This window comes from Parasteatoda tepidariorum, chromosome 2 (genome assembly GCF_982258835.1).
Source record: "Parasteatoda tepidariorum strain Cologne lab strain chromosome 2, Ptep-v5.0, whole genome shotgun sequence".
Lineage (NCBI taxonomy): Eukaryota > Metazoa > Arthropoda > Arachnida > Araneae > Theridiidae > Parasteatoda > Parasteatoda tepidariorum.
In genome coordinates, this window is record NC_141756.1 from 56,057,228 (window position 1) to 56,180,147 (window position 122,920).

The window sequence follows — 122,920 nt, forward strand, 5'->3', positions numbered from 1 at the left end:
TTGTAAATTTGGAAAATGGCTCGAGAGATGTGGATGCGGGGCTATGTCCCACGGAAAACCTCCGTCCACCAAGAAATCAAAAATGCAAACGTAAGTCTAGTTTTTGCCAAGGAAAGTTAAGGAATCCATATATTGACCATTAACTGATGAAATTCAATGCCGGGGCGCTTTTTTTCTTAGCCTTACGCATTAGAATGAGTTGGCGGCCTAATGAGTTGGCCGAAAAGAAAGCGTGAGAAATAATAACGAATTTTAATGAATTCCAAACATTAGCAGCCAAATAACGGTTTTCAAATTCCATGCTGATGTAGAGGGAATCTCTAAAAATGGATTTTATTCTGCACTCAATTCAGGGCTGTGGTATAAAAAGATTATTGATTGTATTAATGATTTTTATTTACAGAGAAAAGGATTAAATAAGATAATAATTAAGTTTTCATATGTTAGCAATTATGTTACGCACATTTCAGCATTACCCTGCAGAAGTTGAATTCAAAAATTTAGCAATCGAAACCTCTGCATTTGGTAACTTAAAAAACACATTTGCTACTTAACAAATAATAAACATATTTATATTATATAATGTATATGAAACAAACAAATTAGCTTATGTATAATGGAAGTTAATGTGTTATGCCCATTTTTCAGGTAGAAATTTCACGAAAACGTCTTAAATAATCATTCGACTGAATTCTTCTTAAATCTAACATTTGTGAGGTAGAACTTTTCCTTCAAATATGTATTTAATATTAGTAAATGGCAATAAGTAACAAGAATACATTGGAAATGTTAAATTTAAGAATATGCGTGTTAAAATTTAGGAAAAGTAATGGGTTAAGCACATATATTTCTTTGCAAATATATTTATATCTTATTTTTGTCTTTTTATTTATTCTGAAAAGTAAAACGAAAGCAACCCTTTTTCCACAACAATTAGTTATACGTTTAGGTAATGGTCGTAATTAAAGAAGAATCAAAATGAACGCTCAAGATTCATTTAAGTAATTAACGAACAATTAGATGAATAACAGCTTTCTAATGGGAAGCAAAAAATTTTAATTTGTATTTAATTATAATCTAGTACTTTAAGATTTATGTTAAAAGCGAATAAAAATGGTATTAATTACAGCAAAAAGAAATAATTCCAAGATTTAATACCTTTTTCCTTATTGTTATTTTCTTCTGGAAATGTACTGCAAATTGTGTTTCTACACAAAAATAAAACAAAAACAATTTAAAATAACTACAAATTGATTGCCGGAATTTTTGGCAATCTATTCTTCTGTTTTTCTTCTTCTTTTGTAAATTGATTCATTTGTACTAGTTTTTTTGTTTTTTATTTTTTGAAAAAAGTAAAAGAATCTTAAATTTGTTAAGAGTGTTTTATTTTATTCTAGCTGAATACTCATTTTCTATATACTATTTTTGTATGGTATGAAAAGTTAAGCAACGATAAATCAGTATTGACCAACAAACATTACAAAATCGTGCACAAATCTGTAAGACAAAATTCGATATAAATAATAAAGTTAAAATACTTCCAATACCTTTATTTTTTAATTATTTGTTGCCCTTCTCGTTGGTTTTGCGTTATTAGACTCAAAAAAGTACCGTAAACCGGAGCGAGTCTACCCATTTTTTCAGTTTGTCAACTTTCAAGTGGTCAAACTTTAGTAAATATTAAAGAAAAAAGGCTTTTAATAGGTGTTTCGGAATCGCTATTTATCCCTCTTTAAAGCTGTGAAATCGATTTTAGAAAATATTAACAGTTACGCTGTTACTGTATATTTTTATAGAACTGCTGACAAATCTCTCGTATGGGGCGAGTCTACCCATTCTACTAAAATGAATGTTAACATTGTAAATAATCAAATTTTACTATTAAATTGTTATTTTAGTTTCTATATAGGATATTTATGAAGTAAAACTCATAACTTTATTATATATTCCATTTTTTTATTCATAAAATAACACAAATTGAGTATTTGATCGATTATCACATTTTGATCACAGTTTCGTTTTTATAATCATTAACATTATAAAATAACATTTTTTTCTGATTATTGTTGATAAAAGTAAATTAAAAGTAATATAAATTTACAATTAAATAATTAATAAATAATAATAATTAAAGATTATTAGCAAAATCGAAATTCAAACATTGGGAATCATGAAAAATCCTTTTGCCATTCTTTTGGGAGGTAATAATAATTTATAAATAATAATTTATTTAACTTGCATTAAATAAAAAAAGTTAATTTTGTACTACAAAAATTGAAAAAATAAGTAAAATAAACATATTTTATATTTACATTTATATTTAACCTATAAATTTTCTTATTAATGATAAATTTATCAATGCAGAATTAAAATAATATACTCAAATTCATTTAAAATGACTTAATTTTAATATAAACAAAGTTCTAAATTATATTATTATGCTTTATTAAAACTAAATACGAATGGGTAGACTCGCCCAGCGAATTCTGGCTTTTCGTTTACAACAGCAAAACTTACATTCTTTTTGTTTTTTTTTCATATAAAATTAATGTAATCTTAGTCTTAGATAAGTGTATCACTTAACCGAAGTGAAAATAGTAATAATAATAATATACTTACGGAGCACCAACTAAAAGTTTGCTGATTTTCAATACAAATCTCTCAAAAGACGTTTGAACAGCTCGGTTAAAAAGACACCAAATAAATAAAAACGGAACAAACTACTACAACGACATCTTTCTTAGAGTCTGAACTAAATCCTACGTCGGTAAAAAAATTTATTTGCAATTTAAAATAGTGAAAATTAAATAAAACTAAAATGGGTAGACTCGCCCCTGGATGAGTAGACTCGCCCCGGTTTACGGTACGTATTTAGCAGTTCATTCCCTGAAAACGGTCTTGATAAAGTTTATGATGTTTGAATTGATGAAAATTGTTGAAAATCCAATGTATAAGGGTTTTCAGGAAGAGAAAATATACATGTAACGACATTATAACAATATATAGTGGCAGTATATATAACAGGATATTTTTTAAAAGAACAAGTATAAAAAATGTTATTAATACAAAAATACACATAAACACACTTGTTTTAAAATACGATCTCATTAGTTGCTCAATAGCGCAAACTTTACGTACGCAGGAAATAGATGTGACAATAAAACATCCATGAAATTCTATACTGTCTCGTAGCTATCTAATGTTTTATTCTGTTCGCTAAAATGTCAAATGGCATAATTTTTTTGACTCTATCAATAAGAGGCTATCTGATGAGCAAAGTACTAGCACATACTCTTTCAACAAATACAAGATTCAATTTGTAATGAGTAAAGGGGTGAAAAAGGATTCATTAAAATCTATTCAAACACTGAGGACAGTTTACTCAGTCTGTAAATTTTTCTTGTAACCCAAAAATTCTCAGAATATGCATTAGAAAATTTTAATTGTGTTTATACTCCGGTGTATACTTTTTTGTCAATACCAGTTAACAATTTTGAGAAAAATTAACATTTTACAAGTGTTTTATATGTAATAACATATAAATCAAAGTGTAAACACATGTAAGGAACAAAACTACGAAATATTTATTTTTGATATGGCAAATCAAATAAATACAAAATATTGCTTAATAAAATGATCATACTTTAAACTAAAACTCATAAATTACTTGTCCATACATTTATATGAAAGAAATGAAAAATGGCTTTAAGAAATAAAATTCTATGGAGAAAAATATTTTTCTTGTAATACTACGAAGGTATTATTGATGAAGCAATGCTTTTTGGAAGATCTTTAACAAAACTAAATCATAAAGCATCTCGAGCCTGAAGATTTTGAAGGGAGTAAGAAGAAGAAAATCACCTATCTATTCATCAGAGATTAAGAACACACATAAACGTAGACTTCAAAATCCATTTACTGAAATAAATAACATTTACAACAAATACAACTTAAACCAACAATCAAAAAATAAAGATTTTCTGGAGCTAATGTTTGAAGTTTTTAGATTCATTATTCTTTTAAACATAATCCAAAATCAAGAAAAATGCATTTCCTAAATATTTAAGGGACACGTTTATAAATTATTTTACTTATAATATCAGAATTATGTTCTTAATATTAATGCCATTATAAGACGTGTCCCTTCTGTAACATCATAAAGTCGCATAAGAAATGTCATAAATTCCTTTTTTTTCGAAGTAAATTTATCTTATTAGACAGTAATTTGATAGAAATACTACCCATTGATGCTATAATCATTGCAATAAATCTTGTCTCAGATTATGCAAATGGGAGCTAAAACCAGAGTTTTTAATGCTTGTGCTAATATTCTGAAAGATTTAAATTTTGAATTCGTGACTTTAATGCAATTGGTATGATTAGTTAACCTTTTTGAGTTAAATGCGAGCTTGATTAATTTGGATTAATAGATGCTTCAATAGCTTTAACTTTAAGTGTTTTAACGCAGATTTTTTTCATAGTTCTTTAATCTGCCAACGCCATTTTTAATGGTTGGAAAAGATGGGTATTATTTTTAGTCAACCTATCAGTTTTCATAAAGTACAAAAGTTTTGATTAAGTTATCTTTTAGACTCACATTTTACCCTAATGAGACAGAAAACTAATACTTTGCAATGATCCTTGTCAGATAATTGAAGAAACAAAAAACTTATATAATGGTACAGCTAATTGGTTGATTTAGAAATATACATCACTAAAGATGTCTGGAGAGCTGCATTTTACGAACTATATAATTAAGTGGTAATCCATGATACAAATGAATTTTCACAAATAAAACTTAATAAATTTCATAGTAACAATTTCGATGAATTATCTTTTTTTTTTTTAATTTTCATTCCTGCTACAATGTTTATTTGTTACTTTAAACTTAAATAAACAGTCAAAAAAGCAGCTATGAATCTGTTACATTAAGGCTAAGTATTGAATTAAATGAGCAATAATCTAAAGGTCTAATTAAAGGATGTTGCTGTCAACTGGTGTTAATTTATACAGTTTAAAATATTTCAGCAGTAATCAATTCAAATTACTGAAAAGAACGATGAGAGCTTTTCAAATAATAATTGTTTTCAAGAGCTAGGAAGGAGTCCTTCCATTTCGTAACAGGTTTCTAGTGTAGATCTTAATCGACGTGTAAATTGAAGTGACTGTGTGCATACAATTTAATTGCCATAGCCTGAAGTAGCTTTGTGTTAATAAGTTTTTTTTCATCTTTATTTTTTTGCATGAAATAACCATTTGTATAATATAATTGTAGTATCTAGTATACCTTAATGTATATACATCATGTAATAATTTTGGAGTATGATCTATTAGTATGAAGTATGATCTATTATCATAATTTTGGAGTATGATCGATTGGAATAGGATCCTCTTGATCCATAAGAAAATTGGCATTTCATTTCCCACCTGTTGCTATTTGTTATAGATACGAAATAGAGAGTGTAAGAAACTGACTTTAGCAACAAGGATGTTGTTGACATTTTATTCATGATTTTACCAGTTGTGAAGAAGAAGGAACAATGAAGGAGGAAATAAATTTTTATATATTTATGAAAATCCCGAGAACTTTCAGGTTTGAGTTTTCGTGCATGGGAATTTTCTTGAAAAAAGTTGTCTTTAAAAGTGTTCCATAATCTCTGACTATGTGACTTGAAATTTTCTTCCGTGGGAACCAAAGACAGAGGGAAGTTGTTTAGTTTTGAGTCTTTTTTAATTTATTTTTCTTAGTTAAATCAAGAGTCATAATTATGTTTATTTACCAATGTAGGATACATAATGGCATGTAGTAACAATGATAAATCGCTCATGGGCTGCAATAGCGGCATTACTCTAAAAATCAAGCGTTGAGATAAGTGGGTTTAAAGTTTTTATTGCTAATGTAAATGCATAGGAAATGCTTTAGTTTGCTTAAACGAAGATTGCCTTCATGTTGAATTATGAGTTGTGATAGTATTGCTGCCGGAAAGAATGTGTATTTTTATATTTACACATCCAAAATTAGTCCAAAATGCGTGTTTTTTAAGTTGTGCCACTATTGCAGCCCATGAGCGAAATAGTCAGCAATTACTAACTAACGTAGAAAAAATGAAAAGTAAAAGCAATATTTAAACTAAATAAAATACTAACAGAGTAGAACTACTCGAATAGAAGAGTTTGACCAACAGAGGATTAACTGATTTCAAAATTAAAAATCTCGGAAACAAAATACAATTCAACAAAATCTCGGAACGAAAAAAAAAACTGTTTATTGTTGAAACTGAAAAATTTTCACAGAAATTTTGGAATTTACTTACAAAAATTACTAATAGTTTTCGCATATCCTCGGTATACCCTCGGTTAGTGCAGCGAATGATACATGATTGGATAGATACTACGGTCTGATTCTTTAACATTTCTAAGAATTAAACACTGAATTGTAACTGCCCAGTGTGCAACAAGAAACGCGTCTAAAGCTTAACGTGAATGACTTGAGGAAGATAATTGGTTTTCTCACTTTACCTTCGGGAGACGCCTCTAGATTATATGCATTGTATCCCATCCTTTTTGCCATGATTGTCATCTTGAGAAAGAGATTGCACGATGTGTTCTTAGTAAAATCTTTTCTGATCAAAATTTTGACCATCTGTCGAAACAACTGTCGGAACTACAGGACATTCCTGCCAGGAGTTTGCTGAACTTGGTTTCAGCTTTAAAGCGTTTTTTGTCGTCATGATCTAAATCTCAGACCTCTGGTCGAATGCCTTGCTCCTCGGAGCTTCCAAACCTTTAAGTCAAACTCCAAATTCTAGGACTTCAGAATAAAAACTTTACAGATTTTAACAATGGACGTACAGTTTGTTTTATTCCTCAGTCATCGTTTGTTTCCGAGATCAGAGATCAATTAGTCAGCTCTCAGTTGGAGATCCTGTACATAAATTACTGATTAATGTTTTCAGTATGGAAAAGATTTGAATTATAAATGCACATATGCCACCTCTCAATTTTTCAAATTTTGTTTTTTTTCTAATTTTTTTTAATTTTAATTTAAAGTGGTAATAAAACCAAATTAGTAAACTCGTGTTATTTTAGTAAATCCGATTTAAAATTATTTTGATTACCATTTTAAACTAATAACTTCAACATACATTTTGAGGGCATCCGATGCTGTGATTTTAAGTGCTGATGAAATTGAGAAAAAAAATTTTACTTACAGTTTTCAATGTAACTGTATTTGTACTATCAGTAGGGAAAACGTCCCTCACCAGCAGCCTATGTTAGCTTCAATGTAAATCAGTCTAACTGTGCAAGTGTGAGGAAGGAAAAACTGGAGATAATCTAGTACGACATTTTTCTAGAGGTAATAAATTATTTAGGATAATTTTTTTATAAAAAAAAATGAAAAAACGGTTTTTGATTTTTATCCAGATTAGATTTATTTTTTCACACTTTTTTCCACTTTCTACAAAGAAATCCTTTTTTTTTACAATTATAAAAAATATTTATTAGATGTATTTGTTTTTTGAAAGTTACTATCCATTTTTTAACTGTGCAATATCCAATAGTTTTAATTCCACGGATAAAAAAGGGAGTGATTTCACCAAAATGCCTTGGATAATATAAAGGAATTATACAATTGAATGTAAATGAATAACAAATACAATGTTAATGCAATATTGTTGTTGTTGTTTCTAATGCGACTTGCCATTGCCAGCAAGCCTGCTAGATGACACCAAAGGAATTTAAGGTAGAGGGGGCGTTTTTTGTTCTTTGGAGGCGCCATATATGATAAGGAATACAACTTCAACCACACACACGTCCTGCCCGCTTATAGGGTGAATCAATTAATACATCCATTCGTTCATCCATAGATCGTAGTTTTTACCTGATCCAGAGAACGATAAATCGAAAATTCAGTACCCCCCAAAATATGGTTTGTTATGGGAACATGGAAGGCAAACAAATGCAAACAACATAGACAACATTTTAAACATTTCTTTTTATTTGAATGAAACTAAACTGTTAGAAGTAAACTGTACCAAAACAATCAGTTAACCTGATTGTTTCCAAAAACTTTTAAAAAATTCTTTAAATTTCATGTGTTTAATTTAAAATGTCATCATGCTTTTAACGTAAATTATAAATTTATATACGCATCCTAATCTGTAGTTTTCTCATGATTTATCTATTCTAAATATTCGATATCATACTTGATTATTTCCTTAAATTTTTAAAGAATTGCGATGTGTCTATTATTGAATATATTGGAATTTAAGTTCTTTTTTAACTTCATTTGTAAGAATTATATGCATGTTCTATTTAATTAGTTAATTAATGACAAAAGTATTATTTATAATAATGTTTAGTACATATGATTCAATTGTAAATAATAAATGGAAAACTTTTTTATTCTTTTGATATTTTCTTTAGTCTAATTTAAGTACACACTTTTCCCAAAAATCAAAATATGATGATAGGATGCCTTACCAGTTTGTAGTTATTTTCAAATTTAAGAATTTACGAACAATGAAAATTTTTTATGCTAAAAAACAAAAAGATCTCAAACTTTATGTTTTTTCATTTACCAATTTTTAACATATTTAATAGATCCTACAGTTTCTAACCAAAACAGCTTTATCTCTTCTCAAATCTATATTCTAAATATTTTTTCCTTTAGTAATCCAAGCCTTTCCGTACTTTTACGACAAATAGTTTCAAAACTTCAGCACAAAAATAAAAAATAGTACTTCTTCTCACTGCCACTGAATCTCGATGAAGAAAAAAAAACGAAAATTTTTTGAACAAAAGTACAAGAGTGAGAATTATAAGAACATTTCAGCTAATAAGTAGGAAATTCCTATGAAAATTGGACTAGATTTAAAATTTTGACGCATTTGTTCGCTCTTCAAAGTTCAATTTTTAAGTTTTATTATTATAATTTTCATAGCAGATTTTTTTCTGTCACTTTATCTGCATTCAAAATACTAACAGTTAACCATATTAAAGTTTAGATTTTTCTGCTTTTAATTTTATAAAAGTGCTGAAACGCTTGCAGAGAAATGCACAACTTATAAAGCATTTCAATAATTTTGAAAATTTATGCCAATGAAGTTAGGAAAAGGATTTTGTTTTTCGCTACAAAATTTTGAACTTGATGATAAACTTTGACCCTGAATTTCAAAAAAAAGCTCGATGTGCAAAAATGTTTTCAAGCATAGCGTTTTAAGATTTGTTTTTACTTTAAAATGTATACATTTACGTTTCCATGTAGATAATTATTGAAGCATAAATTTAGGCTTGCAGTCATTTGCGAATGAATAACGTCTGGAAGTTGTTTAAAGACGTAAGTGAAAAGTTTTATTTCTATGTAATCTATTTCACTTTTAAATTTTATTTATTCATGAAAGGTTAATATACTATTTTTAAAGATAATAGAATTGTTTATTTGTGAAAAAATTAATGGATGGAGTTTTAAAATGGATAATGAATAATAAAATAAGTATATTTTAGAAATTCACCCAATCAAAATCATCAAAACTGAAAGAATTCATTTTAGAAATAGGCATGCGTGAAAGATTTAAAAAATGCGCACCAGAAGCCTATTTTTTTCTTTTATAAGTATCTGATTTGTGAAAGTTTTCTATACGAAGCATATTAAATGTCTTATTTTATGGACCATTAAGATGAGACAGTTTCTAAAACAACATTTTGTTGTTCTTATAACACGTTTCGATCACGATAATCATTTATCTTCGGATAACGGAGAACTTTTTTGCTATCTCTATTATTTTTAAAGAACCTTTTCGCTTTGAAGAGAAAAAAGTTAAAAAGATATTTTTTCTGTTGAAATTTCAGAACAACGTGTTTCATATTTTAAATTTATCAACTTATTTTTAAATCACGTCAAAAAAATTTCAATTTAAGTTTAAAATGCTTCATATAATATATTTAAATTAAAAGTTGTTTTTGAAAAGTTATTTCGCCAAATGATAAATATCTCTCTAAGTTTAGAATCCGTTAGCGCCGACTCCGAAGTTTTGAGTGTTTAACTCTAAGTTACAGTTTATTTTGCAGCACACAAACTATAAGACTTAAAAACTTAAATGATTGTGTGCAGAAAAATGTACAGGGAGTATGAAGGAATAGTATTTAACAATCGATAATTAATTCTAGATATATTAAACTTTTAGAAAAATGTCACGTGGGCCGCTCTATAAACCACAAAAATGCAAACATAAATTGAAATCGAGTGTACTGAAAAGGCAATTTCTCTTTCAAACTACGGGTAGTCTTTCTTTTTCGAATCTTATTGCAACTTTAATTACTTTTTTCACAAACTTTTAACTTTATCCATAACCTTGTTTAATGAAAAGGCCATTTTTGTTTGTTAATTTTGTCTTTAATTACTTTTTCGCAAACTTTAATTTTTTTTTAAAACATTTAACTCGTGTACTGACTGGGACATTTTTTTATAAACTTAACGGATAGTTTTTTTTTTCGAAATTTATTGCAAGTTTAATTTCTTTTTTCACAATCTTTTAACTTTTTCCACAAACTTTTAGATGGAGTAGTGAAAGGGCCACTTTTTTGTAAGCTTAACGGGTAATTCTTTCGCCTTCCAATGAGGTTAACCGGGTTCGAATCCCGTTGATGGCTGGTCGATACGAATTCCGCATCCGGCTTGCACCGATCACACTGCTGACTTAAAATATCCTCATTGGTAGACGGGTCATGGCTTAGAGTTCCCTTGTCGTTGGGCTAACCATGGGTGGTTTTCGTGGTTTTCCTCTCCATGTAAGACAAATTAGTTTCAAGGTAATTATTTTATCGGGTTATTAGTTTATAGGGTTAGTTTCATTAAAAAGTCCTCCACGAACTCAAATTTCTCCTAATACTTGATCCAGGATTTCCCTTGTTTTCTGGATTGGGTTCAAAATTACGAGCCTACAGAATTGAACATTGGTAGTCGTAAACCCGAAATAGGGTCGGCTGTTCAACGACAGTTATAAAATATAAAATAAAATTACATTTTCACAAACTTCAAACTTATTTTACAAGCTTTCAATTCGTGTACTGATTGGGCCACTTTTGTTTGTAACGGATAATTTTTTTTTCGAAATTGGAATTATTTTGAAAGTTATTGCAACTTTACTTACTTTTTAAGCAAACTTTTTCTTTATTTTACTTTACATTTTGCTTTGCTGCGCAAAAGCTGCACTATATAAAATCTTGAAATTGGGTATAATATGAAAAAAACACAACTACTTCGATTTAGTAGGAACAACATATGACGCAATGCTAAACGAATGGAATTTAGTTGTTGTTTATTTAGTTATTGTTATTAGTAGTTGTTGTTAATTGTTTTAGTTGTTGTTGTTTATTTAGTTGTATTTAGTTTCAATAACTTTTCTTTATAATGCAATAAAATCTGGCGAGCAGCTATTTAAACGATCGAACACTTCGTTTGTTTATTTGTGGCTTGAAGTTAGGCTCGCAGAAAATGCCGTTCATGGGTTAAATTTAGTAGGAACAACACAACCTGTGACGTAGGCTATATTATACCCAATTGCGATTTTGTATGAAAAAATGTGCAAATAAATCAACCTAATTATTTTGCTTCTAACTCGTTAAGCGAAAGGAAGTAAAAAGCGTTGAAAGAAAATTGTCTGCACCAAAACTGCAAATCCATTTAGAGTTATCTCAATGAAAGGTTTAGTGACAGCACGCTTTGATACTCTTTAGAATATAATTTTCTTTTTTCTTTTGCACTATTAAGTAATATTTGCCTCTGTAACATTGTGCCATCTAATAAGAACGATAGTTTTTACAGAAAATCGAGGTGAGATACTGATAAAATTTTTGAAGCATTTAAATTGCTCATGTTACTTTTCCTGCTGCCATTCAAATTTCAGCCATTATGTTAACATTGAAATTAACAAAACGATATGTACGTGTGCAGTTAGAAACAGAGACACACAAAAATATAGAGTTTTTTATTTTCTTTTTTTCTTTCAAGGAAAAAAACTTCTTAAAATCTAAGCAAATTTACAAAATTCTGTTTTCGTAAATTTTACGTAGTAAGTCTAAACGGATTTTTAAGAGTGAAAATATAGTAAGAATGTAATTTTGCATAAAGCATAAAAATGAAAAAAAAAGTCACTAAAGCAAGAGATTGCTTACAATGAGTTAATAAAACAAAACAAAAAGTGAAATAAAAATTTTAAAACTTAAGAAAATCAAAGAAAAATCCTTAGTTTTGAATTTTAGTGGTTAAAACAAGCTGGTTTTCAGACGTTCATGAGATATTTGCTTCTTATCAGACTTAAAATTTAAATCAATATAATGAGTTTTCATTCATCATGATAAATTTAGAGAAATTTTATATTAACTTGGTTATTAGGAATGCAAGATTTATCTTGTTATTTGAAGCTCCTTTGACAATGAAATTTAAAAGCCACATCTTAAAAGTCTTAAATTTAAAGCAGAGCTGTTATTTTTAACTAAGTATAGCACTTCGTCGTAAAGAATTATCTGGACTTAGAAAGGATAAATATCCTGAATTACAATGGTGAAATAAATTAAGAAAATTTGCATATTTTATCGAATTTCATGAAAAGAACTGAACTGAATGTAAAACCACTGCTTCTAGAAAAAAAATGCAAATCTTGCACATCAAATACGTAGGCGTACACGCGAGTGTAGGTGTAGCCAGTAGAGAAACAGCCTTTATGAGTGGGCGTAAGTGAAGAAGCATTTCGTTCGCTAGCACACCCCGGAGAATTTCTTGGTGTTATTTTGCAGCAATAGGTTAAATTCAAATTGTAACAGTAAAAATGAGTAACCACCAATGATTAGATGATGGAATGAGGGGGCGAATTGTGGGGAGGCTTGAAGCAGGCCAGTCTAAGGTCAAGAGTTGTAGAGAGTTCAATTTAACTCCCAGCGTCGTGTGTAACTTATGGGAACATTTCCAGGATACCGGATCCATTGAGAGAAAGCCTGGGTAAGGTCGTTAAAGAGCCGCGACGACCATAGAAGATCGCTATTTGTCCATTATAGCGAGGCGTAACAGAGGAGCTACAGCTTCTCAGCTCTCTCGTGACTTGAATGCAGCCACAGGAGCCTGTGTAATTAGGATTACTGTTTCCAAACGACTTCGGGAGAGAAGGTTGTTTGCAAGAGGATCTGCTGTTTGCGTTCAGCTCACTTCTATGAACAGGAGAGTCCGTGCAGCAAGGCGCAGTGAGCATGGAGATTGGAAAATGGATCAATGGGAGATCGGTCTTTTCACTGATGAGTCCCAGTTCAGCCTAAACACTGATTCTCGTCGTACTGTCATATGAAGAAAACCAGGGACCTGATACCTACCCTCCAATGTCCGCGAAATTGACCATTATGGCGGAGCAGGTTTAATGGTCAAGACAGGCATCATGTTGGCTGTCCGCACACCTCTCTATATCTTTGAAACAGGCTCTTTGACTGGTGTGAGTTATAGGGATGAGGTCTTGGAACACTATGTTTGCTTTTTCAGGGGAACAATTAGCCCTGATTTCATTTTAATGGACGATAAAGCGAGGCGACATAGAGTTCTTCTGGTGGACGAGTTTCTTGAGAGTGAGGGCATTCGACGGATGGATTAGCCAACCAGAACTCCAGACGTCAGCCCTATACAGCATGTCTGGGACGCTCTGAGGAGGGCAATTGCAACTCGCTACCCCCCTCCGAGAACCATCCAGATAATGAAAACAACATTGCGAAAACAACATTACAACAACGGCTACTTGGACCAATCGCCATAGGAAATTATAAACTGTCTCATTTCAAGTATGAAATCATGCTGCTACGCCTGTATATCTGTAAGAGGGGGCATACCCGGTATTAACCCATTTTTTTATTTATTCTGCAACCGCTGTTTCATACCTTCCGACTCCAACAAGTGTCAAGCATGATCATGCGTGTGTATTACAATTGTTGAATGGTTATTTGTTTTTTATTGTACCAATGTATGTACTGGTCACATTTCATTAAAATCGTTTCTGTAGTTCTCGAGATAATCTACCAAGTCTGCAAACTCTCTTAGTACACCAGTGTATTAAAAAAATATATCAAACTCTTTTTTTTTATAAATAAATCAGCAACTCAGCAAGATTTTTAGACTTACAAGAAAATTATAAAAATTAAAAAAAAAAGATTATAATTATTTTTTTTTGATCACAGACAATGCAAAGAGTCTTTTGTTCCTTGAGAGCAAGAGAATCTATGCAGTCTGCTCTAAATGTCAAGCTCAACAGGTCTCTGCAGAGCACATCCTGGACCGCTTGGATCTTTGTTGGGAAGACTTATACGATTCTCTCCTTTTGATTCTTAATTTTTTGAGGGTTAAGGTTCTAATGGATCTTGTCTGACTTCGACAGACAGTTGGAGGATAAGCCGAGGATAAGCCACAACAACATCAAAACCTTGAGTGCCAGTACTTTTTACCGTAATTTTTTACAGTGGAATAGATTTTACAGTAATTTTTTATTCAGAATTTTTAAAGCGTAGATCTAATCAACTCTTTCATTGCAGTTATGTTATATTGAAGTATAAGAAATAATCAAAAGTTGTTAGAAATACTCATATTAATATATTTTGAATGAATTACATTTAAGTATATAGCGAAATCAATACTGCATTTATTTTAATTCAGATATTAATAAAAACCAGCTTTTCATTTCCTTCATAAAGTGTTTCGTTTCAGTTATAATATGTTAATTTGCATTTATCATTACCATCTACCACTCCGAAAAATTTACGATTGGTGTAATTTTTTTCTTTGTTGAAAAACTAAATTCAACTTCGACTAATTTAAATACAAATATTAACAGTTCTTTTTTCAGATAGTAATTATTTTAATATTTACAACCTTTTCCTCTCATTTAGAGTGCGTTTCGTATTTTTTTAATAGTAAATTAAATTATATTTATCATTAGAATCTACTTACTCAGCAGAAATCACTATTGATGTTCCTTTTTTCTTTGTTGAAACATTAAATTCTACGTATATTGATTTAAATATAAATGGTAGCAGATTTGTTTAAAAAGTAAATATTTTAATATTTGCATCTTTTTATTTCCGTTAAGGTGTTTCATTTCTTTTATAACATGTTAATTTATATTTATCATTAGAATATACTACTCTGCAAAAATTACCATTGGTGTACTTTTTTCATTTGTTTAGAAATCAAATTTCACGTATATTGATAGAAAGATAAAGTTAGAAGTATTTTTAGATAGCAATTAATTAATATCTGCAGAAGATATATGGAGAAATTTTAAGTAGATTTCTTTCATAAGTTCTGGGCTTTCGTTCTTATATAACATACTTCAATTCAAAATACTGAATATCTTGAAATGCAGTAGGTGAGTTCTCGTAAATTTCTGGAGTTTAAAATGGATAAATAAATATAGCTGACGAAGTTATTTAAAGCTGATGCTATAAATCAATAGTTTACTTCCGTTTGAAGGAAAGCCGTTTTTTATGCTTCCATATCCCTAAGAAATAAAAAACCAAAGATGACTAAAATATATATGCATTTCTTCCGAAATATTTTACAAGGCCATTTTTCATGTGATATAAATTTTCAGTTCAGTTTATAAAATAAGCCTATTATCTTTGAAGTATAAGCTTTTGTGTTTCTTTCTATTACTGTGGATTATAAAGTAGATATTCTAATTTATTTTTTTGAAATTTTGTACACATTTAATTAAATTTATATAGATTTCAAGCATATATATAATTAAATTTGTATGAAACATTTTCTTAAATAATTGTTCGTTAAGTGGAATCAGTAGGGCATATATTAATAATGCTGAAACTGACCTTTTTTGATGTACTTTTTCTCAGAAACTACTTATGATATCGATTAGAAACTTTTTGGAGATGTTTGAGATTATATAAGTTAAATGCTGTGATAATGTTTTAGCTTTAACAAGAATATTTTTTTAGTTATGGGAGACTTTCACTCAAAAATGATGAATTTTATTTAAAAAAATAAAAGTTTTCAGTACATAATTGTTTTAAAAAATTCTGAAGATATGTATTGACAGTTATCACAAAGTAAACATGTATAAGTAAATATTCTGTGAAAAAACTGAAGCAGTGTCTTGTTTAGATGCTGAGAAAAATTAGGTCGAAAAAGGTCAGTTTTAGCATTATTGGTATATGTCCTACCAACTCAAGCAAATTTTTAGAGGTATATATACCAGCACTTAATATTGTATTTATAATAGTTCGAAGTATAATAGATATCTTGCTATCATATACAACTTCCCTATATGGTCCCTTCCTAATTTTTCCATTGATAAAATTTTATTTTTGTAATCCTTCTCTTAAGAAATGCCTATGGTAAGAAACTGGTGACTGATTGGTATTTAAAAAATGTTTCATTAAAAAATAATGTAATGATATATGTAAACAAATAAGATTTATGTATATAAGACATATAAAAGAAGAATGCATAATATTAGGCTTAATAAAATATCAATTGCTATATTATTATTAGTTAATTGCTAAAATGCTTTGATTATTTTTTAGGTTCTTCTGTTCTCTTCTTTTAGCTTCCAAATCTTTTGTATTGAGAGATTTTCTCTGTTAACGTGCACAAAACTCCAAAAAAAAAAATACTTCTTTTGAGAAATCCTGTCTTAGTCTTGTTTAAAAGTATTACCTACCTCGTGGCCATTTTCAGAAAAAAAATTTAAAACAATTAATTAGAGAAATATATAATTTCATATTTTCATGAGCGAAAATGTTTACAATTGGTAATTTTTTCATGAAACGAAAAAAGAAACCCAAATTAAACAAGAAATGCTAAATATATTTACCTGCTAACATAATATCTCTATTATTTGATTTTTATAACTATATTAACAGAAAAGGATATTTTTTTTATAAATTATTATAAAATAAAAAAATGGAGAACTTATGAATAAATAAACAAGCACATTTACTTGCATTCACTAGGTTTGATCATCGTGTTTTAAGATATTTATCTAGTTTTTTACTCAATAAAGATTTTAGCAATTTATTATTTTTACTTTAACAATTGCTCAAAAACTATTTTTTATTATAAATAAACCTTTCTACATTAAAGTTTTAGATTAAAATAGTTATCTTAATTGGATGAAATGAAAACTCCATAACATTAACCATTTAATTTTTTATAATGTACTAATTAAAACTAATTTTATTAGAAAAAACTTGTGCCTATTTTAAGTATTTAGTATTAACAAAAATAAAAAAAAACGGTTCGATTTAGTAAGTAAGTAGAGAAAAAAATCTTTTAATTGGCAGTAATTACTTCATCAATCAGATATAGCTATATCAAATATAATATTAGTAATAACATTTGTATTCTTATATATTAATTACTCTTAAAAATATTTTCTACCAAAGTTAATTAAAGGAAAATGTAATATCAGCTTTTCTCGTGCAACTAATTTCTTCTATTTTAATTAACTACAATATTTCTTAAGAATTATAATTAAGATTTTTAATTACATATTAAATTTTACTTCAGCAGTTCATATTAGTTTGAAGTGTTAACAATTACTTTCTTAATTAAGAAGTAGCATTTCTTTTACAAAGTTTTTTTTCTTTAAAATACGAATGTATTTTTCCTCTTTTACTGCTGTATTATATCTGTTTTTACCTTTTCTTCAATTAAAACATTTCCACGGGAATTAAAAACTAACATTTACCATTTGGCTGACACTCATGATTTGTGTTTTTCAATGTATAACTGGTAATGAAGAAAAAATATATCGTGTGTATTTTTTTCATGGTTAAAATAATTTTGCCAAGTTGACGTAATTTTGGTTACTTGTAAGTAAAAACGATATTGTTTAATGTAAACAATATAAAGAATAAGGAAATTATGTCTTTTAGAGAGAAGAGATACTGTATTTTATATTATTTTTTTTTCTAATGGCAGGCACTGAATTTGATTCTTTTGCCTATACTATGCCAGAATTGTTGCTCATTTCGCGTTACCCAGTGGGCCCAAAGTCACGGAGGCGAGCAACATTGCCCACGCCACACTGCCACAAACCCGTTTATAGGGTGGGCCACATTCACACATCATACACACACACACAACAGAGGACAGCACAAAGAGAGAGAGAAACATCCATGTCCAGAGCGGGCTTCAAACCCGCAGCCTATGGCTTCGCAGTCAGGCACGCTAACCGCTCGGCCACCAGGCCGGCGTATTTTATATTATGAATTGTATTTATTGAATAAATTGGTTTACCTCTTAATTTTTAAATTCTGAAAAAAAAGTGCTCTCTAATATTGCATCAATATAACCAAAGCAAAATATAACAATACATTAGTGTGAGGAGCACTAAATATTTTTTTGAAAAAAAAATAGATAAGAACACAGTAAGTAATAAATATCACGTAAAAAACAGAGAATAAAATGTAAAGAGTAAACAGAAGAAAACATATAACCAAATCTATAAAGCGTGCAGCGAAATTCTAATCAACTTACATAAACGGAAAAATTTTCAAGAATAATTTTTAATAAAACTTATTGATTTTCCTAATTTTCTTCGTTTTTCTCATTTATTTTTTTGTCCTATTTGCAATTATTTATTGTGCTATTCCTATTCAACGAAAAACCCTAATTATCGGAACTCTAAATATGTCTAAAAATAAACTTTTTAGAAATTTTACTTACCAAAAGAGAAAATAACTACAAATAGTGTCAATCAGTGTTGGTAAAAATTGAAGAGAAAATTTTTTTTTGCAATAACACAAATATAGCATCACACGCCCGGTATGTTTCCGGTTCTTTTGGGATAAAATTTATTCCTAATCATTTTGCTCGTTTACCATTTTAACTTCGAGTACCATTTTGGTTTTTGAAGTAATATTTAATTTTTAGTTCCACACAAAACAAAATGTTATGAAATTACTTTCCCTTGAAAAACATTGCTTTCAGTTTTGTTTTAAGCCATTAGTTTGGAGTGATAATTTCAAAATAACAAAAACAATAAGAAAGGATGATTACTAACAATTTCTGGTAAATACCTTAAAGTACAAATTTCAGACGAGTCTTTAAGCCTCTAAGTCTCAAAGCCTCAAAGTCTTTAAGCCCTTTGCATTTTAAGAAAAATGCACTTATAGCTCTCATACAAATTTATCATGAAATATTTCTTAAAATTAGGAATAAAAAAAATATTTTAAAAATTAGAAACTGCATTATAAATTTTATAACTTTATGCTCCTGACGACCAACGAAATATTGATTTTTATGAGGTAAAACTAGATTGAACCATTTTAATTTATATTTAAAAAAAACTACTCGGACTTGCCACAATTATCAGGTTTTGTATAAAATATATTATCAAAGTTAATTATAAAGTTATTAAGATATATTAACCATTATTAAAGTGAACTCCTTTTAAAATTAAATATCCAAAATGGACTGAATTGAAATGTGTTTTTATATTTAGCTAAATTTATAAAATAAATAGAAAATGAAATAGTTAAATTTATCTAGTTAAAGAAATTTGCTTTTATATTTATATGTTACTCAATTCAGGGAGTCTCTCTGGTAATCAAGAAAAAGGGTTAATTTGTTACGTTTACAGTGTTATTTAGCGCAAAACTTGAACTTTATATGTTTATACGTTTTCAGAAGAATTTAACTGTTTATAATTTAATGAAATGTTTAGGTAACATATCCTGTCTATTGGAAAAGTATTCAACTTTGATTCTATTTATCCAAAAAGTTAACCATAATTTGAAAGACGTGGTAAATTAATTGTAACGTATTGGAGAATAGTCATCCTAAACTTTTATGTTGCTGCTGGACTTCGATGAGCTTACATGTCGATGAAAAGTGACTCTGGTAGCAAAATGCTGAAAAACTTAGTTGCAGATATTTCTGAATCACAATGACAAATTAATCGCCTATCTTTATCGCCATACTATGAATTAATAGAAAATTATTTTAACTAAATGATAAATAAAAAGCGTAATTTATAGAAGTTGAAATCAACAGAAGATTTTAAGTCTTAACATTTTGAATCGCATTAATCCTTTTACGACTATACGTACGACTATAAGTATAAGTTACGACAACAAGTAAATGAGACGTTTTCTTCAAAAATTTTCCATTTTGTTTTCAGAAATTTAAATTATTTTTATCTCCGTAATTCTAAAGATATCCAAAAATGATAGACAGGCCTGATACCGTAAAGATGTAGCAAATATTTTTATATCGTAGTTTTTTTATTTAGTGTATGAAGTTTATTTTGCCAGATAAAATTTAAAATCAATCTCGACTTTAACACGGGAAGTTGGGCAGAATATATATTTTTCCGGCAGTTTCTGACTTTTGAGGTTGGCAGCAAATCTACCGTCTCGCTGATTTTTGAACAAAAAATCATTGTTTTTAATTAAATACATTATTTTTACAATATATTAGAATATATTTTTTATGTTTATACATTTACTTAAACATTTACTTCATATTTATTTTATTTAAAAAAAAACTCGTTACCAAAATCCTATTTAAGACTCTTAAAATAAAGACTATTTTATTTACTACTAGGAGGCTTCGCCCCCTGCTCGCTGGCGCTCACCAACCCCCGGAACTGCTTTCGCAGTTCATTTCGGATTGCCTCGCAATCCAATGCTCGCTTTGCTCGCTCATTGGATACGTTCTTAACGTCTGGTTTTTGTATACTTTTTTGAATACTGAAGTCCCGAAAACTTTTCCCTGTAGAAAATTCTAAACCTGTACATTTCAATATTAGTTTGAAATTGCAAACAGTTCACATATTTTTCTTAATCACACTATTTTAAATTTCAGTTGTTGAGAAAAGTAACTGTTGTAAGTTTTGTTTTAAAGTCTTTCCCACCAGAGGGCTAAGGCCATGTGTTGTAAAACAATATGAAATAGTTGTCTGCCACTGAACGCCGGATGTAAAGCATCGGCTTTGATGAAGATAATTTTCTATTTTTAATTCTCTGAAGGGCGCCACCTTAATAATATGGAATTTGTAAAATAAATGTATATATTTTTGACTGTTGACGAAGCCCATCATTTTGTGTTTTCATCAGTGTTCAGAAGCAGAACAACTATAAGTTTTTTATTTCATCACAAAAATATAAAATGTATAAAAAACAAAGAAAAGAGTAAGAATATTATTATAGTCATAGAAAAAGTTAAAATTATAATATAGTATTTGTCAGTTAAAATAAAACATTTTGTTTAAGTCATTGCTAACAATTTAAATTTCTCCGAGGCAATTCTAAAGTATAAATTAAGGTAGTATTGTTAAGTTGAAACACAATATTTTAGTTTTGATGTCAACAATACAATTCAATTTTTCACAAAAACGATTGTTTCCATTATTAAGTTCAATGTCAACAATTCAAATTTTTCTGAGGCAACTCTTAACCTCTAAATATTATTTTTTTATGTACACATTTCTGTCAGTATTCAACCACAAAACAACTTAAAGTCCTCAAATTTAGCATGAAGTTGTAAAATGTAATGAAAGAGGGTCATAGCAGTAATGAAAGTAGAAGTAAAGTTAATACTGTAAAATTAAAACAATATTTTTAATCAATGAGCCAAGTTCTTCAAGAAGCAGTTGTAGAGGTAGATTGTTTATTTAAAACTTTTTATAGAATTTCTTTAAGAGCACAATTATTAATTTGGGCTTTTGGCGATACAACACTTTTAGAATTGAAGGATTTGTTACGTCAAGCGCTCAGGTATCATAATTTTGATCTAGTTGCGCTTCTATGTCATTTTGATTTATGTTGCTAAGTTAACTTTCAAAAAATTTTATGGCTGGCAACAGCATTTATATTTTTTAAGTTGTTTATTTTTATTTCTTTTAGAATTCGTTATTTTTTTAGCGAAATGTTTTTTAACCTAACAGAATTCTTTGCCGACTGTTTTCTCTATGAATGAAGAAAATAAAGTAAATATTTAACTGTTGTGAAAAGAATCTTATTTAGTTGTACAAAGTACTTTAGCCAAAATTAGGGAGACACGTAAGAGAATTATATATATTAGATCAGAAACACATCATTAAAAGGCAGAAAACTTTGGTGTTTTCAAAACAAAGCAAACGTTGCCACCGGCGGAAAAGAAATACAGCCAAAATTTGGGAGCCACGTAAGAGAATTATATATATAATAGATGTTAAGCTTTACAGATTCGACAACATAGAATTCATTTATTTAAACAACAATTCATTTATTTAAACAACAATTTTGCATTATAAATTTATGATATACAATAGATAAATAAATATGAATAGAAGCAACACAGAAAAATTTAAATTTACGCTAAAAGGACAGCTAATGAAGTGTAAGTAGATTACAATAAAACAATAAATATTACTCAGTGGCAAATATTGCAGCAAAAGGTAAGAAACCGAAGTAATAATATAAACTTTATGTACAATAAACTCACTATTAATATCTATGAAAATCTGAATTTCTGTTCAGTAATACTCTTCATTGACGAAGTATATTATTTCACAAACCAGTTTTTTTCCTACTAGTTTATAAAATGACTTTGATTACGCTATTAATTGTTGTTAACTTATACTTATTAATATATATTAAAATATTAAAAGTAATATTTAGAAGAAATAGCGTGTTCTCTAAAATCATTCGTATTTATAAAAAAACCTAAATAAGAATAATGAAACAAATAATTGTGTTAAGTAAGTGATGAAAGCACTATGAACCTAATAATTTTCTAAAATCAGTGATGAAAGCACTAAAAGTTTTAAAATGATACAGCGAAAGTTTTAAATGATTATTGGAAGAAAGTATATTCAAAGTAGAGGGCAAAGCGTACAAAACCTATTCATTCAAATTTATTGATCTTTTTAGCGAATAAAGGTTTTAATTCTGAGTGTAGCTGGAAGCAAAGATGCATGAAATTTGTGAATAAAACTTTATTTTAATGATACAGACAGCAAAGAGAGCATATTAGTATTCAACAGATGTTAAATTACCTGATTCAAAAGGATCAATAATGATTCTGACATTTATAATCATTAGTGTATGCCATACTCTTGGATTAACTATTCAGAATACCGCAATCAAATTTTCATTTGCATAAACGTGAACTGAATATTCAGGTGACACTCAATTCACACGAATGCTATTGTAGATTTTTAACACTTTGATATCGTGCATTATATCAGGCTTTTCGCAAATGTTAAGGGAGTCTTTAAGCTTTAACATTGAATATGTGTTTCGTATCTATTCCTTTTGATGTTTTAGTTAAAAGTCAGCAAATGCCAATTCCTAGTCAAGTATTATTTAGTTTCCATTTAACGTCCAAATTATTCCAAGTAATTCTTCAGTTTTTAATCAGTTTCATACTAGAACTACCACTGTTTTTAACACTGTATTTTAAAACTAAAACGACCATTGCGGTCATTTTGACTACAAAAAGAAAATGAGCATAAATGTATGATTTTTAGTTCAAATATCATTGTAAAAATTAAGAAAAGATTATTTTTAATAATTGTAACAATGTTCAGCAGTTTTAATCGTATTATTTTAAAGGATATAAACATGATCTCTCTTCAATATATTATGTATAAAACATAACCTAAAATAACTTTCAGGAAAAATCAGATCAGACTAGAAACAATTGGGAACTGCATGAACAATTAGGTGGGGTAGGAGAGCCACAGCGAGGAGGAGAGAGACTTGCTTTACAAAAAAAAAACTAGTAAAGTTTAAATCTATTCATACCAATTCTAGGATAAATAAAGATAAGTAATAGAGGCGAAATAGTGTAATAAATCGAAATAATACATGTAAATCTCGTTAGTGGTCATTTTGACAGCAAATGGCGCGTTTTAGGTCAATCCTCATTTTATGCGCTAATTTTATATTCCAATAAAATTGAAATTAAATGCTTTTAAAAAAGGTCACTAATAAGGAAAAGTCAAAAATGTCAAGTAAACTGGCACAGTTACTTAAGGACTTAGCACCTCTCAAAGTAGATTTACGTTCAAAATGACCATCATGATTATTTTATTGTTACAATTTAGATCTAAAATCTTTTATTTTTGAAAAAAGCAAGAATCATTTATTAAAAGAAATGTTCATGTTATATCTATCTGTTGATGCAAAGAAAAGTATGAATGCTGGCCATCGGTACAATTCATAAATCGAAAGAATGTCTTAATTCTTTATCTTAATGGTATAATACTTTTATTTGTATAGTGGCCCACAAGTTAGAACAATAGAACCGGGTCGTAGATGCCGAAAAAGAGTCTTAGTCAAGATAAATCTTGCTAATCTGAAGCTAGTTTTTTTTTGGAAGGATTCTCTATAATGATCATATGGATTCTGGTCTTAGTAATATGTGACACTACTTAAATACTGTTCATTATTTATACTATGATAGCAATTTGAAGCAGAAATTGTCAAGGGTCAAACCCCTATCTCACAGAGATCAGTGTCAAAAATCTTATTGAGTTTTCTTTTATTTTTAATTTTGATGTTTTGAGATTTTGCTTTCTCACAGTTGCGATAGTTACATAGTGAATATAATAAAATTATTTCCTTCAGGGGATTTTTTTTTGTAAAATTACAGTACTGTATAGTATTTATCGTACCTCAATTCTAAAAAAAAAGCAGAATTTAGCTTAGTAAAAATGAAATGTGCGATATTTAAAGCAATCATTTGGTAGTTTTTTCGTTCCTGTGGTAACCGGAAATTATGGTTTTCAAAATTATAGTTCTTATTACAACACATTTAATAAAATATACAAAGCAAAAAAAGCAAATTTAACCGAATACGTGATTTTTCTGCCATAATCTAAGTTATTCTGACAAAATGATCAAATTTTATCACATTTACCAGATTTTCCTACATACTATAAAACAATGTTATTGTTTATACCACCGACCGGCCTGTGTACTAAAAAGTAGTAAGGGGCAGGGAACTGTCCTTACATCAGAAAGGTCCTGGGTTGAATTTCCGGGCAAGGTATGGATGTTTCTTTCTCTCTCTGTGTGTTCGATGGCCTTTCTCCTTTGTGTGTGAATATGACCCGCCCTATGAACGGGTTGTGGTTGTGTGAATGGCGTGGCAGAAGGCGAATTCCTGGCCATAGATGGCTCCACTGAAAAACAGGAGCAATTGCACCCCCACTGCCTAAACAGGCATAGGACAAAAAAAAATTTATGCCAAAATCCTTAACAAAACGCTTCGATAAAAAATGCCAAGCTATTCGGTGTTCTCATAGAGCCTGAAACACAGTAAAGTGTTCCATATTATTTTAGTTTCAACCAAACTTTTTTTTTAGTGTACTATCTGTATCTTTTACAATTAGCAGAGGGAAAAAAAAGTTTAGAGACGGATAGGCTTCGTACAATAAATGAAAAATAACTGGCATTTTTAGATTTTTATGAGGGATGATGACTTTAAATTCAATTAGAATACTTTTTCAACTGATATAATAAGAAGAAAGAACACTATATTGCATAAAAAACTAAAGTAATGGAACATAAAAGCCGTGATAAACAGCCAGGGGTTTTAACAAGGTACTATTTGAAGTCTAATTAAGTTTATCTGAAAGTTGTATATCTAAGTCATGAAAAATTACACGTAATAATTAATTATAAGTACCAGAAGCAGCACCGGACGATCCTAATTTTTAGGAGCCATTAATTGAGTCTTCATGAATTTACATCAGTGTTTGGAATTATTTCAAGTCTTCATTTTTTTTTTTTGCATTAATAAATATTTATTTCATTCATAAATAAAATACTTTGGAAACTATTTAATGAATTTAGCGCGTCTGTAATCGTATTATCTGGAATTGATTGCTTATAATACACTTAAAGGAAAGGCTATTTCTAAAGCGAATAACCTAATTTAGAATAACTTAAATGGGTAACTTAAATGTGTAGAATTGGGTATGTCACAATGACCATAATCCAATAATAGACATCGGGATTTGATTTCTGAAGATATGAATTTATTATTAGATTAATTGTATTGTGAGTATTCATTCATTTATTCATTTGTTACGAAATTATTTCAATATCTTGGTGTTAGTTTGAATTATAGTTTTGGAATTAATATTTCAGAGTTGAAAATTTCTTTCAAACATCATTCATATGTCTTCCAATGAATATTGAAAAATTTTGCTGTTGATTATTGAAATTTTAAATTATAAAAAACGGAATATTAAAATACTCATAATTTTACAAGTATTATAATAAAGAGATTTACTTAAATTTTAAATTCAAATAAAATGCCGAATCTATCATAGATTTCAATATTTTATCTTCGGAAGTCTTTTCTCTCAAATGTATTTAAACAAATTTTGATATTTTTTTATGCAATTGTATATAAATAAATCAACTATTCAGTTATAAATTTGTAACTTTATTAGTTTGATAATATCTTACACGAGCTGCGTTGTAATTTAAATTATATTTAATCAATATAATTTTCGTTAAAGGCAAAATAAAAAATAAAATGAGATAAATTTCCAATGATATATTTATATTACTTTCTTTTAATTCTGACCTCGAAAGACTTTGGATATCTAAGTGCAAAATCATGTCAGTGTCAATTTTTTATACGTAAATACTTCTTTGAAACTATTTCCTTTTATTAGTAATTAATAGACAAACTGAAATTATTAAAAACTTTTCAAATTCAAATTCAACTTTCAAGAGCAAGCAGAAAAAGTTTTAGAAAAATTTACCGAAATTGTTTGCACATATTATTAATTATTCTTTGCGTTTTCTCTTTTTTTTGTATGTTTTTTGTCACAATTTGTCGCTGGTTTCAATTTTTTGGACATTTTCTACTGGTAAATTATCCAGTTTTTCAGACAACAAAGATTTAACCATTTAAATTTTTATACGTAGTTTATATACATAGTAGACTAATTAAATTATCCCAATTAATTGCAAACAACCAGTTTTCAATACATTAAACTTATCGGAAAAATCTTATTTCGGATCAGCCTATCATAATTTAGATTTATAGTAATTAGTCCACACTGCTTTGGGATAGTGGAAAATGTATAATTTATTGCTCACTTATCTTGATTTGTTTCAGATAGTTTTCTTTAAACCGATATTAGTAAAAGCTTTTTGTAAAAAGCCTTGTTAAGGGATTTTCGAAAACGCATAGGCACTTTTACCTCTTTGCTCATTTCCGTCTGATTTTAAAAGGATAGAATCTGATTGTAATGAGCCTAAAATTATCAGGCAAATAAAAAAGATACTGAAAACATTTCCAATTAGACAGACACATTGCATTTGTTGGCGACATTTGGAATTAGCTGGTTTGAATTCCAACAATGCTCAGTCGATTCGAATGCTACTCATAGATCGTACTAACTACGGTGCAGGTGTGAAATATCCTCAATGATAGACGAATCATGGTTAATACTCCTCTTGTCGTTCGGCTGACAGTGGAAGTTTCATAGTTTTCCTTTCTGTGTAACGCAAATGAGGGTGAGTTCTGCCAGAAAGCTTTCCGTGAAGACTATTGCGTGATCAAGAAGCTCCATTGCCTTTTGAATTGGATTCGAAATCAAGAGCCTAAGGAGATGAAGATTGATAGTCGTAAATTCAAAATTGGATCAGCTGAAACTACTCGGGTTGAAAAATAAAATAATACCGTATGAGAAATGTATTTTTTATTGCGTGACCTTTTTCGAAATAAGATTTACAGTAAAACACTTTCCGAACTGTAAAAGACAAAATTTCTTCATCGGACTAGCCAGGCAAATCATTTTTAATTATGCGATTCCATTTTCCAATACTTAAGAAACTGTAAAAATAAAAAAAATCTGAATTTAATTTCAGCTTTTTCATTGTAAGCAAAATATGAAAATATATTTTAAAAAGTTTTTGAGATTAAGCATTTTATCGAATCTATTTGCTTCTGCTTTAATAAAGGGGGCAGAAGCTAAAAACTGTAGCTGTTTCAGATAAAGATTTTAGGTTTAGTTTTTTTTTTCTACTCTTAAAGCTAAGTTCATCGATTCTTTCTTTCCACGTTTTCAACTTTCTCCGTGAAATACATTTTTTACGAGAAATAGATTTTTCTTAACCTTTATAGAATAGCTATTGATAGTTTTCCAACGCAGTTTAGTTTTGCTTTCCTTGAAAGTTAACACAGGAGACAAAAGAAATCGATAAAAATCATAAGTTGAAAAATAATTAAAATACGAGGAAGTATTACGATATCATATTTGATGCATTGTAACTTACTAAGGTAAATCTATGCTCACCGGACAAAATATTAGTCACCCTTAGAGAAATCATGAGAAAGATCATTTAATAACGTGTATCACCGCTTTTAGATTTGATGACCGCCTGGATTCGGTTAGGAAGTGAGCCCACAAGGTTTTGCAAGTACGTCGAATCCAGTTTAAGCCCCTTGTTGAGGATTTGATCTCCCAAATTCACCAAATTGTGAGAATGCTGATTTTGGCGTTTCACCAGTTGTTCCAACATGTCGCACAAATTTCCAATGGGGTTCAAGTCAGGTGATTTTGCTGGCCAGCCGAGATGTAATTGAGTGCCTGAGTGTTCATAAAACCAGTCACATATACTTCCAGCCCAATGAACTTTGCTGTTGTCATCTTGAAAAATAGGGGTATCGACAACACACTTTACATGAAGAGGGTGACTGAAAGGCAACTCCTAATTGTCGAGAACTTTCAAATAAACATGTTGGATCAAGTTAGTGGCCCCCTCAGTTAGGAGCCCAATCCATAATAAGAAAAACACCCCCAAGTCATGACAGACCCACCTCCGGCTTGAACCTATGCTTTCACGCAGTCAGGATGAAATGCTTCATCTGGTCTGCGTTGCACTTGCAGACGTGCTTCTTTTGAATAAATACGAAAACGTGATTCTTCAGACCATATTACATTCCGCCAGTCAGCAACTGCCCATGTTCGGTGACTTCTAGCCCACTGAAGCCGCGCAGCTTTATGTGCAAGTGCGAGCAATGACCTCTTACGAGATGTTCGACTCCATATGTTCATTGCATGCAGCTCCATTCACAATTTTTTCTCACTAAAAGACTAGGATGGATCTTCATTTAGTAACTGAAGTAATTCCTGTCCAGTGTGGAAGCGATTTTGATTGAAAAGTCGTGAAACGCGTCTCCTGTCACTTTCATGCAGGATCTTTTTCCGACCACAATTCTGACAGCGTCTTTCGTGACCACGTATAGTACACCACTGCTTGTAGACACGTTGTACAGTCAGCTTTGAAACGCCAACAAATCCAGCAACTTTATTCACCATACGATCACTGGCACGGCCAAACACAATTGCCCCTTTTTACCACTATCACATTTTCACTCTTACCCATATTTACACACAATTTCCGCTTCAAACAAAAATATCTCACTGATAGCTACCTGTCTTTGATCAGGTTGAAGCAGTGTGCATGCAGTTGAGCAAGTCACTTGACCACTGCGTCATCTAACGAAGCCTAAGGATTCATCGGTGTTTGCGCAATAGGGTGACTAATATTTTGTCCGGTGAGCTTATATTACTACACTGTAAAAAAAATTAAAGAAATAATTTGTTATAAAATTTACGCTTCCAAACTGGCAGCTCTGTTGGTTGTGGTATTTCTCCTTAAAAGTTTCAAAGTAAATCTGTAGTCATAACGTTTTTTCACACAACAAGAACAAGTATTCTCCGAAAAAAATTGGGAGGGAAAAATTGAGTCAGACTGGACCAAACCACGCCAAAACATGTTTTTACAACAAAAGTTACAAAGGAAATTCATAGTCACAACGGACTACAGAAGCAAACTTTCTATATGAGAGTTACGTAGTAAATCTATTGTGCAGCTCTTGTGCGACGTAAATAAAACACCTACCTACCTACGAAGTAAATTCGTATTCGCACTAGATCAATACTTCCTAAAAGAGGAAGGGCTTCAGCATGGGTTACCATAATTAAGAAATTTCATCCTTTAGTTGTCCAAACGTAGTGACATCTCCCCCACTGAGAGCTTAGTGAACTAAGCGTAGTGACATGTTTCTTACTTTCCTCTACTGCGCAGTTTATGTTAGTTACTTTCTACGACTAAAGTGACCCGAGCTGACTCCCTCTTTCTTCTACGACAGGAAAGGGATTTTCGTTACAGAAATTTTTACAGTTGCATGTTCTGTCTATGAAAAGAAAAGCAATACATTTAAACTACGTTATCTAGCAACGAAATTTCACTTTAAGGTATCCGACTGGTTTCAACACATACTTAAAAAAAGCTCTACTAAAATTTTAATTTCGTGTTTGGTAAACAGGGGGATTAAAATTATAAAATTAAAGTAATGTTTGAAAGTTTATGGAATATATTTCAAAATAAGAGCAAATTTTAGCTTCAGAACTACTATTTTTTCATGTCACACAAACAGTTTTACTACAAATTGCAATATATAAACACAAAAAATAATTTTTTTCGTAAGTTAATAATATGATTGCTCGTGTTTTGAAATAAAATCTTAATTTAAAGAAAAACAATGAAATCGAACGAAATATATTGTTTAATATGGAATTTTCGAAGAAAAATTTTAAAAATTCTTCTTAATAAAAACAACTAATTCAAACTTAGACCTTAGCTTTAAGTTCAAAAATCACTAACATTATATAAATCTCAATTCCAAATATGAAAGAATGCAAAATACGTTATAATAATAGTAATAGATGCAAATAAGTTTTAATAATTATAATTTCTTACGAATTCCTTTAATAACGAGTTGTAAACCAATAGGTCTTTTTGTCAAACAAGATTTTTTCTTGCGTAAACAAAGGGACCTCATTTTAGCTACTTGAATGTATTATTTATCTATGCCTTTCATCTTAATTTTCTAAAGGCAAATATTTTCTAAAAATGATTTATATTCACGTTTCGATGAATTAATTTTCAATTTAAGAACATCTATAGGATTACTTTTTCAATGAAATCATAAAATGTAAAAAAATAAAAAGAAAATGGTAAAGTGTTTACTCACTTCATCGCAAGACAATGTTAAGGATTTTTATCATTTAATTGCTTCATTTCTTTTAGACATTAAGATTTTTTTTCTCTCTTTATAGAAAAGATGAAGATTTTCAATTTCCACTTAAAAAAAACTTTAATTAGCAAATGATAAGGTTCATTATCTGAGTAATATAAATAGAATATTTCATTACTTTCAAATAATTAATTTGCGCTCGAGTTATCAAAAATTATCGAAGTGCCATTAATAAATATATAATGGTTGAGTATGATTTCTCTGCATATTATTAGTAAACGTAACATTTGGTATACGTATTGACTAAAAGTAATTTTTACCCATTAAAGAGAAGTTTTTCACTAATGATAATCATACTGGTTGTTTCAAATGAGGATGTTTTTAATAAAGAGTTTAATATCTAATACATAATATTGCACAAAAAATACTGTGAAATACAAAAAAAAATATATACTTAGTTTTTGTTGCGAATATTCGAAAGCTGAAATGTATTTAATAAGCTATTCCTAATTTCTCTATCTTTTTCAGAAATTGCAACTTATTTAGAATGCAATTCAGGCTTAAGGTAAATGAAAAAAAAACATATGTTTTTGTATGCCCTGCATAAACAGTGTGTGTGTATATTAGATGCTTATGTAAATTAGAGCGATTTCATGTTTCTATACTGCGTGATGCAGAATATTAATATTTTATTCAAAAACACTTTGTAAATATGCATAATTTATCTAAAATATCTTTTTACTAAATAGGAATACATAAAATAATTTTGCATTGATCTATCAATAAAAAGAAAAAGAAAAACTCGGAAAAAGTATTATACTTGATTGTCCCTGTCATAATTTCTCAAGTCTATAATTTACATTCAGCTGACAATGTACAAGAAGCTATGCGAAAAGGATTTGTAAGATTTTTTATCCTATAATTTAATCATATCAAAAAGAAATTTTTAATGGAATTTATAAAATCCAGCGTTTTAGAAAGGTATGCTTTTCTACTTTGCTCATATATTGTTATGTAATTTGCCGGTTTGTTTTCCGATTTGAAAAACATATTCTCTTCATTAAACTTATGATTAATAAAAAATATTAATGCTCTCCTTTTTTTACATTTCAAAGACACAAGAACTGTCTCCTCAGTTTATGTGGAAAAAAACTTCGTAAATTATTGCTTTAATTCATTTTTAATCTTTTCTATTTCGTATGAAATATTATGCATTAGAAGTTCATTGTTTTTCTGTTTCAGTAATTATGTACTTTATTTAAAACAAATTATTTTGCTTATTTTTAATTTCTTATAATTATTATTCTCAGCACTTCTTCTTGCTTACTGCTTTTTAGATGAAGCAGTGTTGTATATCATATCTCTTTTCTCTGGACAGGATTCTACTCTCAGCAATTAATACGTTTTTAATGCTTATATTTTTCTTTTAGTTAATAATTTAAGTTGTTAAAAATATGCCAGGACATGGTGAGTATAAATATATCTTCGATATCTTCAAAATAATTTTATTAAACATTTTTATTAATTTCTGGTAAAGTATAATTTTTGTAAACAATTTTTCTCCAAATTCTTAAACTGAGAGATTGATAAAGCTGTCCATATTAATGAAAACACACTAAACAAAAATATTTCGTATTGTTTCTAAAATGTCGACGAAGCGAAATGTGAAAAAGTCAATATTCCAGTAAAATTTCTGCGTTTAAATACTTTTAAAGTTTATTTTGAAAAATGTTTCTTTCTTTCATTTTTGTTAACTCAATAACATCGAATTCAATTTGATGATATTTTTCTTAATTTCTTCTTTTAGTTCAAAAAAATTGATTTTGATGAAGTGAGTTCGAGCCGCCACGTGCTAATTTTTTTATCTCACTACTTGTTTCTTTCAATTTTTTGTATGTTTGTTGATTTTTTTTCTTCTTACCTCAAATACTAAAATGAAATTTTTCCTCATAAATATGTCATGTAATATTATTAAGAAAGTCACTGAGACTGATGCTTATAAATGGTTGAATTATTCCATAATTCTTATTTTAATCTGTAATGGTTTTATTTTTTTAACAATTTCTAGCACACATTGCTTTGTTTATATTATTATATATTACTAAATCAGAAATCATCGTTTTCCTACTTGTTTTATCATTATTCACGAAAATAAAACTGTTACACGAAATGTGTCCAGTAGGAACATTTAGGCAAGCATTGCTGATGTATTGATAGGACTCATCACATAAAAATGGTTGAAATCTTCCAAAGTTCTCTTTTTGTCTAACTTTTAAAGGTGTTCCTTTTCCTGAACAATTCCTGAAACTATTTTTTCGATCGATTCAAATCTCATTCAATTCTGTAAATGTCTTAGTGTATCCAATATCTTGTTCTCCATATGTTTAAGTGGCTTAGAAATTGTTTTCAGACACATTTTCTTTCCATTTGTTCAAGAGCTCTAATGGTTGTTGAAGAAACAGAAAGAAAAGAATCGACCATATATACTTAATACTACGGAACAGAGTAAAAACAAATTCTTAAGATGGGGCGAGCTGATTTCTTTTTTTCCTTTTCTGTTTCCTATGTATTATCTTCCTTTCTTAAAACTAGCTATTTACTTAAAAATATATAAAACAATGGAAAATACATAACTTTCTTTCCCTTATTGTAAAAGTATTTCTAACTATTGTTTTCGAGAAATCTGAAAATAGAATGAATTAAAGTATATTTACTTACCTTATTCAAATAATAGCATTGTTATCAAGGTAAAATATATTTTAACTTGATATACTTTTTTTCTGAAGATTTTCAGAATTTATATTTTTGTTTTGGGGAAATGTCAGTTTTTTTACACGTTCTCAGCGTAGTGATCAATTTCTGTATAAATTAGTGATTGTTTAATACTTTATTAAGTTGGTGCCAAAGATTAAAATAGTTAGTCAGTCATAGTTAAATATTGTAAAAATTATGTGTGTACTTATTTTAATGAACGATTTTTCAAATGTCCAGCAAAACTCCTTTTTTTCAACAAGGAAATAATGCATTATTTTCCTTTAAAATTTTTAGATATTTAATAAAACAAAACAAAAATGACTTTTGAATATTTTTTTCTTACTTTTTGAACCTATTAAGCCTTAAAAATTAACATTAACAATATACAGGCTATAATATTTAATAATTTCAATTCTTTGAGTCTTCTAAGTGTTATATTCCATTCTGAAGCCTAGCGATTTATTTATAAAGACATAAAACTCAGAACAATTTAAAGCATTTTCTCCTTATTAATAAATATTTGGTATTGTTGTTTTTACGAAATCAGGAAAGAAAATAAATTAATGTAGATTTAATTTATTTAATTTGGCTGTAACTACTACTTTTTTAGGTTTTGAGTAAAATAAAAATTTCACAACACGATCTTTAAACTCTTGAGTGTTTTAGTTACTTAATTCATTTCTTCATTCATTTTTTTCTTTACTACAAACATTTTCTTATTTTTTTGATTAGCTGTTCACATTTTAAAGCTAATTTTTCTGCAGTTGAAGGGAATTTTTTGATTTTGATGGAATATTTAAGAGAACTTCGATTAAAAATGCAACTACTTTAGTACTTCATGCATTGCTTTAAGTATTAAAGCGATACTTATTTAAATATTGATAATATATCTAAGACATTAAGGAAAAGTACGGTATGTAACGTATTTTTAATGCTTTACGAAAAACTATTAAGATTGCATAATTATGTAAAACCAAAAATGAAAATATTCTAGGTATTTGCGACTTTGAAATATCAAATGAAATGCTAATAATAATGCCCCAAATTAGAAAAAAAAATATCTATAACATCTATGCATTATGCAAAAACATTAACGCTAACCATATCGTAACCGGTCAAAAGACTGGTTATTGTATTTTGTATTGTTTGAATTGTAAAGTGTTGGTATGTTTAGTGTTAAACATTCATAATCTTGCAAAACCAAAATGAAATCATGAAAGGCATTTATGCCTTTGAGATCTCAAATAAAAGTGCAAATGTATGAAATCATAAAAAAGAATCAAAACAAATTTTGAAGCAATAAAAATGCTTAGTTCGAAACGAAATTGAATAACACAAAAGCTTGTGACAACAAGGCAATACGTTTTCTTTACTTATTTTGATTTTATACTTTAGGTACTTTATTTTTGTATGGGATTTTAACGAAGTGTTCTGCCTTTCTTTTTGGTAATGTTTTTCATATTTTTTTTTACTGATTTAAATCTTCGCCTGTTTATTAAAACAATCACTGTAATTCATTAATTTCAGAATAAAATCTTTAAATCTGTTTTGCTACTTCGAAGAATTTAAAACAATATATTTTAATTCAAAATTATATTTCCAATTTTACTACTTCCATTTTACGATGTTGCAACTTTTGTAGTTAATACGTATGACATAAAAAGCACATTGAAAGAAAAAAAATAAAGCTTTGGAAATAGTTTGTATAATTTTTAATATAGAGCAGCATATCTAAAGACACGATGTACTAGTATTTATAACTCTTCTAGCTGGTATGTTTAATGATATTTTAATCACTGAATAAATTGTTAAGTCAAACGATTTAGGGGGTCCAATATCTAAAGCTGGCTACCATGAAATTCTTTAAATTGCTTTATGAAAATATTCCCTCATCGTTTCAATTATGCAGTTTGGAATATGCTCAAAATTGTAATTTTAATTAAAGGTTATTTACTCGTAATTAAATTCTTATCCATGTTTGAATGAACCTGTTTTGCCTGAAGTTAAGGATGTGGAATGCGCATTAAAATGTATAATCATGTAATATTTACAATGTGCAGTAAGTTACAGAGATAAAATTATTAGTAAAATTGCATAGGATATTTAAAATTATAAAAGTTATATAGCAAAAGTTGTATAGCAAATCGTTCATTGCTTTTTTACTAAATTGCTCATTTAATAAAAATAAAATTTAATTATAAACTTTTTTTAAACTTGTTATACAACAGTTTAGTTATATATATATAAATATATATACATAATTTTACTTTGATCGTTTGGGAGAGACGTTTGAAAATCGGAGTTTTCTCATTGTTTTTCATTAATTGTGTGGGTATATATCTTGCAGTTTATGCATGACTTCAAAATGTTTTGTTCAACTCTGATTTATTGAATGTCAATATCATTATCATCACGTATGGTTATTCAGCTAGTATGTATATAATGTAATATAATCTCGCTCAAAATCATATAAAATGTTATTATTTAATACCCATTATTTTATTAATTTAATGTGCATAAATTTCTCTTCCTTAATGAGAAATGTAAGGCAAAAATAAAATATTAAATTAGAATTGGATATTTTAATTTCAAGCAAAAAATTTCCCCTAGAATTTTATCATCATCATTAATCTTGTTGCACCACAGTGGCGCCAACGACTCTTATCCCTTTCTTTAACTTCTTGCCGTTTAAAACGATCATGTTCTAATCCAGCTGCTCCATCTTTCTGTATTTCTGTAGTGATCATTTATTTTTATTTGAATGCCGTAAATGATTGCGTAAACAACCTAAGAAATAGGTAGTATTCGAATAACACAAATTTCAATAAAAAATATTTTGTTTTAAGAATATTATTTATTATTTTTTTTATTTGAGCAAAATTAAAAAAGTTATAAATAATTAAAAAAATAAAGTAAGGTTTTGAACATGCTGTTACGATTTTATATTAAAAGTCGATTTTAATGCAAAATATTTTATTGCCTAATTTTCAGTGAAAGAGGTTTATTTTCTATTAAACTATTAAGTTTTTATGAAGTAGGTTTTTCTTTTAAAGTAAAAATTAGCTATATATATTTAACTCCAGATTTTAAAATTGAAGCTATAATACTTTATATTCTGTAAAGAAAATGTTTGGGTAATACTCACTCAGTAGAGACTAAGATACTGACTACGTTTTTTGTGATTAAAAAATAAGGTTATAAGTATTCTTATTGACTTGGTAAATCTTTGTTTAAAATTTTCCGTTAGTTAAAAAATAAAATTAATGCAAAATAAATAAATATTTAACTTCCAAAATTAATTAATACTATTTCGTATTTTAAAAAGTTAATTAATTTAAAACTTAATAGCATAATATATTATAACTCATTGTGGAAACAGTCTAAATGCAAAATGGAATACTCTTCGTTAGATTATATATTAAAAGAGTTTTTAAATATAAAAGGAAAAAAAAATCTGATAATTGAATTTTTCTGTCTAATCTGTCTTTTTCGCATTAATAATTGCAAATTTTTTAACATCATAATGTAAATAAAATAACAGTTTGATATATTCTTTCATTTTCATCGCTTTGTATTGTCAAGATGTAAGGCTGAAAATGTCCACTATATTTTGGACTTAAATATAAAATGGTTGTAATGGGCACTTAAGAACTATGTGCTTTGAAACTTCTTTTAAACTCTGTTGCTATATATGGCCATACATATCAGACAGTTCATAGAGCTTAATTCATACAATTTAGATAACAAAGCAAAATCATCTATAATTAAGTTCAAAACCCAATACAAAGAGAATAATCTCTATGAGTTCAAACTTGTTCTAACTCTCAATGCAGTTTGCTAATATCTCAGTTACTTTAGCATTTTTTTAACTAGTTTATGACAAGTCAAAAGATTCTTGTTTTTGCTTTTCTTATTTAGAGAAAATATTCTGTGAAACTATAATGTTCGATCTTAAACCTGAAATTTGCCAATGACTCTATACTGAATAATTACATCTATTTTGAATATCATTTCTGATTTTATCTTACTTGCTTTACTATAGCTCACATTATTAAAGTTATAAGTAATTCTTATTTTAGGTGATTATGATGTAAAAGATTTAATGTCTAGTTGAATGTTGGTTCTGCTATATACTAGTAACTTTGCTTGTTATTGCAATCCATTGAAACGTAATGTTTCACTCTAATATTTTGAAAAACGTTTTCGAAAAGAATAGATTCGAAGAAGCAGTATTCTGTTATGCTCTGAGCGTTTGAAATTGTATAAATATATATATATATATATATATATATATATATATATATATATATATATATATATATATATATATATATATATATATATATATATATATATATATATATATATATATATATATATATATAATATGCAAAATAAAAGAACGCGAAAGGGTAATTTTGCATTGATATTGAAGAATAATTTACTTGAACTTCTACTTTCATGTAGATACAAAATGAATTTTGGCTATATTGTGAAGTTATAAATTAATAATAATGTCATCCCCAATCTTTCATGCTGAAGCTGTTATAGTACTTAACAGTAAAATATTCATTCATCAAAGATTTTATTAATTAAAACTAAAGGAATTAAACACTGCTCATCAAGTACAGAGTCCTTCAAAGATGTTTTCTAAATAAATTTAATAAAACATAATGAATTCAAAACTACTTTAAAACCATCAAAATGCTTTTTGGAAATCTTATTGTATTAAATAAGGTTTGTTGAAAGGTTAACATAAATGTTATTCTAATTTTTAAAATAGTACTTAACCTTAATGTTAACTTCATGCGTTTATTTATATCATATGTATATTTAGTCGAAATGCCACATAAAATTTATGATTTGAAAACAAATGCAAATTTATGACCACTTTTAAATGGAATTCAATACAAATCAAATACTAACATTTTGGCTTAGGTTTGAAAGCAAAGGATGTTATTCTGCTATTTCGCAGTTTATTACCAAAAATGCTCGTAAAGTCCATGCTGTATTTTAAACATCAATATACTTTTGGGAATAATAAATTTTACCTAAATATTACTTCAGAGTCTGCACACATTAAAATATAAAATTAAGCCAAACTATTTCATCAATTGTTTGTTTCAAGTTAAGTAGAAGTAATGTTGCTCCATTTATTTCCTACAAATACAAATTTAGTAAAATGTTATAGTTTTATCAAATATATGAAAAGAGCAATGAAAAGAAAAACATTAGAAGAAAAAATAATTTTCTTGTTAGTTGCAATAACAACGATTAGTAAACCAAACGGTAGCACATTGCTGCATTTGATTATACTAATTAAAAATATTATCAAATATAATAAAAATAATAAAAAAAAGTTATAATTCGAACATTAAGACATTTTTTTAATGTATAAGCCATTTACTTAATTTTTAAGTACTTTTATTAATGTAAATTTAAAATTTTGTATTTGTATCAATTATAACTTATAAAAAAACAATTAATTGTGTTATTAGGTGAAAACCTATGTTAGACCTATAGCTCTGAGACCTGGATCCTAACTCAAGCTGGTGAAAATAAAATTGCCATTTTTAAGAGAAAAGTTTTGAGGGCCATCCTTGGGGGGATAAAAATAAATAATTCCTGGAGAAGACGATATAATAATGAACTGTATAAAATCTACAGAGAGCCAGACATTGTGAAATTCATATAAATAAATCGAATGAACTGGGCAGCTCACATTTTCAGAAGGAATGATGACTCAAATTTAAAGAAAATCCTATTACAAAAACCCCTAACGAACAGGAAAAGAGGTAGACCCAGGCTGAGATGGCTGGATTTAGTTGAGACTGATTTCCTTACTCTAAAGGAGAAAAACTGGCGAACAAGTGTCAAAAGTAGAGAGTAGTGGATTCGAATTCAAAGGAAGGCACTGGGCTGTCTAGCCAGATATGGTGATGATTAGATGAAAAAAAATCATATTTCAGTCAGTTTGTATAAATCCAGAAAATGGCAATATTCGATTGTTATATAAATAAAATTTTCATTTACTACTTAAAAATTCAATGGAAGAATTTTTCTTCCAAAATAAGAAGAAAAAAAACATTTATTCTCCTATTATTCTATTTTATAACATTTATTCCATATCATGTATTTAAATGATAAGCATCAATATCATTAGCTTTATTCTGAACACCTTATACTATTTTTTGTATGTAGTAAATTTATACAATTACAAAGGCTCTTTAATTTTTTTATACATCAATGTGTACGCATAGCTAACAACTATTTAAATATTTTCCAGAAATTTTTAATTTTTCTGTATTTAAAGAGTATATGGAATTGTTTTAATAAATTTGATTAAAAAGGATATTGATCACCGTTATATTTAATTTATTTAAGCATATATTTTAAAGGTGCCAATCAGTAGATGTGATTTTAGGTGCTATAAAATTGATCTAAAAGCCATAGGCGCCATCGAAAAATATAAAAGTTTGCAGCTGTGTGCACAAACAAATCATAACAATGATTTTATGAAGTTTTTTTTTTTTTAAATTTATGCTAAATAATGACGTCTAAAGAGATATAGTGATGCCTAAAAAGACATGTAAGTTTAGTCTTTGCTTTCGGTTTTAATCATCTGTTTACAACATTTTACAACATTTCTGCTTATACTCAACATTTTTTCTGCCCCAATAAAAGTTTACAACTGTGGGCAGCTATGTTTTTTCCTTAAGCGTAACAAGGTAAGCAATTTTAAGTAACTATTATTGTTCTTTTTGATTTTTACGGGCATTGAAATGGAACTATCTATTACAGCCATTTCCTTAAAAATGTACCATATACAAAAACAGTTTTACACTAAATATATTTAAGCTATTTGCATATTCTAAATATAAAGTTTCTATACTATTTCTCAAATAAAAACTTATTTGAAAAATAAAACCAAGTAATTATAATAATATCTCATTTTCCTAGTTTTAAAATACATTTTATGGCATATAATATATTCTTTACCGATTCGTCGAATATATAGAAATTTTAACTGTTACATTTATAATAAAAGGAACTCTTTTTTAAATAGAAATATCCGATCTATATCTCCCAAATATATATAACATTTCATTCAGAAAAATATATTATTTAAATTCTTAACTGACATTAAATTAATTAGCTGAAGTTTAAATCCGCCCTTTAATTAAAACGTCTAATAAAGGTTTTTATTGTTAATTTTTTTTAACCTTTGAATATTTATCTATTAAATTTATGTCAAAGTTGATAAGAATATACTTCTGTTATCGAGGGATTTTTTGAACTGAAATTGAAGGTTAGATAATACTTTAAAAGGATCCAACAAAAAATAAATAAAATATATCTTACAATTTTTTGCCATTAACTCCCCCTAAACTAAATCATCCAAAAGCACTTTTACTGTTTATGAGATCAATGAAAAGCCTTTTTTCCTTAATTGATGCTTGGCTCCAAAAAGCGACGGAATCTCTTTCAAGTTATTGATTGTTAAGAATAAAAAAAAACTTGAATTACTCTCTCTTTTTTTAACCGATGCAATAAGACTTATTTTTATTTCAAACTCACATCTCTCAGTTCGCTATAATCCGTTGTAAATTTTTATTATTCGGATGTATTTAAAAAAAACATCGATTTTTTTAAGCAAGTTGGTAAGTAATGTTTCCAATAATTTTAAATTTATTTTGAAAACAAAACAACATGAAAAAAGCGTTTCAAAATTGAGGCTAATTATTGAATAAATTTTGTTTTGCTTGCAAAATATTTTAATGGCATTCTTGAAAACATGCTATGCACTGTAAAAATTACCAGTATTATGGGTGCCGGTATTTTTTACCATAATTTAATAAGCATTTTTAGTATATAGAATAGAAAATAGTCTAAAACAATTCGACAAAGAAAATAAATTTCTCTTACAATTTTTAGCCATTAATTCCCCCTAAATTAAATCATCCAAAAGCGCTTTAACTCTATATGAGATCCAATGAAAAGCCTTTTTCCTGTAATTGGTGTTTGACTCCAAAGAAGTGACAGAATAACTTTTTAGATATTGATTGCTAAGATTAGAAAAATAAATTACTCACTCCTATTTTTACCGTTGCAATAAGGTTTATTTTTTTTTATTTCAAACTAATTTCTCTATTATCCTTTTAATCAGATATAAATTTTTAGTCCAAGGATATATTTGAAATCATCAACTATCCCGAAACAATTCAATAATTAACATTTTCAATAATTTCATTTCATTTTAAAAAGAAAACAATAAAAGAAGTTAGCATTTCAAGACTTTAGCTAATTCTTAAAAGAAGATTCTTTTGCATGAATAATATTATAATGGTATTCCTGCAATAGTGATCACCACTGTAAAGAATTTTGGATCAAATTACGGTAAAAAGTACGAGTTGGTTTTGCCATGAAATTCATTTTATTGTAAAAACTACAATATAATATTTTACAGTAAAAAATGGATTTAACGGTGAAGTTGGCATTACGGATGATGCGCCCAAAGTACCGGTACTTCGCACCAAATTTCGATTCGGAATTTATTACAGTATAGCTAAAGTAGATTGAATTACATTTTAAGTAGCTTAAAAAATATTGAAAGTGGAAAACAGGTTTTAATTTTCGAATGAAGTTTTTATTTTTGTATTTATAACATCTCTACAGTAATAAATAGATTTTCAAGTTAACCGAACTTCAATAGATTTTCAGAAGTTCATAGAAATTTCAGAAAATACCGAGTATAAGAAATAGTTTAATCCTATTACAATCAATTTTATCCTAAAAGGGTGCGTCGAAGTTACGTTTTTAATCTGAATAATTAATTTAAAATCAGAAATGAACTTGATTTTTTTTTCAATGGAATAATCAGGTGATTTTCGTAAATATATATTTATATTATTAAATCGTAGTTTAACGTATGAAACATGTTTAACCTCCCAAGTGGTATTTTCTGAAAGCTTCCGGACTTTCATCTGCTGCTCAAAGTGCCCATATTCCGGAAAGCTTCCGTTATTTGATCTTCTTTCGGAGAGTATGACCTGAAAAAATCAAAGTCACCACTAATAAGTTTATTTTAACAAAACTTTTTAAAAATAGGCAAATAAATCTTTTTAAAGAATTTCTAAATATTTGGTCACAATTTTCAATGAAGTTGCGCTGTGTTATAGCAATTGTTTATTAAAAAAAAGGCGAAAAAAAAACTTGCAAGGTAATTTGCACAAGCATTTTACACTGCCTTCGTGCCTGTGACGCTGTATTTTCCTTTGCTTCTCAGATTTGTTAAGAAATTTGAACTGTATTCCATTTAGGGTACATTACTTTCAGTAATTGCCACAAAAATTTCACACGGGGTGATTAAAAAAATGTAAAGCATCAATAAATCAGTTCTGAGACACTAGTATATAGTTTATTCTTTTCTTTCAACTATCTGCCAATTACGAAAATCAATTAAACGTAATTGTCATCAATATAAAGATTTTTTTTGTATAATATAGTGATTCGTCAGTACAGAGATTTGTCGCATTGAGATTTTTTTCGTTCCTCCGAAACGAATAATTACCATCACTCGATGAAATTTCGATTGCTATTTTGTGCACAGCTTATTTTTTTTAGAATTATTTTGAATTTTAAAACATTCAATTTTAAAAAAATTATGTTTTAAAAGCATAACTATAAACAAAATAAGCACGTGGTTTCAGATAACTATAGAACAAAAACAATTTTCTGACGTATTCCGCCTATGCTACCACGTTCAATTTTGTCATTGAGTGTGACATAAAGACTAAAATAATTAAATATCAAAGAAAGTTCAATTAATTTCCTTTTTGGTATACTTAAGCTGTAACCTAGTATGCATCACTAATCTTACCTTTAAAAAACATTTAAAAACTTAATATGGCCTATAGTTTAATTTAAAACAATGGCTAACGCTTAACCAATGAAAGAATTCCACTTTTTAAACGATTCTACAGAATATACTAATTAAAAATTTTGAACGAATTTCAGGATCGGGCAAAAAATGCTTTTTGCAAACGCTGCCAAAATCTTAGGATGATAACGTGATAAGTTCTTAGAGTTACAGGAGAGACAAATGCACAGGACACACAGACTCATGGATAGAAAAACAAACTCCTCATTTCATTATTATAGATTTAGAGTCCCCTTTTTAATGCAGTATAATTTATTACCATTACGGAAGAAATAAATTCATCCCTTTTTTCCGGACTTACTTTATAAAAAAATCTAAAGATAACTCTTAGTCATCATAAATTTTTAGTTCTTAGTTTCCCCGGATTATACAGTAGTCACTTATATCGTTAGACTATTGATTTATTCTTTATTTAGACTTCAAAGTAAATTTAGATTATCATGAAAACAATATACTTCCTGTAATTAAAATAACTTAGAGATGTTTGGAATTTTAGCTGCCTTATAATGTTTACAATTTGCAGTACATAAGTTTCTTTAAAAATTCAGAATATAATAGTAGATTTCGATTTTATTTGCAAGAAACGGTCAGACTAGTCTTCTTTTTCTAAATGATTGTGTTTTTGTTTAAAACATTAACTTTAAACAGAAGTGAACGTAATTCTCAAGCCCTAAAGCCTAGATGATTGTATTTGAATAGAAAAACTTCGGTTAGATTTTTGAAATATTTATAAAGTCTAAAAAAAGGTACTTTTAGCGCATACGATTTAAAAAAGAGTAGTTTTTGGTGAGTCATATGTACTTAAGTACTTATTTTTCTCTTGTAGTCAATATTAAATAAATATTTATATAAGATTTTTTTAATTTTTTACATTGCTTTTACTCCCGACAGCTTATGATGTCATAGATATAAGTTTTTATTTAATGTTTAGAGTGATCTTAGAAAATGATTTTAAAGGTAATATTAGTAGAAAAACTCTGATAGCAATGTAAACTTCATTCTATGAAGTTTATTTTTATTTTTCCCATGATATATTGAGTCAATATTTCTGAAGTAAATTTTTGACTTTTGAAGAATAGAAGATTTAAATGACACAAATGTATATTTTTTCATTTTTTAATACTAGATTGATATATTATTCTTTGAACTTGTAGTAGTAAATCTTTCTAGACATTCTGCTGACAACTGAAATTTTTTAGAACTTACTTATAGATGCAAAATATTGTATAAAACTATGTAAAAATATTACAAAAATTTAAGAGCCATAACTTTCAAATATCCATTTCTCAAAGAATTATGCGGTTAAAATTCTACTAAAATGAAATTTTGTTGATATGATATTATTCAAAGTTTCTAAAAAAAGATGAAGACGGAAAACTTGGTTTTCTATTTAAAAAAAAACATAAATACTTAATACGTTCCCTAATAAAAAGGAAAAGATGTTTCTTGTTCTTTCCTTCTTATTCCTTAGAATTTAAATTGAGTTTTTTTTTGTTAAAAAATAAGATAAATAGCTGCCAGACGCATTGATCATTCGTGAAGCTTGAAACAGAATAACGAGGATATCACTTTAACAAATGAACAACATAGGTTTTATTTTTTTAATGATTCTGTTTTTAGTCATTATTAATTCTATGCTGTTAAATCAAGAGGGTACAGAGCTACCTGAAAACGCCTGTCCTTAAACTCTTCATTTAATGAAGAACTAGAACAGCAAATTATTAATGAGTTGCATTTTCTTTATTTAAATGAGTAACGAGGAAATAAAAAAATACACTATGCGAATATATTTTTTATCTAAAATAAAGTTGCTGATTTTAAATACAAGTACATAAAAAATTGATTAGCACAATCTACCCATTTTTGATAAATATTTTTCTCCTTTTTAATCAAAAATTGAAAATTATTGCGGTACTTTCTGTTTTTTTTTTCTGAAAAAAGGGCATTATGCAATTTAACTAAGCAATTTCTTAATTGAATTAAAAGAATACACTATGAAACTCTTGCAAAGTGTTTTTCTTCCAGAAAATAAAATTAAAAAAATCAATTTATGATTGTAGTTTTTGTTTTCGTGCATTGTTGAGTAAAAACTATTGGGGTATGTCTAAGATAGATGGCCAAAGATTTGTTTCGATTCGAAATAAACGCATTAAGAACAGAGATACAAGAAATATTTATACAGACTTTAATTTCTCATACACGAATTCAGCACATTTAGAGCAAAAAATATATAATGTAGAGAGAAAAAAGCAATGTAATATAAAGGAGAGATGGCCATCTAATAATAATATTTGAGGGAAGGAACCCTCTCATGCTAAGTTGAGGACAACTGTGACAAAAATCAAACAACATTTATTACCAACTGAAGCATAACAACAAGATAAAAACGGAAAAGTAAAAGTTAAGTGTGAGTGTGTTCTGTGAGTCATAAATACTGAAGAAAGATACAAGGTTGAAGATCTTGCGTACGTCATCCAGCTGATTCCTTTGGTGACTACGCACCATGCCTGGCCCCACATATTAGTAATAAGGAAATAGGCCATATAATAAAAAGAAATAAGGCCATCTAATGATAAGGATAAGTGAAGACATCTCATATAGTTAGCCACAAAAAAACTACGCTAAACTATAAGGAATGAAATTCAAATTAGAAAATAATTAAAAGATACTCTAAACAAAAGCTAATGTACAGATTTAGTCAATTACTTTCGAAAAAACATTTCTAAAATTTTGGCAAAGGTTTTCAAAATTTGTATATATTTCATGAAGCTATCGCGTGCGCGTCTCATCCAATCATCGTTTTTAGTGCGGCATAGAACTCTTCTCTAGAGCTATGACGCTGATATTCATATTCATCATTCGTATAATATGTAAGGTTTTATGGAGTAGGTTCTTTTTGTTCTATCGAATTATATGTTAAATCTGTAAAATCAGAATGTAAAGTGGCTTCAAAAAGGTAAAAAAGTGGTATCAATATGGTAAAAGAAAGCTAAGGATTTCTGTTTATTAATTTTTCGCTTGAAATTACGAAACCACTCTAAACTAAAACCATTAAAAATTAAACAAAGATTTCGTGACTAGATTTATTTGGAGTTATTAAGTGTTGTGGAGAAGATTAATTTACTAAACTTAATGTTATTTTCTTAATTTACTACCTACTTTTTAATTTTTAAGAACAAAATAGTACTTGCTATGCAAATACGTACTAGTGAAAAACGACCATCCATCCTCGAGTTTGTGTGATCATCTCTCCTAAATTTGAGGATTTCAAGGTTTGGGAATTTATAGTGTCAACTCACTCAAATATTCCTCTGCTTTTTACTCGTTGATATAGATGGGGCTATAAAGGCACAGCCAGCTAAAAAACTATATACAGCCAAAGCATTGGAAAACAATGGAATACTTAACTCAGGAGAAATATTTGACTTATATTTTTATTGGCTGCTATTAATATTAATTTTTATATAAAAATAAGTTTAGTCATAATTGAAAAATAAACAAACCTAGCTGTATATTGATATGGGGTAAAGGGAGAAATATTTTAATAGAAATGTTTAAGATAATAAAGATAATTAGATATTAAGATAATTATAAATATTTTAGATAAAAAAAAACTGACAAGTAGCTATTAAAAAGAAAAAAAAACTAAAATTGCTAAGCTGAACAAAAAAAAAATAGAGAAGATATCCTTTTAATTAAAAAAAATTTATTTTCAGGGGGAAAAATTATTCATAAACATTAAACGAGATAATGTCTACCAGAGACGTCTTTAAAAATACAGCTTTATCATAAAAACGGCTATAAAAAACAAACATTGTATACAAAAGCAAAACAGAAAAATAAAATCCGATCTTAATTTTTGAAAGAGAATTTTAAAGCTTTGCATTTCAGTTTTCCGATTATCGTGTTTTCAAGAAAAAGTAAGGATTAAAATTTAATAGAAATTCTCTTAATTGATGCATCATAAAAACGTCTATAAAAAGCTCGATAGAAACCAAAACAAAATCTTTCTTAATTTTTAATCGAAAGGTTTAACGCTAAAAATTTTAATTTAACTTTTTTACATTTCTGAATTTTTAGAAAAAAGTTATCTTAAACAATAACGTTCATTAGAAACCATCCTTAAAAAATGCTGTCATTTTAAATACTCTGATAAAAAGAAAAGTTAGTTCTGAAATATATTTCTAACATTAAAAATCACAGTTTTCTATGTTACTAGTTATCTATTTTAAGTACAATAAAAAATTAAGTCTGTTAGAAACACACGATTAAAATGCTTAGCATCACTTAAAACAGAAAAGCAATAAGAAGTTTAAAAAAAGTTCTCCCTTTTCAGCACATAAATTGTTGAAAAAATGATGAAACAGACTTGCCTGAATATAAGTAAAATATTCGGCTGAACATTGCCCCAATATTCAGCCAAACGAATATTAGAACCAAATAGTGGTAGAATATTCGTTACAACCCTGGTACAAAATACTGCTTGTATGAAAAATAATGAAAAAAAACAAGGGACGTTGTGAATTAGGGTGTGTGGGTAATATTTAATGGGATCAAAATGTTATCAAACTGATTCACTAAATTAAAAGGGAACAAACTCTTTCATAAATCATCAGTCAATAGATCAGCCAATCATATTCGATGTTTGCACTTGATGTCCGATAAAATATGATTTGAAAATCGTGTCAGCGTAGTAATAAACTTAAATCTTAAAGCTATAACCTTAACATGCCCTGCACAACCCCGTGATTAGACAGATCCATGCAATTAGTTACGATTATCCGATTGTTTGTCAGAAGCCAGGTAACTGATTTGTGTATCTACCATATTTTCTTTATTCGATTTATCATCTTTCGTAGAGCCCACAATGCGAATGAACTAAGGTACTATAGTACTTTTAATTTTTTTTCCGTATTCGCTGTTAACACCAATTTGTTTTTTTCTAAACGATATTGAGTTTGATTCAGTACTACCCTTTCTGCTTTGTGCGAATTGAACTTTACCTCCAATCCATTCAATACTGCAGAAACAGAAAAATTATTTTTACCATTCAAATTTCTCAAATATTGAAATTTAGTTAAAAAGAAAGTGGTTATCGTCTGTTGATACTGAAGGTAAAAGTGACGGATGTTATGAAAAAATAACTTGTGAACTTCCTTTTCAGATTTTAACAATAGAAAATCCTTATGAAATGGGGTAAATATAAAGAAAGGAAAGCAATATTTAGAGAGCGAAAAAAACTTGAGTTAACACTGTAAAAAAGGAAAAAAACTTTAAAAGGTGGCGCGTTTTATTACTTAAAAACCTAATAAAAATTGGAATTCTAAGGTTGATACGATTTCTTTTGCAATCTTTTTATTAAAATTTACCTTTTTACCACATCCAGTTACGGATTCTAGCACTACACTTTTACTTCGACATGGTTTTAATAAGTAACTATTTTAGAAGTTGAAGTAACAATGGCATTTAAATTCTCCTTTTCCTATTAAAATATCAAGAAAATTTATGTCTTAAAAATAAAATGTTTAAAGAATTTATAAATTTTCATTAAGCATTGATTTGTAACATCAAAAAATTCCAAATTAAAGTTCAAGTAGAAATTCATTTGTTTTTGGCTACAATGTAAAAATTTCCATATCAAATTAGGATTAAAACTAATGGCATCCTAGGTGCATCATCCGTTAAACCCATTTTTACCGTTACATTTTATACCATAATTTTTAAAGTAATATTTAGTTAACTGCGCCTTTATTATAAATATTAGTGTAAAATTCAAATTATACGAGTTGTTGTGTACCAAAAAATTTTACCAGAATTTGATCCAGAAATTTTTCGAAATTTGCAGCAATTATGCAAATCTATGTTTCTTGTTTACATATTTTTGATACTTTTTATACTTTGCTTTAAAGCATGAATATATTATTGTCATCTAAATGCCGATACCTATCTCTTGCAAAGAACCATGAAACTTTTGATAGACAACAATGAGAACGATTTGTTATGAAGCAAATAAATACTTTTTTCTGACTGAATTTCTAAAATCGAATGAAATCAAATTTTTATCTATAATTTAAGACTTCACTTAATTGTGGTTTGTTTCCTAACTGGTAAATAAATACTTTTGAGCTCAATTTTTTGTAAAGTTTCTATACTAAAATGAACATATATCTATCGACATCCGACTATTGATTTTAATATATAGCCGTAAAAAAAGGAAAAGGTACGTTTTAATTTGATTGATCGGGAAATTTAATTAATTAATTTAATTGATCGGGAAATGATCATTGAAAAGTTGCCATCATGCTTAGCAAAGCAAAGAGAATGTTAAGGTAAATTGCTTGAGGACTGGAATGAAAAAAGAGAATAAATAAAACGGTGCACTAAAATTAAAAAAAGTTAAAAAGCAGAAAGTTTAGTGAGATGACTTATTTTTATGATTCCTTTAAATAATTGTTTTTTTACGCATTCCATATATTAAGTTGAATATAATGTATTAATTTTGTTCACTCGTGTAAAGTAATTAAAGAGTATAAATTCTTATGATTAGATTCGTATATTACACTTGTCTTATAAATTGGTGCAAATCGTTCATTTATAAATATTATGTAGCGCCACACAGAGAATAAAATATATGGTCAAAACAGCCATAATCTCGAAAGATTAACCACGTTTCTAGGTCTATGGAAACCCTAAAAACCTCAGAAATGTTTACCAAATTACTGTGCTTGGTAAAATTAACAATAAACTATTATTTTATAATCTGTAATTTCGTAAATATGGTAAAATTTGGTAGTTTTTACATGAATGTAGTATATGTTCAAAAATCATTTATTTGATTAAATTAACTTTTCAGTTTTGTTTTCTAATTCAATGTGTGGTAATAACAACTATAATTTCGAAAACTGGAATTTCTGCCAAAATATTATCATATGAATCGAAAAAGTACTAAAAGAATGCCTTAAATACCGTAAGTTTTGTTGTTATTAAAAAATAATGTTGTTTTTTACCAGAAATGCCATTACATGCAGTACAGCAATTTTACCAGAATTTTTCCTCCGAGTAATGTAATTCATTCCTTAATTTTCTTTGTACATTCATTTTTTAGACACTTAACAATATAATATTTGATTTTAAACATTTATTTGCAATCCATTTAATTCTTAATAAATACTTTCAATTATAAATAAATTTAATATTCTCTATCTATGATTCTGGATTGCCTTTAACAGAATTCAAACATTTCAGGAGGAATTCTGTGAGCTTTAAAAATAAGACAATCTAATCCAGGTTTAATGGCAAAGATGAAACAAGAAAATGTGGCTATGGAAAACATTTCAAAAATTTGAAATGGAGCTTACGTGAGAGTTTGACGGAGAATTAAGACCAAACCTTGTGCATAATTCATGAATAACTTTGTAAAATGCGGAACACTTTTCTAATGCATTGCAAAGTGAAATGTCTTGTTTGTACCATAAAATGGCTAAAATTATTTTTTTTTCTAAAAAAATAAACGCAGCAATTGTTTATTTATTAAATGTATACTAAATTCTTTGTTTTTAATATTTATCCGAAAGCAGACAAAAATAGTTTTTTTTTCTCTATGATTTATTCTTGGCTTTTTAACTACTTGTGCCTCTTATGAAAGGAGTACATATCTAGGATTTTTGCTCGAAACAAAGATTTTGACTTTGAAATTAATTTAAAATAAGCTTTAGTTTTCAATAAAATATAAAAAAGAAGCAATGATAGCAAGTGCCAGTTTCCTCATTTTGTTATTTATTGGGAAGTAATAAATTCATAATTCGCCATTCTCTCTTTAAAACATGGAATTATCAGCTGAAGTTACCATTTTTTTAAAACTTGTAACGAAAATTCGCAAACACAGTGTCCTTGAGTGCTGCGCTTAAATTTGTTTAAACAGGCACATGCTTTTTTTTTTCACGTACAAATGCTCTATGCAAAACACTTAAGATTTATGTGAATTTTGGCAGTACTTTTTATCATACTTAGCTTAAGAGACTAAAATTTGAAAATTGTTATTGAACTTCATTAATGTAAAAGAAGAAGAAAAAAAACATTTCTATTATGACTTTAAACCCTGCAGTAGCCAGTCCATGCAAAAAGACTGCTTTAAAATACTTTCGTGGAATAGAATAGCATATTGTAACGCTTTTAGTGAGAAAAATTAAGAAAAACTGCTACTTTTTTTTAATTTTTACTTACATTATTTCATCTTCGTGAATCTCTATTATTGTTTAATCACAACTTTAATTATCGGCATTGGTGAAAATGTATTTGAAAAGACTAGCAGAAATTGCTGCTGTTATTGCACATAAATTGAAATAAAGCCAGTTAATTAATGATTTTTATCGTAATTAATAATTAAATTATGAAGTCAAGCCAAATATAAAGATAATAGTGGCAAGATTATTGATTTATTAATTCAATCAGATAAACCTACTGAAGGATATTCACACTACACTTTAGTTTCTCAAACGAAAAAAAAAATTGCGTTAAGAATAACGATGAATTATTTTAAACTAGCTTGAAATCATGTTCAATTATAACTGAAATATAAATGAGGATCCCACTGTACCAACACCTCCTAGAAAAAAGGTCTCAGAACGGAACTATTTAGTAGTCTGTGGTACTGAAAATAAACTGCGCAGTGGTGGAATTACGCAAGATGTCATTACTTTTGGTCTACTAGAGAATTAAATTTCTTGCTTACGGTAACCCGTGCTGGAACTTGTTCACGTTTTTATTAATAGCATGGGGAAAAGTATGTAAAGAAAAAAAATTAGGTCAAAATCAAACATGCAAAGCATTACAAATTAAGTAAAAATGAATGATAAGGAAAAGGGTAAATAATAGGATAAGATGAGCTAGAATATGATGGAACAGTAAATAAAATAACACTAGGAAGGAAAAGTAACGCAAGACTTGAAATTAATGATAAAAGTTAAAAACTTTTTCCTCATATATTAATGATGAATTAGTTAGTGGTTAATTTTTACAAAGAGAGAATCTAGCAACTATTATTAAAAATCAATGAACAAATATCATTGTAGCTTGTTGCATTCCATTCATTTAGAAAGAAATAGAAATAGGAACCATTCCAATACTTTTCTATAGGAAACAATTTATCTAATTTATATTCCGAACGTTCAAGTCAGACCAAATGTTAAGCCCGATTGCTTTGATTTTATTCCGTGAGAAGAGCAGCTGTTTCTACAAGAACAAATTGTTATGCAATTCTATAACAGGCAAAAGGTTTTGTTTCGATGGTTTTTAGCTTAAGGAAATGGTTCCTACCTCAGGATATTTGTACAATATGATGAAATTATATTTTAATTACTGTTGTTAAAAGAATCTTTTGACCACCTATTTTAAGCTTATATTTAAATTTTACTTATTAATTGATTAATATTTGAACTAAACTTAGCAGAATTTTCTAACACTTATTATTTCATTTGTTATTTTTTTTATATTTAGGAAATAAAACATAATTTGTTACGTGTTACATATGTATGATTAATTATAAATTATTTAACCAGACTTATTGCAAAAAAGTCATAGTAGTATATAAGTTTTTATTCCTCAGACAAATCAAGTTCAACGTATGGGATTAGAAACAATTAAAGTTTTTTTTTTTCATTTGAGTTAAAAATGTAATTTGTTTGTTACTATGCATAAAATAAATAAAAAAAATATTTAATCAAGTTTATTAAATAAATGGAACAATAGTGCATAAAAAAACACAAGATTTGTTAACACTTGACGTATTTTTTTTACTTATAAACTAAAAAAGAAAACATTTGTAACATGTTGCTTATACAATGAATGAAGAAATATTTATACAAATTTAATGCATTTTACTCTTTATTAACTTTTTTATGAAAAAAATCAGCACATTACATGTTATTCGGAGCCTTTAATGCTTATACTTTTATTTATCATCATATTTAATTTTAAAAAAATTTCATTTTTAACTTGTAAATGCATTGAATGTATGAGGAAAAATATTTAACCATATATATAAAAGTCACACCAATTCTTTCACTTTTATTTTACTACGAGAAAACAAGTGCAAGAAATACTATTTGGAAATTTCTTTCGTTTACATTAAACAAAACACGCAATTTGTGACTTGTTAACATATGACATGAAACAGGAGGTTTTGCAATACATTTCTTTTTATTTCTGAAATATTGCAATTTGGAAATTTTAACTTTTATTTTTATTTATTCCTATTTTATATATTTTTCATAACAGTTTATTTATTTCAAAAAACTATTATCAGAAGATTGTTATAATGCTTTAATTAAAAAAAAAATATTAAATTACTTTCACATTTAATTTTTGTAGTTGCAAATTAAAATTTTAACTTTAAGAAATTCACTCGATAATTGCTATTTTAGACAATTTAATTAACAAAATTACTGGCTTAATTTATTTAAAAAATTGTGTTTCAATGTAAGGATAGATTAAATATTTCTTATCAGTCGTATTTCTATTTATTTATTTGGCAATTTATGCCGCAAAGCCTTGTGAAATGCAAACACAAAGCCCAATCAGTTATTATGTTGACGAATACCCTTTAAAAATTTATTACTATCTATAAAAAAATCAAAGAAATCTCGCTTTTTTCTTGCTTTCTATTTTTAGCATAAACACTGAACTTCACTTGTTTATTTTAGAACCATATTTTTGCATCAACATTGACTGAAAAAGCCTCTTTGAAGAAACGAAAAGATAAATGGAAATAGCAAGATTTTAAAAATAATAGTTCTAAATTCTTTGTGCATTTTTTATTTCCTTTTGTAAATTGATGAGATTTTATTATAAGCGTATCTTTTTTTTATTTCTAGCTAGTAGTTGCAGTCAAAATAAATGGTTTTTGTAAAAGCAATCTATAAATCCAAATACTTTAACAAATATGTATTTCAAAGTTTATGTAAATTGGAAGTTTCGAAAAATGTAGTTAATGTGAGGTTTGTTCAAAAGTATCTGAAAAATATTTTATTGTCAATTTAAAAAAAAAAAAAAGATTTGGCAGATTTGGCAACAGTTAGTGTGATCCAAAAGGGTGTTGGGCTTAGTAAAAATTTGTAAATATACCCTTTGGTGCTTGCTCAAGCTTTTGATGACTATAGCAGCACTCAAACGACGCCACATCATTAAAAATTAAGTACGTGTATGTGACAATCATTGTATTGTATTTTGGGAAAAAAGTCAAAAATTTTAGCAACGTCTGAGCATTAAATTTTGTTTAAATCTTGGGAATTTTCAAATGATAACAATTTACAAAATCTATTTTCGAATCTCAATACTTCTGAGAAAATATTATGCAGTATAAGGTTTAACTTTTTGTGTTATTTTGTCCCCAAATATAATGCAAAGACTCCTATTGCATTATATTTGCCTCTCTATTTTAGGGGGTTTAGTATACCCTAGTTACACTAAACGTGTAGCTAGGGTATACTAAACCCCCTAAAATAGAGAGGCCCACTCGTCCGCCATTTTTGGAGCAAAAACTTTCAGGCAGGGGGAAGAGTTACAAGGTTTTTCCATTTATAACTAAAAAAGACGCTAACCTCTACTAGGATAATTTCATCGATTTAGATAGCATCGATTTGCATTATTTTTCAGGAACCTTTTTTTTAATATCTGGCCAAATTCATCAAAAAATGTATTATTATTGTTAGTTAAAATAAAAATATTATTCATTACTAGATAGAAACAGTTTATTCACATTTTTGGTTCTTTGATAGTTATAAAATAAAAAAAACCAAATCAATTTTCAATAAAATGCAATAAGATTTTCAAAGATTATATTTGATATGTAGTTAGAATTTAACAATTCAAGTAACCCCGACAAGTTATACGTTTATTTATTTTTAAAGAAACAGACAAAAACAAGAGTTTGGAAATAAATTCTAACAACTTAAGGTGGTTCTATACTAATATAAATAAATAAATTATAAATAAATAAGTATTTACTTCACATAAGAGACTTCAACTTCCAGTCTGTCAGCTATATCTTCTGCAATTTATTACCCATTTCTACTTTTCTTCGTGTTCTGAGGAGAATTGTAACATTAGAACGTCTTTTTTTAAGATGTGTTTGTTTGATTTATCACTGCACAATTACCCACATTAATAATTTTAAGTACAATCTAAATGGACTTCAAACTCTCACGCTAATGTTAACACCACGTAACTAGCTAACTTGTTTGCTCCATAATGGCGGACAGTTCAGTTACTACTATGGAAGAGCCTTAGAGTATACCAACTAAATGTCATTAAAACTTCACTACAAGCTTTTTTTAAGTATATTGTGTCCCTCAATAGTAGAATGGGATATTTTTTAAACTAACTTTGCATATCTATTGCGACGAATTTGATTTTTTGGTTTTTGGTAAACTTTTTTAACTACAAAGACATTAATCAACAACCAAATCAATTGTTTAAGGTAGAAATAATTCAAATATCAAATTCAATATTAAATGATAAAAAAAATTCAAAAAAAATATTAAATATAAAAAATACAAAAAATTAATAAAATTTTTACCAGGATATTTTTTTTGAATCCTTGATTAAGTGATTTTAGATTCAATACATATCAGACTAATTTTTCTCTTACAATTCGTGCAAAAGAATTTACAGCAAAACAAACATTTTCAAAACTTGTTTACTTAACTGTTGAAAACATGCTTGCATAACTGTTTTTGCAAGTTACGAGATATCAATGATTGTTAAATCGTATTTCAGTAGTTTGTATAGTGAATTTTAAGTTGCTTTGTTATTAAGTTGCTTTGTTATGTGTTACTATTTTTATTCTAATTTCAACAGTTGTTAAGTAATGATTAGAAAAATGAATTTCAGAATTTTTCTTAATTTAAAAAATAATATTTGAATATAACATTACTTTCGTGTATGTCAGCGTGTTCACCAAATTACAGGCCATTTTATTATTTATTATTTAGTCTTCGAATTTCAAGGACATGGCATCACGAGTAAAAGAAAAATTTAATGCCCCATGAAGAAATTTTTGTAAATATATTTGTTAAATGTTATTAGTACCATCCCATTATCGAACACTTTTAAATTACGAAAACATTTATATTTGAGTGTTGATTTGGAAAAAAATTCCTACTTAGAAACATAACATAAACTACCCTTTTAAATTAATTGTTCATTAAATTTAAAATCTATACAAGAGCCATATATATTGAATATTAATATTTCCATTTAAAATAATTACTTTAGTTGTACACATTAGTCAACTTTTTCACCAAATGTAACTTTAATTATTAACTACTACTTAAAATAAATATATCTTTGAAGAGAAAATAAAGTATCATTTCAAAGAGAAATATAATGAAATATATTTATAAATAAAAAATTAAAAAAGTAAAAATTAATTGAGGAACATTTTTAATATAATATTTTTATTGTTCATTGAATCTTAAATTATACGAAGACTTTTTCTCCCAAATTACCCTTATTATTATTGACCGCTTCTTTTTCAAAGATAAATGACAAAGGAACAACTTTTAAGCTACTATTTAAGACCAGAAAAAAACTTTTTGTAACAGAAGTGCAAGTTCAAAAGAGCAAGTTTCCAAATTCATTTTGAAAACCCCTTTGTATTATGACATGTGTCAACAAAGTTAAACGTGCATTTTTGAATGCTTTTTCAATTCTTATTGTTCAAGTTTGAATTAGTTATAACAATGGTTGCAAGCCAAAACATATTCATAAAGATAATTTTTTAATCGACTTCTTGCAATTTCCATGCATTTGTTAAAAAAATGTAGTGTTGCATTAGTATTTATTCAAACAATATTAATTTCTTATGTTCTGCGTTTGATTGAAATAGGAGAAAAACAATGGTATTACTATATATCAGGCCACTTTTTCACCTGAGCTAACACTAAATTTCGAAAGTCATTCGTAAAATATTTCACAACCTAAGACAAAGTGTAAGATACGACTTAAAAGAGGGACATGAATATAAATGATTCATTTAAAAAAAAGTTTTTTTTGGTTAAGTTCTTAAGCTTCAGTTACATCGTTACATGTTATATCCATTTTAAATTATATTTTTATAGTCATATTTAGAAAAGCTTCTACTTATAAACACAGTGTATAATATTACTTTAGCGATGGATGCAAGCAAAAGTTATCAATTTTAAATAAAAGAATAAAAATAATAAGGGGGAGAGTTGGACAAAACGGGATTATTGTTTTTATTTACTATGGAAAATCTGTTAAAGAGAACCACACATTATTTTTTCATAGCTACATAACTCACTGAAGCACAGAAAAAATAAATTTAAACTATTTTTAATTATTGTGAAATAGAAAAAAAAATTATTTCCCAAACTGTTACATATCCCGTTTTAACATACCTGGGATGGGCAAAACGGGACAGGGTTACAATGTTTAATTTTTTATGTAAAATGAACTGAAAAACTTAATTAACTAACATAAAACTGTAAAGCAAAATTTCTTAAAATTGTATTCATGGGATTTTATTGCTTCTAACATTTTTATATAGACTGTTGTTTTATAATTAAGTATACAAAAATTATGATGGTACACATGTTCTTAAAGATTTTATGAGTTTTCAAACATGAAGGCTTATTCCGTAATTATCACTGTCGAGATGTGTCTGGTTCCCTTAAGAGGGATTTTTTAGCTATCCTTTCTTCAATTCTCTTGGTTCCTTCTTGCAGTTTAATCATCCTTTCTTTTTCTTCCATTTATAATTCATTTTTATGTGGAAATGATGTCATTACTACAGTTTTCATCGTTATCTTATCAGCCATTTTTCAGGGAGCGGTCCTTTTACTTGAGGTACAGATAGAACACACTTTGGAGAGATAGAGATGGGTAGCTTAGGTCGATAACAAGAGAGTTCTAATCTTTTCCACCCTGAGGATGCTGCAGATTGGTCTATTTCTACGATGTCCCTCGAAGATGTTGAAGGTTGCTCTTGGTCTTTGCTCACATCAGTCTGATGTCCAACACCAGGAAGTTCTTGCCGCAGGTCTGACGTTGGGTGACCAGTGGTGACAGAGGGTGCAAACAAGTAATTGGGAAGACGTCAGGATTGTAAGGACTTTTTCTGCCAGTTTTACTAAACCCTTTAACGGTAGTTTCTGAAACAGCTGCCAGTGACTAGGCTGCGTTGAGCAGTTTCGCAACCTCGTAAATTGTAACGCACCTACCTGGAAGGTTGAACAGTCACTTTCGAACTTCTTGTTCATAAAACGTGCTCAATGGAGACATGAAACTGACATCCAAGAGCTGAAGGCGATGAGTTGCATGTGGGGGGTGGATTAGGATGATTGCATTATTTCCTCTTGCCAAAGTTCCAACTTTTGGTGTGACTGTTATGTCCATCAAGCAGCAATAGCACTGGCTTCTTATGCCTAGGGTTGGAAAATTATATGAATTTTTAAAACCAAGCAATGAAGGTCTCCTCAGTGATCCAGCCGGCCTTATGATACACTGCAAATGATCCTGGAAAAGCATCATTCAGGAGTCTTGAGTTTTCCTTCATAGGAAATACAAGCCTAGGAAGGATGGACACCCCAGCTGCATTGATGAATGTTTCAACAGTAACCAAAACTCCTCGTTAGGCTGAAGACAAGCTACCCACTTGTTCTTTGCCTCGTAGACTCAACACTTTTGAAGGCATGTTTGGCATTGCTAGAACTCCTGTTTCATCAACATTATAAATATCATTTGAAGTAATCTTATGTTTACTTAATGGAGAATTCAAAAGTTCAAAAAACTGCTTAACTGCAGTGAGATTAAGCCTTTTTGCTCGGGCCATACTCGTTGGTTCTGGATTTCGGAGACTAAGTTTTTTTATGTCTGCCAAGAAATGAATACAACCAACCTTTTCCAGTCATTTTTTTTCATGTCCTAAAATTATGCTTTATACTGTTTCTCGCAGTTAACTCTACTGCTAGAATTCGTATGTCCGTCAGAGTTATACCAAATAATCTCTCTTCTAGAGCCAATACATGTTCATGCGTTTTTTCTTGTTCAGCATCGAATACAGTCTCATATTTGTCCTACTTTTTCACTGCTGCCAATTCAGGGGTCAATGTATTTGCACGAGCCTTTTTTTACCTGTCTTTCAATATAGTAGTAATAATATAGTTGAAGTAATAATAATATAGTAGAAGTAATAATAATATAGTAGAAGTAATAATAATATAGTAGAAGTAATAATAATATATTAACTAATAAATAGGTCGATAAAACAGGACATAAAAAAACTTTATCCCGTTTTATCCAACTCATAAGTGTCCCGTTTTGTCAAACTCCGACACTTTTCAAAACAAACATGGCTGCTGCTTAAACGTAAAAGAAATATCAGATATACTACACATGAGAATACTCGTTAATAAATGCTTCATCAAGTGTAATACTCACCGTAATTGTAATCCCATATATGTAGGCAGTACAATGTAAAAAACAACGCACGTAAATATAGAAAATGACAAAGAAAATAGAGTAGAAAAGTTCTGAGACCTACAACTTTCTATTAACTGGTAATCTCGAGATGGGACGCACTGAGAATGATATAATCACGGTCGAATAACAAGTTTCTGTCGTCGTCCGCTGGATAGCTGCAATAGTCTGGTCCCTAGGCGACGCATCCCGTTTTGTCCGACTATCCCGTTTCATCCAATTCTCCCCTAATTTATGTCCATTTTCTCTTATTTTTGAAATAAACTAAATTCACATTTTATTTTCAGTTATTATACCACGTTTTTAGCAAAACTAAACACGTATTTTGCTTATATTTTTTGAAAGAAATTAACTACTCAGAAGCAATAAGTACGTTAAATCTTGATGATTGACTCAAATTGCAAATATTTATCTGAAACAATTTAAATTTCTCCATAAGTTAATTTACAAAAAAGTTTTTCGCATAATTTTTTAATAACAAATTAGGCTACTTTTCACTTAGATTAACATTTCTTCTTGACTGTCATTTTTGGCAACAATATGTCTTTAAGGGAAAATATACAAATGATTGCAAAAAAATGTATGTAATAACGAATTCCCAATGGGCCACTGTTTTCTTAATTTTTCTTGCGTGATGCTTTTGAGCCAAAATTAAATTAGCAAGGTTAAATTAACTACTACTAGCAGAAATAAATATGTTGGGAGGTATTGTAAATCATTACATAATTGACCACTTTAACTCTCAAGTAAAATCTGTTTTCCCTCTCGAAAGTCTGGGTAAATTTAAAGCTTAAAGCTACTTAAATGATTCTAACACTGTTAAAAGTTATTTTAAGAAGTTAAAAATTATGAGATCCTAATTGTTTAATAAAGGTTTAGTGCTAATTTCTGCATCACATATTTATTGGGCAAATTTTTCAAAGTAAGTTCATATAAAGCATGGATTTGCTTAAACACTTTCAAGTTTAATAAATAAAGGTACTACGTAAAGATATACATAAATAGAATCTACTTATAAAAAAATATAGAGGTTTTATGGTGTTAATTTTCGAGTTTATGTTGTCAAATTTCAAGTTCTTGAGTTCTCATTGTGCCTTTTTCAAAATACTTTTGAACAAGGAATACGAGCTAGTTTGAATAGGCAAAAATACTTTTCTAGAGTCTTATTGAATAATTTAGTAGGGTGTGATTAATTTTACTTACCTAAGTACGAAAACAAGCATGGTATTAATTTATTAATGATTCTAAGGAACATTTGATTAAGCCAACTGATTATTAATGATTCTTAGTTACATTGAAGTTAACAAAAGAATGAATTTTCTTATAATTAGGAGCATTTTGCTGTCTTTTTTTTCATGCAGGAAACAGCATATTTTTCTTCGATCTAAGTTGCTATATAACTTGTAATTTCGTTTAATGGTATTTGTGAGGGTCCCTTTTAATTATTACTGAGGAATTCCCGTTTAAAAGATCAGTGCACGCTTTTCTATGAACGTTATTCAAATGAAATATTCATGATATTCTCTCTCCTTACAAGGGGTTATGATTCATATATGCAAACATTGCTTCAAAAGCTGAATTGATTTTTTTTACATCAATTATTTCTTTCGCTAACATAAAAACATATGTTAAGCTTTAACTGTTGTAGATTATTAAAATACTGAAGGTTCTAAAATAATTTAGATTGAATCAGACGTAATACGTATACGTGAGTTTCATAATTTTCATAATTTTTTTTTTTTTTTTTTTATGTTTAAAAAATAATTTCGCATAGTTATTCTATTTAAGGTTTAAGACTTTGAAGCCTGCCTGAGATATTGTAAAAGCTTTTATATATGATTTGATTTAGGAAAATCGTAAAGATAATAATTGTTTATTCCGTCGAATAAAAATGTATGTTAAAATCTTTTTCTTAAATTATAAACAATATGTTTCTCTGAATTGCTAATGTTCTATATTCCTGTCACTGAAATAAATGCTTTTTAATTCTCTAAATTTTCCAGATAAAAAATAGAAGTAAGTCTTTGAAAGTTTTTTTTATCCTGAAATTGATTTCTTTTCTTTAGATTATTCACTTTTTGAAAAAATATTTTGAATGATAACTAAGGTCTTTTACACATATCTAAGGGATAGATGCCAGCACCAGAAATGGACATTTTCAGGAAATATGTGTTTTTAATGTTTTCAATATTTTCTGAAAAACTACTTTAACACTTGTGAGCTTACTTTATTAAAATATATTTGTTTATAAATATAAGGTTATCAGAACAAGATTAAACTATTGAAAGTTTTAAAAAATTATTACTGTAAAATGCGTTTGTACACCAATTATTAAATGCCTTTAAAATAGTTTCATGACAATATAAGTTCTTACGCAAATTATATTTAAAATAAATTGTATATAAAATCCATTTACGGATGTCAAAATCATAATTTCTTGAACTAAAAAATTTTAATATAAATAATTGTTTTAATCAATATGATGAAAAATAAATTGTAATATTAAACAAAATGCATACATTCAAAATAAATTGCTAGAGTATACAGGAATTTCAGAAGCCATTTTTCTTTAAATAGTGCTAAAGAACAAATATATGTTTGTTCTCGAACATTATGCGCGAAAAAATGCAACCAAATTATAAAAACTTTTAATACATAACATCAAAGCCGCAATGTTACAGTAATTTAGGCCCTCGTTACTATTAAGAATTGGCGTTCTTCCCAGGAGGTAGCCTGCCCCCCCCACACACACTTTCGGATCAATGGGTACCAGCCATTGATTTGATTCGATGGGTATGTACTAGGTAGTCGGTACGCAAAGCTGACTACATTACTCACCATCATGCACTTGGTCACAAAGTTATGTGGTCTTTAAAGTTATGTGGTCTTTAAACTTATGTGGTCCATATCTTAAACAGACATTTTGGGAATATTTTATTTTAAAAAAAAGTTAAAATTAAATATGATGTGTAAGTTTAAAAGGATATATTTTATATTAAATCCAATATCTATTTTCTCTTGAATTCAAACCTTGATTTGTTTTTAAACATACAAATTAAGTTCACTGAAAAAGTATGAGAAACTACACCTAACTTAAAAAAAAGTAAACATACTTTGAAAAGTATAAAGAAATATACGTAGATTGAATTATCTAATTCAGAAAGACGTTATACTCGTTACATTAATTCAGTTTTAATGATTAAAATATTGTAAGCAAGTCTGGTACTTTCTTAGAACTGAGGAATAAAATACAGGATTTATAGTATCTCCAAGTGGAATCTCCAATTGGAAGGAACTCTATAAGAAAACTTCGAGCCGGCGAGTTTTCGAGATAACAACTTCAGAACTAAATATGTTCTAAAAAGTAGAAAAATATATTCTAAAAAATATTGCTCTAAGAAGTAGAGACATGGAACGCAAGAATAATTAATAGTAAATATGTGATAATAGTTGACTGTAAGTCATAAAACAACAGTGATAATTTTATTTTCATAAGTAAGACAAAAATAAATACGCATTAAATAGAAAAGAATTTGTTTACAATAAATTTATATTGTGTTTTTTCTGGAAAAATTCAATTTCTATTTCAAAAAAAAATGCTCTAACAAGGACTTGAGAAGAAACTCTTCGTCTTAGGAATTCAAATTAATATTAGGTGGATATATAATGTTAAGAGCAAAATATTTTGATATAACAAGGTTATCGAAGATATCGAAGTTCAAGATACCGAGAGTATACTGTACTTTAGAAGTTATTCATTGTTTTGCGCCTGACTAGAAGTAACTTTTTTGCTGCCTCTGTTTCCTAAATGCTATATTTAAATAATGTGCATCACTTAAATAATGTATTTAAATGCAATATTTTTATATGAAAAATATTTATAATTGATAGCATTTGTAATTGCCTATGTTTAAGAAATTTCAAAAGTTTCAATTTAATACAAGTTGAAAAATTACAAAGAATTCACGATGTCATGATGATTGTTTTTTCATTACAGACAACATTTATGGATGCGAATGCAGTTTAATGTACCGTGAGCAAAATAAAAATAATGGCCACACTGAATAACTTTCGATTTAAGAATTGGATCTTTAGGTTCTAGTGGTCAAATTTAAAAAATCAAATCTTAATGGTAATAATAAATCAAATATTCTAATTAATTATTGCAGACGATATTTTAAGTTAAGATACAAAAACGTGCTTTTTTTTTTCAATAAACATAATTTTTGCTGGCGGAGTTGGATCTTTAACCCCCAAAATATATGAGTAGCAACAATCTGGGATATATGGTCCCCACAGTTTGGTCAGCAAAGCGGTTCAGTGTTTGAATCCTTTAATATTAATTTTACTTTATACGTATTTCACCACATCTGGACAACTTTTTAAGCGTATTGAAACATTTCTGCACGCAATTCTAAAATTTGTTTATCCAAAGATGCAAAAAATAACTATCAGAAAATACTTATTATTTCTTTTATTATTGTATTTAACAATAATCGAAAAAAGGTTTTAATTGTAAGATATACAATTTTTGCGTCGTTTTATAGAGTGAAATATTACAATACTTAATACCAAACGGAGAGCGAATTAGATCGAATAGTTCCCGAAAAATTCAATTTTAAAAAATATTAGCTTTTTTAAATTAAATTTTTCATGAACTATTCGTGCTATTATGCTTATACTTTAATAATTCAATAAATTAATAAAGTTGAATCGTAATAAAAAGTTTTGAAAATTTATATAAGCTGTAGTTTCTTCTAGAGATGTATAATATGAGAATCACTATAGCCAATTTTATTTTGAGAATCTAGTTCTATTTATGTTATAATTAAGAAGCTACTTTTAGAAAAGAAAAAAAGCATGCAGGTTATACGAAGCATTCCTAGTAATAAATATTGTGTTCGTAACCAATAACCTTTTATACAAGAAAGGTTATATACACAATAGAAATAGTTTTCTCGAAACAAATTCTCCCACTTCCCTTTGTAACAGTTTCCTTCCATTTATCAAACACAACTTTTGTCATGATTTCTTTGAGTGAGTGAAACGTGCATTTGTCATATAGTGATTCAAGCAGAGCTTTTCATTTCGTTCCCATAAACTCTTTCAAGAGATATGCGATCTACTCGATTACTATTTTCTAAAATTTACTTATTTCAAAAGTAACCATTATTAGAAGAATTATACTTTAAAGAGACTTAAATATTATTATTTATTAATTATAAAAATCATTTATAAATTATTTACTTTTCTAAAACTTCTAAAGAAAATTAATTTCATTACCCCTTTGCATTTCTAATTTCATAATGCACATGCGTTTGCTACTGTTTTTTTTTTTTTTTTAAAATAAAGAAAATAGTAAAATAAAGAAAGGGAACTATGCAAGTATTTTCAAATCAAGTTTTTGAAATGTGGAGACAGAGAATTTATTCGAATCATAAGGATTAAGTTTTGTTAGACTTTTTCTTAAAATTCTGAAAGTTTCTTTTAATTCTAACTTTTATAAGTAATAGATTAAGTTTAGATTATAAAATTGTTTTTTTAAAAAGCTTTTCGCAACTGTAAGAAGCTCTTCTATTTATTCGTTTAGCCAAATCTTAATTCATCCTACATTATATTACTGTGTTTTGTTTCATCACCACCTTTTATTTATTATAAACAGTATTTTATTAGGAATTAATTAATCTATTACGAAGATTGATAAAATTCAGCATAGCTTTAGTCTTAGCGCATATTATTTTATCGAAAATTAAACTTGAATATCAAAACGAAACAAATAGTTAGATAATAGTGTTTAAATGAACTGAATGCTAATATTTATAGTCAGGCTTTCTTGTACATTGTTAATTCATGCAAAACATATAATCCCATTAGCAATCTAACCTAAATATAAAATCATCAAAACAATTCTCAGTACATGGTTTATTTTAGGCATTAAAATAAAGCATGAAATAATTCTGTTCCAAACAATAGAAAAGCACCATCTATCAAAGATTAAAAACTTTTTGAAAAACAATTGTTCTTTTAATCATAAAATGCTGTAATGAAAAAAAAAATACTAATCCTGAAAAATGGCTTAGTCTACGGAGTCATTTATAATTTAAACTCTAAATTCTTTTCTTTTTCGTTTTTTTTTATATAAGTGTCAGCTTAAACATTGTAAATGTAAGAGGTAATAGATGGAAAAAAAATGATATTCGGTAATTGAACGTTTGCTTGACGTTTATTAAGCAAAGTATTGTTTCTAATTTTTTTTTGTTTTTCCGTTTCAGTTAGTTTTTAATTAAATTGTATGGAATTTAAAACATATTATTCTCTAAAGGTTTTTTTTCTTTTAAAATATCCTGTATTTTAGCGTATATTTAATTTTAAGATATCAAAATACTTTTTGACAGATAATAAACATTTTAAGTATATTTTTCTAGTGTGGAAACATTACTCCATAAAGTTAGTTTGCAAAAATTTCAAAAAATAAATAAATAAATAAATAAAATAACTGAATAATTTAGTTACATAATTTGAGTGAATAATTAATTACTTACAATGAACCTAACGAATTATGACATAATTGCAAAAGAATAAAATAAATTAGTTTTTTTTAAGTTTAAATAAATTATTCGTTCGACATTCTTATTATATATGGTACACATTTTAAAACCCTTTAACAGTTCAGATTTTTTTGTTCATTTAACAAGCACTAAAACCTTGCACATTATTTATATTATAACTTCTTAACATTATTATCTTATCTTTCAATATTTATTTAAACTAGTTGAATTAGAAAAAGTTTTGTTTGAAAATGAATCCCATTTTACTTTAATTGATATTTTTCACCCGTAACAAGAATCAATGCTTCTTTTGATAACTTATAAAATTCTAATGACTCTTTCAGCATAAAATATGGATGAAAGTTTCTATGCTTTAATCATTTTTTATTTAAAATTTTGCATAGTGATAATTCAGCAAAGAATTTAAATATTTGAAATATTTCAATGTTTACATTAAAACGAAAAACATAGAATTTCGATCAAATTTTAAACTATGCACATTTAAAGGATAAATACGAGATTTAAACGAAACCTGATTGAATAATTTATGAGCAAAAACATTTTAAATAGAATAAAATTTTAAATATTAAAAATTTTTAAATGAAATAAAATTTTAAATTACAATTTTTCAGCCATATTTGAATCTTTTCAATTCAAAAGAATATTCTCTTCTTCTCTTTTTAAAACTCTTTCAAATATGATATTTTGTTATTTAACATTTTCAGGATGAAAAATTGCATATTTTGAAAGTCAAAACGTTTTAGACCGTTATTAAATGAAATAATTAAAAATAATAAATAATTTTTAAAATATTATCTTTTACGGAATATTACTTTTGTATAAGCAAATTTTATAGTTGAGTGCAAAATATATTTGCTTCAAAACTTATATGCCGAAATATGACGAGAAACGAAACAAGTGAAATTAACATCATGGAACCAAATTTATCTTCAACTCTCGAAACTTTTGGGGCCATATTTTCCAAATTGCAATTCCATCCATATTATAATGGTCATGAATCCAAATCAGTCGAAAGAAGCTTTCCTTATTCAATACGTTTATATATCTGATTTTTTTTACTTAAAATATTATTTGAATATTTAAAATTGGATCTTAGCCTGTGCAAGTCAGATCATCACATCAAATATATTTCAGGGTTTTCATTTTTTGCTAACGCTTGCTGTACTTAATGCTTAGAAATATTTTATTTTACCAGATTTATAAATTATCATATATTCTGAAATATTATGTAGTTGTTTACCGCTTAGCAAATCTGAGTTTTGTAAGAAAATTTTCATATCTGCACCCACCTTGAAAATAAAATAGAGTTATCTGCAAACCGTTATGCTGTGCAGTAATGCTCTAATACTTTAAAAAAAGCAAATTTAGGAAAAATAAGCAAAAATTAGAATGATATAATTCAATCATATTTTAAAGTTCATGAAATTTTTATACGCTTACATTACTTACTTTTTTTTAATGTTCGTTCTAAAATGTCATTTCCAACAGAATTTTGATGTGTTCCATTTTTTGTCATATATTCTGAAATGTATTTGTACTTTATTAATTAATTTTTTCACGACGTTTAATCCTTAACACAGGGAATTTGAAGGCGTCTTATGTGGCTAACCTTTAATATTCGTGTTCTATATTTTGATTGCCGGTTTATTCTATTGAAATTTGCTATCACACATTACGACTAAAAGAATCTTAGATATGCACAAGCAGAAATTGATCTGTTTTGCAACTTATTACACTAGTTTTTATAACTATGTTTAATTTCATTATGGTTTTGAGATCAAAATTGCATTTTAATATTTTATAATATCATTAAAATATTTATATATACATGCATACGTACCTACATGCATACATACATACAGAGTTTTTATCCTTACAATATCACCTTATTTAATGCAACCTAATATTTAATCATTTTTATTGTTAAATTAAATGACAAGTTTATTAATATATTCCAAAGATTCAGTCTATACTGTATTTTTCCTATTAATGCTATATGATAAGTCATTGTTTTAAACCTTGCTTTGTTTGACCATCGCAAACTTTCTCAAACTTCTTTTGGGAAAATAGGAAAGTTAAACAGGAATCGTATAGCCTTATAGAATTTAAATCCATAACAGTCTTTATATCACGCTTCAGAAAAGTTTCGGTATTTACTATTATATTCCTTTTTGTTTTGAAATAAGGGATTAATTTTTCTATAAACTTGTTCTTTATCACGTCAATAACCATTTTTAACTAAAACTAATTTGTTTTAATAAGCTAGTTAATTTTTGACTTTATTGATCAGAAATAATTCAATTCCTTAAAGTAATGTATATCTACTGTTGGAAATATTATACGTGATTTTCCACTGGTGATTTTTCTCCATATTTAGCAAAAATATCAAGACCACAAATTTAACTTTTAAAAACATATTTTTTCTTATCCTATAACTCAAAATCATGAAGAAAGGTAACAAAAAATTATTGTAATGAAAGAAATTATTTTAGCTTTATTAACTGGGAATAATTATTTCTTACTTATTTATATTTTATTTTACTACGTACGAAGATTGGGCATTCAGTTTGTGTTAAATAACTACATTTCCTGTTTTTAAATTTATTTAAAAGTATTTTGAACAAAATTTTCTTTTTTTTATGATTTGAATTTAATGGTTTTCTGGAAAAAATGCAATCTGTTATCACTTCTCTAATTTCTTTACATTTAAATTCGTTGGTTGGTTGGTGTCGTATCCTCTATAGAATCATATTTCATGGTGTGCTTGAATAGTTTTTGTTATTTCTATGGCATTAAAAGAATACAAATCCTCTTCTGTGGGGTAGTTTAAAAGGTGAAGGCCTGCAGCGACTGCAGGGCAGTTAAAAACATGATATGGTGTCAGTTCCACATTAAGACAGTTTTTCATGTTTTTATGATGTTTTGTTCTTAGTCTGATGAGAGTAGTGGCTGTCTTCCTATCGATGTCAAGATTAGTTATTTTTAAATTCGTTAAACACCGGAATTTATTACTAATGATTAATATCTTTAAAAAAATGACAAGTGTTGTTTTTAAATAAGTGTTTTTTTTGAATCTTTAACTTAGCTTTTATTGACATAAAATATTTATATTTTAATTCTAAAAATTGACCTGTCTTTAATAAATGAGATTCTTAAGAGTCTAACTGCAACAAATTTGTATTGAAAACTAACAAATTTCTTAACCAAATTAAAGTAACGAGATCAAATGATGTTAAGGCCTGTACCTGACTTAACAGACCAGAGAAAAGAAGAGAAAAGAAGAAAGGACCCAAACAATTGAGAGGATAAATTTAGGGAGCCTAAATGCCTCGTGCTAAATTATTAGTATAATACAGTGTATCTCAGTATTTTCTACTCCACTTTGACACGAAATAAATAAGAAAGTGTAATATTGTTGCTTGTACAGGTATATGTCACGGCCACAAATGATTATTTATTCGTTTATTTTTTTTTCTTTTCCTTTTTCTTTTTTTAAGTGAAGTCTTACGTTGTTTGTGGGATAAATAAATTATATTCTTATTACCTCAAGAGTTTTCTATAACATCTAAGGGAATTCTTATCTAACAGAGTATTTTATTTCATAAATTAATCCTGTTCTTGCAGAATAATACGCATTTTTATAGGACTTTAATGCGCAAAATATTTAAACCAAACACGGAGACTCTATAACTTTTCTCCACACATCAACCCCAAACCACCTCAGGTAAACCTATATAAAATGCAGAAAGGCAAATTAAATTATTAAATCACACAGCAATTTTATTTTGCTGCCAATTGAAGATAGAGGAAAAAAAGCACTATTTCTATCTTGTTTTGCTTTAATTTCTGCATAGAAATGAGGTATGTCTTAGAATTTGGTGCCCACAGAAAGCGGAATACAACAAGGCGCAACGTGTTTGCTATCATTGCCTAGTATGCATTGGAACCTTTTAGTCAGGTTTTGTGAGAGTTTTGCGATTATTTAGAATTTGGGTAATGATTCAAAAGGAAATTAATAAACATTTTATTCCATATAAATCGGTCATTATTATTAAGTATGTGTATAATATAAGGGCACATTGTATATATATAGTTGTAGAGATAATAATTGTTTATTCCCATAAACAAAAAAGCATGTTAAAAGCTTTTCTTTTAAAGCAAAAACAACATATTTCTCTGAATTGCTTATGTTCTACATTCCAGTCTCTGAAATAAATACTTTCTCGTTATTATAGTTTTTACTTACCAGTTAATAAATGAATGTCTTTTCCAAACTTTTCCATGGTTTTTATCGGCAGCTTGATTCACTATTAACATCTGCTGATTTTAACATTTTGCTTGTAGTCATTTTCTTGTCGATTTTATGTCACGTGATAAAGAGCTGTAAGCTCAACGGATAACAGTAGAAAATGCTTGGATATTAAATTTTAGTTTTCAAAAATTAAATAAGGGTGGATCCTAGAGTTGCCGACCCCGCGACAATTTTTTTAAAAATGTCGCCAAGCAAACTCGCCAAACTAGGTTTCCAGAAGACATTTCGGGGAGATTATTTTGAACGTCCAATCACACCACCATATTTCTTAAACCTGATTGGTTATTTGATATGTATTGCTACGCGAAAGGTGGATTTCATAAGAAAAGAGGTAAAAGGGTTTATATTTTCGTTTTTGATCTCTTGCTGTTAGAAACATTGTTATTGTTTTATTTTTCAACCGCTATTTCAATTATTTCCATTATTATTTCATTTTTTAATTTTTTCTGTGCTGTACCGGTTAAAAATGGGGTTTGATTTTTTTTTTAAATAATTTTTTTGCTAATCAAAATGGAACGTTTATCCATGCAATAACAGCTCATTTGGCGAGATTTCAAAAAGTTGCCAAGAAGTGGGTTTATTCTAGGATTTTACCTTCAATAAGCTTGTCCAACTCATAGATTTCACGATTAATCAAAATAAAACCTAATTAGTTCAACTGAAAAAGTTATGTTGATCTTAGTTAAATGTTTGGCCTAAATAATTACATAGCGATTGTCCGCACAAAACCAACTATCTTGATAATCAGAAAGATGAAATTATCTCACGGTACTTGCATTCCATATTTATTTCTTTTGCTTTTTCCATTTTTATTAAAATTCAATTACTGTTATAAAAGTCTTCTAATGCTAAAATACTGGAATAATTAAATTTTAATCCGTGAAACAAATGTTAAAATAAATTTTCTTTTATCTTGCATCTGTTATATTCTGGTATCGTTTACAATTAAAATTAATTACTGCTTTATTATAACTTTTCACAGCTTTTATTACTATTCCTTACTTAAAATAATTAATGCATTACTTTACAGAGCACTTACACATATAAAGTAAACAGACACACAAAGGGAAAATGTACGCAAAATTACTCCTCTGTAATTAATATGATACAACTTACAATGTTGCCAAAAAATCAAAACATTTTTAAAAACAATTCAATTATAACATTTAGTTAAATTTGAACGCACTTCAAAACTTACCGAAAAATGAAAGAACTGGCTTAAAATAAACATTTCTAATTTAAAAACTGTCTCATCTTTGTACTCATTACACTTAATTTCAATATAGCAGAAATAAACCCAGTAGTAAGGTAAAGGATGAAAAAGTATTTACTAATTTAAGGACGAAAGAAAAAATAATGAAAATCATGAAAAATAAAATGCACCACCTCTTACAGTAATCAGTGATATGGAAAACGTTACAACGTTTTTGATAAAACGTTACAACATTTTTGGTGATTAAACATTCGAAGAGTTAAGACTTAATTGCGTCAGTGTCCTTTGCACAGAAAATAGAAAAAATTTTAAAAAAAGGAATAATTAATAACGAAAAATGAGATTGAAAATTAATTAAATATCTTAAAAAGGCAGTTACTAATAACAAACTTAAATTAATTACTTCTAAAGATTCTTTCTTCAGAAATTGATATTTTTAGCGCGACATTTGATGTCAACCATAAACGTACAAAAATATTTAATCTTTTCTTAGCAGAGCAAGATCTAATCAATTTAGTGTAATTTTAAATATAAAAATTATACTTGCATTTAGTTTATAGTTTGTAGAAAAAAAGCTCTACTGTTTGAGTTGCATTTTTTCAGAAACTTTAATCATATTTGCGAATTTATGTCTTTATGTTTTTGCGAAGTTATGTTTTGTATTTTATCAAGTACAAATTATAATTGCAGTCAGCCAAAGGTCAGATGGAGTCAGCTGATTAAAAAATGCTGATTAAAAAGTTAATTGCATGTTTTTTTTATCAGATTATAAACTAGTATACATATTTCATCTTGTTTTTCGCTACGTAAAATCTTGCGAGAAATAAATATTTCATAAAGTCTACTATCAAAACTATCCATAGTCTTTAGAATTTAAGAGCAATAGTAATTTTCTTTGGAATTACGTTAAAAAATTTTATGAAATTTATTACAAAATTTCATAAAATTATGAACTTTATTACAAAAGGAATTGTGCGAAAAGTGCTTAGAAAATCAAATTTACTTTTCTACATGTTGGTCCTAAATCCAAAAGATAGTGTAACTTTTATGTCATAAAACCTAAAAAACAAATAAAAAAGCCTGACAAATATTAAATATAGATTACAAAAAATGCTGATGTAAGCTTCAAAAATCATATAATTTTTTTCTAAAAAACACAAACAAAGAAGGCCAAAGTCCTTATTTTTAGTCTGTACCGGGCATGCGAACGGAGAAAGAAACGTTTTTCAAAGATCGCCCCCTTAGAAAGCATGCATTCTTTCGGAAGCAGGTAATTTTTGCTGTTAAGTCTAATTTCATTTTAAAAAAAAATCGCGTAAAACCATTACTGCAATTAGATATGCTGAAATTTACAATTTATCATTGTTAGTAAATAAATACAGTAATAAAAGGTCCTCGATATTTAAAAGAAAAAGAAACAAAGTAAGATCTAACTCAAAACATGCAAAATACTCTCAGAAAACACTATCCTATACTTCATATCATGAGGCACTTGCTTATGGCTCGCATGCAAGCGCATACAAAGAAAAATATAAAAGAAAAAGTCCCGATTTTAACAAAATTATAATTTCACGTCTTCTGACAAGTATTTAAATAAAAATTCATACAAATATGGTCAGCTTTTTTTTTTAAATAATATTTTTTTCAGCTTGAAAGAAAATGTAGTGAAAACTAAGTGAATCGAATTTTGATTGAGACTTATCAAATAATTGGGATTTCTCGATGGAAGACCTTATTTTAGTTTGTCTTAGCAACTTGACAACAATTTCTAATTTCTCTAAGTCCTTAGGTTTCACTGATCTCAGTAAAAATGGGTATTGGCTGACAATGCATTTATCTGTTTTGGGAAAGAAAGAAGGTTGTAAGTACATTTGGCAACACATAGTTTGAAGATATATTTTTGAAAATTTGTGGTTCTTCAGAAAATCAACAAGTTACGAATGCGATTTCTACGATGTCAGCATTTTTGGTGAGTGTGTGGATATATATAAATTTCTCTAATCGGAAGCTGTTGGACTGAAAATGAAAGTAAGTCATAATCATTTTACCACGTTTATATAAACTTGCCTTCGTGTATGTCTGTCCGGGGGGAATTTTGTAATCGATTTTAAACTAACTTCCCGACTAGCTACAAACTTCAAATTTAGCACACAGTTCAGAATTGGATGACAATGCATGAAAATGAAGAGAAAAAAGACATGCAAAGTAAAATAAAATTAAAATTAAAAAAAAAAAATTTCGAGATTGTCTTTTGTTGTCGATTCCATTATTTCAAATTATTACGTGTCAGGTGAAAAGATTTTTGTTGTCGGAGTATTTTTATTGGCTGAAAAATCACGTGGTAGGATCCAGTTTTTCCTCATTCATTTCCGTTTTGGCTGTCATCAGCATAAAACTAATGAAAGTCGTAAAGGTATTGTTTTTCTATAAAGATTTTTGTATCCCTAATTTAAAATATAAGTTCTATTACTATAGTAGTGGTCTTGTAGTAGTCTTCACTACTCTTGACTAAGAAAAATAATCTAAATAAAAACATATATTTTTAAAAACCACTTTTTTTGTAGTGAAGAATAATAATTAGAAAATAATAATTTTTTAAAAATATAAGATAAAAATTAAAAATTAAAAAAATCATAGTTTAAAATAAAAAAATTCAAAATAAAAAGTAATATTTTTGAAAACCACGTTTTAGTAGTGGAGAATAATAATTAAGAAAAAAATTGAAAAACGAAAAACGTGGGGCGCATGAAATACATAACAGTACATATACACATACATATACACATTTTCTTACTCATACACATGCACAGCCACATATACATCCACATACATATGCATATACAAAAGCATATTCCACATCCACATTCAGATACAATTACAATTACTGATATACATACACATATTCTCAAGAGCACACATACACATACTAATATAACATTACTGTTATGTATTTCATGCGCTCCACGTTTTTCGTTTTTCAATTTTTTTCTTAATTATTATTCTCCACTACTAAAACGTGGTTTTTAAAAATATTACTTTTTTTTTAATTTTTGTTAAGGCATAATAAAAGTAATTTACTCAGCTTCTCTTGAAAGTCGTTGAGTGCATACCTCCACTTAGCTCTGCTATTATAATTTTTAGCACTGCATTTTTAATTTTGAGCTGTATTCAAAATTTGCTATATCCTAAATTTGCCTTATCCTAAAAACAAGTTTCTTTGTCATACACATCAAAATATTATGATATAATGATCCGACACTTTGAGAGCATTATCCGTAAGATCCATTTTATCGCAATATCCAATTTCACCGTAAAATATGATAACATACTTTTTACAGTAATACTTATTTAATTTAAATAATTCTGTAGTTTTACCATAATTATAACTGTAAAAATCATATTATATCAGATTTTTTGTTCTACAACATCTCTGGCAATAATGTACTTTACGGTAAAACGTACTGGCACCTTAGTGCCGGTAGATTTTATCTTAATATATTATTATTATGATCAGTATATATTCTAAATTTGTCATATCCTAAAAACAAGCTTATTCGTCTTACACTGTAAAATGATACAGTATAAAGTACCGGCACTTATGATGTATCATCTGTAAAGTCCATTTTACCCTAAAATTTATCGCAATTTTTCAGTGGTATGTAATTAAAGTAATTCAGTGATTTTTCGGTAATTATTACTGAAAAAATTACGGTATATACGATTTCTTGCTGTGTAACAAATTCCGGTAAAAGTGGATTTTACGATAAAATGTACTGACACATTTTCTGGTACTTTTTGCCGTAATTTGATCCAGAGTTTTTTTTTGTAGTATACACAAATCAGTAGTTTTTTTAAAAGTGTATATGACAGTTTCAATACTTTGATTGTTTTATGCTAAGCCTGATTGCCTTATCTTAAAAATGAGATTATAATATCTGAAATTATTCAGAGGTTTTTTTTTTTGTAGCTTTTTAAAAACTTAATCAAAAGTAACCCGAAAAGAGTGAAATGAGTAAGAGACAAATTGCCTCAGATGAGAAATGCTGAGCTTAATTAAACGAATAAAAAATTTCATTAATTTAGCATAGATCCTCAATTTTCAAGGTTATTTAAATTCGTTTATTATGGGTAGTAAAAAGTTCATTAATTGATTATATTCTTAATGCAATTATTAATTTTTGTGTTTTAGAAGAAACCTTTTTAAGTCACATTAAAAATATTAATCTTTTGGATAGTTATTTTTTAACATTTTTTCCTTTTTAATAGTGTCTGAACCAACCAAAATATTTTCAGTTTTTCCAAATAAGCACTTATTCTTAAAGATAATTGCATTTCAATTTATTTTCGCATGTTTCTCCATTTTTTTATTTTAAAAAATATAACCGCAATTTGGTTATGAATAAATGGAAAGCCGTTATATGACAATATTGCAAAAGTTCGATTCGCAAATACGTTTTATGAATACATAAATCTCAGTCTCGATTCGAATGCAAACTTCGTTTGAAAATTCCGGGGACTCTTGAGCTCTTTTGCAGAAAGAAAATGGAAAAATAGTGTATGGATTGTTTTAAGAGTCGGATTTAATATTCAAAGCATTCTTAAAATGAACATAACATCAATTAATTAATTACGGTAATTATTACTGTAAAAAAATAAGTCAGATTAAAAAGTGGATTGTTAAATTCGATTGGATTGTAAAAATTAGATCATTAGATTAGTAAAAATTATATTAGATTTTTTGTACCGTAGCATGTTCTGGTAGAAATGGATTTTATGCTAAAAAGTGCCGGCACCTTCAGTGCCGGTCCTTTTTACCGCAATTTGAACCAAAATTTTTTACAGCATGCGCCTGACTTACAAAAAATTAGCCTAATAAATTATAAATAGGTACATAAAAGAATATACCTCTATAATATCTTTAAAATTTTAAAACCTACTTGTAAATTTGTATTTTCTAGAAATAGGAGAATATAAGGACAAAAAGCTCTATAATTCGTATTATCTAGTTATTTCATTTAGAATATTAAATTTTAAAAAAATAAAATAATTAGAAAGAGGAAAGTGAATTATAGAATAATCAACTTAGCGTTTTATAAATTTTTTTTTCATTTTTGAGGAAAAAAAATGGTAAGGTACTAACTTTAATTTAAATACATACCGGAATTTCTTTATTGATATGTTTTTGAGAATTCTGGAAAAGTCGAGTCGCATTTTATTATTGTCTTGCGCTTGAGTTACCAAAAAGTACAAGCGTGTTTTGTCAGAACGCATTTCATTTCAACTAACGTTTTTATTTCACAGTATTCCATGCATTTATTTATTTATATGCTTAAAACTAAAATTTTTTCCACTTCCTTTCGGGACTTTATTAGAGATCTACAATTTTATTTGGGAAAATAAAACTACCTGACAATTTGTTTCGTTCAGAACAAAATAAATTAATGCTTACATTGTCTCCTATGCTATAGAATTTTGGATAAAATATCTGTTTTATATAAAAGCAAACTCACGAAAGAAATAGAATACATTGAAAACATTTCTTCCTTAAAATTAACATTTGGTAAAAAGTAATGTATAACCTAGTTGGTCCTATACTTTAATTTGAATGCAATTTAACATTATATAGGTCATGATTTCTTCAAATATGTCGGCTGGAATTTCGGTTAACGATATTATACGCTTTGACTTCTATATCAGTATAAATTCTGTTGGCAATGACCGGAATATGATTAAATCTTGCATTGATGGACACGTAGCTTCAGTACAGTTTTGAGTGCTAGATGTAGTTGGAAATTTGGCTTAGAATTTTGATTGAAAGATTCTATAAACATACTATCATCGAAGTTTTATCGTAATTTATATTTCTTAAAAAAATATTTATTAAACTAATGTAGTTTTTTAAAATGTTAGGCTTTAGAAAGTCGTAATTACAAAATGGCTAGCCTTAACTTGGGTTTAAAAAATAATTAATACCAAATTATTAAAAGAAATGGAAGAAAAAATAGCGCACCAAATTATTTGGGTTGTACTCATTCACGAGATATCAATATGCATACATGTAGACAGATATTTATTTTTATTTACAAAGTGATGAAAATATCCCCTGCCATAACCTTGCAACGTAATATTTAGTATTAAATGTATTAGATAAAAATAACAAAAACTGATAAATTGTTAAAAAAGGAAGATTTATTTTTAATAGTTACATTTAAATTTCATGCAAATATGTAAATATGTAAATTTCATTCAAAATTTAGTCAGCGTATGTAGTTAAAACAATGAGTATTCAATTTATATTAAAAGCAATCAATTAAATTTTAAGATTTAACATTTGTGTCAGATATTTTTAAGATTTAAACATTTAAGATTTAAAAATCTCTTGAAAGAAAAGATTTCAACGAGTTTTAAAGTAAACAAAACTTGAATAAAGTCGTTGCAGTAGTAAGCGAGAAAAACTAATAATTTTAATTTTCTCTCGATACAGTTTAAAACTAAATAACTAAATCAAATCCGTGTTAATATAATAAAAAATTTGAAACGCTTTATTTAAGTAACTTTTATCTTTTCATAACATTATATGTTTATTGCCAAAAAACAATTACTCTCTCTCACTTTAATAAATTATTTAAAAATTCATACAATCTGATTTTTAAAACAAATTATTCCAAAAAGAAAAAGTTTCGAAAGAAAGTTTAAGTTATCAAACTTTTAAGCAAATCTTTAATCAATTCATTTTATGAACTATTTTGCGTTGTCCAATGTTCATTTTGCAATGCAACTTTCTTGTTCAAAGCCATCTACTAAATTGTAAAACAAGTTAAAATGCCTGTGTTGTCAGTATATCAATCTTGTTCCCCCGAATCAGTTTTCTAAAAGAACCTTCCAAAAAATAAATAAAATACGAATTCAATGATTTGAAAAATTCTATTTCCCAATGAAATAGGTCTTCCTTGGCAGGAAATTGATTTCTTTTGGTGTATGCTTTCCTTTGCTTCAAAAAATCTATGGATTGTTACTGTTAAAAATATGAATAGAACTGATTTCCTAACTGTACATAAAGTAAACATAAGTTTTGAAACAAACAATTAACAAGCTATAACTTAAAGTTTGTATTAAAAACAAAAATTACCAATATTTATTTTTGATTTTTTGGAAGTATTTCCATTTTATCAATTACTACAGCATTTTTTTAGTTCTATTAGTGATCATGAAAAGTTTCATAAATACACTCTTTCTTTGAAAAGGCATCTCTATATAATTAATATTAAGACTGTTCCAAGCACAAAAGTTTATTTGAGATTCACTTAACCAGTTAGTTGTATTCTGTCTCAAAACCAATAAAGTTTGTAGTAAAAGAAAGTTTTTTGAAGAAACTGGCACAACTACTTTCTGACACTTTCCACTTGTCAATGTTTTAATAATTTCTACATTTAGAACACGAAGAATCCATTCGAAATTCTTTGAAAAAAAAATTTAATAATTTTTGTGTAATATAGGTATAATTACATATTACATTTTAATTATAAATTAAGTATATTTGTTTGCTAAAACGCTTTTTTGTATTATTAATATGAACACTCTCGGAAATAAAACTCTCACTTTTGATGATTCATCTTTGAGCTATAGTTCAATAATTTTGAATATTAATTCGTCGCGAAACGAAGCGTGTTGAAACGGGAACTCACAAATATATATGACGAAAACGCTTCCTTAACTCAAAACTTCCTCCTGGTGCATTGTGACAGATTGTTAGAATTGGGGAATGACGAAACTAGGATGAAGACTAGACGATCAAAAATTAAGTGAATAACGAATCTGACCATTTGCATGGTGGATCCCGTGTTCGAATCCCGCTGTGGACACAGGTGTGTAATTATTCTATTTGCCCTTATTGTGTTGTGCCACCTATATGTTACCCACGTTAGAGTGATTGTTAGAAAAGTTAGATACATTAGAGAACTACCAGTTTTTATTTGGAAAAAATAGAATGACAATATATATGCTTAGTTTTGACATTTTCTTTTAAGAGTGACGATAGTTATTCCATCAATTTTACGAAACTGTTGGTCGAATCATATACCAGGAAACGATTTCGTAAAAAACAACGACAGTTTCTCGATACTTAAGTATCCATTTCTTGTAGTGTTAAAGCCTTATTATAAGGCTAATAATTACATTGCTTTAATATTAATAAGGCTTAATAAGTAACGAATACAATATGGCAATTTAAAGATTATTTCTAAATTAAAATGCATCCAAAATGTTTGCTATTTAAATTGATTACCATGAATTAGCACTTAAACTTAACTCGAATTTCGCAATTAACACCAATAAATTTGTAAAATAAATGTATTGGTGTTGATTACTAAATTTGTGTTATGTTTACGAACTTATTCGTCTTTCAAAGTCCGTAATATTATACATAACTATAATTTTGATATTTAAACAAACTATTATTTGTTAAACGAACTAGATCATTTTCTAAAATTATTTGCTATGAATTTCAAATTTATTAACTTCCTTCATTGTTTGTGAGTGAAGTTTTAAAATTCTCAGTTTGTTTATACGTCGTAATCCTTTTGGTGTTGATTTTAATACATTCTATTTCATTTCTGAAACTGCTTTTATAGCTCCTTATGATCTTATTAGTCAATCAAGTAAGTTAAAATCTTCGAATTCAATTTAATTTATTCATAGCATTTGATTGTATTCCAATGCACATTATTCTCGTCTTTATCAATTCAAAAATGCATGAAACATTTCGAATAAGTTTATGATTAATAATAAAACACATCTTTAAAATTAGAATTTATTGTTTAATAAATCTCGTATTTGAATTCTTAGATGTTAGAAAATGTAAATTTTGTTCCGTCCTTTCATTTACGTCCTTGCTAAATACGTTAAATGCACATATTTATAATTCAGTCTTATTAGAAAACTTAGTTTCAAAATTTCATTCACACCTGTTAGGAGATTAATATAAACGGAACAGTTCTGAAATTTAATCAGAAAATGAAATACTTAAGCTGTGGTAATATAAGTAAAATTAAATGAATCTAAAGCTTATATAAATTCTAAAATCTACACTTTGTTACTTTTTACTCAGGGAGAGTAATACACAATGATATTATTGCAATTGTCTTAATTAATATTTAAATTATATACTTATCAATTTTTCTAACAAGTCTGACTAAATAGATTAACTGAATTCCTTCCGTGTACTGTCATAAAATAATTTTTCGTGAAGTCTTAAGAGTCTGAATGATAATCATATAACGTTTCGTATTCTTCAACCTTACTGTGTCAATACAACCGCATTCGGAACTAAAGAAAATTATTCATTATTCTATTTATGTTGCTTATTGACTGTTTTTGTTGCTTGTACATTACACTCGGACGCATTGTTTTTTTTTTTTTTTTTTTTACTTTCTTTATTGCATTCACATTGGTTACATTGCTTCTCTTAATTTGAGCACATTGCACAAATTTTACCCTCATTCTAACTTGAATTCTTTTGAGTAAACATACTTTCTTTAGGTAATTTGATGGAGTTGGGCATTATTTTATTTCATTTTCTCTTGAACGCTTTAACTTATAATTATAGGTTTGAGTTCTTTCCTGCAAAAATAATTCAACACTGTTCCTCAGCTACTCATTTATATTTCAGCAAATAATTTCATATTTTGAAAAGTTTTAATAATTTAGATAGTATATTGCTTCTAAGTAATGGAAAATCTATTTTCTTACAACATCTAGGTTCTAACCCAACCCTCACCACTCTTTTTTCCCTTTTTTTGTTTAAATATGTTGCTCAAGCATATACTTCTCTTACCTATTGATCAACTTTCTCTTTTTCTAATTCAAAACAATGATCACAGCTTTCGAAATATGGTCGCTAGAAGAATTTTTTTCGTTATAGAATATTATTAAACGTGATTGACGAAACAGCCGAAAAGCAAGGAGATAGAGAGACTTAAAGCATTTTAATTTAAAATATCCTTTAGAAATATTTATATATTTTTTTTAAAGTTTTTTTTCATAAAACATGCAAAGGAGTTTTTAATAAATTTTTAGGAATATTTAAAAAAAAATCTTTTACTAGCTAAGCTTGCCATTAAATGATCACCTAGAAAACGATAAACTTTCCTTTATATTTTCTACATCTACTATAAAACAAAATTATTTTCCTTAGCAACTTGATGACCCAGTTCTATAAATGAACTTTGGCAGATCTAAATTACCGTATTGAACAAAAGTTATGAAAAAAGAACTACTCTATTTCCCTTTATATTTCTAATTGATTATTATGAATTATATTTACTCATTTTTTTCATAAAATTTGTAAAGGAGTTTTCAATAACTTGTGAGAAATATTTCAAAAAATATACTCTTTTAATTAGCTAACTATGTTTTATATGATCAGCTTGAAAAAGATAATCCTTTTTTTTTCTATTTTCTACGTATGCCATTTGACAAAATTCTTTTTTGAGCAACCTGCTAACCCAGTTCTATAAATGGAGTTTCGCAGATCAAAATTACCGTATTGTACAACCGTTAGTAAAAGAATTACCCTTGTATTTTTTTGGTTATTGATGATTATGATTTTTTTTTATAAAATTATTAATAAATTAATAAAAGTAATTAAACCTGAAATCAGTTTTTTGACTGTAAAACTCAATAGCTTCCTTAAAGGTTTTTTACTATCCCCAAAGATTTAATATACAGAAACAAAAGTGAACCATGTAAATCATGTTTTTACATGTTTATGTCATGTTTTATTAATTTTTAGCATAGTTAGTTTTGTAACAAAGCAGGCAAAAATTAAAAAAAAAACTTTTATCAATTCATTAAGTATCCTTTGTAAGTAGTGTCATCTAAGGAAGAGAACAAGTAAACATAACGAAAAATCCGAAAATATATTAGAATATCATCATAAAAAGTACACTGTAGCTTAATAAAAAATTGTTTTTAGATAAACTTTTGTTTAAAAAATATTGCAAAAAAGACTTTTACAAGGAAAAGGCGTTTTTGATAAAGAAAACCGTCAATTTTATGGAAATACTTTTAATAAATTACGAAAAGAAAAATTTGAAAAAAGTATTATCTAGGACATTTTTTTTACTTCTTATCGAAGAGACTTACATTTCAAATCTTATAAAATATTTAGAAAACTTCTAAAATAAAATAAATTCCTACATCAAAAGTAAACAACATTATTTTTATAGAAATTTCAAAACAAGAAAAAAATCAGTAAGACATATTTTTTTTATATATTACCTTAATGTTACATACAAAAATTTATTTAATATTTTAAAAGTTATAGTGTATTACTAAAATAAATGTGCATTTCGGAGAATACTTTTTTTAACACTAGCTAGAAACTTACTTGTAATGAAAGTTTTTATTTTATCATAATCAGATGTAATTGCTAGTGATTCAAAAATACACTTTATCTATTAACGTTAACAAAGTAATAATAAATAAGTTCAATAAAGGAAATAAGTTCTGCATGCAACCTAAAACTCTTTTCCAAATTCATTTTTATAATTTTTTTATTTACTTATTTATTGTAAGAAAAATAATCTTTTAAATTTACATTATATTCCAGATAATAAGTAATTATAATTTTTTTTTTTCAATTTGTGCTTAAAATATTTTGACATTCTAAAATGTCATAATTTCGACTGCATGAAAAATTTTTGTTACTTAAACACAAAAAAATGGCAAGCCCCACGAGATATTATTAATCATATTAGAATTAAATGATTGAAAAAATATTCAACATTATGTTGGACGAAATTAATGAAGAAAAACGTTACTTTATAAAATTATAAGTATTATTTTCTTGACATTACATATTAATGTTCTTTTATAATAAATTAAATTTTATTTGATCTTAAAAATTAGGTTAAGGTACTTACGTTGCACACATAATGGAATGTTTTATCTATTCAATTAGTTTTTAACATTATACATTTTTTAAAACACATTTTGCTTAGATTTTAATATATTCTAGAAGGTTTCAAAGAGACATCAGGATTAATAAAAAATAAGCTTTAGAAAATCTTTTGTGTTTGAAAATAAGTAAATGTATACTTAAGGTATAGTTAAATATTTTAATCTCTAAAGACACTCAAATAAAGGCAAGGTAATGTTAATTTTATAAAAAATCTAAGTTATGCATTTATTAAGGAGAGCAACACAATAAAAACTTATGAAAACGGATTTTTTAATGCCCTTTGCAAACTGTTAGAATAAACTGAGTACATTTATTTTTTATCTTATTGTACACACCTTTATTTTATCCCATTAAAATCACGATAGTTTAAAAAAATTAGAGTTTATGTTAAGTAATAATATAATGCAAGTACTACATATAATACAGCAATCCATTTGATACAGTATTACATATAATACAAGTAACAATAAACGTTAATTTTTTTTAATTTTAATAAATGCAAAAAAAGCTTGGTGAATAACTTTTGTTGTCATATTACTGTCATAGACTTAAGCATAAGGAGTACATGATAAATCACTATACTTGAGAGCAAGAAATGGATAGTGACCACAAAAGAGAAGTCCAACAAAAGAAAATTTATCGGGAGAGCCAAAAATTACTCGTTTCAGCCACTCTTCTTCTCATTCCTTCTGATTTGTTGCCAACAATACTTTACGTATTAAACAGAATTCCTTAAGTTTACTTTTAGTTTTCAAATACCTTCTTAATAATATTGTTATTTTTTATCGTAAATTTATCTATGCTGTCTATTTATTTTTTATCAATTTCCCACATTTTTGAAAATTTATTCATGTTAAGTTTTAGATATAGAAAAAGTATAAAATAACGAAATTAAAGCAAAGTTAATTTCAAGATTTATTTTGTATATATTCTGTAGTTGAAAAAGAACAAAATAAAACCAGTAAGCATTCCTCAACAACCACCCAAGTTTCGATAAAAGTATTTGTCCTCAAGTCTTCTTGAGTAAATTGTATATTTCCAATGAGTCTTTCTTCTTTTCTTTCTTTTGCAATTCTTTTGAAATCCCTTTTAAAAATAAACTTGCATTACGCATACTTAACTTAACTGTCAAAGTGATATTTCTGGTATGCATCGAACATTAATAAATAATTTGAATCAGTTGGGTGCTTCTAGACTTTTTGCTTTAATAATGATTAACTTCACTGGGGGAGGAATTGTTATGAGTTGCAATCAGCTCACCGTTATTTTTGGAAAATTCTGCTTTGCGTGCGTTACCACCTATGGCTTCCCCCCCCTCTTCTCCTTCATAGGATTGCTATCCTTATTTTGCTACAGTACTCAGCTGCTTAGACGACAGAATAAAAATACTGTTAAATATTTTCCTACTCACGCTAACATGTTCTTCTATCCATTCGGAGCCATAAAGAAAAAAGTAAATTTCCTCCTACTCTCTTCCGGTGCTTCATATACCCCATTCCTTCTTTGTAATACTGGCTCAACTTTGATATTCTATTCATAAATGATCTGCAGTCAATTTCTGATAATATATAGAAATTACAAAACCAAGCTTCTTGATATTCTTACACTTGCAAGCAATGTCAGCAAGAGATAGTTGTTTTCCTAGATAGGCTATACCTGAAGTGTTAGTGTAGGGTTTATCAGCTCACCGAAGCTCTTTTTTTTCTCACAACAAAACACGTGAAAAAAATGCCAGACATCTTATCACTGAGCGCTGAGGTCACTTAAAATATTCATTTCACTGAGCTTGGCGCATTCATTGGCATTGGTAAATGCTTGAACTATTAATACAATAGTTTGCTCGCCACTTTGTTTAGCAGGAGTTTTTGAAATATTTTTCCGTTAAAAAAATTTGTTTGAGTTCTTTGGTTATTTGGATTTTTAGCCCTCAACTCTGATAGACTGAACAATTTTGCATATCAAAAATAAATCTGAAGAATGACATTCCTGTTCTGCCACTCTTTTTTTCTTGTTTGAACAAAGGAACCATCATTATAAAAGAACGCTAGTCAGCTTGGCACAAAATGCAACTTGATTACATTTTGTGCCAAGTTAAAATGTAACTTGATTACAAACAATGACATTGACGAATAAATAACTAAAAAAAAATTAATTTTTTCCATTTTACGAACATATCTACAATATGTTCTACTTGTTATACTGTTAAGTGTAGTATAATACATATACATAAAACCAGTAAAGGTAAAAGTGCTTACTAGACAAGACTCATTGCGTACTCACGTACCACATACTTGGAGACCACTGAATAAATTTATTATGTCACTGAACATTAGGACAAAAAATATTTAAATATTTAAATTGGTATCGTCTGATGGGGTGAAATTATGCAACGAGGGGTGACTTTGTGCAAACTGTCATTTTTTCAAATTTTGCGTCGCGCCATCTAGGGTTATTTTTTTAAGCTCGGTACTGATTTGAGTTGTCAACATAACAAACTAATGGTTTATCATGAAATGGCAATGCAGACATCATTGTTCTTGAAAAATCGTGAGCTCAAGTTGCAAACGGTTTCAAATTTTTTAACGTCGCAAAATCGGAGACTGGAAAGTCTGCTCGGCTGAAGAAATTCTAGTTATCCCTGTCAGGAAAGTAGGTTATACTTTAAAAGTCTTATCAATTGAGATAACAAATCATGCATTTTTTTTTTGGTTTTTAATTATTATAATGTTAGTTATTTAATAATTAACAGTTTGCACAAAGTCACCCCATCAGACGGTATGTAGTTTATAGAAGGTGAGGCCTGAGAGGCATCTATCGTGCACGAAGGGTTAAACATTAATTGTTCGTGAACTTAAAATAAGATACTGAAATATTTTTTTAAGTTTAAGTAAATAAATGGCCATATGTAATAATAATACAAATAATAATAAATACCAGCATTTCGGATAGAGTACCATCTATCTAAGATTGATTATTTCTAAAGTTCACCACTGTAAGTTATTTATAAAAATGTTTTATACCATGCTTTAAGAACTCGTTTAAACATAAAAAATATATATTTATATAAAATTTTCTAGGTCCTCTTTTAGCTTCATCTTATTGGATAGACATTACGATAGTAAAGGGCGTACTCAGAAAAAGTAACAAGAAATTTCTTTTCCTCAGAAAACATTTTTTATAACAGGTATTTGTTACAGGTAACGCTGTTCGTTATTTTAGAAAACGTTTTATTTTAATGTTTGTTCCATAACGATGAAAGCATTTTTATGCTTTTTTTAAAGAAACAAAAACTTTTATCCCTATAAGTGTTCACATTTTTAGAGTATTTCCGAGCACATTCTATATTTGACAATTTTTCCCCTTCAATAACTTAAACTGTTAGAGCCTAACGTTTAAGATTATCTTTATTTTTTCTGAAGAATATAAATACCAACTTAGTAACTCGAATTTGAAGAGATTAAATAAAGTTATTTAAAAATTAGAGAAATTTTCTGAAGTTAACGCTGTTTTCCAAGTGATTGAATAAAAGAGAAAAGATTGAAATACTTTTTTATGTCAAATTGTTAGCACAGATTTAACATCCAATGTTCCATTAGTGTTCGTTCATAACTTGCGAAACTATTTATTAAGTCTTATAACGAATCATTAAAATCATTGCGAATCAACGATTCATTGAACAATCATATTTGGTAATACAATATTAGTTTAAGATTTTTAATTCTGTACTTTGCGAATAAAGGATCAGTGCTCAGTAAAAAAAGGAACACTCTGAATAACTTTTGGTCTAAATATCGGATTTTCATGCATTGGAAGTTACTCTTAATGGTTTAAATGAGAGACCTAAAATATGTTTAACAATTAGTGTTGGTGATATTTTATGTCATATATATGAATAAGACACAAAGAAGTACTTTCTTTGAATAAACATATCTTTCTTTTCTAGAGATTAGGATTTCTGATCTCTAGAAAAATAGGATAGATAGGAGCAATCTATTAATTATGGTCTCGATAATTTGTTCAAGAAGAATAATTTCTTCAAGAAGAGAAGTCGGAAGTTTAAACCCCTTATGTTTGACTTATTTAATGTGAATTTTGCCTTATCTCAAGAAATTTTTTAGTGAATTGAAAAGTTTTTGTTCCTTAAAACTATAAAATTAGTTTAACATAAAATAATTCCCGGCAAAAATAGTTTTTAATAAATTATTATTTTTTTATTATTTGATTTAATTACTTCTGAGAAAGTTTTGAATTGTTAAGCACACAAATTTTTACATCATTTTGAAGAAAGTAATTTTATACGTCAAAATAGAAATTTTGATCGAAACTTGGAGGTATAGTTCTTAAGAAATTAAATTTTAAATATACGACTCTTTTTTTTGAAAAAAACTCAAAATCCCAGGAAATATTCAAATGATTTGGTACAAATTTTAAATTTTTTTATATAAAATTGCATACTTTAAAATAATGTAATATTTTGTATACTTCACTTTTAAAACTTTTCTTGAATGTATTTAAATAAAATAATAAAAATCGCGTTTTAAGTGAACCATATTTTAAGATAAGCGAACTTTTTAATTGTGTGCAAAAAAAATTGTTTTCGCTTAGGTCGTTCTCGAGTTACAGCGAAATACGAAAAAATAAAATTAACATTTTGGGGACCAAACTTTCGACCGTTCTGCTGACAAAATTATGGAAAACAAATTTCTTAGAATATGGACGCTCTCCCCTCCGTATGTTGAGTATCATAAATTAATGTCCGTCGAAGGAAAAGTATGCTTATTCAGAGAAAGAACGTTCTTGTGTATTATTTCGTAATTTAAGGTATCGTCTGCACTAAGTAACTAGCATATTTGAGGTCATCCCTTAAACCATTAAGATTGATACCCAGTATGCGTGGTACGTGAAGATCCAATCCCTAAACGTATGTATAAGTTTGAATCCCGCCAGCCGAATACCCCCGTGTAGTAAAGTGACTGATGCACGTTAAATCTGTCGAGTCGCAAAAGTCCTCCATGTTGATATAACAAATCAATACCTCTGGGGGTACTGGATTGGAGATCGATCGTTATCTGCTTCATGTGAAAATGTACGATCTGCGGATGATTGAACGGATGTATGAATGGGTCCGCCCTATAAGCGGGTGGGACGTATGGTGAGGCACAAGTCGAACTCTTGGCCATAGATGGCGCCACTGGAAAACAAGAACAATCGCACCCCTTCTGCCAAAACAGGCATACGTCAACAACAACATATATATAATATGAATATATATGATATAAATATATATGTGCAAAATATATGATCAATTTTTTTTTTTTTTACGTAAGAGTTTTACGTTGATAATGTGATTACTTAATTTTATCTATTCACCCAAAAAAGCTTTTATATATTCGAACATTTTTGATCTATTAATTTTCCTTTTGATCATTTTGGATTTTGAGGAATAACATACGCAGAAAGTAGCTATCGCTTGTTTAAATGTATTATCAGAGGTGTAATCTGGTACGATTCTAAAAGTATTTATACTGTACCCAATAACTTCTCACTAGTGCTGACTGTTAGATATATCAGCCAGAGCCAGTAAGTACCAACTAGATGTACTAAAGTGAATGCGAGCGGGAAAGACATTTTCCGATATAAAAAAGTATTTAAATCATTTTTACATAGCATTCTTTAATTGAAACGATGATGTAATATGATTCAATTCTTTCCGTAGTACTAATAGATTCATCATACTAAAAAAAAGGCATTTTTATGCCATCAAATATTTACGTCTACTGTTTTATTCATTTTATGAAATAATATAAATGTGATTGCAATATCAACCCTTTTTTAAGACTTGATCATTGTCTATCATGGTTACGATATCATTAACACTATCGTTATTGGGTTATGCTATCACGAGACGCTATCGTTATTCTACTCTTCCTGCTTTGTAAATCGATTATAGCTAGGATGCACTCTCATAAACTGTGAATAAATAAATGATCTCATTAATCATAATATTATCATAGTGAATAATAATAATTTAATTTTAATGTTTTTGTTCTAAATCTTTCTACATATTTAACACAATGTTTATATTCAAGCCTTCTACATAATTTATATATTTGTTTTTTTTTCTAAACTGTGGATTTCTAATTTGTTTGGAGTCTTTTTGCATATTTTGTACATTTATTTTTGTTCTAATTCCTTCTACATACTTTGCACATTTGTTTCTGTACTAAATCCTTCGACACATTTTGTGCATAAATTTTTATTCTAAATCTTTCCATAATTTTTGAGCATTTGTTTTGTTCTAAATCCTTCAACATATTCTGTGAAGATGTTTTTGCTCTAAATCCTTCCATGTATTCAGTGCATTAGTTTTAGCACTAAATCCCCTTACTTATTTTGAGCATTTGTTTTTGTTCTAAATCCTTCAACACATTTTGCGCAATAGTTTTTATTCTAAATCCATCAATTCATGCTGTGCACTTATTTGTGTACAAATTAGTCTATTTCATTTTTTAAGTAGCAATCACTTATACGTATGGGATAACTCTTTCAAATATTGCACCATTTAAAATTAATTAAACGTACATTAACAAATAATTAGAAAACAATCATGTCCAAATTTATTGTGATTATGTTTAATTTGTTATAAAAAAATGTTCATCTGTTTTTGTAACTTCAAATTATATATATGCTCAGATTATAAGATACATCGCTTTGAAATGGTAGTTCAGCTGTTTTCTAGAACTCAAAACACACTCCTAAGAAAGAACTTGATTTACTTTCTTTTATTCGAGGAGATTTTTTTTAACTGAAATAAACACGGGCATTCTGAGAAGCCTTTGTGAATACTTTACTTATAATTCCTGGAGAATTTCGAACAGACAATTCTTTTTCTTTGAAATCTGGAAATGCGCAAAAGGGAAACTGTAATACCTTCAGAATAGTACAAAAGATTATAAAAATTTACATTGTGATATCGCGGAGCCATCTGATGTCTTTTGAAAACATAATCCTTATTCGCAAGATTTGTTTTTGCATCTGATTTCATACAAGTGCAATGTGCGTGAATGGATCAAAATTCCATTATGAAGTTATATTTTTTATAGGAAAAAAGCTTTTTTCCGAAATTCTTAAAATCTGTTTTTCAAGAGAGATTACTTATATCCTTTATGCTTATTTCTGTTGAGATTTTGTTCGATATTTACATTTAGACAAATGCAGAAGCTTTTCTTTTTCTCAACTTTAGAATTTAGAACTTTATAAATTATAAGAGTCGTCCTTATTTATAAATAAATTTCATTTATAATTATTATTAAACCTATAAATATGATTCCTTATTCTTCTTTAGAGTAAGTTTTTTTGGAAATTAAATATTCATTTATTCATGTTTATTTTTCATTCGAAAGTAGCCAAACATCCATTTGCCTAAATAAATAATTACTTAAAAGGAAAAAAAACTAATTTGTTTTAGAACAAAATTTAATCACTGTGTCTAATTTTCATATCCACATAACTTAATTTCTAAAAAAAGTGAGAAAAAAAATATCTAAACATAATCAGTGTTCACAGTGTTAAACCACTGATCGTTAATTAAAGTTTTGTAGTCGTTGAGTTGCGGTGTGAGAGTTTACTTTGCATGTGATACAAATTCAAGACAATTTTATTGAAGAAAATTTTTAGAACGATAATTTTTATGGCTGTTGGTGTAGAAAATCAAATAATAGCTTTATAAGTAGTTGAGAAAAATATATATATATCATAATAAATAAATTACAAAAAGGACGAAAAGAAAAAAGAGTAAAAGGAAGAAAATTAAGAACAATAAATTTTATTTACTGCGCATAAGCTGCAGGTCTGCTTATGCGCATAAACTAGAGAACTCATCAAATAAATACAAAATGTAGAGAAAACATGAAAAAAATACGGAATAATGAAAACAGAGAAAAAATAAAATATTTAGCAATAAATAAATAAATAATAGAATAAAAATCAGGTAAAAAATATATACTATCTTAATATCTTCATCAGTTCGCGCGATTATATCAGCAAAAAGGAGTGCTTACTAATATTGTATCAATCAAGATAGTAGCTTTATTTCATGCGAACACGTTTTATACACTATATCTTACAATTAACTAGCTATTAATAGGTTTACAGGTGTTATTTTTTGAAAATATTACTCCATATCGTATATAGTTTATCTGTGATGCTTTGAGGTTGAAATTATATCTTCACTGTTTGTTTAAAATATTAATTTTAGTGAAATATTTCTGACACAAATCTGTCATACACTATTTTGCCTCCTTACAATTAATTTTGCATCTGTATTTAGGTTATCAAAATATAATCACAAAACCACACATAAAATGCTGCAAAATATTGCTGGTTTTTTCAATTTTCATTAAACGTCTTGAACTAGATTATTGGGGAAAGTTCAGCTTTTATTTGATTCACTTTCTTCACAATTTTGTGAGCGAAATTAATTTACTTTTTTTCTTTAACTGAATATTTAGTAGAACATTAACGAAAAAAAATTCAACTTATTACATTCAAAATAAACTACCAATTAAAATAAATTTACAGAAACAACCATAATTTTAATACTTAATTTTTATAATATACTAATACAATTCCAATACGCTAGGTTAACATACTTCCTTCAGATGTATCTAAGATCGGCCTCTTGAAATACTTGATAACAGAGAAAAAGAGTTGTTCTAAAATCTGTATACTTTGAAGAAAAGATATTCCAAGCCACATTCCAATGAATCCACCAACGTAACTAAATATCTCTATGTCCTGAAGGAAAATATTAAAAAAATCATAGCTATTCTCTAGCCATTAATAGGCATTAAATATTTTCAAGTATTTTAGTATCTAACGCTTAGGAGTTGCTAGGGCATTTATCAATATTGCTAAAACTGATATTTTTCTAGGAAACTTATTTTGATATAGCTTTAAAGTTTTTTGAAAATACTGCGATATGTCAGTTGCATGAGGGGGAAATGTTTCGATGTTAATGTTAAAGGAATACTTTTTGAGTTATGAAAAATTTATGATGAAACTTTTTAAGAAATTAAAAATTCTCAGTTCATATTTTTTCTAAAAGTTTCTTCCGAAGAATGCATTAACAGTTAATCACAGTACAAACACGTATATGTAAATATCCTTTGGAAAAACTGAAGTAATATCTTGTTTAGAAGCTGAGAGAAGGTACGACAAAAAGGGTCAGTTTCGGCATTATTGGTGTACGCCCTATCTACTTCCCTTTAATTTGTATTTAATATCCTCCATTTTTAACAAGAAGACTTTTATTTTTAACATTTTCTAAACAGCGCTTCAGGTCCGGAACCTCTTAGAAGCCTAATACAGCCTCTTAAAGGCGCTAAAACAAGGAAAAAAAATTCAAGCTTCATTTATATTTACAAAAATTTCACCCCAATGGAATATACAAGTACAGAAAAAAATTTCAAATAAAATAGTCTATTTTTTTGGTAAAATAAAAGCAATGAAAATTAATACTATTAAATTCATAATGCATTACTTAGGGCTTATGCCTAAATCTTAATGCTAATCATTATTCACATTCACTAAAAAAATTAATTATAAATCATTTTTCCAACGAACTGCATAACATTTATTATAAAGTTTATTTTGAATTTGTAGTATTTATGTAAAAAAGAAAATTCGAATACTGTTTGAAAATACAACGATTATTTCTTAGAATTAATCTTAATAATAACAAAAGTCAAATAATGAAATTTGTCAATTGTAAGTTATTTTAGATTGGAAACTGGATTTGGTGAAAAACTGGATTTGTGCAAGTTATTATATTATCCTGGAGAGTTCAAAGTTTATACTTAATAAATGTCTGAAATTTAAATACAACATTTTAATTCGATGATTTTTTATAGAAATTACTGACGTTTATTAAATATTATTGGTGGAGTTTGTTGGCTAGTTATAAAATGTTTAGCCACAAATTCACCCGAATTGGATTTCGATATGACAAAAACATCAATCTGGAAAACTAAAAGATTTCTATGTAATATTCATTTTTATAATTTTAATACATGATTGACTCATGTATGTAATTGTATAAAATTTGATTACATTTTTGGATACACATTGTTTTTAATCAAATTGGAAAAAATATACGTCCATTTGCTTTTTAAATAGATAAATATTGCTCTAATCTCTGTTTATTCTATTTTAATTTATATTTATTTCACTTAATATAGTACTTAAATAAGCGTTTTAGAAATATTAGAATTCCATGTTTATTTATAGTTAATTATTAATTAGTTTATTTAAATATTTAATAATAATATTCTTAAAATATTTATTTTCATTGTGTACGTTTATTAATGTAAATATTCTCTTCCTTTTTAATAATTAACTCCAAAAAATTAAAATTAATATTATCTTCGATGAACGAACGGAAACGAAGGTATAACGGAAGTATAACGAAGGAAAATTAATTCCTTAAGGATTAATATTGTATGACAAAAATATATAATTTTGACTATTAAAGATAATATAGTCAACAAAAATCTAAAACCAAATTTGTTATTTGGAGTATAAATTTTTTCATTATAGTGCACGTTAGCCAGAAGCAAATAGCTAGACGAAAATTAGATTCCAGTGTTATTCCATCTGTTTGAATAAAAAATGTTTTCAATCTAAGTATAATTCTTAAAAAGATATATATTATTTAGAATTTCCCAGTAATGAAATTTGCAATTATGTACATTTTTATAATCATAAGAACAATTCTATTACTTTGTCATTTAGTTTAGATATTGTAATGTTATTAAAGAGATCTAGGAAATAATAATCCATGAAATACCTTCTTTAATATTGTTAATAATTTCGTCGAGGTTGTTGAAAAAAAAAGTGCCAGATTTAGCTACGTAAGTATTAGACCCATAATTGTGATTGCTCAGAATTTAATAATAATTTTTTGAAATATTAGACCGATAATTAAAATTTGAAATAGTGCATTTCCAACTTTTTTTAAACTCTTTTACAAAGCTAAAAAATTTTAATGATAAGATTTTTAAATTAAATTTTTATCTTTGTTAATCAATGTTAACTTTATCCAGAACTAAAATTCTTTGCAGTTGCTTAATAAATTGTGTATTATTATGAAGTTGCTTATAAGATTAATTGTAGAAGTATTAGTTGAATTTTCACAGTTACTTACATTCCCCTTATTATTATTAAGAATTAAAGTTTTCAAACAATGATATACATCCCATTTCCATTCTGTAAGCAATCCTAAAGGTTAGGAGAATCTATTGAAAATTTTTAGATAAAAATTATTGAGATTATTTAGAAAGCCTTTTAGAAATTTTAGAAAGCTTCTCTAAATTTTCTATAACATTCAAACTACCAGTAATAATATGTTTATGATACTTTCGAACTTATTAAATCTTAATTTCTTAAATTTTTATTTAAAATTTTATCTTCAAATTTTATCTCTTATAGGTTCTAAAAAAGTCATAATTATTATCTCTCTCTTTACAATGAGTAAGAAGAAAAATCTTCTTACGAGATATACTCTGATTCGCAATCGATTTTATTTTCTAAGTACTATTTTTTTAATTCATGTTCTGTTTTAAAATGTCTGTTTAACTGCAAAATTTTTTTGTCATTTATTTATTCAACATGATAGCCTTCTTTTAAGAATATGTTTTCAAATTTTAATTTCATAGATCAAAATAAATTGTATTCTCTGAATATATCTCCAAAACAATCATATTTCTATATTTTTCCAAAAACAATCATATTGCTATATTTTTCCAAGAGATAAAATTGTTAATTCTTTTCTGATTGCAAGGGAATTTAAATGTAAAATTTGTTTGAAATTGTTATTTGAATTTACACAGAGAATAAGCAGAAATTTATTTTATTTATTTTCAAATAAACCTAATAAAATATACTTTATTAAATTATTCTTTTGATTGAGACTTCGTCTTTAACATTATTCAGTTTTATTACGTTAAGAACATAAAAACGTTTTTGTTTACGTGGTATAACAGCTTCCAGCTTTCTTTAATTAAGACCCAAGTTAAACTAAGCTTCAATATTGACCAACATTATAATAATTAAATATACTTTCATTATCTCGTATATTTTTGAAGTTTGCTTAAAAGTTACGTTGCTTTGAAAGGTTTACATTTGAAATTTTTTTTTAAGATTTACGTAAGTATTTTTGGTTGTTCACAAATACATTCCATTACATAAATTTTATTTAGATCAACAAAAACTCTGATATAATTTAATTTTTTTTAAAAAAAAATGATGCAACAATCAAAATTAAGAATTTAACATTAAATGTTTTACAAGAACTAAATAAAAATAACGTGAAAAAAATCTTACACTATTGTCTTTCTCATTTTATTTATAACTTACTAATGAACTAAATTTTTTGCGAACATAAAAAAAATTTGTCTTTTCTTTTCTTTCGTTCTTGTTCCTTTTTTATTTAGAAAAACGCTTACGAGCTATTATCTTTGTTTAGTCAACATTAAAATTTTTACAAATTTAATGTATTCTCCCACTTTCCCTTAAGTAAAAATAAATTATTTTTATGACAATAACTTTCATGACTTGAAAACTTTAATGAATTATCTTTATAATAATATCAGTTTAATTCATAAATATCTTCCAATTATTAAAAGAATAATCAACATTACGTCCCGTCTTCAGAAAAAGAAAGAGGCGTGAATTAGATGCCTCATTCATTTGTATAATAATGGTTCTAAGCCAGCAATTCCCATATGGTGTTCCCCGAACCTTAGGATTCCGTGAAAAGATTACAAGGATTCCGAGAAGTAGGATTTTTTTTTTACCAGTGATGATTTTTGAAATCTGTAATTAAATTTATATGCGATTAATAATACATTATTTAGTAAATTTTACCGTTATTTTTATGAAATTGTTTCATGGAAATGCGCTTAAAGAAAAAAATTCCAAAGCAATTTCTTTCTTATAAAATTATAATAAGACAATTATGAGAAGGATATTCATTTTTGAAAAATTCTTTTAGTATTTCAAATCTAATAAATATGAACAAATTCAACAATGATGCAGTGTGTTTTTCTGAAAACCATTCTCAACCGTTATTTTCTTCCTTTTTTTATTTTAATGTAAACCATATTTCAGCTTATTCATTTTCAGTTAAACCATGCAATAAAATAAATTAAGAACTCAACTAGACGCTGCTCCAAACCGGTGATTTTAACTGTCTAACATAACAACCAATTGATAAAACGATATGATGAAAAAATTTCACTTTTCATATATTTCCTAAATATTTTCTAAACAGTTCATAAAACTCAGATCATTGTATATTTTCACAATAATTAATGGTTTTTTTTTAATCAATACCTTTACAATTGCTGTTGAAATTTATTCATTAAGTGTCAGGGTTCTGCCAAAAGCTCGCCTATTTCAGGTAAAAAAAAATTGGGAACTGCTGTTCAAAACTATCTAACTATTAATTTATTTTGTTTCATGCATCATTCACAATAAATTACAAACAATATAAATTAAATTTACAACATTGTATTTAGTATAAAGATAGCATACACGTTGACATTTATTCAATAGTTTAAGATAAGCACTTGCCTCATATTTTGGAACGAAAGTATAATGCATAATCTCATCGTCATAAACATCCACATCTAGGAAAATCAAGTCTCTTTAAAAGAAAATTGTTCAAATAAGTAAAAATAAAATCAATCTAAACATTTATGAACCTTTTAAATATTCATCAACTTAAGGAAAAATTTCAATACTTACGAATTGTTTAAAGTATCTTCATGGAAGTCTCTCTGAAAAAAATACAACCACATTAATCAAAAAGTCACTTATCAATCAAAAAAGCTTATTATATTAAGTTCAATCTTTAGAAAGTCTACATCTCAACACATATTTACAAAGAGTAATTCCCTTCCTGCTTTATTTTGACGGGGAAAAAACATATTAAAAATAATAAGGGAGGTGCCATAAACTTAAAAAAAGTGTCCCATCGAAATGACGCCACTTCTGCTGACTATAGCTAAAATATATCCGTCATGTTTATTTAAGACTTGGAATGATGTTTCGCTTGTTTTACTATACCTTGGCCAGCGTTTCAGTGATGGCTGTCTTCAATTATGCCACACACTGAAACTGCTACTTTTTGGTATAAGATCAACTGAATATAGCCCTTACGTTTTCTTGAGGATGTGGGTCAGGTAAAAGGGCAAGTCATCCATGGAAAGTGGCATATTATCCAACACCCAACACTAAGAAGATTTTGTAACGTAAATGAAGGTAATATCTTGCTGGAAAATCCGACTTGGTTAAAGTAATTTTAGCTCAAAACTAGCAATAAATCCATTTCTAGAAATTTTTTATTATCTGCAGTCTTCATACAACTTGAGAGAGAAGCTAGAAGCTACGTTATGTTAAATGCCATATCTGAAGCCATCTCACGCAATTAATGAGCCTCCACATACTGTGCCTAGAAGAAATCTTCCTTTCTTTTTCCAATGTTATTGTAATGGCACACAAAACTGTCTGGATCATCTTAATTCGTTTATTTCTTATTCTTCTTTGTTTGTGGCTATCTCTTGACATTGGTTATTGCTATATTTAAATAACGCAAATTTCTTGTAGGTTATAGAACATGAAACAGTAGACGAGAAAGAAAAAAGAAAAAAACTCTTTCAAAAATGGTCTGCTATGAGGAGATTTTTAATATACTGACTTTGGCTATGAGAGTAAATTTGTCATTGAACCTAAACCAGAAGGTATTAGGGCTACAGATTAAATGGGCTTCTAGCAGTTTTTGATAAAAGGCATTTGAAGGCAATATTGCAGTCTTTTTCCAACAAAAAAATTCACATTCTCTTCCGCTGCGAAGTCTTCAAAGTTTTGGATAATAGTGTGCCCGTCATAAATTACGTATTCTTTTCTTGACGTCAATCCCCTAGAAAGCGTGAAGAGTTATCCTAAATAAGGCTGTATATGCAACAAAGAAGCAATCTTAGTCTGATGCAGAATTGAAGACAGCCATCATTAAAACTTGACAAAAGATTGATGCTATCGTCTATTGTATATATACTACAGTCAAACCCCGTAATAGTGAACACGGCTTATAGTGAACTCCCGGATATAGTGATCGAAATGCTCGGTCCCGTGCCTTGCTATACTCTTATAATGCTATTTTTAGTGGATATAGTGAACCAAAAAAGTGAGGAAGTTGGATATAATGAACTTTTTTCTGTCTTCGACCGATTTCCCCCCCCCCCATTTTCTTTGTAATAATTTTGAAATTTGTACTTCAAAATAAGTACATATACCGATTTTTAAAACCATCTATAGAAACTACTTTTATGTGCTCGAATGGACAGGTTTGAAAAGCGGAATAACAGAAATTCAGGAAAAATTATCTGAGAGTCGGGAAGTGTTTCCATATCTGATGTTGAGGATTGCTCATCAGCTAAAGATTACTAATTTTTATTTGTACGCAAGACGAAGAGTGATGAAAAATAACACATTTTTTGCTACTACATAATATTTTTCAGTCATTAAAATGAATATAATGTAATAAAAGGGAGGAGTTTGGGAACCATTAGTGAAATTACCTGCGCAACGGATATAGTGAACTCCCGGTTATAGTGAACCAAAATTTCGGTCTGTTGAAGGTACACTATAGCGGGGTTTGACTGTATATAGAATTATATAAATATAATATATATATATATATATATATATATATATATATATATATATATATATATATATATATATATATATATATATATATATATATATATATATATATATATATATATATATATATATATATATATATATATATATATATATATATATATATATATATATATATATATATATATATATAAATAATTCCGTGATATTAAAAGTACCAATATTGACTCAACCAGTTTGTTATTTTCTCTGAATCATAAATAATGGTTAGTAATACCTTAATGCTTAAAATACCTGGTTCTACTCTTAACTCATTAAATGTGTAATGCTGTTAAATCTGTGTGTAATTTAGTGTATTTTTAATAGTGTATGGACAGTACTGATTAATTATTTTTTTTTATTCATCCTACGCGAAGAATGAGTATTCAGCTAGTTAATATATAAGACGATATACAAAAAGAACATTTGGAAAATTTAAAAATATTATTTTACATTAAAAAGTAAAAATCGATAAGTTTATTTCATCTTTTCACTGAAACAGAATAGGGATTTGCTCCAATCTACGTTTTTATCGTAGGATCATTAATTACAGTCAAATAGTATTAGATTGTGGGAGTTGTTGAAGATCTTTGTTTTACTACTCAAAAAATGGTTACCTTGACTCTAAAAAGTTCTCTACGAAAGGGAACTTGTGTAGATACTTTACTTGGAAATTGCATTGTTTCTATCGAAATTTCCTTGTAATTACAAAATTATTTAGCATCAAAACACTGTAATACTGTTTTTTATTTAAAGAAGCACATATGAACAATTTGTTAATACTGATACAATAAAATAAAATTCAAAAAGTGATATCGTTTTATCTTACTTTTAGAGGTCTTTCAAATATGTCAGTCTTAAATGTTGTTTTCCTAAAAAAATATTAAGCTTATGTAAAACGATAGAGATAAAAAAAAGCAGAAATTAGAGCTGTGACATAATTATAATTTTAATATGATTTTATTTTTATATAATTATAATCATTATAAACAAACACTTTATTGTAATTGATAAAAAGTAAAATCAGTCGACGTTTCAGAATTTTAAATTTTTTAAGTTTATTTTAAATTTCTTTCATCTGAATGATTAGATTTAGATTAGATGTAGTGTTATTACAAAAACAATTCAAGAGAAAGTGTTAAACCACGGAACAGTTTCCAATTTTCTATTTTTTTACGAAGAAAGTGATTATTCAAACATGTTTCCAATTTTAAGGGAAATACAATATATGTTTGTCTATTAACGTAAATTTTTTAACTCATTAGGTAACGCTCCTTTTTTTCTAAGCTTGCTAGTTGATTGAATTTCAATATTAAGACTAATGAAACTTCTGTAACCTGTAGCCTGAATAAACTGGTCCTAGTTATTAAAAACGTATTATGAAAGAATATCTCCAGTATTTATTGCTCTACTACGTGTTTAATTTTTTTGTACTAACCTTGTGTGCAAATTGTGAGGTAGCCCGAACAAAGTATTCGTACAATTTGCGTGACTTCTTAAGATTTTCTAATGAATTCAATGAACTTTCATATTATTGGATGTGTAGCTTCTACATAATTGTTCGTTCAAGAATTATCATTTAAAATTTTTCAAAAATATTCCATACTTTAGAAGGGAATATTGGTGTTTTCCAGATACCTCTGTGATTTGGTCTTTAAATATGATTGCCAATCAAAACCATTCAGACCAGTTGAAAATAGCTAAGTTTTTACGACACTCATTAAATGCTTATATTTCGACTTCATATATTTATATTTCTTGGTGAGGATGTCCCCAACCAAATTTACGCCATTCATAGAATGGGAAAAAAAGTTAAAAAAATTCAATTAATATATATATATATATATATATAAATGTATTGACTTGTATATAAATGTATTATGTATTGACAGTTGACTATAAATCTAAACGCAACAATGATAATTTAATTTTTTAAAGTAAGACGAAAATTACTTTTTGTCTAAATTTTTAAAAATAAACTTTAGAAACAGCCTTGTAATCTCTTAAAAACAACTGTACAATAAACTTACATTGTGATTTTTCAAAATAAATAACTTCGGAATAAAATTTACATTGTGAAATTTCAAAAACATTCAATTTCGATTTCGAAACGGTATCGAGTCCAAAACGACGAGACCAAAATGGTGGGATCAATATGCCATGGGCTGTGCTATCAGTCCCTGAAGTTTCAATCCTGTCATTACCTTCACTTTTTTATTCGTATAATTTTAATATTCACAGTAATTTTGAACAGTTTAATACAATCTTCAAACACACTGAAAACATAGAAGTTCGAGGAAAAATTCGTGTTTTAAAATTCGTGTTTTAAAATTTGTACTAAATTTTTTTCTTAATAGCAAATAGTAAAAAACAAGAGTTAAGATCTTTTCTTTTAAATAAATTTAATTATTAATAATCATAAATTCATACATTAACAGTAATTACGAATCGTTTTTACTACGAAAATACCTCAAGGAAAGTCCAAGCATTTTTTTAACATTATTTGAAGTGTTTGAAATGAGGTTAACTTTATAAGACACATTCCAGACGATCCGTGGCAAAAAATGGGACCAATATACTCAACATCAACTTTATGCTGATATTGACTGCAGGGGGAAAATCATTGAAATTCTTAAATATACCCTGGATGATCTGCTTGCCCCTGCGAGTACACCTGACTAATTTTATCTGGTTTTATTTTTCAAACTTTCGGCTTTTAGGTTTTCTGGTTTTAAATATCTGCTTTTAATATTTTACCTCGGCACTTACCTTTTCCATGACTTTGTTCTCCCCTTGAACTGGCATCTTCATTATACATAGGACATTCGAAATGAAATCTTGCTCTTGGTCAACTTCAGCACCCTCTGTCCTATCTGGTGTCATCTTTGTGTGTTTATCCTTTTAGTGAAACTTTGGTTTACCTTAGAACATTTTTAATCTTAGAGGCACTTAGTCTTGAAAGGGAGACACTTGAACTTTTAGTCGACTATTTTAATTATTCTATTAATCTTATCCTAGTCTTATTTGTTTCTAATGTGGTTTTTCATATTTTACCATTTGATGTTTTACCTGACCTTACTTTTATATGTTTTTACCTGTATTTTTGACACTTTTATTGTCGGTTGATTTTATCTACTTTGATGTTTTGAGCACTTTAAATTTGTGTACTGTTTTATTTTTATTTTATTTTTTCGATTTTGGGATTTTTCCTATGTGTTTCAATCATTTTGATTTTGTACTTTTACTTTTCCGTAGTTTTGTAGTGTTTAGTTCACGTGCAAACGGGTGAAACCCTTATCCGCAAACTCCTTCGGGGGTAGGTCGGTTACTATTGGTCTTATAAGACACATTGTTAATTCTGGCCTGTTGCGATCGGACCAATTGTATATTTTTTTAGTTTATTTTACTAAATGCCACGGGGGGCTTCGCCGGGACTCTCGACCGGCACATGTGCTGGTCTCCGAAACGCGCCTCCTCTCCTGAGCGTAGGGCTTATCGCGGCGACTACTCACTCCAGTAACTCTCGTATACCCATATTTGGGGAGGACGGGGTTAATTTAATATCTCTTATAAAACACATAGCAAATTAAATGCTACTCTAAAGTATTTTTGTGAGTTTATCAAATATAGGAGGATGAATAAAATACCCATCAATATATTACATAATATCTTCCTGAATTCATAAAGACTATATTGATGTAGAATTTTTGTAATTGTTTTTTTCTCTTTCTTTCTTTTAATCTCTTTTTATTATTTTGCAATTTTAGTTTCCTATAACTAACTTATATCTTTAAGTATAGATTCATGTTACGGAGAAAATATTTTTCTAACCTTTTTCATTCTTGTTTCGAAAATCACTTTCTCTAAAAACAAAAATAGAGAATTTGCTACAAAATGACTGTAAAAACTTATATAAAAGTAACTTATATAAAAGTAACTTATATAAAAGAGAAACGTGATTTTTCTTTTTTATCAAAATTATAAATTAAGTATTCAAAGGGAATTAAGGCCAGCATTTTTTTATTTTGATCTAGATACAACATCAATCACTACTTACAAACATTCCTCCTTGCAATTTTCCGAGCATTCACCAGGTTCTTTATAAGTGCATTCATCATTCACGATTTTCTCATTCATTACTGAAATGTTAATGCGTCTTTTGTCATTTTTTCCTCAGAAACTTCACTATATAAAATTTAGTGTCTACTAACATCGAAAATGGTAGCGATTACTTTTGTACCGAAAGTGATGAAGGAAACACCAGACGGAATTCCTTGTGTAATTAAACATAGAGGACAGTTTTTGATGTCACAGTCACCAAGAATGTCACTATGCACTAATTTTAGTGTAAAGTAGTTGCCACCATTTTCGAATTTCAGTATCACTAAAGCTTGTAATAACAATAATATATTATATACGTAAAAATCAGTAGAGTTACTTTTACGAATTAATTAAAAGTAAAAACAGTCAGTTTAGGATGTATGCACATTCTAATTATTTATTACTACTTACAGCATAATTAAAAACCTACATGCGTTTTGTAACGGTGAACTTCTGCAAATTTAAATGTATAGCAGTGAGCCAGACAACGAATTCACGTCATTTCGTACTCGATTGTGAACAATCTACTGACGATATCAAAAATATGTTAAAATTGGAAGCTAAACATATACATGAATGACTGTAAATGCGCATGAACTTAATTTACGCATTCCCTTTTATTGGTGTTCAGAAGTGAAGTACAAATTTAAAGTAATTATGAATGTTCGAAGTCTTGTTAACTTAAAATATACTGGTTTTTCGCACAATTTCTTTTAGTTGTTCAAAAACGAATTCGGGGCGATTACCTCAGTCTGTAGAATAATTAAATGAGTGGTTATGGCGTTGTTATTACGCGCTTAAGTTAGCCCCAAATTGAGAGTTAAATAACAAAAAAAAACGAGTTTGAAGCGATATCAATTGAAAATTTGCAAATGTACTTAAAATTCATAAATTTCCACTTGTCTGTCATCCTATATTTGATAAAGATATATATGTCATACTCCTTATTTTATTCTCTTAAAAACTTAGGTGAACACACGTACTTCAGCTTGCTCTTATTTTACAATAACCTAAAATATAATTACATTATGACACAAAGGCAATGACAGAAAATATTCTGTTACCTTCATACCAAATATGATAATTAGAAATAAGAACGCATTTCTTCTGAAATCTAGGATTTATTTATATTCGCTATTTTAAAACATTGCAACTTAACATCACTTTTTATACCTTTCAAGCTCATGCTTTAGTTTTTTTTATCTTGACTTAAAATTGAAATATTCAATGAAAATGGTACGGACATCGCCACTGCTGCAGAAATTTTTCGAAAAAACCTATTTTCAGATCCATTAAACACTAAAATATGGTTTTATAATATGTGATAAAATTAGGTAATTTTGAATAGCCCACCTACCTTTTCCGCTGCATATTTCCGTTTTAGAAGGGTAATTAAATTCAATAAAAGAGCAATTGCTGCATTTCTTGTAGTAATCAACGTAGCATTTTTCACGACACATCTGAAACAAGAAAACTGATTCTTTATTTTTTACTACTACTATTATATTTTTAACTGCTTGTAATAACAAAAAACAAAAGAAAGAAAGAAAATATTTAACTCACTTTGTAAAATAAATATTTTACAAACATTAAAATTGACCATACACCTATCAAACTCTTGTATGTCATTTTAAATCCTTAAGAGCTAAATTAAGCAAAATCACTGAAAGTGATGGGTAGATGCTATAAAAACTAATATTAAGTAATTAAGTGCAATTGCAACTGCGTTGGATAATTCTCATTATTTTTCAGAAAGAGAGAGATGAGGTGAGAGTTCTCAGATTACTCATTTAAAAATATTTACCTGTTTTGAGCGAACTCCAGTATAGTTATTTTTTCTCCAGATATCTACGTAGTCTAAGCAATCTGTGTCATAGGGAGAACCCAATCTTTCATCTTCTCTCTAGTGATTGGTAAAAGAACGCATTTATTCATTGTATTGTACTATATATTTTAAGTGCTAAAAATATCAAAAGAAACTTTAAAAAATTTCCTGAGAAAATGTACTTTTTGAAATAAAAATAATCGTAGTATGACAGAATATAGGGGAGAGTGGAAGGAAGTCGGGTACCCCGAGTTTGCGAAATTAATTCTATTTTCTAGCTGTCAAACTCTTATTTACTCCTCGGATCCACAGCTCATGTAGGCCCTTGGCCTCCTTTACTATGCAGCTCCACTTTTTCCTGTCCTTGACCTTTATCTTAAAATTTTTGATTTTCATTTTTTCCAAATTTCTTTCTTTCTCATCAAGCTATTTTTTTTTCAGGGTGTCTGACATTTTTCTTTTCCTCCAGTTTTATTTAATAGATTTTTTTTGTTGCTCTTTTTTCTCTCATTCGCTTCAGATGACCGAACCATTGTATTCTTTTTTCTTTTTATCACTCTAAAAAAGTGCAACTAAAAGCTGACAACACATTTTTCTAGTCAAGAAGAAAGTTCTGCCATATTTGGCGTGTTGTTTTCGATTAACTCATGGCATTTGTGTAGATAAGTGTGTTTTACTATATCAACTCTCTAATGTTCTCCCTTTTTTATCCTATCCTTATCAATTGGTCAATACAGTTTTAAAATTTTTTTTGACCAGTTTATTATACGTTTACTAAAGATTTATTCTCTAAGAAACAGTAAGGAATTAGCCCGATAGGTAGCACTTTATTGTTTCGTTTCAATATCTGCTATTAGCAGTATAAAACTGATAACTACTCGATCCGGCACCCCTCAACCACCTATACAGGTCCCAGGACCTCCTCTATGCTGGACTCAGGAAAGCTGCAAAACTGCATAGGAAAAAGATAACTAAAAGAAGGTGCAAAGGCTTTACTGTCCCCAGGATAAAATTTTCCTGTGTGCGCTATCCTCAAATCACAGAAAGCCTTATTTTCATATTTTGTGGAATGTTTTTTTTCTAATGGCAGGCACTGAACTTTTACGTCCTTCGCCTAGGAGGATGCCGGAAGTATTACTCATTTAACGTTACCCAGCGGGCACCTGAGAACCTAAGTCTCAGAGGCGAGCAACAATACCCACTCAACACTGCCACAGATTCCCGTTTATAGGGTGGGCCACATTCACACATCACACAATAGAGAACGACACACAGAGAGAAACATCCATGCCCCGAGTGGGATTCGAACCCGCAGCCATTAGCTTCGTAGTCTGTGACGCTAATCGCTCTGCCGTCTGGCCGGCACTTCGAAGAATGTTTGAAGACACTTTAAATAAAATAAAATTAAATTTAGATATAAAGTAAATCTCTGAAATTGTTCTTTTGAAAAAACATTAATAAACACTGTTTTTTTGTAAAAAAAAATTTAAATTGGCCCTCAGTAGAACTAAATCCCAGGACAATTGCACATATACTTTGCCTCCTGAGTACGGCCTTGAATACATAACGCTACATGTAAATTACATGCATTGTTTTCTTAAATTATCTTATAAAATAAAAATGTCGGCTATTTCTTCCCTGAAATTCTAGTATTTCAGAATTACCATAGTGGGGTACCTAGCGGGGTTAGATAAAACCGGATGGTTTGGCTCTATCTAGAAAAGCAAATATAAAAAAGTATTACATCTATGACTTTGAGAGAATAATATATTGTATGCAGCTAAGAAATGAATATCTTGATTAGATCAGAGAGTCTGTATGTCGAACAGTCTAGCCCCAACAGACCCTTGAATCTTAGCTACCCTGTATTACCCCACCTTCTCCTACATATAATATGTAAAGCATATATAATATGTATGTATATGTCAGTTATTATAAGTACAACAGCAAATATGCAAGCTGCTTTTAATACCTCGGAGCTAAATAATAATAGCAAATATAATGTAACTATATTATCCATACGATTAAAATCAATGGAGTAAAATGTATTGATATATAGTTATGCTTTAGAAATAAAGAGAGTTTAAGTGAAGCAAAAATGTTAAAGTTAAAATATTTCAATGTTAATGATAAAGTTTGAAGCAAACTATAAGTTAATGATAAATTATAATTAATTGCTTTAAGGCTTTGAAGTAAAATGTTTCTATACTGTAAAATTTGAGAGAAATCCAGTATGCTAATAAATTAGATCACTTTTCAATAACTTTTATTTCTGTACTAACATACTTATTTAATGGTTCAAGAGCCTAACCACAAATATGCTATTAAGTTTGAGCAGAAGAAACTGCAAGTTATAACATACTTTCTCAATATATGTTTTCGAAATAATAAGTAATACGTTTTTAAACATATTCTCAATATATTTAAAAACATATCTCAAATTTCTAATATCAGAAACACAATGAAATTTGCAGGATTACGATCAAACATACAATTTAATGCCCATTGCGGATGACGTCACTCCACTGTGCCTCTACTAATTTACATATTGTAGTCTTACTTAGCAACATTTTTTAATAACCTATTCAAAGTTCATAGAAATTTGCTTATTCTTTGGAGAGTTGTCGCTATTTCGCACAAAAAGTCGATTCTCTTTTTCTGTTTGCTTAAAATAAAATTATTTAAAATCTAGCAATTCGCTATATTTCCCCTTCAATTTGAAAACAAAAATTGGACGACTAATGTTATTTTGATAGAATCTCAAAAAAGTGTTAAAACTATCAAATATATCATGGAATAAAATTCAGATTAACATTCTGAAATTACGCGAGAGAAATATTTTCTAATTCACCTCAACAGGTGGGGTCGATTTTTGCGTCGCTAGATGCCACGATTTTAGTGTCACATTAAACACTACTATTTTATTTTATTATATATTTTATAACTGACGTTGAACAGCAGAACCAATTTTATAGGTTTACGACTACTAATGTTCAACTCCGTAGCCTTGTAATTTTGAACCCAATCCAGAAGACAAGGGAGCTCATGGATCGAGTATTGGGAGAAATTTGCCTTCGCGGAGGACTTTTCGATGGAACTAACAAGCATTTGCGTTACATGGAGGGGAAGACCACGAGAACTTGCTATGGTTAACCTGACGGCAAGGGGACTCTAACCTACGATCCGTCTGCCACTGAGGATATTTTACGTCAGCACTGTGGTCGGTGAAGACGGATGTGGAATTCGTATCGATTGGGAATCGAACCCGGTTCGCCGCAATGGAAGGCGAAGGCTCTATCCCCCGAGCCATCGCGGCTCTAAACACTATTTACGTTTTTTCTCGAATTTACTTGCATTTTTCGAGATATCTCTTTTCGAAACAATTTGCAATCCATATTCATTTTGTGAGCTCAGCTACATTCAAGAACCGTATAACAAATGCCTATTGGATGTTTACATGGAGATATTGCTTCCTGGAGAATCAAAATCGGCACCGGGTTTCCATTTCAAAATTTTTTAAATTGCCTCCACCCCCACTGGGTAAGGACAAGGAGTCGAGTTTGGTATTATTAAATGTATTCGTTAAACGTCTATCTTAAGATTTTTGATCAGATGCTAACTTCTCGAAAGCATTTTTATTCTTTTTGGACACCCTGTACACAACAGTATGAATATAATTACTTACAATGTAAACATCAATTATGTACTGCTTTCCAGGTCTTAAAAAGTAACCTCTGTGAAAGGGATTTACTGCATCGTATGGCGAATGAACAGCAATAAAAATACCTGGTGGAACATTAGGTTCAAATACGTCGTCAACTTGGGGGTTAAAAATAAATCTGTCAGATGTCCAGTCTAAAATTTAAAAAAAGAGAATTTGTAGTTTACACATTTTACAAAACTCAATAATTAATTCCAAAATAATAATTAAAAACAAATAAGTTATTTCACAGCATTCATTATTGTGTCCCGGTTAACCCATCATGGCAATCATGACAACTGAGGCTGATTTTTGGGAATCTTTTTATACTTCAAAAAATTCAAATGATTTTTTAATGATATCTCTTGTGTCCCACCCGTCCCCAATGTTTAGAAATCTATTCGAGTTAATTTTTGCCCCCATCACAGCTTTTCTTTATCTGCCTTTTTTTTATTAGTTTGTTCAAGCTTTTTCCCCAGTACCTAATGGCTACGCCAATTCAAATGTGTTTAATCTCTTTACTTTATTATTCTGTCGTTTGGTGTTTAGACTCTGATTAAGTTTTATACAACCGAAGGTTTATATAAAGTGATTCTACAATCGTTTGACAAGTTGGATAGGTGGTTGAGAGTACTAAAACATGCATTTTTTGTATATGAATGTAATGTCTAAAGTGATATGTTAAGGCTTGAACTCACAAAATTGCACAGGATGAAAAATGTGGTAATTTAGTAAATCACAATACAAAGTGATTCTTTCGACATTAATACAGTATTCACAATTAATGTTCCAAATTATGACCACTAACATCGCATGCTTGCATTATAATTGCGACCAACTAAAACTAAGTTGTTGTTGTTGTTCATTTACGTTGCACTAGAGCTGCACAATGGGCTTTTGGCGACGGCCTGGAAACATCCCTGAGGATGATCCGAAGACATGCCATCACAATTTAGATCCTCTGCAGAGGGGATGGCACCCCCGCTTCGGTAGCCCGACGACCTGCACTCGAAGTCGAGCACTTTACGGTAGAACAGTTTAACGAGGACCAATACCGCACACTCTCGGTCCCTACACAGGCTGATCCAAGTGGTCACCCACCCGCACACTGACCGTAGCCAGTGATGCTTGAATTCGGTGATTTGCAGAGAACCGTGTCTTAACGATCAGTCCACTGCGGGACAACTACAAACTACGAGAAAAATCTCTAAAAAAGGGGGGGACGAGTCGTTAAAGACCATTCGATTGTAAATTAGCATCAAGCTCTTAGCCAAGTCGAAGTATTGAAATAGCAACGAATAATAAATATTAGTGGTAAACAATCTATAACGATTACCTTTTTATATAGTATAACAGTTCAAATTAATAAGGAATTTATCTCTCCTGAAACTTTGACATTTTATTATTAATTTTTATTTAAATGCTATGATTTACATCTGTCAACTTCCCTTTCTCGTATTTTTTTTATTTTACTTATAGACTTCTGTTGCCTTTGACATTAGTCAAACACTAGCTTATAAAATGAATATCTCGAGAGAGAATTTTTTTTTTTCTGCAGCAATGGATAAATAATAATTTTTTAAGCAAATAAAGTAAAACAATTTATCAAAAAAGCACTCAGATGAAATAACTTTTAAGAAAATTTAAATTTTGAAAAGTTTAAAATAGTCCTTTCAGTGCTTTAAATTTTAACACTTAGTTGCGTTTAAGTGGGCAATAGGTCAGCCAATATGTTTTTTTCTTGCTGCAAGTTTAAAATGTGATAATTTCTAAAATATTAATGGAATGTTAAATTTTCTTATACCATCGAACTTCTGCAGGTACAGTCTTCTACAGACCTTCTCAATTTCTGGTTTTTAAGTCTTTGTATATTCTGCGCAGCTAAAGAAAAAGTAACGTGCAGCAATTATTTGCCTGTTTTGGATATTTACATTTGTCTTAATTCAAATGTGGCCCATTAAAACATATTTAAACTTCTAGATTTTATTTGCACAAGTTAAGCAATACCACTTATCAAAATTAAACCACAGAAAGAAAGTAAAGAACAAAAATCGAACGGTTTTTAAATTTACCAAGATGCACTTACGTGGTTTCTCATTTTTAACGTTAAGAGCTGTCCACGGTTTAAGATCACTTTCCACATTAGAGTTTATTGAAAAACAATAGGAATATTCATCAAAATGAGAAAACCTTTGCCTTGGAAGAGGAACTGCTGATCTGGTAGGGAAAGAGCTGAAATAATTATTATAGTTAAGAATATTGAAAAAGGGAATGTCTTTAAAGGGATTAAATAAAAAATTTTACCAGAATTCTTTTTATTCTTTTTATTTTTATTTTTTATTTATTTATTTTTTTTGTGTGTGTGCGTTCCACAAAATTGTATGGTTTCTAAAACTTAGATATAAGTGATAAATTAATGTGTTAATAAAAATCGACAATAATTTTGCAAATAGAATTGATTTTATAAAGATTAGATTTCCTCACTCTCAACACTTTTCCTCCTTCACTGTGGATTCGACAAATCCAGACCGCCTTACGTTCCAGTATGGCGTTGGAATATTGTCTACAGAAAGAGTAAAAGTGTGCAGAGTAGGAAACGTAACATATATATATATATATATATATATATATATATATATATATATATATATATATATATATATATATATATATATATATATATATATATATATATATATATATATATATATATATATATATATATATATATATATATATATATATATATATATATAAATAAAAGGTAAATATGCTGTTCTTGCCAGTAAGAAATTAACCGATGTATATGGAGAAGATGTGTTAACAGTACGCCAGTGCCAGAACTGGTTTGCAAAACTTCGATCCGGCAATTTTGATGTCGAAGATGCACTACGTTCTGGAAGGCCGGTTGAAACAGATGAAACACGATAAAAGCATTAGTTGATGCAAATCGGCGGATAACAACACAAGAGATTGATGAGAGGTTAAATTTGTCGAATTCAACTGTTTATGACCACTTGAAAGGCCTGAGTTTAACCTCGGAGCTCGATATATGGGTTCCCCATGTTCTCACGGATAGAAATTTGTGTCGTTGCTTTGACGTCTGTGATTCGCTTCTCAAATGTTCATTTTTGAAATGCATCATTACTGGGAACGAAAAATGGGTTGTCTATAGCAATGTCAAACACAAGAGATCATGGAGCACAAAAGATGAACGGGCTCAAAGTATTTCGAAAGCCAATATCCATCAAAAAAAGGTGATGCTGTCTGTTTGGTGGGATTTTAAAGGAATAGTTTTTTTTAGCTTTTCCCGGATAACACAATAATTGATTCTGAAGTCTACTGACATCAGCTGGACAAACTGAATGATGCACTTCAACTGAAAAGGACAGAATTAATCAACAGAAAAGGAATAGTGTTCCACCAAGATAATGCGAGACCTCATACATCTTTGGTCACTCGCCAAAAACTTTTACAGCTTGAATGGGATACACTACCACAGCCACCACATTCCTCAAATCTGGCGCCTTCGGATTATAATTTGTTCCAGTCACTGCAAAATTGTTTGGACTGTAAAACCTTATATCTAAGCAATGTGATATCTTCACTTATATCTAAGATTTGGAAACCAAATATCTTTGTGGAACGTAAAAAAATGCAATAGATTTAGTAGATATAGATAGATAGATAGATATTGACTGGCCGTACCTTGTTAGTGAAACTGTATTATTAGAATATGGCGGCACAGTAACTGTTCTCTAGAGATGTAGGACGCTTAAAAGTTTAAGAACAGGGCAAGAACGCTTGCAGGAAATGATTTTTAAATTTGAGCTGAGTGGTTGACAGAGCCAAAAATTCCGTAGAGGGAGGAAACCAGTTGCTGTGGAAAGCTTACTAACTGCACTAGAAGAAAGATCCATCAGTAATAGTGAGAGAGACTGTAGTGCACGAGACATTGAGATCAATCAGTACGGTAGCATTGAGAACTATTCTGGGAGAATCTCCGTACAAAATAACCCATATCTACGAGTGTCTCGCTGCAAACCTTCCAAAACTAGAACATTGCAAGTGGATATCGCATGATAATACATCATTTTGCAGACAAATGAGGCTCACTTCTTTTTGTAGAACGAAGACAATGAATATGAAGACAATGATTTACCGAATATGTGCAACAGTAAATCTGAAAATTTCTCAATTTTTTCCTCTTTTTCCATAAAAGTAACTGTGATTTACGTCAGAGTTTCTTATTTTATTTTATAACAATCGTTTAGCAGCCGACCCAATTTTTGTCTTTACTACTACTAAAGTTCTACTCTATAGCCTTATAATCTTGAACCCAGTCCAGAAGACAAGGAAACTCCTGGATCGAATATAGGGAGAAATTTGCCTTCGTTGAAGACTTTTTGAGGAAACTAACCCACATTTGCGTTACACGGTGAGGAAAAACACGAAAACTTTCCACGTTTAGCCTGATGGCGTGGGGACTCTAAACCATTATCCGTCTACCACAGAGGATATTTTACATCAGCACTTTTGTCGGAGTGAGCTGGGTGCTATATATACACAATATATATATATATATATATATATATATAATACAAAAGTATTAGTAAAAACATTAACTCTTTTCATAAAATGTCTTTGGTAAAGAATAGGTGTACAGATATTCTATTTTGGAACTTCAAGGCTGAAAACATACCAATGAATAATAATTAGATTTATGTTTCAAAGGAGTGATTTTTAGAATCTTTTCCTCTTTCACTTCCATATTAGGAAGCATTGAATGATTTTCTTAATGTTTGGATTACAAGGTATGCGACGATTGAGCCTCTTCACCTCATTGTCTGTTAGCACTTAATGCAGGAGCGATCGTTTTTGCGTGGCTCTTGCTGTATGATGTATTCCATGTAAGATGTGCCGGAACCATCCGGTGTTTTGTCCACCCCCCTCCCTTGGGGAAAGCGGATGTGAAATGTTAAAAATCTCACGAAATATGACAATTCACTGTCCCTTGCTCCAAGATCTAATACTATAACACTAAAAGAACTTTTTTTTTAAAGAAAATTCATAAATTGCATTGCTGATAGCATCTTAAAATGACTTTGCACTAGCATTGACTGTTTTGTATAGTTAAAAAATTTCATTGAACTTCAAAATGTCATTTTCCTGGCATGTCCCAAACAATGCTTCCAATGATAACTTTTTCAGGATCCCAACCAGTGTAAGCATTTCTAGAATATACGCAGAGGGTATTATTTACAAAAACTTCGTTTGAAACAATTTTTTCTGTCAGTAATTTGTTTGTCGCAAGAAAATCTTTCATTTTCCTGACTGCTTTTATTTAGTGGTTAATAACCAAAATAGATAGAGCCAGCAATCAAAATCTTATGTTAATAGATTGATTAGATACCCTCCTATATGAACATGCCTTGTTGCAAGAATAAAAGTACCAATTTTCTGGTTCAAAATCTATTTCAAAAAATTTTTCAAGGTGAGTAGGTTTTTGTGTTGTCATTTTCCTGGCTTCTTGAAATCATTAATATCATAAACTACATAGATTTATCTGAGTTATTTTAAGAAATCCTGTTGTTTTCTGCAGAATGCAAACGTCTTATACCAAAATATTAAATTAAGGTAAAGTTATGTGCTATAAAATGGCGAATTTGTCATTATCCTGGCTGTCATTTTCCTGGCTTATGAATTCCAGGACATTGGAGTGTACCAAAAAATTTTTTTAGCTACTAATACTGCAAAGAGGAAAAGCAAATACTGTCCTAATACCAAGTTTATGTATGATTGTTATATGATTGGATGTAATCAAAGTTATTTATTTATTTAATGATTGATTATTATACACAAATTTATTCTGTACATATCAGCAGCAAAAAAAATTTGATTCTTTCTACTGTGGATAAAAAGAATTAATTTAAGCAATTTATGGTCGATCTAACATAAAGGCTTCAGTTGAGTTACTTACTATTAACTCAAAATGACTGTTTTTTAAACTTCTAAGCTAATATGTCATTTTCCTGCCATTCAAGATTTGGTGAATTTCTATTGTTTTTTTTCCTCAAGTAAATGTCAATAAACTACACTGCTGTCTCTAAGATATTAATAAATGTAACCAAAGAGGTATACAAAAAAAATTTATATATATATATATATATATATATATATATATATATATATATATATATATATATATATATATATATATATATATATATATATATGTATATATATGTATATATATGTATATATATATATATATATATATATATATATATATTGTATATGTATATATATGTATATATATATATATATATATATATATATTGTATATGTATATATATATATATATATATATATATATATATATATATATATATATTGTATATGTATATATATATATATCTATATATATATATATATATATATATATATATATATATATATATATATATATATATATATATATATATATATATATATATATATATATATATATATATATATATATATATATATATATATATATTGTATATGTATATATATTGCATACCAGATGTTTAAGCAACTGTCACGCAAATTCGAGATATTGCGACTTAGTGGTCCTTGAACTCTGAGCTGCCGATCCATGACATCCCAAATGTGTTCTATCGGATTGATATCCGGAGAGTTAGGCGGCCAGGACATTAACTGGAATTCAGCATCATGTTCCTGGAACCACTCCAACGCAATTTGAGCCTCGTGGCACTGGACGTTGTCCTGCTGGAAAATTCCATTTCCGGCTGGAGAAACAGAGGCCATGTAAGGGTACAACTGGTCCGCAATGATGTTCAGATTCCCTGTAACATTCATGGTCTGCTCAACCACTGCCACGGTTCCCAGATACGCCCAAGAGAACGTCCCCCAAAGCACCACCGGCCTGTGTATGACCTACTGTACATTGAGGGAGCAACTGTTCGCCAGGAAGACGGCGTATCCTGACACGGCCATCGGCGTGATGATTGACAAACCGTGACCAGGCAACTCTCTCCCACTGATCCATGGACCAGTCGCGAGCGTGTGGTCGTCTAATACCATGTCGTCTTCTGTTTTCACCGTCATTCATTCACTTTGCATAAGTACTAACAACTGTAGATCGCGAACAACCCACGAGTCGTGCAGTTTCGGAAATAGTTGTTTCGAGCCTTCGAGCCATTACAATCTGCCCTTTATCAAAGTCGCTTAGATCCGCAGCCTTTTCCATCACACCCAGAAATAAGTGAAAGAATAATTCTTCAAACTCTCCAGCAACAGTTAAAAAAGAACGTCCACCTGATCACGTGGCTTCCACGCCATTCAGGAGAGTTCATTGCATAATCTATTATTTCATTTGCCATATTTTTTAAAAATAAAATAAGAAATGAAAAAAAATTAATTTTTTGAGTCATAAAAATTCAAAAATTTTTATGTAATTAAAAATAGCTTACTCGCTAAGTTCAAGATCGAGAAAGTTAAATCCAAGCTCGGAAACATCTGTTTGATTAACTTTCTTTATGAACTCTTCTTTCACCTTTATAAAAATATTTCACATAAATTAACAGTTGAATTAACTATAGTCAAAATTATGTCAAATTTCATTCTTGTGTCACAAATATAAAAAAGAAAGACTTAGTGTTAAGAATTTTTTTCATTTATTTTCTAGCCTCTTTTCATAAGTTTATCTTTCAAAATAGGCGACAATAAAATGCATTTAATTTAACTTTCGTTCATTTCTATCATTACAAATATAATAAATAAAAATTAGGGTACAAATTTTTAAAGAAACTTAAAAGCATTACACACTTTTTATGCAAAATTTAATTTAATTTAGCAATTAAGGGTCATATTTGAAGTGAAAAGTTCTCATGCAGATCAATAGGCTATTAAATTGTTTTGAAAAAGTTCAATGAGGATACTGAATAACACAAATGCTAACATAAATACCACAATTCAAAAAGTTCCATTTTTACTGTAACTATTACGCTAAATAGATGCGCCTTTAATACTCTTCAATTTATAAACGATTTTTTTTCCAAATTTTATCACACGTTTGAATTTTTATAAGTCAACCATTATTATTTATAACTTATAAAATTAAAGAAAAAATTATCACTACTAAAGAAAAAAAACTAAATCATTAAAGTTAAAAATGAACTGTTAGAATATTAAAATACTGTTGAAACATTAATAATTATTTTTAGTGAAACATGTAAGTACATACTTTCAAAGTATTTGGAAGAGCAGTTAGTAAAACTTTTTAATGAACAATTTCGAATAATAATAAATACTTAAAATTAAAGAAAAATCGTACCGTCATATTATTTTTTTCACAGTAATCTCCATTGATTTCGCAAAATTCCTCTGTTGTAGGAATACAGTGATCCTCATACTTTTCACAGTATTTTTTTCTGCTGACTCTGGAAAAAGCAATGTAGGGTTTAAGTTAGTTTATTCAGATGAACTACCAAATCAATCATTATATTTGATTTAAACATTTACGCTCGAATTCATGATTATTGCAGTTTTTAGTTCAGTTTATATGCAGTTGTTATGCAGGATATCAAGAAAAAAAATGAACACGATTGAATTATCTTAGGAAAACTACCTTTAATGGATGCCACAATAAATTAAACTTTTCTAACGTTCTTTAAAAACCTATATAATGAAGTCCTAATAAGTTAATCCACATTCTTTGTGAGGGTCCAAACGAAGGGACGTTTTAAATCATTGATTTTTGAACTCGAAATTACTATTTTCCGAAAACGCCAAGTAGAAAATCATCCATAAAAAATAATTTAAAAACTGTACAGGTCAAATTTTTAAAGCATTTTTATTATGCCTTTGAATTTTTTGGAACCTTTTTATTGTTGAATAAGCCAAATTTGTTTTGTTTGGCAAAACAGCATGAGGAATTTTCAAAACATATGTTTTGAATTCTTGGTGCCATTTTTCCCTTTTATGTAAAATTTCTTCTGTTCTGTAGAAAAGAAAAAAGTTAAAATTGAAACCTTGTTTCAATTTTAATATATATATATATATATATATATATATATATATATATATATATATATATATATATATATATATATATATATATATATATATATATATATATATATATATATATATATATATTGTATATATATATATTGTATATATATATATATTGTATATATATATATTGTATATATCTGTATTCACATTTAAGATTTAATTCTTGAATTTAAGATCGTGTCAAAATTCTGGGTCTGAATATTTAGATAAGAAAAAAAATCGATCGAATTTCATCAAGGCGTGAAAAAGTTAAATAAAACTAACTGATCTGCAATCAAAAGTCAATTTTAATTTCCAATTAAATGTGTCATATGAATGTAAAGACTGATTTTAAATTTTTCACGAAAACCCCCATTCACTTTTTTATGCCGTTATTTAGTTCTTCAACAACGTTATTAAGCAAAATAATTTCTCAAGATATATTTTTTGCTTTAAAATTAATTTACTGCTTTATATATCTGTATTTAAAAAAAAATTAAAACAAGTAAAATTGTTTTGTTTTGGCAAAAAAATCCATTAGAAATTTTTATTTCAAAATACAATTTTCATTTCCCACACCCATTAAAAATCTATTACAAAATCCATGCCAAAATACAACGATTGCTGCCACAGCGATAATTAAAAACTGCAAATAAATACGCAGTTGGATTTTAACAAAACTTATAAATTGTTCTATTACCCACCACGATTGCCATTGAGCCAATTAACATTTTTTGTTAAAATAGTATAATAGCATATATTGTGCCGAGAATTTCAGGAACAAAACCCCTGCTATACTGCTGCTGTTCTGGTTTGCATTTAGGCAATGGGGGGAAAGGGTGCTTCTTCTTGTTTTCCAGTGGCGCCATCTGTGGCCAAGAATTTGACTTCTGCCACGCATTTATGTCAGAACCAGTTTATAGAGAGGAACCAGTCATACATCTACAGATCGTAATTTTGACCTAAACCAGTGAACGATCAATCTCCAATTCATATCCCTCAGATGTATGATATCATTATACTGATGTTGTCGATATAGTTATACCTGAAAATGCTTCAGTACGATAATACTATATACGAAAATATCGGTAAGTGCTAGCATGTAAAAGGCAAAAACTAAATCCTCCAACTCTCTTACGGCAAATAAAAAAAATAGTTTCATATAATTTAATATTTTGCATTTGGCCTTTTAATACGCAAAAAATGATTATTTATAACCGACAATGGAGGGGAATGAATTAAACTTGGCAATGGTAAAAACTGTTGTTCTTTTAATTTATAACTACGTAATTGCTTCGAAATAGACGGAATAAACTTTATATATGATTTCATATCAGTAAAAACTATCAACAAATTGATTGGTGAGTGATATTTCGTCTACTTTTATTTTATAAAATTTGAAAGAAAACTCGTATGACTAAAAATTTGTAACTCTATTTTTTATTAAATAAACTCATGTAGTTAATATGCGATAACTCCTTTCCTCTAATAAATTTTTATTAGAGAAAACTGAAAAGAGTGAAGAGATTTTTATATTCTTTTTATTCTCCACAAGTTGTGGTGAGTTATAAAAAAATGCTATTTATAATTTTTTTTATTGTGAAATAACTTGCAAAATGTTATTTATCTCTTATTATACAAAGTAAAAATTGATTTATTTGAAGGCGATATGCATTTTACGAACATTATATTTCAAATTTCCTTTCATATTTCAAATCACTTTTAGTTTCTTTTCATTCACGTCTGGCAAATCTTGAAAATAGGCGCCTTTTTTTGAGCACTTTAAACATGGTGATTGTTCAACAAAGGGAAGGATAAATACTTAGTGCTATGTAGACTAAATCAAAAAACGAACGAAGAAAGTACAAAATTGGCATATTATAGTTTCAGTTCTATAAACAAGAACCTTACTACTCGTTAGTATCTACACGTCAAATGAAGGTAGAGAATAAATGAATTAAAGAGGTAAACGCGTGTAGAGTGGTTAAAACCTATAGGGACGGAGTAAACGACTTACTTTTGTGCTCTTTCTCTTGTGATACGCTTTTTTTTTTATTTCTTCATGCCGATTGTTATTTCCAATTTATATATTTTTGAAGCAACTGAAGTTTTTAATCAAATAATATCTAACCACTTTAGTTTCTTGGGAATATTTCTATAATGTTTTGAACATTTTCAACAAAAAAGGTTAAGAATAATCAAAACAAGTAAAAAACATTCTTTTTGTGAAAATATTTCCGTTTCCGCGAAAGGCAGATACAGGCTTATGCATATTAAAAGAACGCTAAATCTTATAAAGATTGCCAATACAGAAATTTCTGTTATAGACAAAAATCCATTTAAACCAGATTCAGTCTTATGCCTAATTTACTGCGTAAAGACTGTGATTACGGACTATCCATACGAAATTAGTACAAAATTTATATTATTACAAGCATAATTTTTTTAAATTATATAAATCACTATCTATAAAGTTTGTTTAAAAACTTTAGCTCATAATTTTCAGCTGTTTTTGAAAAAAATGAAATTGTTTTCCCATAGAGTCAGGAAAAAAATTGTTGCGTTAACTTGACGACCATTTCTACTTTATATAGGATATATAAATTCACTTACTTTAAACTGCTACAGAATGTGTACGCAGGTAATAAGTACTCCCCCGTCAAGCGAATATCCATGCTGACTACTGTAGGATATTTATAAACGTGTAAAAGAAAAGTAGTGACTTGATAGGCGAAACCACTAAAGAGAAATAAAATAAAGATTCCTTTGAGTAGGTTCTTTGGTTCTTTAAACTTGCTTAAAAACTTGCTTTCATAACTTGCAACCTGCCTTTTGGCTTGAAGAGATGAAGTGCGCACCAAAGATCCAATAGACGCTACATCTTTTTTTAAATCATGCAATTCTTTTGTCAAATTCTTCATTTTTTCTTCCTCTGTCATTGTCGAAGCTATCGAAAGATAATATTTAAATTAAATAATGCAATATTTTAATGGAATACTGCTTAAAATATATATATATATATATATATATATATATATATATATATATATATATATATATATATATATATATATATATATATTACGGCCAAAGTCCGAAATAACTGAAACTATCAGTGAATATTTTACTTTGTCGGCCTTCTAAAATTATACAAATAATTCTTATAAATCTTCTAATTTAAAAATATAAAAAATAGAAGTTTTCTATTAAATAATCATTAATTTAATAATCATTATTAAATTGGCTATTTAATTGTCTAGTCATACTAGTCATACATGCACCAAAGGTCTAGTCATACTAGATCTAGTTAAGTGCCACTGCCTGGTATACCCTCTACACTGATGTTTTTTTAAGGTTCAGTGCCATTGTCCGGTATACATTTGCCCGGTATATCCTGCACTGATGTTTTTTTATGGTCAAGAGCCCCTGCCCGGTATACATTTGCCCGGTTTGCCCGGTATAACGATTTTTTCTTCCAACTTTGGCTGATCTTCTTATGCCAATTCGCGATTTGGGCGGCCAATTTCCGAAATAAAGAGCAATTTCGGTCTTTGGCCAGCCATCCTCGGTCAATTCGCGGTCTGGCCAGTCAATTCCCGAAATCAAGAAATATTTCGGACTTTGGCCAGCTAATTTACAGCGTTCTTGGCCAATTCGCGATCTGGCTGGCCAGATCGCGAATTGGCCGACTTCGAACTTTGGCCGTAACATATATATAACAAATTAAATAAATACAGGAAAACACGAAGAAAATTAAGAAAAACAATCAGGGACCTTAAGAAAAACAATCAACCACCTTAGGGGATCGAACCGCAGTTCTTCACGATAGCTCAGTGCCCTAACCACTGAGCCTTCCTGCCTTTTCTATTATTATTATTGTTAATATTATTATTATCATTATTATTGTTTTCGTTGTTTATGTTATTGATGAAAAAGAGAAAATTAGAAAGTTATAAGTTGTTATATTAACTGCGCTTGAGCTGCAAATATTTAAAACCCTTAACAAAAAAGTTACAAATTCACAAGAAACAGGAAAAGATCACTGTAAAGAAACAAACAAAAATATAATAAAAGAGAGAAAAATAAAAGTGTTTAAAAAAGAAGGGATACAAATTTGGAAAAAATGAATTTATAAAAAAATAATTAAAATAAAAAACATTAATCACCA

At 28.3% G+C, this 122,920-nt stretch overlaps 1 protein-coding gene across 1 annotated transcript; it reads right to left on the reverse strand.

Annotated features, from left to right (window-relative positions):
- Window positions 1–59,397: 59,397 nt before the first annotated feature.
- On the reverse strand, window positions 59,398–121,691 carry LOC110282461 (uncharacterized). Its single transcript, XM_087156578.1, has 13 exons — window positions 121,366–121,691; window positions 118,031–118,136; window positions 117,168–117,250; window positions 111,776–111,921; window positions 109,675–109,844; window positions 105,969–106,067; window positions 105,522–105,624; window positions 104,121–104,202; window positions 100,893–100,935; window positions 98,105–98,136; window positions 97,892–98,003; window positions 92,950–93,094; window positions 59,398–59,639 (listed from the first exon to the last, which is right to left on the reverse strand). Exons 1-13 carry the CDS (start codon window positions 121,689–121,691, stop codon window positions 59,398–59,400), a joined length of 1,689 nt encoding a protein of 562 aa, XP_087012704.1.
- Window positions 121,692–122,920: the final 1,229 nt, after the last annotated feature.

Excerpts from the sequence above, each read along its gene's own strand:
- LOC110282461 (XM_087156578.1), bottom strand. The coding sequence starts at position 121,691 with ATGACAGAGGAAGAAAAAATGAAGAATTTGACAAAAGAATTGCATGAT. Across the intron at positions 117,251-118,030 it reads GTGAAAAAAATAATATGACG|GTGAAAGAAGAGTTCATAAA; the intron begins GTACGATTTTTC and ends ATTTTTATAAAG. Across the intron at positions 98,004-98,104 it reads GAAGATACTTTAAACAATTC|AGACTTGATTTTCCTAGATG; the intron begins GTAAGTATTGAA and ends TTTCTTTTAAAG.